At 48.3% G+C, this 142,571-nt stretch overlaps 4 protein-coding genes and 1 non-coding gene across 11 annotated transcripts; 3 read left to right on the top strand and 2 right to left on the bottom strand.

Annotated features, from left to right (window-relative positions):
• Positions 1 to 14,225: 14,225 nt before the first annotated feature.
• Positions 14,226 to 14,295, top strand: mir181a-2 (microRNA mir-181a-2). The gene has a single exon (NR_107224.1). It is a non-coding gene; the product is annotated as a microRNA mir-181a-2 (primary transcript).
• Positions 14,296 to 22,040: 7,745 nt separating this feature from the next.
• LOC101156151 (cytosolic phospholipase A2 gamma) lies at positions 22,041 to 40,255 on the top strand. 6 transcript variants are annotated; one of them, XM_011473068.4, is made up of 15 exons: positions 23,525 to 23,698; positions 24,428 to 24,478; positions 28,478 to 28,588; positions 29,565 to 29,707; positions 32,740 to 32,926; positions 33,000 to 33,105; positions 33,183 to 33,323; positions 35,446 to 35,511; positions 35,586 to 35,726; positions 35,798 to 35,944; positions 36,022 to 36,105; positions 37,460 to 37,614; positions 39,450 to 39,621; positions 39,693 to 39,863; positions 39,989 to 40,255. In XM_011473068.4, the coding sequence occupies exons 2-15, from the start codon at positions 24,473 to 24,475 to the stop codon at positions 40,033 to 40,035; spliced, it is 1,677 nt and encodes a 558-aa protein (XP_011471370.1). In that variant the 5' UTR covers positions 23,525 to 23,698; positions 24,428 to 24,472; the 3' UTR covers positions 40,036 to 40,255. The 6 variants fall into 6 exon arrangements, with proteins under 6 accessions (XP_023813687.1, XP_078807153.1, XP_011471370.1 ...); XM_078951028.1 differs by having other exon boundaries at positions 23,534 to 23,698; positions 29,565 to 32,217; XM_020701675.3 differs by having other exon boundaries at positions 23,545 to 23,685.
• A 4,106-nt stretch (positions 40,256 to 44,361) lies between these two features.
• rpl23 (ribosomal protein L23) lies at positions 44,362 to 46,795 on the top strand. The gene is made up of 5 exons (XM_004086430.5): positions 44,362 to 44,515; positions 45,139 to 45,222; positions 45,477 to 45,605; positions 46,476 to 46,589; positions 46,683 to 46,795. Exons 1-5 carry the CDS (start codon positions 44,503 to 44,505, stop codon positions 46,763 to 46,765), a joined length of 423 nt encoding a protein of 140 aa, XP_004086478.1. The 5' UTR covers positions 44,362 to 44,502; the 3' UTR covers positions 46,766 to 46,795.
• A 1,447-nt stretch (positions 46,796 to 48,242) lies between these two features.
• Positions 48,243 to 57,502, bottom strand: hao1 (hydroxyacid oxidase (glycolate oxidase) 1). Its single transcript, XM_004086431.5, has 8 exons — positions 57,294 to 57,502; positions 53,258 to 53,409; positions 50,013 to 50,283; positions 49,775 to 49,947; positions 48,898 to 48,989; positions 48,658 to 48,816; positions 48,519 to 48,588; positions 48,243 to 48,454 (listed from the first exon to the last, which is right to left on the bottom strand). The coding sequence occupies exons 1-8, from the start codon at positions 57,425 to 57,427 to the stop codon at positions 48,387 to 48,389; spliced, it is 1,119 nt and encodes a 372-aa protein (XP_004086479.1). The 5' UTR covers positions 57,428 to 57,502; the 3' UTR covers positions 48,243 to 48,386.
• A 201-nt stretch (positions 57,503 to 57,703) lies between these two features.
• smg1 (SMG1 nonsense mediated mRNA decay associated PI3K related kinase) lies at positions 57,704 to 142,035 on the bottom strand. Of its 2 annotated transcripts, none has more exons than XM_023957921.2 (64): positions 141,753 to 142,035; positions 138,829 to 138,977; positions 138,566 to 138,718; positions 132,375 to 132,511; positions 132,006 to 132,064; positions 130,293 to 130,506; positions 128,333 to 128,458; positions 128,182 to 128,254; positions 121,721 to 121,818; positions 121,481 to 121,654; positions 118,505 to 118,726; positions 117,573 to 117,674; positions 116,162 to 116,452; positions 115,847 to 115,977; positions 114,756 to 114,917; positions 109,909 to 110,027; positions 109,754 to 109,841; positions 107,920 to 108,021; positions 107,704 to 107,844; positions 106,656 to 106,882; positions 106,367 to 106,566; positions 102,683 to 102,844; positions 102,448 to 102,605; positions 101,997 to 102,130; positions 101,614 to 101,925; positions 100,924 to 101,059; positions 100,662 to 100,812; positions 100,062 to 100,182; positions 97,381 to 97,617; positions 95,055 to 95,206; positions 88,466 to 88,598; positions 88,246 to 88,390; positions 85,100 to 85,238; positions 84,444 to 84,662; positions 84,190 to 84,370; positions 83,930 to 84,091; positions 82,788 to 83,002; positions 82,227 to 82,381; positions 80,483 to 80,705; positions 78,947 to 79,193; positions 78,421 to 78,650; positions 78,073 to 78,318; positions 77,854 to 77,992; positions 77,456 to 77,565; positions 77,047 to 77,265; positions 76,566 to 76,759; positions 75,885 to 76,057; positions 75,406 to 75,685; positions 74,373 to 74,645; positions 73,016 to 73,250; positions 72,744 to 72,943; positions 72,512 to 72,668; positions 72,161 to 72,350; positions 71,811 to 72,085; positions 71,534 to 71,743; positions 69,977 to 70,114; positions 69,568 to 69,720; positions 69,324 to 69,503; positions 68,515 to 68,742; positions 68,233 to 68,444; positions 68,062 to 68,162; positions 62,144 to 62,320; positions 61,952 to 62,058; positions 57,704 to 58,612 (listed from the first exon to the last, which is right to left on the bottom strand). In XM_023957921.2, the coding sequence occupies exons 1-64, from the start codon at positions 141,827 to 141,829 to the stop codon at positions 58,535 to 58,537; spliced, it is 10,932 nt and encodes a 3,643-aa protein (XP_023813689.1). In that variant the 5' UTR covers positions 141,830 to 142,035; the 3' UTR covers positions 57,704 to 58,534. The 2 variants fall into 2 exon arrangements, with proteins under 2 accessions (XP_023813689.1, XP_023813690.1); XM_023957922.2 differs by having other exon boundaries at positions 102,448 to 102,602.
• Positions 142,036 to 142,571: the final 536 nt, after the last annotated feature.

Below are 142,571 nucleotides of genomic sequence, written 5' to 3'. Positions count from 1 at the left end.
AAAAAATGATTCACTTCCCAGCTTGGCAAGCAGGGGGCATAAAACAACTAGAGCACGTAATTATTGATAGAAGATTCATAACCCCCCAGGAACTTCAAGACAAACATGGAATAAATAACTTCTTGGAATATCAGCAACTTAAATCAAGTATTACTAAAAAGTATAAAATTAAAGACGACGATTTAAAGCTACCAGATGTAGTTACCACTCTGATTAATTTTTCAATGAATAGAACTCTCTCCAAAATATACAAACTTTTATGTAATTTAGATAACAATATTGCCCTTCCAACAAAAAAATGGGATGCAGATTTGAGCATCAGCACAGATGAAAGCTTCTGGTCAGAACTTTGTCTAAACACCTTTAAACTGACAAAAAGTCCAAATCTGCAGCTAATCCATCTCAAAACTCTTCACAGAATTTACTACACTGGACAGAGGATGTTCAAGATGGGTCTCAGTAACTCAGACATTTGCGAGCACTGTGATAATAATCTACCCGACAGCTACATGCACGCACTGTGGTTCTGCACTCCTGTCCAGGCTCTCTGGCAGCAGGTATGTGCCGATTTATCAGTCTGGCTTAAGGTTTCAATCACTGCCTCACCGTCACTTTGTGTGCTTGGTGACATGAGTGCCATCGATATAGAAGAAGGATTAGCATCTATCATTTTCATAACTCTTTGTATTGCCAAAAAAACTATTTTAATAAATTGGAAAAACAAGAAAAATATAAACATAAGTCAACACAGAAATCTGCTGTTTGATCATATCAGCTTGGAAAAAATGTCAGCCCAAAGCTCAAGTAACTTTGAAAGAATTCAGTCTCTCTGGTCTCCTGTGGTTGACTCCATGACTTAGGGGGTGGGGGGCTTGGTCGTCGCTGCTCCTTGCCCTTCTGCCGTGGTTTGGGGTGGGGGTCGGGGCTCCTGGTGCCTGGCGGGGGCGGTGGGGGGCTCCGTTGGTCGGGGGGTCGGGTCCGGTGCCTGGGTGGGGCGGGCTGGGGCGCTGCGTGGTCCTCTGGGCTTGGGTGTGGGGGTGCGTGGTGGGGGGGGTGGGGTGGTGGTCTGGCTTGGCTTGGGGGGGTGGTCCCTTTGCCTGTGCTGGGGGGGGTTGGCGGGGGGCCCTGCTCGGGTGGGGGGGGCCCAGCGGCGCCGGATGGGCTGCCCATCTGCACCTGGGGCTGGGATCGGCCCTTCCCTGGCTCTGGGACGGGACGGGACAACCCTCTCGGGGCCCCCGGTCGCTCTGGGTGTCACCCGCTTCGGCTGCGGGGTCTGGGGTGGGGTGGGGTGGGGGGCTTGTCGGCCCTGTCCTGTGGGGGGGCGTTCTGGGGGGGAGGGGGGGCCATTATTAGTACGGGTCGGGGGGGCTAGCGGGTCGGGGTCTCCGCTGAGGCAATCAGTGGTTGCCTCGGCCGGTTGGCCTCCTCGGTCCCGTCGAGGGCTGACCAGAGCTCTTCTAGGGCCGGCGTCTGGGGGTGGGGGCCTGGGCTTGCTCCGGGGGGGGGCGACGCTTTCTGGCTCCTCTCTCTCTGTGTGGGGTGGGTGGTGCCGGGCCTGGGGTGTCGGCGCCTCCGGGGGTGGGCCCCTGGGCTGGGTGGCCCTGGCCCCTTTGCTGGGGGTGGGCTGGGGGACGGCTGTTTGACCACCGGGGGACAGTCTACCAGCTGTCCCCAACTTACCCCCTTCCTTATATAACCTCATATTAGGGTGAGGGGGTGGGGGGTCTAGCCTGCGATGCGCCTTGGGGGGGGGCTACTTGGGAGTGGACCCCCTCCTATGGTTGCCGTATGGAGTGGGCCCCCCCTCTTTCGGTTTTATTTGCACCTTAGACATGTAGGGTCCTTGGTAGGGGGGGTGCTTGGACATCACTGCAAGCAAGCAGCAGATGTCCTCCTGGCACCCTACCCGCCAATTTTAACCGCACCTTAGACATTTAGGGCCCCTTGGTGTGGAGGGTGAGGGGACATCACTGTGAGTAATCAGGAGATGTCCCCTTAGTGCCCTACTCGCCAATTTTAACTGCACCCCCCTTAGTACACACACCCCTCCCCCTTCAATATATACATTCAAACATAAACACACACACATGCACACAAACACCCTCTCAAACACCCATACACGCACACACATTCTACAAGGAAGGTGGGACCTGGGTCCATCTGTCCCCTACCCCTTCCCTGGTGGGGGGTGCAGGCCCCTTGGCGATGGCGGCCGTGTCCCTTGGGTGCCGGCTCCCTGGGCCCGGCGGTGCTCTCTCCGCACGGTGGGGGGGTTCATATTACACCTGAGCCGGGGGTGTTCGTGTCCCTGGGGGGTGGGTCCTGGTCCTTGCCCCTGGGCGCTGGGCCCCGCCAAACTTCCAACATGGCCGAGCCTGGTCGGGCCATATTTATAACATCCCTTGTGGGCCGCCCTTTTTTCCCCGGGGTTCCCCCCTCCTGGGCGGGGGCGGCGGGCCCCTGCCTTGCTCCTACCTGGACCAACCGTGGGCCGGGTGGGTGGCTGCCTGGAGTGCGGAGCGGGTCTCCCTTGGGGGGTCCTGGCTCGTACCTGGGGTCGGGGCGGGGGGATGCCCGGAACTCCTGGGTGGTGGTGGGGTGCTCGTCTGGGGCTGTGGGCGTCCCTCTCCGGTGGGGCCCTGCGTTGGGCTCTTCCGGCGCGGCGGGGGGCTGCTTTCCTGGCTGGGCTGGGGCGGCGCTCTCTTTCCCTCTGCGCCTCCCTGCTCTCTGGCTCTGGGGGCCTCGCGGCGGTCCGGCTGGCCCTGGCCTGGGTGGCGGTCTTGGTCGCCCGGGGGGCGGTTGTTCCCTGCCTGTTCCCGTGTGGCGTTGGGGGAATTCCGGCTGCCGCTGCTGCTGCGGCGGGGGTATGGGTGTGGGGGTGGCTGGGCGCTCCTCCTCCTTCTTTTCACATTCCACCATCCATTTTAGAAGAACATAAACACTTACCTGAGCACAGGTGTTAGCTCACCTTTGCACTAATAGTTTGCATGATTGAATGAATGAAAGATTTCACACTAGTTGGTTTAAAGGCATAGGTATGCGTTCGTGAACACTATCTGTTTTGTGTGCATGTTGACATGTGGACATTTTTGCGGCTAGCAGGTGTGTTGATAATATTTGAGTGTGTGTGAACAGGCCCCGCCCTTTTTGTACTACATTTGAACCGTACCGTAACGATAAACAACCAGTAAACCTGTCTGCTCTATGCTGCTTCATGGTCTTACCCCCCTTCCCCTCCTATTATCACCCTCCTACCCCCCCCTCTCTCTAACGTCCCTCTCTCTTCTTCCCCTCTTTCCTTTTCCGTCCGGTCCAACACCAAAGATTTTCAAACATGATTGAAATTAATAAATTTTGGCCTCAATTACAAAAGGGGTTTATTCAGACATACCTTTGGTTTGTCTGAAGATTAATAACCCCTCTTGTTAAAGTAAAATATGTCCAACACAAGAGGCCCTCAGCTCTCATCTGTTTGCCTAGCTGTTGGACAGGACAAGTTAAAAAAAAAAAAAAAAAAAAAAAAAAGTAGGATTTTGTCGTGTTTTCAGAGAAAACACGAGACAGCAGAATAGGAAGGCTACACGCTGCGCCAAAGGTGAACCGTCTGGACGGTGGGCAGCCGGGCTGACAGCAAGTCAGTCCGTTTTTAAAAGGCAGCAGCAGCGAGGAAAGGTGGGAGGAGATGGCAACGGCGGCCAAATCAGGAGGAGTGGAGGAGGGGTGTCTACTAGATGGAGGAAAAGAGAGAAGGGTGGTGGGGGGAGGAGAGATGAGTCAAGTGTGCACAATATTCATTCAAAGTGACAGAGGCGGTGTGCGTGTCCCGATACACACTTCCCGTCGGCCATCAGTCTGCAGCCAGAGGAAGAGGATGCTGCAGAGACAGAAAGCAAAGGAAAGACTACTAGAAGGAAAACGGAAGAGAAAACAGAGTCGCTGCTGCCTGGGAGGGGTGAAGCAGGCGGCGTGGAGACAGAGGAATGCAGAGAGGCGGACAAAGCCCCGCTGCAGAAGACGATTCAGAAGGTATGTCACTTTGGACTGGACGTCTCCTCACTTTCTACTGTAAATGTTAAATTCAGACGTAGACGTGATGTGTTACCCCACGCCTGTCATGCTGACAGGAAGCGCTACGGAGAAACGCCCAGAGAGACGGTTAGGAACCAAAGTGAAGGATGAGCGGCCACAACAGAACCCCCATTCACCCCTCCCCATGTGATGCTCCGTAAACGCCGCCACACGCTGGGCATGCTGGTCCTCTGCATTCAGTGTGAGTTTGGACGCACGTGCAAGAGTCTGTGTTGGCGTGCTCCACGCGTGTGCACATCAGGCTGTCTGGATGCAAAGGACAATTAGATTAAAGTATTGATCCGCTGTGGTCTGGAGATGCAGCTGCGGTCTCGGCAGCAAACTGAGGTTTAGGGCGCCATCGCTTTTTTTACCTTTGACGGACCCCAAGTGGTCACACACGATAATCTCTGTAGGCGGGATTATATTTGAAAACTGAAATGATAACATTCCTCAAAAATTCAATCGGAAAAAGTCTTAAATCTGTGCACAGCGGATCCTACGGCTGGTTTAATGCCTGTCAGAAAACACGAGAGGTGAACTCAACCGGGGTCACGCCGAAACACTCACTCACTGAACGCCGCTGCTGTGAACTCATTTACTGCAGGGTCACGGGTTCAAGTCTCAGGCGGGGGAGGGGGCAGCAGTAAGTAAGAGCCTGAAAAACGGGAGGAGGGAGGAAATTAATGAATCCCCTCCCCACTCTGAGTTCTCTATTTTGTTACCTGGAACTGTCCTTCTAAAACAAATCCTGCAGAGGAAGGGGGACACAAATAGCAGTAACAAAAAACACCCACAAAGTGTGAGTCTGTTACATATGTGCACGGGTGAGTCCACTACACGCTTGTCCAAGAGTAAGTCTGTTACACTTGTGCAAGGGGTGAATCAAATACACCCGTGTGCAAGTGTACACCTGTTATACATGTGCATGGTTGAGTCCACTACATGCGTGTGCAAGTGTAAGTCTGTTACACATGTGCAGAGGTGAGTCCACTACATGCGTGTGCAAGTGTAAGTCTGTTACACATGTGCAGAGGTGAGTACACTACATGCGTGTGCAAGTGTAAGTCTGTTACACATGTGCACGGATGAGTCCACTTCACGCATGTGCAAGTTTGTGTCTGCTATACATGTGCATGGTTGAGTCCACTACACACGTGTGCAAGTGTAAGTCTTTTACACATGTGCAAGGGGTGAACCCACTACACACGTGCAAGTGTGCGTCTGTTATACATGTGCACGGTTTGGTCCACTACACGCATGTGCAAGTGTAAGTCCGTTACACATGTGCAAGGGGTGAGTCCACTACATGTGTGTGCAAGTGTCAGTCTGTTAAACATGTGCAACGGGTGAGTCAACTACAAGCGTGTGCAAGTGTGCGTCTGTTATACATGTGCACGGGTGAGTCCACTACAAACGTGTGCAAGTGTGCTTCTGTTATACATGTGCCCAGGTGAGTCCACTACACGCGTGTGCAAGTGTACACCTGTTATACATGTGCATGGTTGAGTCCACTACATGCGTGTGCAAGTGTAAGTCTGTTACACATGTGCAGAGGTGAGTACACTACATGCGTGTGCAAGTGTAAGTCTGTTACACATGTGCACGGATGAGTCCACTTCACGCATGTGCAAGTTTGTGTCTGCTATACATGTGCATGGGTGAGTCCACTACACACGTGTGCAAGTGTAAGTCTTTTACACATGTGCAAGGGGTGAACCCACTACACACGTGCAAGTGTGCGTCTGTTATACATGTGCACGGTTTGGTCCACTACACGCATGTGCAAGTGTAAGTCCGTTACACATGTGCAAGGGGTGAGTCCACTACATGTGTGTGCAAGTGTCAGTCTGTTAAACATGTGCAACGGGTGAGTCAACTACAAGCGTGTGCAAGTGTGCGTCTGTTATACATGTGCACGGGTGAGTCCACTACAAGCGTGTGCAAGTGTGCTTCTGTTATACATGTGCCCAGGTGAGTCCACTACACGCGTGTGCAAGTGTAAGTCTTTTACACATGTGCAAGGGGTGAACCCACTACACACGTGCAAGTGTGCGTCTGTTATACATGTGCACGGTTGGGTCCACTACACGCATGTGCAAGTGTAAGTCCGTTACACATGTGCAAGGGGTGAGTCCACTACATGTGTGTGCAAGTGTGCGTCTGCTATACATTTGCTGGGGTAAATCCACTACAGGCATGTGCAAGAGTGCGTCTGTTATACATGTGCACGGGTGAGTTCAATTCAATTCAATTCAATTTTATTTGTATAGCTCAAAATCACAACAACAGTCGTCTCGATGGGCTTCGAAGTAAAACATGAACTCAAAAGGATCATGAATACAAAGAGTTCAATAGGAAAATACTAAAATGAACTAACAAACTGACTAAGCTATACTGGCATCCCTGCCCTTAGACCCCCCTTCACGGTAAGGAAAAACTCCCAAAAAAACCGGATTCCGGAAAAAACGAAGAAACCTCAGGGGTGCCCACATGAAGGAGGGATCCTCCCCCAGGACGGACAGGCGATTTACCAGAACTCTTAGAGAAGAATTAACTTATCTAAATCTACAACTACATATATAAAAGTCCAGCAGATGAGCTTCATCCAGCCGTGGTTGGGGGGACAGTCGGGGCGCGAGTCGCACCTGAGACAGGATCCACAGCCAGGTGTGGGAGCGGGAGCAGAGACGAGGTACTCGGTCAGGAACTGGAGCACGGATGAAACAACTGGAATCTGGAAGCACTCCCACTCCCCAGGAGGGGAGAGGAAAAGAGGGACAATACATGAATCACTGCACCAAACAGAGGCATGGAGAACTAAATGATAAATGATGATCAAGAATAGAGGAGAGGAAGGGTAGAAGTAGATGAGAAAAGAGGACAGAACCCCAGAGCACCATAGTTACCCCAGCTTCAACTTCTAGCAGCCTTTTAAAACAAAAGGTTATAGTTATTAAGTTTAATTTAAACACGTTAACATTAAGTTAAATAATCTCTGAATACTAACTAGTCTGACAATAAGCCTGTCCAAAGAGGAATGTTTTCAGTCTAACTTTGAATGTAGAAACTGAATCGGCCTCTCTTCCATGAGCTGGGAGTTTATTCCATCAAACAGGGGCTTGGTGGCTAAACGCTCTACCTCCAACCGTACTTTTACTAATTCTAGGAACCACAAGCAGTCCTGCATTTAGTGAGTGAAGTGTTCTGATTGGATGGTAAGGGACTATGAGGTCCTTAATATAGGACGGGGCCATTCCATGTAAGGCCTTATAGGTTAACAGGAGGATCTTGAACTTGATTCTAGAATCAACTGGGATCCAGTGAAGTGAAACTAACACAGGAGTGATGTGATCTCTTCTGCTAGTTCCAGCTAACAATCTAGCTGCTGCGTTCTGAACAAGCTGGAGACTTCTTAAGGAACTCTTAGGACACGCTGCTAACAAGGAGTTACAGTAATCCAGCCTCCACGTAACAAATGCATGGATGAGTTTTTAAGCATCACTCATATAAAGTAGATTTCTGATCTTAGCAATAATCCGCAGGTGAAAAAAGGCAGTTCTACACGCCTGAGATATGTGAGCCTTAAATGATAAATCCTGGTCAAATAAAACCCCAAGGTTTCTAACTGTGGAATTGGGGGCTATACTTATGCCATCCAGGGAGACTATCTGAGCAGACAGAGCATCTCTGAGGTTTTTAGGACCAAGTATAATGACCTCAGTTTTTTCTGGGTTCAAGAGGAGGTAATTAATTGTCATCCAGGTCTTGATGTCTCTGATGCAGGCGTTCAGTTTCTCTATATTGTCATTCTGGTCAGGTTTCATGGATAAATACAACTGCGTATCGTCGGCATAACAATGAAAATTAATGCTGTGTTTCCTGATTATGTTTCCTAGGGGTAGCATATAAAGCATAAACAGGATGGGTCCTAAGACTGAGCCCTGTGGGACTCCATAGTTGACTCGAGTGCACTGAGAGGAATGGCCATTTACATTAACGAACTGATACCCATCGGACAGATAGGATTTAAACCACTGGAGGGCAGATCCTCTGATCCCTATGTCCTGCTCTAATCTATGGAGTAAAATACTGTGGTCGATAGTGTCAAAGGCTGCACTGAGGTCCAACAGGACCAGAATAGAAAGTAGTCCCTTTTCTGAGGCCAATAACAAGTCATTAGAGACTCTAACTAGTGCAGTTTCCGTACTGTGGTGGGGTCTAAACCCCGACTGAAAGTCTTCAAAGTGGCTGTTGTCCTGTAGGTGGCAGTAAAGCTGCTTAACTACAACTCTTTCTAGGATTTTAGAAATAAAGGGCAGGTTTGATATCGGTCTATAGTTGGCCAAGATGCTAGGATCCAAACTGGGCTTTTTCAGAAGAGGTTTAACAACTGCATATTTAAAAGACTGTGGCACGTAACCCGTTTCCAGAGAGGCATTTATCATTGTTAATATGGGATCATTAATTAGGGGAAAAGTTTCTTTAAAAAGTCTAGTGGGAATTGGGTCTAACAGACAAGTTGAGGATTTGGAGGACGTAATAATTGATGTTATTTCCGCTTCATCCACAGCAGTGAAGCAGTCTAATGTTACAGAGGTTTCTATGGATGCCTCCATTTCTACCGCTTCAGCCTGTTCTGGGCTGATAGTAGGAATAACTTGATTTAACTTATGTCTAATATTTGAGATTTTACTATCGAAAAATGTAAGAAAATCATCAGAGCTGAGAGAAACAGGAACATGTGGTTCTACTGAGCTCTGACTGCGAGTTAATTTAGCAATAGTGCTAAAAAGAAATCTTGGATTATTTCTATTCTCTGATATTAAGGTTGAATAGTACTGGCTTCTAGCTCTACGCAGAGCTTTTTTATAATTTAATAGGCTATGTTTCCAGATATCCAGAGACTGCTCTGAACCGGAGCGGCGCCATTCTCTTTCCAACTTACGGGTTTCTTGTTTAAGAGAACGAATTTCAGCGTTAAACCACGGTGCTACTCGGTTTTGTCTGACGGACTTAGGTTTCTGGGGGGCAACAACATCAAGTGTACTCCTGAGGGCTTGTAAGGCATCATTAACAAAGTGGTCATTTATACTAGGACTGATACTATGGGAGCTGGTCTCAGAGTATTTTCTCAGAATATCACTAAGTACTGGCTGAACTGTGTGTTTAAACTCAGACACAGAACGGTCAGTTAAGGTTCTTCTAAGCTGTTTCTTATTCACTGGGGCAGTAGCATGCTCTAATGTAAACTGGATGGTAATCAGAAAGTGATCAGAAATGATGGGGTTAAGAGGAAGGACACTCAGCTGGCTGATCTCTATCCCATGGGTTAGAACAAGGTCCAGGGTGTGCTTATGACAGTGAGTGGGTTCATTCACACTTTGGGTGAAACCAACATCATCTAATAAAGCTGCAAAAGCCTTTCCTAGGCAGTCACTGGGGTCATCAACATGAATATTAAAATCCCCTAAAATTATAGTTTGATCAGAATCTAAGACAATAGTCGACAAGAAATCGGAAAACTTAGCCAAAAATTCCAAATACGGGCCGGGGGGGCGATAGATAATTATGAATAAAACAGGTTTTGGAGTTTTCCTGTTTGGGTGATTTATAGACAATATGATGTTTTCAAATGAATTATAAGCATTTTTAACTTTAGGGCTGAGAAGTAAGCTAGACTGTGATATTACTGCCAAACCACCTCCTTTCCCTGAAATCCTGGATTTCTGATAGTTAGCATAAGTGGGGGGGGTTACTTCATTCAATCTAACATAGTCATCCTGTTGGAGCCAAGTTTCTGTTAAGGCTAAAAGACTGAGGTTGTTATCAATGATCAACTCATTGACTAAGAGGGACTTGGAGGACATGGATCGAATGTTTAATAAACCGCATTTAATGACATCATAATTCTGCTTGTGAGAACTGCTGTCTGTCACTTTGAGGTTTCTATGACGCGCTCCTTTCATTTGTCTTTCAGCACATAAGCTAAAGCTAGGACCTGTTTGACTTTCCCTGCATGGGTTTTGCACCAGCACTATCCCTAAGGGAGGCTCAGAGGAGTGTTTTACACTGCTGCTCTGCGCCCGGGTCTCGTCTCTGGATTGTCAGGTTGACAGACTAAGGCTAGCAGAAATGTTTCTAGAAAGAAGAGCGGCACCGTCCCGAGTGGGATGGACGCCGTCTCTCCGCATGAGACCGGGCTTCCCCCAAAACGCGCTCCAGTTATCCACAAAACCAACGCCGTTTTCTGGGCACCATCTAGAAAGCCAGCGGTTAAATGATGAAAAGCGGCTGTACATTTCATCACTGACTAAGTTCGGCAGGGGACCAGAGAAAATTACAGTGTCGGACATCGTCTTAGCCAGTTTACACACCGAAGCTACGTTTAACTTAACCACCTCTGATTGTCTCCGTCGGGCATCATTACCGCCTGCGTGAATCACGACTCGACGGAACCTGGACTTATTCTGAGCTAACATCCTAAGGTTCCCCTCGATGTCACCAACTCTGGCCCCCGGATAACACCTGACTGTAGCCGCTGGGAGCTCCACGTTTCTAACTTCAGAAGAGCCTATTACCAGAGTTGAGTGTTCAGCGGGTGTGTCGCTGAGGGGGGAGAACCTATTACTAACGTGGAGTCTAGGGTGCTCTAAGTTTTTGCGTTTAGCACCATGTTTCCTCCCAACCGGTACAAACCCCTGTGTGTTTCCCAGCTGTAGGGAAGGCGCTTGGGTGCTAACTGGGTTAGCCCTGGTAGCGCGGCCCGCGCTACGAGTAACGACCTGGCTAGCCGGCTTAGCTTCCACTGTGCGGAGCCGCGCTTCGAACTGCTCCAGCCTGGCCTCCAAGTCTAACGCAAGACTACACTTAACACACCTACCGCTGTCTTCACTAAAGGAGGCAGGATCATCACTAAACATATGGCACATGGGGCAGGAGAGAGGAGGAGAGGTGGAAGGAGTGGTGGCCATGCTAGGTTCTAAGCTAAGGCTAGCGGTGTTTAGGTAAAGAGAAGTGGTTTATTTAGCAAAATGAGAAAAGTGAACAGCAAGCGGCTTAACAGTAGCAGTCAAACACGACTAACACTGGGAACCGCTCACCCGGAAATGACGTCACAGGAAGCTGCCAAACCAATGCAAATCTGTTCACTACACGCATATGCAATTGTAAGTCTGTTACACATGTGCACAGTTGAGTCCACTATATGCGTGTGCGTCTGCTATATATGTGCCTGGGTGAGTCCACTACACGCGTGTGCAAGTGTGCGTCTGCAATACATGTGCCCGGGTGAGTCCACTACATGCGTGTGAAAGTGTGCTTCTGTTATACATGATCCCAGGTGAGTCCATTACACACGTGTGCGAGTGTGCATCTGTTATACATGTGCTTGGGTGAGTCCACTACACGCGTGTGCAAGTGTACGTCTACCATACATGTGCACGGGTGAGTACACTACATACGTGTGCAAGTGTGTGTCCTTTTTACATTTGCTGGGGTAAATCCACTACAGGCATGTGCAAGAGTGCGTCTGTTATTCATTATTCTCCAATACATGTGCCCGGGTGAGTCCACTACACACGTGTGCAAGTGTAAGTCTTTTACACATGTACACGGGCTAGTCCACTACACGCATATGCAATTGTAATGAGTCTGCTACACATGTGCCCGGGTGAGTCCACTACACGCGTGTTCGTTTCCAATACATGTACACGGGTGATTCCACTACACGCGTGTGCAAGTGTGCGTCTGCTATACATGTGCATGGGTTATTCCACTACACGCATGTGCAAGTGTGCGTTTGTTACACATGTACATGGCTGAGTTTACCACACGAGTGTCCATTTGTAAGTCTGTTACACGTGTGCATGGGTGAGTCCACTACACACGTGTGCAAGTGTGCGTCTGTTACACATGTACACGAGTGAGTCCACTACACGTGTGTGCAAGTGTACGTCTGCTATACATGTGCCTCGGTGAGTTCACTACACGCGTGTGCAAGTGTGCTTCTGTTATAGATGTGCCCAGATGAGTCCACTACACACCTGTGCTTCTGTTATACATGTGCCCAGGTGAGTCCACTACACACGTGTGCAAGTGTGCGTCTGTTACACATGTGCACGGGTAAGTCCACTACACGTGTGTGCAAGTGTACGTCTGCTATACATGTGCCTCGGTGAGTTCATTACACGCATGTGCAAGTGTGCGTCTGTTATACATGTGCAACGGTTGAGTCCACTACACGCGTGTGCAAGTGTGCTTCTGTTATACATGTGCCCAGGTGAGTCCACTACACGCGTGTGCAAGTGTGCGTCTGTTACACATGTGCACGGGTAAGTCCACTACACGTGTGTGCAAGTGTACGTCTGCTATACATGTGCCTCGGTGAGTTCATTACACGCATGTGCAAGTGTGCGTCTGTTATACATGTGCAACGGTTGAGTCCACTACACGCGTGTGCAAGTGTGCTTCTGTTATACATGTGCCCAGGTGAGTCCACTACACGCGTGTGCAAGTGTGCGTCTGTTACACATGTGCACAGGTGAGTCCACTACACGCGTCTGCAAGTGTGCTTTTGTTACACATGAACCCAGGTGAGTCCACTACACACGTGTGCAAGTGTGCGTCTGTTATACATGTGCACAGGTGAGTCCACTACACACGTGTGCAAGTGTGCGTCTGTTATACATGTGCACAGGTGAGTCCACTACACACGTGTGCAAGTGTGCGTCTGTTATACATGTGCACAGGTGAGTCCACTACACGCGTGTGCAAGTGTGCGTCTGTTACACATGTGCACAGGTGAGTCCACTACACGCGTCTGCAAGTGTGCTTTTGTTACACATGAACCCAGGTGAGTCCACTACACACGTGTGCAAGTGTGCGTCTGTTATACATGTGCACAGGTGAGTCCACTACACACGTGTGCAAGTGTACGTCTGCTATACATGTGCACAGGTGAGTCCACTACACGCGTCTGCAAGTGTGCTTTTGTTACACATGAACCCAGGTGAGTCCACTACACACGTGTGCAAGTGTGCGTCTGTTATACATGTGCACAGGTGAGTCCACTACACGCGTGTGCAAGTGTGCGTCCTTTATACATTTACCCGGGTGAGTCCACTGCAAGTGTTAGTCTGTTATACTGTGCATGGGTGACTCCACTACATGTGCACGTGACCACCTCCAATGTAACGTCTATGTAAAAGTGCATAAATGCACACTTTCAGCGTCCGTGTTCAAAACTCTTGTGTTCACATAACACTTCGCAGGTGTCTACGACTATTTTGGGGCTCAACGTACAAAACACAACATGGATGTCAGCTGTTTACATGCAGGATCAACCAACTGTACATCAACGCGTGTTTGTCAGTTAAACCAGGTTGACCAGTCAGGGACTTACATTTGGTAGTGACTAATGGGGGGTGTCCTTAATTCACAGAGTAACAACCATTGGATCATGAAGGAGAAATAAATAATTATGGTTTGATTCCGGCTGAATTAAGTCTTTCATTTATCAGAATAGAGTTGATTCTCCAGATTTACACCGCTTTGACATTTCACACCAACCCTCTTTCAACTGTAGGGGGCAGACACACACTAGTAAATAGTAGAAGAAAACTCTTCTCCTCTGTGATCACCATAGAGTAGATGTGCATTTCCTTAATGTGTGTCACATTCATGGTGTGAACGGAGCTTAATAAAGAGCACATATTTGCATGTCCTTACAGTCTGTTTACAGTTTGTACGAGGTTAAAGTTAAAAGTCCCATTTTCTGTCACACGCCTAGGTTTGTGAAATCTGCTGTCCACATTTGACCCCTCCCCTGGGGGGGTGAGCTGCTAACAGCCATGCTCGGGAACCATTTGGTGGATTAACCCGCCCCCCCAATCCAACCCCTTAATGCCATTTTAAGCAGCGAGGCATTGGGTCCCAATTTTTGAGTCTTTGGTATGACTCGGCCTGGATTTAAACTCATGATCTTTCAGTCACAGGGCGGACACTGTCCTACAAGGCCACTGAGCTGGATTCAGTAATTGATAGTTCAGCAGGACCTGTTTAACAGAAACTATACAAGTCTTTGTGGGTGTTCTAGGGGCTTTGTGGTTAATAATTTTTCTTCATAGGTATCCATGTTTGAATTTTTTCAAGTCTCAAGGAACATTCAACGCTGTCGGTGAGTTTGTGACAAAGGAGAAACCATCGAGCGTTGAGTGTACCCGAACACTTGAGCTCAGGCACCTTTGTTCCTATACAAATGAGGCATCAACCACCAAGAAAAAGGGTTTACTTCAGTCATCTGAACCCTTCTCCACACATCAGACTGACTGCTGACTGACCGCCCCATCCTCTAGTCAAATCAACCCGGTTCTTCAGCTGGACTGACTTCCCAAAACCTACAGAATCAAATTCAAACTTCTCTAGTTCATCTTTAACCCTTGTGCTATCCCAGATGACCCCCCCTTACATTGACGTGTTCTCCCTACCATGACAAAGGTGGATAAAGGTGGAAAGATTTCATGTAATCCATGGACACCATGGAAGATCACAAATCATTGAAGAAAAAAATTCAACACACTGTCTAGTGGGTCTAGATGACCCAACTCCCAACATTAAAGTGCCTAGGATAGCACAAGGGTTACGGCCCTCCTTACTCTGGCTTCTCCTTACCTTTCCAACCTACTACATATCAATACTCCCTCTGGTTCTTGTCGCTCCTCCTCTTCTGTCCAGCTCTATGTTCCGGCACGGCTCCCCATGGAAACTCTGGAATACCATCACTCCTGACCATAGACTGCTTAACAACCCTCAAATCCAAACTCAAAACTCATCTGTTTAATTCGGATCTTTCCCTCCGATTCACTGTGGATTTTCTGTCAGCTACTATTTATTGTGTTTTTATTGAATATTTTGTGAATTTACTGACCTTTGTTTTGTACAGTGTCCTTTAGTTCCTTGAAAGATGTGTTTAAATAAAATGAATTATTCTTAATATTTCTTGGCGAGTAAAGAAACTGTCCTGTTCTGCTGCAGGGTTGTGGTTAACATTCATCGCTGTCGGTGGGTTGGGTTTGCTGTTAACTCACCGCTCCATGAATGTCAGCTGTTTCCATGCAGGACCAGAATTCCTGAACAGGTTAAAGGTTGTTTTTGACTTTGGGAAAAAGTTACAACAATAAAGATTTGTTACAAAGGTTTTGGGTCATTTGTGTTTTTGCTGCATCTTTAAAATTTCTGGTGCAAAACTAAAAATTAAGTCACTGAAGTAATGAGAATTTAGAAAAGCCAAGAGATGAGAGAGGAGGAAGCGACTGAGGAAAAAAAGGACAGGAAAAGATGCAAAAGGACAAATAGTAAGAGTGTCCGAAGTCAGAGATCTGTCTCTGCCTTTGGTCACCAGCGGGAACCATCTCAGAGTTCTAATCACAGCTGAATCTCCTTCATTTATCAAACCACAGCATACTTAAGCTCTCAGTGAAAGTATTATTTGTGCCACGCTGCCTTCCGTACTGAGGGTCATATTTGGACCTGATCGTCTGTCTCCTGACTCTGTTTGCCTGTCCCGACCCTCGCCTGGATTTTGACCATCCTGTCTCTCCTTTGATGACCTCATGCCCCTTATCGATCCCTGCCTGCCTGACCCTGATTTGGCTCTGTGGACCTTTAGCTGAGCTAATAAACCTGCTGCATCTGGATCCAGCCATCTGCCTGTTCCTGTGACAAAGAGGATAAAAGACGACAACAACAACAACAAGAAGCCGAATGAGTTCAATTCACAACCGACAGTATGTCTGGAACAACTCTGCAGGAGGCCTCCACAAAGATGCCTGAGCCTCCTCTGGCCAGACAAAAACTAACAGACAAGGCCTTGAATTTAATTATTTAAAAGCTATTATGTAGGGAGATGAAAACATTCAAACACACACATTAAAAGACACTGATCCTCAAAAACAGAACAACAATCATTAATGAATTCTCTTCTATATCAGACTATTCCATTAATTGGAATAAATCTGTTTTATTACCACTGAACAGTAATGCGGAGCAAGGACTCACAATACCAGTTAAATCAGGCAATATAAAATATCTAGGTATTTATTTTTCCCCCAAAATATCAGAACTGGTGCAGCTAAACTACACCCCATTACTGAAAAACATACAGGACGATCTAACACGCTGGACCAACCTGCCTTTGTCCCTTATGGGCAAGGTAGCCACGGTTAAAATGAAAATCTTACCCAAAGTTAATTATCTCTTCTCAATGATTCCCACACAACCGCCATAAAAATGGTTCAAAACATTAGACTCATCCATATCACGCTTTCTATGGAACAATAAACCTGCAAGAATTAGTCTAAAAACTTTAAAATCTGCAAAAAGCTGTGGAGGATTAGAATTACCTAACTTCCACAATTACTTTCTTGCAAATAGATTACAATACATCTTAAAATGGTTAAAAAATAATCCAGAAACCAACTCATGGTTAGACTTGGAACAGGCGTTATGTGGAAAGATCAACCTGTCAGATCTTCCATTTATCAGCCAAATAGTTAAAAAACAGGATTGTTTCAAAAGTATTAATATAAATGCCACTTTAACAGCCTGGTGGGAATTTCTCAAAATATCAAAATCATCAATTCAACCATGCAAAATGACACCCATCTGGAACAACCCAGACATCCTCATAAACAAAAAAATTATCCACTTCCCAGCTTGGCAAGCAGGGGGCATAAAACAACTAGAGCAAATAATTATTGATAGAAGATTCATAACTCCCCAGGAACTTCAAGACAAACATGGAATATATAACTTCTTGGAATATCAGCAACTTAAATCAATTATTACTAAAAAGTTTAAATACAGAGACAACGATTTAAAGCTACCAGATGTAGTTACCACTCTGATCAATTTCTCAATGAATAAAACTTTCTCCAAAATATACAAACTTTTATGTAATTTAGATAACAATATTTCACTTCCGACAACAAAATGGGATGCGGATTTGAGCATCAGCACAGATGAAAGTTTTTGGTCAGAACTTTGTCTAAACACCTTTAAAATGACAAAAAGTCCAAATCTGCAGCTAATCCATTTCAAAACTCTACACAGAATTTACTACACTGGACAGAGGATGTTCAAGATGGGTCTCAGCAACTCAGACATTTGTCAGCACTGTGACAGTAATCTACCCGACAATTACATGCACGCACTGTGGTTCTGCACGCCTGTCCAGGCTCTCTGGCAGCAGGTATGTGCCGATCTATCAGTCTGGCTTAAGGCTTCAATCACAGCTTCACCGTCACTTTGTGTGCTTGGTGACATGAGTGCCATCGATGTAGAAGGAGGATTAGGCTCTATCATTTTCATAACTCTTTGCATTGCTAAAAAAACTATTTTAATAAATTGGAAAAGCAAAAAAAATATAAATATAAGTCAACACAGAAATCTGCTGTTTGATCATATCAGCTTGGAAAAAATGTCAGCCCAAAGTTCGAGTAACTTTGAAAGAATTCGGTCTCTCTGGTCTCCCATAGCTAACTCCATGACTTAGGGGGTGGGGGGGGCCTGGTCGTCGCTGCTCCTTGCCCTTCTGCCGTGGGCCGGGGTGGGGGTCGGGGCCTCCGGTGCCTGGCGGGGGGTGGTGGGGGCTCCGTTGGTCGGGGGGTCGGGTCCGGCACCTGGGTGGGGCGGGCTGGGGCGCTGCGTGGTCCTCTGGGCTTGGGTGTGGGGGTGGGGGGGTGGCGGTCTGGCTTGGCTTGGGGGGGTGGTCCCTTTGCCTGTGCTGGGGGGGTTGGCGGGGGGCGCTGCTCGGGGGGGGGGCCCTGGATGGGCTTCCCATCTACACCTGGGGCTGGGATCGGCCCTTCCCTGGCTCTGGGGCGGGACGGGACAACCCTCTTGGGGCCCCCGGTCGCTCTGGGTGTCATCCGCTTCGGCTGCGGGGTCTGGGGTGGGGTGGGGTGGGGGGTGGGGTGGGGGGTCTTGTCGGCCCTGTCCTGTGGGGGGGCATTCTGGGGGGGGGGGCACTATTGGTACGGGGCAGGGGGGGTTGACGGGTCGGGGTCTCCGCTGAGGCCATCGGCGGTTTCCCCGGCCGGTTGGCTGCCTCGGTCCCGTCGAGGCCTGACCAGAGCTCTTCTAGGGCCGGCGTTTGGGGGTGGGGGCCTGGGCTTGCTCCGGGGGGGGCCGGCGCTTTCTGGCTCCTCTCTCTCTGTGTGGGGGGGTGGTGCTGGGCCTGGGGTGTCGGCGCCTCCGGGGGTGGGGCCCCTGGGCTGGGTGGGCCTGGCCCCCTTGCTGGGGGGGGAGGGGCGGGGGACAGCTGTTTGACCAGCTATCAGCTGTCCCCAACTTACCCCCTTCCTCATATAACCTCATAATAGGGTGAGGGGGTGGGGGGCTTAGCCTGCGATGAGCCTTGGGGGGGGGTTAACTAGGCAGTGGCCCCCCTCCTATGGTTGCCGTATGGAGTGGGCCCCCCCTCTTTCGGTTTTATTTGCACCTTAGACATGTAGGGCCCTTGGTAGGGGGGGTGCTTGGACATCACTGCCAGCAAGCAGCGGATGTCCTCCTAGCACCCTACCCGCCAATTTTAACCGCACCTTAGACATTTAGGGCCCCTTGGTGGGGAGGGTGAGGGGACGTCACTGTGAGTAATCAGGAGATGTCCCCTTAGTGCCCTACCCGCCAATTTTAACTGCACCCCCCTTAGTACACACACCCCTCCCCCCTTAATATATACATCCCAACATAAACACACACACATGCACACACACACCTTCTCAAACACACATACACGCACACACATGTTGCAAGGAAGGTGGGACCTGGGTCCATCTGTCCCCTGCCTCTTCCCTGGTGGGGGGTACGGGCCCCTTTGCAACGACGGCCGTGTCCCCGGGGTGCCGGCTTCCTGGGCCCAGCGGTGCTCTCTCCGCGCGGTGGGGGGGTTCACATTACATCTGAGCCGGGGGTGTCTGGTCCCTGGGGGGTGGGTTCTGGTCCTTGCTCCTGGGTGCTGGGCCCCGCCAAATTTCCAACTGTGGCCGAGCCTGGTCGGGCCATATTTACAACACCCCTTGTGGGCCCTCTTTTTTTCCCCGGGGTTCCCCCCTCCCTGGACCAACCGTGGGCCGGGCGAGTGGCTGCCTGGAGTGCGGGGCGGGTCTCCCTTGGGGGGTCCTGGCTCGTACCTGGGGTTGGGGCGGGGGGATGCCCGGAACTCCTGGGTGGTGGTGGGGTGCTCGTTTGGGGCTGTGGGCGTCCTTCTCCGGTGGGGCCCTGCGTTGGGTTCTCCCGGCGCGGCGGGGGGGCTGCTCTCCTGGTTGGGCTGGGGCGGCGCTCTCTTTCCCTCCGTGCCTCCCTGGCCTCTGGCTCTGGGGGCCTTGCGGCGGCCCTGCTGGCCCTGGCCTGGGTGGCGGGCTTGGTCGCCCGGGCGGCGGTTGTTCCCTGCCGGTTCCCGTGTGGCGTTGGGGGGATTCCGGCTGCCGCTGCTGCTGCGGTGGGGGTCTTGGGGTGGGGATGGCTGGGCACTCTCCCTCCTTCTTTTCACGTTCCACCATCCATTTTAGAAGAACATAAACACTCACCTGAGCACAGGTGTTAGCTCACCTTTGCACTAATAGTTTGCATGACTGAATGACTGAAATATTTCACACTAGTTGGTTTTAAGGCATAAGTATGCGTGTGAACACTATCTGTTTTGTGTACATGTCGACAGGTGGACATTTTTGCAGCTAGCAGGTGTGTTTATAACATTTGAGTGTGTGTGTGGACAGGCCCCGCCCCTTTTTGTACTACATTTGAACCTTACCATAATGATTAACAACCAGTAAACTTGTTGCTTTATGCTGCTTCATGGTCTTACCCCCCTTCCCCTCCTATTATCACCCCCTACCCCCCCTCTCTCTAACGTCCCTCTCTCTTCTTCCCCTCTTTCCTTTTCCGTCCGGTCCAACACCAAAGATTTTCAGACATGATTGAAATTAATAAAGTTTGGCCTCAATTACAAAAGGGGTTTATTCAAACATACCTTTGGTTTGTCTGAAGATTAATAACCCCTCTTGTTAAATTAAAATATGTCCAACACAAGAGGCCCTCAGCTCTCATCTGTCTGCCCAGCTGTTGGACAGGACAGGTTAGAAAAAAAAAAAAAAAAAAAAAAAACAGAACAATATTACGCAGAATGAGACTGCTACATTCACAGTTTGATTCAACAAGGACCACCTTACAACATGATACTCAGGTTGAATAATGGCATAAAATAGATAAGAAATCTTTTCAGGCATTTATTATTATTTTATTTATTTGTTTATCATTATTCTGTGTTTTTGTAACAGAATACATTTGAATGATGAAGGCTGAAGGGGTTCAGACTCGTCATGAGTAAAACAGATGGACGCCTCCACGACCACCCGGATTGACAACAGACCAGACTTTACGGGTCTGAGCTGCTAACGTCGGCTTCGGAGCCACCCAGGACCGTACCATTGTCAATCTCCTCAGACTGTCTGTTTAAGCCTCTGCTGCAATCGGCACAAAAGTATGAAGTAATATTTGTGCCACAACGAGAAAAAAAAGTTTTGAAAATATTTTTTTCTAAACTGCAGAAGAAATGTAGCCCACATTTTGAATAATTTAACTTTCTAAGTTATAGATAAAATGTTTTCTTCCAAAGTCCTGCCTGTTCATTCAAAATATCTTTAGCCTAAACTTACGCAGGTGTTTCTAAAGTGTTCTCTCAAACCTTTTAAACTTCAGAGTTAGAGCTTGGAGTTAGAAATGTGCCAGAAAACCAGCCAATCACTGAATAGAGGGTTCATGCCGATTGGTCCGGATTCCATCCAATTAAGCATCTTTATCTCACATTCAAGCTGCTTGGATTCAGTCTTTGTGTTTGATTCAGCACCAAAGGAGCCGCTCTGACCCGTTTCTGGCCAGAACCCAGAAGAAGCAGCAAAGCCAAATGATCAGGACAGATAAGACACCTCCTACAATAAGTAACCAAAGGAGTACAGATGAACCACGGAATCAAACCCTCGGGGGGAACGCCAAATCAAATGTAAAAGGCAGAAACCAAAACCAAAGGGGCAGAACAGGATTGGACAGAAGGAGTCCTGCCCCCATCAAAGAACCACTGTGGCTCACATGAACAAAAACCAAGAGCAATGACGTCCACCCGTGCATCCTCTGAAGCTGCTGAATCCTTTTCTTCTTCCATTAGTGGTCACAGGGCGGCTGGAGCCAGCAAGGCGGGGTCCACCTTGGACAGGTCACCAGTCTGTTGAGTATAAACTGAAAGATAGCGTGTCATGACCCCATGGGGTCAACCAAGTGGACCATGAAGTGCTTGTAATTCTAGTGGCTACAGATGAGGGCGTCATGGCGTCAGGACGGTTTTAAGGCAAGGCAAGGCAAGTTTATTTGTATAGCACAATTCGTACACAAAGTAATTCAAGGTGCTTCACAAAACAGAAAAATGCATTAAAATCACAATACATCATAGAAATAATCAACGTAAAATTTACTTTAAAAGAAAAGAAGAAAAAAAAAATAATAATTGAAAATTGATTTAAAAATAAAGGAAGGAAAGGAAAGAAAAGTGCAGATAGGACCTTTCAGTCATATACACGACTAAACAGAAATGTTTTAAGTCTAGATTTGAACATGAACACAGAAGAGGCCTGTCTTACGACTTCAGGGAGGCTGTTCCAGATTTTAGCTGCAGAATATTGAAACGCTGATTCCCCTTGTTTAGTTCTGACTCTGGGAATCAACAGGAGGCCGGCCCCTGAGGTCCTCAGAGTACGAGATGGTTCATATGGCACTAACATGTCAGAGATGTACTTTGGTGCTCGGCCATTTTAACCGTGAAGAACAGTTGTTTACAGATGCCTCTGGGGTTTAGGTCTTTCCTTCCTTTGACGAGTAATGGAAGGACCCGCCCACATCGCCGTCCACAGCAGATGTGTGTGTGACGCTGAAATGCAGGGCAGGAAACGGAGACGTGTGCTTTTGGCTGTTGGAAGGTCAGCGGCTCCACTCTAACATGCATGTCAGATCCGTGTGTTTTCAGGGAGCGCTTTGGCTCTGGGCTTTCGTTTCAGGAGTTCTCGCCGTGCAGGACTTGGTCGGACCGGAAAGCAGGTCTCAGGTGAAGCTCTAAAAGTGAACTCTAGACCTTAGAACTGTTAGAGCTGTTTTTGTTTTCCCTCTAATCTTCCCCTTCTGACTCCTCTGGAATCACATTTACTGTTTTAGAAGGAAAAAAAAGGACGATTTGGTTTTTATAAGTGACGTGTGGGAAGGCTGGTGGCTGGTGAGGCACTGTCACAAAGCCGTGAACCCAATGTATTTACCAACTACTGATAGGATTTTTAATAGCTCACATCAGCATCATTTTTCTAAATATAGCGGGTTTATATTTGGCAAAGGAAGAACATAAGATGTTTGGAACTGGTTGTTTTCAAGCAATCAAAGCAGGAATTTGCTCATCCATCATTTATTACTTCCTGTTTTGACTGAACGTCCAATTTAGAGACATTTTCAAGCTGAGAGATGAAATCTGCCATTTTAGTCAGAGCAAAACATAAAGTAACAGACTCCTTTTGAACTTATTATGAGCAACCACTGAAAATGAACAAACATGAGCTCCAGAGCGCCCTCCCTCTTCTTTGAGGCAGAACTACTGCCTGCCTCACATAAATTAAACAGGAATTGTGCAAAACTAACAGCTGTTTTGATCATAAGAAGCTGCTTTTAGGCTTTTTTTCCATTGCTGTGACTCGAAACCACTATTTCCCTTTATTGATTGCTTTCCCCCGTCTGGAAAAAAAGCACTCAATAAAGGCTATTTGTTCCTTCATCTTTCTTCCTACCAGAGTCATCCTCACACCACCATAACTCATCTCTCCATCCACCCCTTTGAAGTCACCGGTCCTTTCAGATTACAAAGTCTGCACCAGATGTAATCAACTTCTGCTCCTTCCTCCACTCTGCTCCTCTCTTTTCTGCTTTTTCTATTCTTTTAGCAAAATCCATCTGAGGGGCTGCATGACAGTTTCTCTCTCACCTTGTGACAGTTTGTGGATGACTTTCCTCTGAGGTGCCAGTCAGGTCTCTCTCCTGACATATAAGATACAAAAAAAAATCCACTGTCACAAAGGATGTTATGCACACCCTCTGGTCTTTACACACACAAAAGCCCAAAGTTCGTTTAAATTCTTTTATTGTCTCTGTTACTTTAGGGGGGGGGGGGGGTATTGCTGAAATTAAGTTAGGAAGCATGGCCACACAGTCTACTTCTTCTGAGGACCTTTTGTTTCTTGTTCAGTCCAGTACTCCTTCGAAATCCATTCCGGTTTCCTGGGACGTTGTTTCCTGAATCCAGTCCTTGGTGGAGGGGATCCAGTCCAGGTTTTCCAACCGTCTTTGTTGTACAGCAGCAGTTCCGTGTTTTACGTTAAAGAGTTGTGGGTTCTTGGTCCAGTTTGTTGTGTTGTGACTTTAATCCAGGTTTTGAGCAGATGTCTTGTGGATAGTGCAGGATGAGGCCTTGTGCAGTAAACTGTCTGGAAAAGTTCTGCAGCATCTGATCAGGTTTTCCTCTCAGAAGACGTCAGTCTTTCAGGTTGAAGTACTCATGATCTTTCAGCTTCCTCCTCTCTCTGACTCCTCACCTCCCAGATCCTCTGCGTTTGTCTTTTTATGTCCCCTCTTTCCACAACTGATGGCACTCTGATTCGAGGGCACGCCTCTCCTCTCTGACCTGCACAGGGGATTTTCACCCCTCACAGAGAAGCTCCTGGTTTCTGTGTGGAGTTTGCATGTTCTCCTCATGTATGTGTGTTTAAGCCCCGTCTACATTTTTATTTACAGTCAAGATTTTTTCTTGACTGCACTTATCTGTATTAGTGCAAGGGTTATGGCCTACGTCTGAAGTTGTTTTATTTACTAGAGTCGTGAACAGTTAGCTGATAGCATCAATAATGACAGACAGGTGTTCTGCCCAAAGAATGTCTGTTCTGCAGTCAAACCAGTCTAGTGTTCATTTTACTGTTTACTTTTTAACCCTTGTGCTATCCTAGGCACTTAAACATTGGGAGTTGGGTCATCTAGACCCACTAGACAGAGCTCTGAATCTTTTTTCTTCAATAATTTGTGATCTTCACTGGTGTCCATGGATTACATGAAATCTTTCCACCTTTATCCACCTTTGTCATGGTAGGGAGAACACCTCAATGGAAGGGGGGGGGGGGGGGGGTCATCTAAGATAGCACAAGGGATAAAAAGTGTTGAAGCTTTTATTTTGAAAGACATTGGTCAGGACATTGACAAACCTGTTCCTATCTGCTTTTAGCCCACAAATCCAGAACCACCCTCCAGAAGAACTTCCCAGAAAGCAATGGCTGTAAGCAAAAACCTGTTTTTTGAAACTAGGACAATTAGTAATGGTACTATTGTATGACTTGTCTGTGGTGAATTAATTTAGATGTTTGATTAGTTCTCCTTCAAACCTAGCTGTCATTGATTTAGTTTTCTATCAGAACTCTGTTGGAGCTACATTAGAGCATTTTTAAAAACCTTTATTTTGTACTTTCACTACAATTCCTGTAGTTGTCACAGGAGCACACATGTACGGTGGCCCAGAAGGGTCACAACACAACACACTAACTTTACACACAACACATTAACTTTACACACAACACATTAACTTTATACACAACACATTAACTTTATACACAACACACTAACTTTACACACAACACACTAACTTTACACACAACACATCAACTTAACACACAACACATTAACTTAACACACAACACATTAACTTAACACACAACACATTAACTCACAACACAACACAATAGCTCACAACACAACACATTAACTCACAACACATTAACTCACAACACAACACAATAGCTCACAACACAACACATTAACTCACAACACATTAACTCACAACACAACACATTAACTCACAACACATTAACTCACAACACAACACATTAACTCATGGCCCAGAAGGGTCACAACACAACACATTAACTTACCTCACAACACATTAACTCACAACGGAAGTAAAGCAGCAATTGAAGGGCTTTTATTCTGAAATTTCTACTGGGCTGAGCAGCTAACTACCTAACAGAAAGTAATGTCACAGTGAGCTGTGGAGGGAGCATGTTATTGCTACAAGAGAAGCTAGCAGCAGTGTTGCCAGAAACTTTGTCTTTACTACGGTTCTCCTTCCTCTAAACACACACAAGATGAACACACACTCCTCCCTCCGCTCTGACACCCCCCTCTGTCGCTGCACGCGCGCTCCTCTCCTCTCCTTTTTTCCGCTCCGTCCTGTGTGTGCGTGTGTGTTGGGGACTGCAGGTGCCTGTGTGAGAAGACGGAGCGGAAAAAAGGAGAGGAGAGGAGCGCGCGTGCAGCTCCCTCCACAGCTCACTGTGACATTACTTTCTGTTAGGTAGTTAGCTGCTCAGCCCAGTAGAAATTTCAGAATAAAAGCACTTCAATTGCTGCTTTACTTCCGTTGTGAGTTAATGTGTTGTGAGGTAAGTTAATGTGTTGTGTTGTGACCCTTCTGGGCCATGAGTTAATGTGTTGTGTTGTGAGTTATTGTGTTGTGTTGTGAGTTAATGTGTTGTGTTGTGAGTTATTGTGTTGTGTTGTGAGTTATTGTGTTGTGTTGTGAGTTAATGTGTTGTGTGTTAAGTTAATGTGTTGTGTGTAAAGTTAATCTGTTGTGTGTAAAGTTAGTGTGTTGTGTGTAAAGTTAATGTGTTGTGTGTAAAGTTAGTGTGTTGTGTATAAAGTTAATGTGTTGTGTTGTGACCCTTCTGGGCCAACGTACACATGCTCACTTCCTGGTTCTTAAGTTTGGCTGTTTAAAAAAAAAGGTTTGGCTGTTTATTTATGCTTTTGAAGCATAAATAGGGTTTTAGTACAGAAGAGGATAAGGGCCACAGAGAAAGAAAAGAAGGGCATAGAAAATTCTGACTTTAATCTGAGAAATCTGAGATTAAAGTTAGGAGTTTTGGCTATCACAGACCAGTTAGACACTCCCAATCAACAATTAATGGATTGAAGACTCTATTGAAGACACCTGTTCTAAGTAATCATCTGCATGAAGGACACATGTTCGCAGACTCAGACAGATTCCAAATTCTCCAACATGTCTAAGACCAAAGAACTCTCTCAGGACCTCTGAGACATGATTGTTGACCTGCAAAGATCTGGAATGGGCTACAGAAACATTAGTAGAATTGCTGGATGTTAAAGTATCAACCATTGGTGCAATTGTCATAAGATTTCAGAAGTATGACATGACCATCAATAGACCTCGGTCTGGTGCTCCACAGCGTGGGGTGGCGATGATCATGAGAACAGTGAGAAACTGGCCTACAGCCACACAGCAGGAGTTAGTGAATGACCTCAAGGCAGCTGGGACCACAGTCACCATGAAATCAATTGGCAACACTTAAAATCCTGCATTGCCCGATAGGTACCTCTGCTTAAGAAGGCACATGTGGAGGCTCGCCTAAAGTATGCCAGCGATCACCTCAAAGATGCAGAGTGATTGGGAGAAGGTTCTGTGGTCTGACCAGACCAAAATCGAACTATTTGGCCTAAACTCAACTCGTCATGTGTGGAGGAAGAAAAATGCTGCCTATGATCCCAGGAACCACCGTCAAACATGGAGGTGGAAACATGTTTTGGGTGTTTCTCTGCCAAGGGCACAGGGCTGCTACACCACATCAGTGGGAAGATGGATGGAGCCATGAACCGTGCAGTCCTGAGAGACAAGCTCCTCCCCTCTGCTAGGAAGGTGAAAACGGGCCGTGGCTGGCTCTTCCAACATGACAAAGACCCAAAGCATATACAGCAAAGGCAACACAGGAGTGGCTCCAGAGGAACCATGTTAAGGTCATGGAGTGGCCCGGCCAGTCTGCGGTCCTCCGGACAGCCCACCAACCTTAATGATTTAAAGAGGATCTGCAAAGAGGGGTGGGCCAAAATTCCCACTGATATGTGTGTTAACCTTGACTACGACAAAGGTTTGACGGCTGTGCTTGCAAACAAAGGAACAGCCAGCAACTATTAAGTGCTATTGGAAGTGAGGGATCAAATACTTATGTCCCTCAGTGAAATACAAATAAATTCACAGAAATTCTTTAAAGTAATTTTCTGGATTTTCGTTTTTATATTCTGTCTCTTGATGTTAGAATACATCTGCTGTTAAAAGTATAAAATGATCATGTCTTTATTAGTGGGCAAACCAACTAAATCAGCCAGTGATCAAATACTTTACTCTCACTGTATGTGTTGCTGTTTTCAGTGCAGCTGATTGTCAGCTGATTACTGACCTGCTGACCTCCACATAGTGAGAGAATCCAGCCTCAAAGAGCCTTTCTGTACAGATGGTTTGGAAGTAGTCAAAGCTAAAAATCACAGATTAAATGCTCTTTTATTTCAAGAAGAAACGCTCAGTCTTCTAAATTTCACGTGTGAAGGAAGACTGATGATAGATGCTTTGTGTTGACATTTCTTTGCTCTAATGTTTTAAAGAACTGCAGGTTTCTGCCAAAATGTAACAATTTTAGCTGTAGCCTCGTGTTTAACAGTGTGGGGAATATTACTTTAAAAAAGGTATCAGGTATAGTTACTACTTAATTCAAAAAGTACCCTAGGTGGTAACTGGAGGACTCTGTAGTTAAAGTAAGTGGTTACCTAAAAAAAAATCATTTCAATAACAAAAGGGACTGTTGGCCAAAATGAAAACAGATCAGTCAATCAGGCAGGCTAAAATAGACCTGTACTTAACCTTTAATACAAATATTTGTTCATGGCAGTAAACATTTAAAGAATAGAAAGAAAGTGAGTTTCACTCTGGAACAAGTTAAAAAATCCAATTTACAATCTCAGACTGCTGGTTTGGTAAAAATCTGTACTTATTTTCTTCAAAGGTAAACAGTATGAAATGCTCCTGCAGTAACTGTAGTTACTTAACACATCAAACTCTCACAACCTGAGAGTCTAATCTGAAACCAGAACTGGGGCCCAAATGTGCCCCAAGAAAAACCCAACTGGCTGCCATTGGTTAGCATGAAACGTGGCGCTGCCTTAACCTTCTCTATGGTCGTCTGAATTTCTCTTGAAGTACATGAATAGATTACAGGCTCCACTCCAGTGTTCTTCCTGACCACTGGTACCTTTAGGATGCAGTGACAGATGGCCAGGTGTACTGTGGGAAATTATTCACTTTAACTTAGTTGGTCTGAAATCCGTTTCCCATGACCAGGATGTCAGCTCTGTGTTCATCAAACATGTCCAGGGTACTTTGGCTCAGAAAAGGCTGATAAGCACTGATCTGTACAACTGTGCTTTTTCACAGAAATTGGTCCGGGGGGGGGCGTCTTTGTGTGCTGGGGAGCAGGACTATGTTCACAAGAGGAAACAACTGGTTCTGGAGGCTCTTCACAGGCTGGAAATCGACTGCTCAGAGGTAAGAAAGTGTTCTTTCACCCATTTCTTTTCTTTTTTTAAACTCAAGCCAATATTAGCGCCAGATGTTAGCACAAAAATGTTCATCGAATGGATTGAGGTGGGTCTTCAATGACCAAGAGGAAGCCTGACACGGGACAAACCAGAGTTTGCCCCCCCATGCAAGAGGAGAACATGTAAACTCCACACAGAAAGGTCCCAGCTGGGATTCAAACCCGAGCTTTCTCGCTGTGAGGGGACCACCACTGCACCACCATGCAGCCCAATATTATGCCTCACAAAGTGAAATAGGAAAACCATTGGCTCCACCCATCTACCGATGAAAAACCACGCCCCTAACGCCACAGATTTGAGGTCTTCATTGTGACGTACCCGAGTCTCTCAATCCCCTGAGAGCTCCAGTCACAGACCCCAGCTGGGACCCCCTTCACTCTTAACTCTCCCCCTGAGTCACATAAAGGGGCAGTTGGGTCCATTTCGTCTCTTCAGCCAAAGGTTTCTGTAGATTTCAGCCAAAAATCTTTCATTTCAAAGTTAGACACTCAGGCAGTAAATCTTTTCCTGTAGGAGCAGAATCCAAAAATCTGTGTTCTCTTCCTCTTAAACTTGTCTTTGTTGGCATTCAGGAGCACAGAAACATAAAATCTCTAGGGTTAGGCTTAGAAGTCAAGACCAGATTTTCCAGTTCTTTGCAGGGTCAAGTCATGAAGTCCTAAACTACTCTTCTTTCTGTCACTTCACCTAAAGAAAGGAGAAATGTGTAAACTCTGCATCCAGCGCTCCTCACCTGTTGGAAAGGACAGCCACTAACAATCTTTTTTAACTGGACTTGAATAGTGATACTTCTATCAAACCTGCATTTAGTTAGTAATGACAAAAAGCAACCAGTGTTTTGTTCTGGGCCTGCTGGATCTGCAAGCTGTTAAAGAGCAAGAAACCCGCTTCAGAGATTCTCATTTTCCGTCCTCTGTGTCCAGGATTCGGTTCCCCACATCGCCCTGCTGCCGTCTGGAGGGGGTCAGAGAGCAGCGGTGGCTCTGCTGGGTTCTCTTCATCAGATGGAGAAGGAGGCCCTGCTTGGCACTTTGCTCTACCTTGGAGGGGTATCTGGGTCAACGTGGTAAAATGACCTCAGCCACATCAGTGGTGTGAATTTTAAGAGAGGAATGTGACAACAAACACAAAAACCTCTAAGATCCAGACTGAAGTTCAAAAATGTGTTGACTATTACAGTTATTATATACATTTACCATTTATTAACTCCCATGAAAACTATTATCAGAAAGCTGTTATCATGTCAGTAGCTGCGTTTACACGGACAAAAGTAATCGGAATGAACGCCTGATGGGAAGAAAAATGCGTCATGTAAACACGCCGTTCAGAATACTCTGCCCCCATCAGACTCGTTTGGATCAAAATGTCTTTCCGATGGAGATAGGCGGGTTATGTCGATAGTTGATCCCATCGTTGTTCGTGGAAACGGTTCATTCTGGTCGTGTGTCACTTCTGCTCTGGTTTAACGTTTTGGCTCCAGAGAAGCTTTGGAGCTCAAACAGGACCAACCGGCTGCTCCGCGGGGACCTCTGCACCTCGCCCCGCGGGCTCCTCGCTTCTCCCCAGAGAGAGGGCGCTGAGGAGGATTGCTTTGTGCCCCCGACGATGTAAGGATCCAGCGCGGTCTGGGCCCGGCTGCAGGTGGACCGAGTGAACCGTGTCTCTGAGCAGAGCAGCCGGACGTATAGCTTTGTGTTTGAGGGGAGGGGAGGATGCTTTGTTACGTGTGGAAGACTTCGGACTGCCATCCGTCCCGCAGCTCTATGTGAACAAGCAGCCGGACTCAGGAGAACCGGGTCTCCCGGTAGAACCGGGCAGAGCTCGGTCCGTCGGCTCACACAGCGGCTAGTTTGGGGCGGTGTGTGAGCTTAAAGCAGAAATGTGGCTCAGTCCTTAGAAACCGTTCAAACAATCACCTGGATTTGTGTTTCCAGTCGTGTCCCGACTACATAAAGGCTGATGTTATTCCACATATTTACGTTCAGCCAAGATGCAGATTGCAGCGTTTCCCACATGGATTTATGTTCATCAAAGGCTAAATGTTGTTAGCACGTGTTAGCCTCTCTGAACCCTTCTTCCAGCTCCGTTCTTCCACAGAAAAAGCACGGATTAAAAATAAAATGATGAGCGAACAGCCGCTTCATAATATTCATCACATTAATAAAAGCACATTTAGAAGATCGTCTCGTATATTACAGAGCTGCTGCATGAATGTTTATGGCAGCTGAGTTTGTTTACATCAGGACTCATTTCCTCTTCCAGTATTTTCATCACTACTGCTCATGAAAGTGTGACCATGTGAACGTTTGTTCTAATCTGAAATGTTTTTCTGGCTCCATGGACACGGTTGGATTTTAATCTGACCGTTGATCCCATCGAGATATTTTGCGCATGGAACCACGACTAGTGAAAGCTACATTCAGATCCCCCCCATGGGCAAATTCTGCAAATTAGCTTCTGCTAAAAGATCAATGATGTTCGCACGGGACAGCTGTTTAGTAGTATGCTTTTATACCTGTCCTTCATCATCATCCTCATCATTTATTCATGTATAGAGCACCTTCCATCAGCCAATGAGACCCAAAATGCTGTACACACAGGGCATAAATATAAAAGAATAAAAACAATTCAAAACAGAGATTCAAACCAGCATTCTAACAGGGCTAGACTGACGCTAAAGCACCAAAATGGAGGAAAAATTCTTTTTTAAACTCTCCAAGAGTGTGACCTCTTCAATGGCCAGCAAGCGCACGGTCCCTCCCGAAACCATGAACACAAACTGGTCAGTGGAGAGTAAGGACTCTAGGGGAGGGGTATTGTAACCCTTGTGCTATCTTAGATGACCCCCCCCCCCTTACATTGACGTGTTCCCCCTACCATGACAAAGGTGGATAAAGGTGGAAAGATTTCATGTAATCCATGGACACCAGTGAAGATCACAAATCATTGAAGAAAAAAGGTTCAGTACACTGTCTAGTGGGTCTAGATGACCCAACTCCCAACGTTAAAGTGCCTAGGATAGCACAAGGGTTAAAAGCTAACCGGATAAAAAGGTGCTGTACCTGCCAGGGACTGAAAGGTAAGGACCAGAATTTTGATAAAAATTCAGTTCAAAGAGACCAAGATGGATGTTATGTGGTCAAACTTCTTTGCCCCACAAATAAATATGGCTGCTGCATTTTGGACTGGATTTTGAAGCCTTGACTAACTCAGCATATAAAGAGCTGCCATAATTTAGTCTGGACAACAAAAAGGCATGGGCAACAGTTTCAAGGTTGGTTTGTGATATAAAAGACTTGATCCTAGCCAGACGTTGCATGTGAAAAAAGCAGGACCTGGTCACAGCATTTATTTGGAGCTGCATCAACCAGGTTTGTGACCACAGACTGCTCAAAAGGGGCAAGAGAGAAGAGATCAAGACCATGATGGTCTACTAGTAGGAGTAAACACAATTACCTCAGTTTTGCTTTCATTTAGGCAAAGAAAGTTGGTGACAACTACGGCCTAACTTCACCTTTAGGGGTAACACTTGGATGAGTGAGGACCCATTCTAACACAGAAAAACCCGTCGTTTAGGTAAGACCCCATCCACTCTAGGACTTCCCCAGCCGGCCAATCAGGATCTTATGATCAACTGTGTCAAAAGCAGTCGATAGACCCAATAATAAAAGAATGACCAGTTCACCTGCATCAGTTGCCATCAGAACATCATTAAAAAAATGTAAAGTGAGGTCTTTGTGCTATGTCCAGACCTGAACCCTGACTGTAAAGGTTCCAGGATCTCATGTGCATTTAAGAAAGTGATCAACTGTTTATGATATGTTCTCACTGACTTCAGCACAAAAAGGTAGGTTTGATATTGGCCTATAGTTAGAAAACAAAGCAGGATCAAGCCCTAGTTTTTTCAGCACTGGTCTCACCACTGCCTGTTTAAAATTGAGTGGAACCTGAGTGGATGTAAGACTAGTGTTAAGAATAGTTACACCTGCTAGTCCTAAGACTGCTACAACTTTCTGACAAAAACAGGCCGGCAGAACATCACTAGAAGACCCAGCTGGCTTCTTCAATAAATAAATGTAATTTTGCCTTTTTGTACAGGTCAATGGCCTCCCTGTACAATGATCCTGAATGGAGCTGCAACATGGACAGAGCTTTGTCCAAACTGGGGGGTCCTGGGGTGGAGCTGGAGCAAGCAACTGCCTGGTTGATTGAAAGGGCAAAAGAAGAGGATTTCTCCCTGACAGATTTGTGGGGGGTGTTAACCTCTGCTGGGATAATGAAGCAGGTAACACAACTGACCACACACAGCAGAAGAAGCAAAAGTAAAAGAAACAAAGCAGTTTCTTGTATTTCTTCAGATGGATCTTCGCCGTCTTTCAGAAGAAGCTGACAGAAGTGCCTCCAACCCATACCCAGTCTATTGTGCAATAGAACAGAGCTGCCTCTCAGAAGGACCCATAGAAGGCATGCTGGTCATAACCTAAAGCTCTTTTAGGCAATTTACAGCATTTGAAGTACAAAATAGACTCTTTATCTCCTAGGTAAATGGTTTGAAGTGACCCCCCATGAAGCTGGATTTCCTGAGTTAGGTCTTTTTATCCACACCTCTCTTTTGGGAAGCAAATTTGAAAGTGGACAACTGCTGGAGAAGAAACTAGAGATGGACATGATAAAGCTTCAAGGTACTGATGTCTTATATCTTTGTTCAGTTTCTCTTTTCCTCTGTTTTTAGAATTTTTTATGTAGGTTATTTTTCTTTTTAAAAGCAGTTTGTCCATTTCTGTCTCTCTTGGAGTAAAGGCAAATATTCCCGTATCCATCTTTTCCAAAAAAGATCAGTGAGGTATAGTACTTGCCGCCATCCGTTTTCTGACTCACTGGTCAAGTAGATCAAATATTCCAGGGGGTAGAGCAGGTTCCCTCATGAGAAAAAGAAGTTGGTTTGGTGGAAGAGGTTCCAAGTCATTTGGATCATCAGACATCTTTGTGAGTGGACAATCATTTAGAATTGCCTCTATTTCACAGAGTACTGTGCACAGTCCATCATCACCCAGTTGCTGCTGAAGTGGAACTGAGCAAAGAACCTTACGAATCAGCCGGATTAACCCTTGAGCTACCTTAGATGACCCCACCCTTGCATTGAAATGGAGTTTGCATGTTCTCCTCATGTATGTGTGTTTAAGCCCCGTCTACATTTTTATTTACAGTCAAGATTTTTTCTTAACTGCACTTATCTGTATTAGTGCTGTAACCATACATTTTAACAATGATCCAATCTACAGTCTATCGTTCATTTTATCCCTTGTGCTATCTTAGATGACCCCCCCCCCCCCCCCTTCCATTGATGTGTTCTCCCTACCATGACAAAGGTGGATAAAGGTGAAAAGATTTCATGTAATCCATGGACACCAGTGAAGATCACAAATCATTGAAGAAAAAAGGTTCAGAGCACTGTCTAGTGGGTCTAGATGACCCAACTCCCAACGTTAAAGTGCCTAGGATAGCACAAGGGATACACGCTGCCATACGCCTCCAAGTGAGAAGCTGCTGGTGGGTCAAAACTCCACTGTAGTCCGGCTTGTGTCATAACTCTTGCATTTTACAAGGATTTCCAAAACGGTAGTGAAGAGGAACCGTGTCCACTGCATAACCATGTTCAGGAGTCATGTGTTGACAGCTACGCACAAGTTCTTCTGGTTGTCCCCTTGTAAACGGTTCCAAATAGTACAAGCAATCTGCCTTTCCTTTTTTTGCTTTCACTCCTTGCTTGAAAGCCTTGATCAACATTCTGTATTCCAGAGGATCCCCTTCAAATATGGAAATAGCTCGAGTGATGGAGATGTTGATAGCTGCTGTTGCACAAGTGCTGCTGTTGTTTCATTTTGCTTCTCCATTATGTTAATTATGCGTTCATTTAGTGAGTTATCAGTCTGTTCGTGTTGGCTATTGCTGGAATAATTGGTAGTTAGTAATGGTAATGTGTGTGATCACTCAAAACTAGAACTAATGAATGAGATTGATTTTATTGAACTGCTTGTTGTGCTTCGGTTGTGGACTGATGCTGTGTTGATGCTTGACAGCGGACTCCAATTGTTTGGTTTCCTTTGGTATTCCATCCATGGGCAGAGTTTGTTGTTGTCCCTTTGAAATATTTTGAAAGGCTAATTTCCATGTTTCTGCTTTGTATTCCTGATTTAAGAGTGTTTTAGTCTCCATTTGATGCTTTTGCTTCTCAAACTAAGAATTCATTCCATCTGCTTCATTTTCAATGTCATATTCTTCATCTGCAGCTTGCAACACCACAAGCTTAGCTCTGTAAGCTGCTAGTTCAGCTTCCAAGTCCAGTTCTTCCTTTTTCGTCTTTATGTGCTGTTCTTAATTCTCAGCAGTTGCAAACAAGTACAAAGGATTTGAACAAAAAGTGTTTTGTTACTCAAGACTATTGTTAGAATAGAATTAAGAGGATTTGCCTTAGATTGGAACTGTTTGGACTAAATGAGGTTGGTTTTTGCTTGGTTTGCTGTTTCAGGCATTCTTTGTATAACATCTTAGTAACAACTTCAATTATATTGTAGTAGGTTCTGCAATTCCAGAATTGACAAAGCCTCTTGGATAAGAGGTGAAACGTCTTCTAACTTTAAAACCAAGTCCAGATGACATCCCCTAAACCTACTACAATGGAACCAACCTGCATGAATGAGAGTCTTCATAGACAAACTTCAATTATAGTCATTTTAACTACATGTAACATTGTAACATGTAATGTTGCTGGATCTCAAACGCTTGATAAATCATGTGGTGCAGGGGTCTTTGGCAGTGCGCTGGCCCATGGAGAGATGGTCCAAGACTTCATTCCTCCATGGATGAAAGGTAACCAATCAGAAACTTCGATCACATGCAATCACTCTTGCACTCACATTGTGGGTTTTTTCTTGTTTTTTAAGTGCTCGATCATGCAGACCCTCACAGTCTAAAGTATATCCGGGTCTACCGCAGTCTCTGTGAGCTGATGGTTCTGATCCAAACCATCATTCAGGATCCGGTTGCTCTTTCCGAGGTGGAGAATCTTCAGGAAATACTCCGAGGTAACAAGACGCATTAAGACTTGTTTGAACTGAAACTGAGCTCGGAGTTCACAAAACTTTGTGTCCCTCAGAGATGGTGACGCGAAACGACTCTGAGTCGCTGGAGCTGAAGGGTCCAGAGGAGAGGGGAATTCTGTTTGAGCAGTGGAGCCTGCAGCTGGTGACAACGGTCCAGACCTGGAGCCAGAATCTGGAGGATGGAGCTTTTAAGAAACAAGGTTGGTGTAGTGATGCTTTTAGAGCTGGAAGATGTGCAGCACTGATCCAGACTTCCTTTTACCGTCTTTTCCTCCAGTGTCTTTCCTCACCAAGGACATCCTTCCACTCCTCCTAAAATGGGAGTGGGGAACAACCAACAGCTTTCTCTACAAATATCAAGGTATGGAACTGCTCAGGGTTTCTAATGTAAACTTCACCAGCTTAGAATTTGATGTTAGAGGACACGCCTCTCCGTAGATTACAGACTGTGGCAATGAAAACAGATTTATTGGTTAGTTTCAAGCAGTAAAAACAAAACACATATGTGTGCATAGATATACAAAACCTAACTAAGACACTTAGCCCTAAATTAATTGGACAATAAAGACAATCAAAGAAGACTGAGAAATGCACACAAACTGTATATCCCCATACAGATGTAAATATTCCATTAAAAGAGTCTTTAATCATGAATAGACACACATTAGCTCACACACAGGTACAGTTCAGTACTTGTACACACAGAGACTCTGTTAAATAACATGATTGCCAAGTAGAGTTTGATTAATTCCTTGGAAGGATGGGAAAAGCAGATGTATTTAATCCCACCTAATATGTTTTATTTAACTTTTCTTGCTATAATCTAGCCTTTGTGTTTTATTAAAACGTTATCAGCCCTATATCAAGATTATTTATTACATCTATAAGTATTACTATCATCACAGACGGAGTGCTTAAATGCTGTGACATTAGCAGTTTGTGTTATTTGAGGGGAAATCAGTTATCAGGGTCAAACTCTTCACATTGTAAATGAAAGAGTTGAGGTCACGTTGTTCACGGTTCAGACGTCCTGGTCACCGCTGACATCTGAAGTCTGTGGAGTTTAGCTTCTTTTTGATGACTTATTGTGTTTTACTTGGACTACTGTGACCAAAAGCTGGTCTAACTCTTCCACTCCAGCTGTGGTGATACCTTGACTTTGATGAATATTTGCAGTTCCTTTCACAAGAGTTGAATTTCTTTCTGTTTTTTTTCATCGGTCTGGATTTCCTGACAGTTTCTGCATTCAGATGGTCATTCATAAACACGTCTGTTTCTTCTCCTGCTTCAGTAAAGCTAGTTTGTGTTTTCGATTCTCAAACCTTCTGATGATTGCTGGTTTATCAGACTCCCTCCTCATGGAGAGGGACTCCCACAGGATCCCACAGGGACTCAGGATCCAGAAATGTCAGTGCAGCACTGGATAAAGGATGTCAGGGTCTGTTGGAGTCCAGAAACTCCCAGACCTTTTGTGCTCATTGATTACAGACAGATGGGTCACAGGTGAGGATGGTTACCTTTAGCTGTCAATCAAACCCTGTTGGATCAGCTTGAGTTCATGTTTTCAGAATCTTTTGAAGAGGTCATCTGGGAATTTTCTGCTGTTGTTAGGATTTAAAAAGGGGAAACAGTTCTTTTAAACTTCATTTAAGTGTTTTAAATATACAACCCTCAACCTTTGTGAGATTATCAAACAGATTAACTGTTGTTGGCAGATTCCCCAATCCCAGCATGTCTCAAGTCTCAACAACAGCTTCATCTAGTGGACGCTGGTCTGCTGATCAATGTTGCTTATCCTTCATTCCTGGGTACCAAGAGAGACATGGACCTCATCATCACTTTGGAGTACAGTGCTGGGAACATGTTTGAGGTAACAAACCCCACACACATGTTGAAGTGTCACTAAGAAAGATTCCCAACCTTGTTAGGTTAAGCAGCATAGCGGCTCCCCCATGGTTGAGTGAACGGGTAGCTAGAACATTTGTAAAAGCATTTTGATATCAGAAGATGGAAAAAGCGTCATACATGTGCAGACATTACACGACCTTTTGAGTCCAAACTTCACTCTTCTGTTTGATCCGAACACAAAACGGTGTCTTTTCCTGAGCATCGACAACCGAGGACGCTGACTATAAATGTTACTATTCACAATCACATCGTCAGAGCATAAGGCATTTTTATAATGAATATCAGTATGAATTCTCCTATAAACACCAAGGTAACTGCCACAGACAGACTTTAACATGGACACATCACCACTGCGGATGCACACACATGCATGCACACACACCCAGGCTCATCCCGATTTAACTTTTTATAAATGAAGTCCATAAAGTCTCAGTGACTGCAGCGTTACAGTCCTCCTGATCTGGTCTCTCAGTCTCAATGAAGAGGTGTTGGTCGGACGTCGGTCATTCATTATTTATTACTTAGTGTTTTTATTGAAAGTCCAACTTTGAGATATTATTAATTATATTACATCCATCATTTTTGCAGTCATTCAGAGAAAAACATACAATATCAAACTCCTATTGAAGTTAATAAGCAATAATTGAAGAATAAATGTGAGCTCATGAGCGCCCTCTGTGTGGAGGCAGAGTTACTGCATGCCTTGCCTCATAACTTACCTCATTTTATAGGGAACAAGGTAAAATGTAATTAGTGAATCTACAACATAAGAAAAATGTAAAGAAAACATGACATTATTAGCATACGGTGAGTAAGCTAAAGGCTCAACCCAGTTTGTATGGGATTGCACAATCTCCATTGTGGCAGAGCTTGGTGCTGCCTCACCCAGCAGCCTGTGCTGACCATCAACAGGAAATACACAAAATACAGCCATGATGAAGATGACAATAATGAAAATGGTTAGATTCATACATATAAATGTCATTAATAGAACAGATTCACAAAGTTTTAAACTTAAGTGGGGAATAAGTATTTGTCAGTCATCTCTTCTACAAGCTTCAAATATTGAGGGGTCTGAAATGTTCATCATATGGACACTTCAACTGTGAGAGACAGAATAAAAAAAAAGATCCCAGGAAATCACATTTTATGTTTTTTTAAGAACTGAATGTGAACAAGACCAAAGAGCTGTCTAAGGACACCAGGACCAAGACTGTAGACCTGAACCAGACTGCAATGGGCCAATCTACAATAAGCAGCAGTTCTATGAGAAGAGATTAACTGTTGGAGCAAATATTAGAAAATGGAAGAAGATCACTGACAATCTGCCTGCACCTGGAGCTCCATGAATGATCTCACCTGGTGGAACAAATGATCTGGAGAGCAGTGAGGAAACAGTCCAGAAACACATGGAGGAACTGGTCTCTGACCTGGAGAGAGCTGGACCCACAGTAACAAAGGTTACCATAGTAACCCACAACATCGTCATGGATTCAAATCCAGCAGTTCTCCAAAGGTCCCTTCACCTTCAGCTTAGAGACCAAGTTTGGGTCAGAAAGGTCTGGATTGATCAAAAATCCCAGGTATCTGCCAAAGCAAAAGTGGAGTGAGGACAGTTTGTCTTGCTGGAGTTTCCTCATGTAGGTCAAAGGTTTCTGCGAATATCAAACCCGTTAGAATCATCTAAAGTTTTTCTGGTTCAAAATAAGATGTGGGACATTTTCCAGTGATCATTAAAAAACCCAAACCAAACCAAAGCAGCAGAGCTGCAGCTCTAACACGTGACTCTGTTTACAGACTCTCACTTTAGCAAAGGAATACGCTGCTGCTGTGAAGAAGCCGTTCCCAGAGATCCATGCAGACATCCTGGAGGACAGAGTCTGGCCTAAAGACTGTTATGTGTTTGAGGGGCAGGGAGACGCGCCGTCCATTGTCTACATGCCGCTCTTCAACCAGCAGAACTGCAGAGGTCTGTTCTGTGCCGTAGAACCAAACCCTCATCAGCAACGGGGCAGAACTTTGACTTCTTCTTGTTCACAGATGCTGAGGAGTTCAAAGCAAAGATGGAGGAATTCAGCACCTTCCAGCGACCCTTCAACCAGCAGAAGATTAACTTCCTGCTGGAAACGGCAAAATCCAACATCCAGAGAAACCGAGACGTCCTGCTGAGGGAGATGAAGAAGGCTGCTTTGTCCCGGCAGAGGAAGAAGGGTTGGAGATGAAGGATGTTTGGGCCTCAGTGTCTGTGTGGATGAAACTCAGCTGATGTTTGGTGGGACATGAGAGAAAGCTCTAGACATTCAGCTAACTAACTCTATCTTCTTTCTCTCCCTTAGGACTTCTGGAGGTCCAGCTCTCTGATCTTTCTCTGAATCCATCATGAAACATTGTTGACTTCAGCTGAAGATGGAAGAATGCGGCTGAGCTGGGAGCAAATAAAGCATTTTGATGTGTTGATTTGTGTTGTAATATAAATACTGAAGGAGCTCCAAAAGCACTTAGATACTTTTCACATTCAGACGTCTGTAATCTGGATTTATACCTTCATGTAACCAGTTTTAAAAGGTTGCAAGAAAGAAAATAAAGGGGAAAAAGCAGCATAAGGCAATGCACATTTTTTATATATAAGAATATTTTTTTTGTAGCCCTTGTGCTATCCTAGGCACTTTAAGGTTGGGAGTGGGGTCATCTAGACCCACTAGACAGTGCTCTGAACCTTTTCTCTTCAATGATTTGTGATCTTCACTGGTGTCCATGGATTACATGAAATCTTTCCACCTTTATCCACCTTTGTCATGGTAGGGAGAACACCTCAATGGAAGGGGGGGGGGGTCATCTAAGATAGCACAAGGGTTAAATAAAACGCCCCCCTCACCCTCCACGTGTGGTTTCTCCTCCAAGCTGGGGTCCTCTACCAGAGGCCTGGGAGCTTGAGGGTCCTGCAGTATCTTAGCTGTTCCTGTTCTTTTCTGGACTGAGAGGTCTGAGGTCTTTCTAGGTATCTGTTGTAGCCACTCCTCCAGCTTGGGGGTTACTGCCCCGAGTGCTCCAATTACCACAGCCACCACTGTCACCTTCACTTTCCAGGCTTTCTCCAGTTCTTCTCTGAGTCCCTGGTATTTCTCCAGTTTCTCATTTTCCTTCTTCCTGATGTTCCCATCGCTTGGTACTGCCACATCCACCACAACGGCTTTCCTCTGTTCTTTATCCACCACTACAATGTCTGGTTGGTTCTCCATCACCATCCTATCAGTCTGGATCTGGATCTGGATCTGGATCTTTGCTCTCTCATTCTCTACCACCTTCTGACCTTGGGGTTTCCAGTCCATATTCAGCACACAAAGCTCCTCTGTGGTGTGGTCCACTCTCAATCTAGCTAAAACTGAGTCGTCAATGTTTGCATCTTCTGCAGCAGTTATCAAGCTGAGCATTTCAAAAATGTCATCCAAACAATAGCGTCTGCAGACAGATCGTCTCCATTTGATCAGCTGATGCCAGCACAGCCGTGCAGCTGTCCCCTAAATATGTCATCATTCTAACAGAGGGGGTGTCTAGGAATATGAGTCGAGGGATCAGCCAATGTGCGTTTAGATCCCTCCCACTTTCACTGATTGAAAAAGATCATCATAAACTAAATCAGTCATTCTGAAACAAAGCTGCTTTGGTAAATATTGATTTTGAAATCCTAATTAATAATATTCAACTTGATTCAAATTTAATATTTTAAAATATGGTATCAAAAGAATAGTAACAATAATAATAATGTAACAATCTGTCACTTAGGCGGGGTAGCGTAAGCCGACAGCTCATGAAGAGGCTTCAATGGAGAGCTGTCCGTCCCCCATGGACCGCACGTCCCCGGACAGGCTCAGGCAGGAATAAACACTAAGAGAGACAGAGTCACCTTTGGGGCGTCAAGCCCATTTATTCCATCACATCCAAACAGCCAAACAGCATGGAGCCTCACTCAAGTTTACAACCCTCTGACTCAAGGTTTCACCCTAAAGCTCCCCACTTCCCATGAGCCTTTGGCGCTGAAGGCAGGGCCAACCCCCAGGTCGCTACAATAATAATAATACATTTTATTTATAAGGCGCCTTTCTGGGCACTCAAGGGGCCTGTTGCACGAAAGCAGAATTAAGACATCCGGGATAAATGACTGAGCTGAGCTCAATGAATCCAAAACATGTGCGTCCAGGCTTAATCGGTGCACAAAGACCGAGCCAGGATGAGCAGACACGGATTCATCAAGCCAGGTGTAACCAATCCTGGATGGGTGCGCGCTCACGGCTCACTCAAACAGACCCCGCCACAGATCACAGATGAACTGATTTACCATGGCAACTAGAGCCGCGTACTTTTCCCCGTCTGAAGCACAAATCCTCATGGAGGCATACGAGGAGGTAAAAGATAAAATTAAGAAGAAAGGCAACACCGCCACAGTGATAAAGCACACTCAAGATTTTTTTTAATTAAATTACCAGCCAATTAATTTTATGAATATGTAAGTTGTCATTTCAACCAGAAAATGTTATGTTTGTAAATCTTACGTGAATGAATCATGTCGATCGTACGTAAAAATAATCCATTTAAAAGTTACTAATTTCAATCATGTTGATCCAACATGATACCGTTGAATTGGATACGTTAGTAATCGCAAGGAATTGTGGGATTCCATTTTCTTTGTCTATCTGGGCAGATTGGGGTCTAAGTGTGAGTTTTTGTCCATGGGTTTTATTGTCTACTCTGTTTTAACTAGTGATTTAAACTGATATGTTTTATTTCTTTTCTGAACCATGAGTTAGAGTGTGGGAGAGGATGATCACCAAACCCCTTGTGCGGAAAAATGTTGATGTAACTTAAAACAGAATTCGCGTTATTTGAGCTCCTGTCTTGTGATGTGGGACATTACTGTGTATTTAATGTCTTTGATGTGAAAATTAAAAGACCCATTGGTTGAAACTTTGGGAAACTTTATCAATGTCAGATGTATAAATAAAATTAATGCAAAAATTAAGTTATATCAACATAAATTGCGTTAGGTAGTCATACAAATTTAAGTTGAATAAACTTAATTTAATGAAGTGTGACCAATTGAAGTGATTCAATTTAGTTGGATCAACTTTTACCCTTTGAGAGTGAGCAACAATATTAATTTAAAGTTGGGTCCAACTGCAGTATTTAGATTGAATCAACTTAAATTTATTAGTTTGAACCTAAGTACATTAAGTAGGACCAATATGATTCATCTTTGTTCAAGTAACGCTGTCTAATCATGTGGAAATCATTTCCATAATTTTTTTATGTTCATTCAAAGTGAACGTTTTTTGAGTGTAGTTTACCTGCTTTGTTTTGTCCTTATTCAATAAAGGAACATAATGTTACACATTGTGTTTTCATATTTTAATGGAATGTGTATTTGTTTATATGACAGAGTACCAGGGCCCCACTGAGGAAAAAGGATAAAGTCATAAATTTATGAGGCTGGTTCTTTCTGCAGAAAAGCAACATATTCTTTTTACAGTTTTGATTGTTATGACAATGTAATACTTCATATTCTGGCACATCAGCATGTCTTCGTTTATGAAACCATACTGAAGGACAATTTCACGAAATGCCCCACATCTGTCATTTTAACTACTGTCCTCCTTTAAAACAACTGGTTACAATATTATGACTTGTCTTTTTTCCCTCTGTGGCCCTAATATTCTATCATGTTACATATAGCCTTATAGTCTATGGGAAACTGTAAATTATCTAATGATAGCAACATCATCTAAAACTCATTATTTATCCAAAATGATTGAAATTAATGATCACAAACGTTTAAATAATGACAGCGGGTCTAGTTATATGTGATAACAATGTATAGTGAGCAATGAAATAACTATTGGTTTCCATTTGTGGCGACTGCTGACTGACATTAGGGATGAGATTAACTAGATCCTGGAATTTAGCCTGGTCTGGAGCAGGCTAACTCCACAGAATAAATCTCCATGGTAACTTATCCCATAACATATCCTCCTGCCCCCTATCCAGCTTTAGTGCAACCGGATTGAGGATCAATTGAGCCAGGATCACCAAGATATCCTGGCTTAATCCCTTATCGTACTTTTGTGCAACAGGCCCAAGGTCGCTGCACAACATGTATACAGTATAAGAAAAACAATAAACAGGTAAAACAACAATTGAAATACATGCACAATTAAATAAAGTGTATATAAAAACATGAAATATAAATAATAAAGGCTAATTTAAAATCTATGTGTAGTTTTTTTTCACAATTCATGATCTTTTTATATATTTATGAGAGATTTATTGGTTGGTTGTGTGATTGCACAAGGTCCGATTTATTTCTTTATAAAGAACAATTTGGGGTTCCAGAGTCAGTGGAACAGCGAATATGTTATGTGTATGTATGAATATGTTATATATTATTTTTGCCTTTCAAAATAAGAGTGGCCAAGAGAAAAGTTCAGCGTTATTTTGGGTAATTTACGTACGAATAGGAGCTCCTAACCAATAAACCCAAACCAAGTGAAAATGTAGACCCTTCGCCCACAGCTGCCTTCTCTGCCCATTCATTGGATGTTTTTTTCCTTCTATTCCGGGCAGGAAAAAAGTCGGCTGTTCTGTAAACCGATAATTAACTTCGTTCATGTTAAAATGTAAGACGCTGTGGCCTTTCTGCTTTTGTTAAACACTTGATTGTGAAGGACGCCGATGGTCACTGGTACAGATATTTCCAATAGTCCCTAAAAGCAACATCATTGACCACGTGACCAAGCAAATATGAGTGCAGCGCGATTTCCCATAATTCCTTTCGGAACCAGTCTCTTCTCTCGCAGCCATGTCTAAGAGAGGTAAGAGCCGCTGGACCATCCAGGTCCATCCTAGGCTGGTGTCGCTCCATCGGGTTCTGGTTCGGCTCCTGAGCGCTAGACGAAGCGGTTACATGATTCCACAGCTTTATTTCGGAGGTTTTAGCGCAGATTATTCCTCGCTTAGCGCGGATTCCCCCGTGGATTCCTGCTAGCACTGCGGACGTTCCGCGTGTTCCAGTCCAGTTCGAGACGTCCTGCTCTAAAACCTGTAGGTGAAGAATAATCTGCGAACAGTCAACGATGGCGGTGAGATGGAAACTGGTCTGACCTGGTCCACGTAGACCGGATCCAGGGCCTTTTATCCAGCAGGTTAGCATGTTAGCTTCCGGTTCGTTAGCCGTGAGGGACTCAGTCGTTCAGAACAGTCGGTCCCCATCGGCGTAATCCTCCAAAAAAGACCTCCTGTCCGCTGGTTTACCGGCCTCGAACCCGTGGCGTGGCCTGAATGTTGGCTCCGGAGCCGGTGGGCCCTCCTGAGGGGGGGCAGGACCCCGTGGATGGTTCTGTGGATGTTTGCTGCCGGCAGACACGGACCTGCGGGTTTCACGGCAGCAGGACGGACCTGTGATCTACGAGGGTCTAACTGGTCTTTCTCCTTCCAGGACGTGGTGGGTCTTCTGGGGCCAAGTTCCGCATCTCCCTGGGTCTCCCTGTGGGAGCCGTCATCAACTGTGCTGACAACACAGGTACGCCTTCCCAGCAGGTGCATGAGGCTGTAAGTTGGCGGGAACCGGTGCAAACGTTGCGTTTGCTGGCAGCGCCGTCCTTCCAAAAGCACTCGCTGGGTCTGCTGTGGCTCAGTGAGTTGTCGATGAAGGGCAGAGAAAGTCATCACTGTGGGTGAGACGGCAGCGTCCGCCTGTGGCTGACCGCTCTCAATCAGGGATGGGACACTCCCTCCACGTAGGTCACAGCTCAGACTGACGCTTCTGCTCCTCAGGGGCCAAGAACCTCTACATCATCTCTGTGAAGGGCATCAAGGGCCGCCTGAACCGCCTGCCCGCCGCAGGCGTGGGGGACATGGTGATGGCCACAGTGAAGAAGGGCAAGCCAGAGCTCAGGAAAAAAGGTGGGTGTGGGCAGCAGGAGGGTCCCTGTGGGTCCTTCGGCTCACCGGTCTTGGTCTGTTTGTAGGATTTTCTAGTAGGGCCGTCACCCGATCCACAGAACCACGGTTCCTATTTGATCTAATGTCTGAACGATTGTTTGAGGCATGAAATAAAAGTCTGTAATCACTTCATTTAGAAGCGGAGACCCGAATCACTTCAAACAACGCCAGGCTCAACTTCCTGGTTAACTCCAGCAGGAAACAAAACCTAAACTCGGCTGATGCTTTGATTCTCAAATCCTGAAAATTTTCTCCGGTTTCCAACCTCAAAGTAATAAGGAAGACGCCTCAACAACACGACGGCATAGAGAACTCAGAGAGGATGTTCCTGAATTCATACCTTTATTTAATGTAGGTGTATATATGTCAGAATTATTTCACTAAACGCATCTTCTGTCTTTTGTAAAGTCAATAGTTTTACTTTGAAAGGGAGAAGCTCGTCTTCCTCCAGACTCTGCTTTAGATCCAACATTATTCTGTGTTTTAGAGCAACACGTCTGCAGCTTCAGATGGTTTCTCTAGATGGGTAGAGGATCTCATTCTTGGAGGAATATTTCTGGTTGCATTTTGGGGAACAGATGACAAATGTCTGGGTTTTTGGAGACGTCACAGAAATCCCGTCTTTATTCTGGACGTCTGTTTCTATGAAGGGTAGACCTTTAAAAGTCTGGATGTTTCTGCCAAACATGCAGAAGGCGTGTGGAGGACGTCCACAGCCTAAAACACCTGGAATTCTCTCATCTGGGTTACTTTAGAACCGATCTCCTGCGATACAGGAGGGACGGCCGTTTTGGTTGGTTGTACCCTGACGGGAGCTCTGCTGTGTTGCAGTGCATCCAGCGGTGGTCATACGACAAAGGAAGTCGTATCGGCGAAAAGACGGCGTGTTCCTGTACTTTGAGGACAACGCCGGCGTCATCGTGAACAACAAAGGAGAAATGAAAGGTGGTTGTGTTCCAGGTTTCCTTAGTTTTCACTGAATTCTCTTCCACCGTCTGGATTTTGGCTGAACTGCAGCTTTTCTGGTTCTGTCTGCAGGTTCTGCCATCACAGGTCCAGTTGCTAAAGAGTGTGCAGACCTGTGGCCCAGAATCGCCTCCAATGCTGGCAGCATCGCCTGAATCGTTTTCAATAAAAGTAATAAACCCAGAGGACCGGCTCCGTCTGACTGTGTGGAACCAGAACTGAACTTGGTCTCAGTCACATCAGTGTGACGACCCGGTCTCACAGATGTGCCGTCTGATGGCGGTGGGGAGGACGGACCTGCGGTGCCGCCTGCTTCTACACTGCAGGTGTCTTTGACCCGGCTTTAAAGTCCAGAACTGGTCCTGTTCAGGTACAGGAAGGTGTTGACTCAAACATGAACAGTTCTGGTTCCTTCAAAGTTGGGTGTCTTGGTAAATCTGGAACAGAAGTGCTGCTGGGAAGTTTCAAACCAACAAGTCAGTCCACTATAAACGCTCTGAACCCAAACGTTACCAACAGGAAGTGGCTCAAAGAAGTCAAGATCCCAGACTTACTGCTGTTCCTCAGTTCTATTGGTCAGAACCGTTCTGATACCTTTAACATCTTGATTATCCTCTTTTCTTAATTTTTGTGTTCATTCTAGATCAGGGATGCTCATTACGTCGATCGACCGGTTGATCTTAAAGGTCATGAGGGGAAAAAGATAAATAACCAAAAAATAAAACATTTCTATCAACGTCAGCACTTCAAAACCTCACCGAAGTACATGACTGACATGCAGAACAGCCAATCGAACAGCCTCTGATACATGTGTCACTGCACGTGTGTGGAACCTCTTAGATGCCCCCCCCCCCCCCCCTTCCATTGACGTGTTCTCCTACCATGATAAAGGTGGAAAGATTTCATGTAATCCATGGACACCAGTGAAGATCACAAATCATTGAAGAAAAAAGGTTCAGAGCACTGTCTAGTGCGGGGGGAGGGGGAGGGGGGTAGGGTGAACAAGTTTGACACAAAGAGCCTAATTTATTCACTGAGTCAAACAGCCACACACACTGACCTGCCAAGACGCACACACACAATTAAAGCTGTATTATTTTTCATAACACACTCCTCCCTACAACACAGTAAGTATTGTACTTGTTTTTATTTATCCTACAAGATACCCCCTCCACACACACACACACACACACCCTCTGCCTCCCTCTACTCAGTGAGGTTGATGCTGGTGAGGCACCGACTCATCTAAAGTCAGATTTATGATAAAAACTGAATATTTCACGATTAATCCAACAGTATTTAACTAATTCTTTGTATCTCAACATTCCTCTTTCAATGACAAACATCTGGACAGAGCATCCTTCTGTCTGTAACCCTTGTTCTATCCTAGGCACTTTAACGTTGGGAGTTGGGTCATCTAGACCCACTAGACAGAGCTCTGAACCTTTTTTCTTCAATGATTTGTGATCTTCACTGGTGTCCATGGATTACATGAAATCTTTCCACCTTCATCCACCTTTGTCATGGTAGGGAGAACACCTCAATGGAAGGGGGGGTCATCTGGACAAGGGGTATGTGTGCATACATGTGTATATATATCTACATATATATATAGAGAGAGAGCAGCCAGTGAGGGTTTGAACCCTCAGATCTTTATTGTTTCTGTCTCAAGTATGACAGGAAGTTACAATCATTTCTAAGCGATCGGCCACAGAGGTGAGAATCACTTCCTCCAGGGTTGCTGGTTGAAGACCTCTGGACAGCTGTGGCTGTTCTTCACATCCTGGAGGAGAAGTCCGCTCTCCTGACCAAAGACCTGGTCACCTCTGACAGAGAGCGGCAGCCTGCAGCAAAGAGGAGCTGTGAAAACCTGACGAGGGTCAGCCTGAGGCCTTCAGGTGTGTTTACCTGACAGAGCCATGGCCAGCTTCAGCTCCTCCTTCAGGAGCTCCAGGAGCTCCGTTACTCCTCCTTCTCCCTGGAGACCAAGCAGTGGAGTCAGTCTGAATGGATGAAACCTGAAGAATCCAGCAGGGACCCTCCTCACCTGACAGGCTAGGGCCCACAGCACAGGTCTGCCCATGAAGACCGCTTTGGCCCCCAGAGCCAGGGCCTTCAGGACGTCTGTGCCCCGCCTCACGCCTCCGTCCATGTAGACGTCGCACCGCCCCTGGACCGCCTGCACCACCTCCTCCAGCACGTCCAGCTGCACAAACACCCAAAAGATGTCCCCTGACCTTCTGCTCCTGAAGGGGCGGGGCTAAGCTGCAGGAAAAGGCAGACGCACCGTAGCAGGAACGCCATCCAGCTGCCGAGCGCCGTGATTGGAGACCAGGATGCCGTCGGCGCCGTAGTTCAGAGCACAAACCGCATCTTCAGCTGAAACAGATGAGACGACAAGCTGCTGGACATCCAGAGACGGAGCCAACCAAATGAAAGTGCTGCAGAATCCAGACCCACCCAACCCAAAACCTAACTACTGCTGACTCCGCCCACCTGGATCGGCACCATTAGGCCCTCAAAGATGAAATAAACAAAACATTCTTACTTCTAAATCTGCACTGGCAGCCCCGCCCCAGGCTAACAGACACGCCCACTTTCTCCATGGAGCTAGCGGCGTTCGGCTAAACGCTTTAATTTTCTATGAACAATATGAACATCCATCTTTGGAAAAGTTCAGAGGTTTGTTTTTGTGGGAGAAACTCAGACACTGCTGAGGCTCTACGATGATGTCATGAAATGGGGGGCACCCACAAGGAGGGAAAGGCGGAGCCTCAGAGATCGAGTTAACTCGTATAAAACCCTTGTGCTATCTTAGATGACCCCCCTTACATTGACGTGTTCTTGACAGATTCTCAGTGGGAGGGGTGTGGACTACCAACAAGCTCATTCCTGATTGGTGAGAGTGGTTGCCATAGAGATGTTGACCAATCACTGCTTACGGACATCGTCTGGCTCCAAATGGCGACTGAATAGGCTTCATGTTGGAGCTGGAGGCATTTTCGCTCAGTCCAGTTCTCCGAAACAGTCAATGAGAAAGATTCATGTAAAGGATGCCGAATGGTTTTGCCCGTTTGAACCCCTGGATGTGTGAACAGATGTTCAGCAAACGGATCACATGTTCAAGCAACAGTCCTCAGGTAAATGACGTCTTTCACGCGTACCGTTCAGGATTCCTTTCACGATCACAGGAAGGCGCGTGTTCTTCTTCAGCCAGGTGATGTCCTCCCAGCTGATGGTGGGGTCGATGGCGTTGGCGACGTACACGGCCAGGCCGCTGTCGTCGCCATAGCTGTCCTCAGAGAAGGCCAGAGACGCCGTGGAGAAGTTGGACATGCTGTGCACACAGACCAGGTCATTAGCGCCACACTGACCCCCTCAGCGTCCGACGTTTGTTCCTACCTCAGGTGTGGGGGCATCTTGAAGCGATTGCGAACATCATCCAGCCTTTTCCCCAGGAAGGGAGTATCCACAGTCACAAAGATGGCGGCGTAGCCGGCGTCCTCTGCCCGCCGCACCAACGACAGCGTGAGCTCTCTGTCTTTATAAATGTACAGCTGCATCCAGAGGACCCCCCCGACGCCCTGCACCGCCGTCATGGCTGACATCACTTCTTCTATGGTGGAGGTGGCCCACGAGCTCAGCATCATCCCTGTTCCTGCTGCTTTGCATGCTGGGAAAATGGCATGTCCCATAATAAGTCCTGAAATCTGTCCAAACGTCTGAAGTTCATTGGAACCAGATTTGGTGGTTATGATCTGTGACTTCTGTGGGAGATCACTGATGATGACATCACCAATGGCTGGAAGACCCCCCCCCCCCCACTGCTGAGCCTGGTTCTGCTGGGGGGTCACTCTCCGCTGTTCAGAACAGGGAATCACACTAGGAACCCTTCTGATCACCTATCCAAGCGTTGATTACAGGATCGGGTTTGACTGGTCTGGACTGAAGTGGATTCTGACCGTTTTCATTTTTAAACCTTTAGTCTGTCTTTTGTGGAAATTAGAGTTTCCCCTAGAACAGGGGTCGGGAACCTATGGCTCGCGAGCCATATATGGCTCTTTTGATGGTCACATGTGGCTCGCAGAAAAATCTTTAATTATACTTTTTTTTTTTTTTCATTAGACCAGACCTTGTCTGGCGCGATGCGATGCCAGAGGCGCACAGTAGTAGTGGTGCTTGGAGAACAAAATCTACACCAGCATTATCAGTTACTATTATCTATTATTTCACAGAGTTTGTACCAGCCGGAAACCTGGGAATTGCCGTGCCTAAAGCTGCGCGCTCCCGTCTCTGAGAAAGAGCGCGCAGATGCGGAGACGGGATGGTGAGGGAGAAAGCAGAGGGGGGGGATTGTAATAACAGGGATTGTAATAACGTAAAACCCAGTGGCGGTTCTACACTAACTTACTCCCTGGGCGAGTAACCCCACCAGCGCCCCCCCCGCACACATACAAAATTTGACAACATCCTTTTGTGTTCCCTATCTTCTATTTAGCCATTTTACTCAAAAAATGCATGAATTTTTTAGACTCATATTACAGGGGGGTCAAACTCAGTCACACAGGGGCCTAAGTTAAAAAAACGCTTAAGGTTTTGAGCCGAAGAAGATAATACACTAAAGCTAAACTTTTAAACCTTTTAAACTGAACTTTTTGAACATAAATATGAATAAAAACAGGAACATTAATCCAGAATAACTCAAGTTAAACCTTAAATAACTTGTAATATTTTGTTCTCCATAGAAATATATTCTGTCAAAATTATACAAATATGAACATGCTGCAGAACAAAACAAAGAAAGCCTGGAAATATTAATAAGAAATAACATATCAAATAATTCCATTTTTTTTTGCTCTTTCATCATTTTTTAGAGCATTTTTTTTTAGAGCTGGACTCCTGCTTCATTTTTAGCAATAATTTCTTAATGTGAGACGTCCTGTGTGTGTCTTTGTGAAACATATCAGAGGGATTAGATCTAAAAAATAAAACTTATTGTGATTAATATGTTTAGGTCTTATAAAACATTAAAGACTAAATCTTAGAACTCATCAGTGGGATTACTCCAAAAATACTTGGCATTTCCCTAAATTTGTGCAACACCAACAGTAAAAATCCTCCAAAAAACCTCAATCCATAAAAAATGGTCTGCGCTCATCCTCCCCCCCCTCCCTTTCCCTCTGACACACGCGGCTCCGTCTCTATGACGACAGGCGTAGCTGCGGCCCAGAGTTGATTGTCAGATAGAAAAAGACTCCCAATCACCTGTTAGTGTGATTCAGCCAGCCACCGGCGAGTTGCGGCCCCCTCTCGAGTTTTTTGACTTATGTTCCAAAGACTACCGCAAAGAGGTGTGGCCGCAAGCGTCTTGCAGCAGAGGGCGGTGGTCACGTGCGCATCGGGTCTGCTGTGTCGGAGCAAAGAATTGTGGGAAATAATCCCCATTGCCTGCTTTTGTCGAAATTGGGTTGAGCACGGATGTTTGTTCTGCCTAAATCCTTTTCATGTGCCTGTTTTACGTTGTTTCACTCTGAATTATTATTTTTTTTTCTTTTTTTTTTTGCACCATAAGTGTGAAGAGGAAATAGGAGGAAGACATTATTAACAGTCTGATGTGTCAAAACAAAAAAGCATCAAGTGTCGGCTACTGAAGCAATTTCAACTTAAAAGCTTCAAGCTACCTCTTTTAATATAGTATATACTACATTACGCATCGGGCAACCGCCACTGGTAAAACCCGCTTCCCGTCACTCACTGCAGCGTGTGAGTGTGTGTTTGTCTCCCCGTCTGCATGTGAGCAGTCTGTCTCACATCTACAGAACATTCAGACTATGATCACGTTTAAAGTCTCAACGCCTGCATGAAGCAGAAACTCACCACGTATCAACCAGACTAGACCATCAGCAAAACTACCACGAGAAATACTCATCATTTATTAGCAACAGCATAACAATGTTATTAAAAAAGAATCCACAGACTTATTGTACTTTAAAAATGTTGAAATTACATCAAATGCACACATTCACTTGTATATTTAGTTTTAAACATATTGTCGCGGACTGAGTTTAACTTGGCTGTTGGGCCGCGTTAAAAGTTCTGGAGTTCATTAAACGCATCAAGCAGAGATCTGATTGGCTCTCAGTTCTGTCACTCAGCCTGTTGTTAGGTAGTTTGGACCAATGGGGTTCAGCTATGGGCCGAATAAGGGAAATGGGAGGGCTGGAGCGGGAGGGGGGAATATAAAGTTGGGAGAAGCGCTCTCTCTCGTCTCTGCGGGAGAGATTCAGGAGCTGCTGAATTAATTTACGGCATTTGTTACAGCCTGCAGTAACCAGAATAAAGAACCTTAAAAGAGTTAAGTCTCCGTGCCTCAGTGTGGGAAAGAGACGCTACATTACTGTATGGCTCTTTCGAAATTACATTTAAAAATATGTGGCGTTTATGGCTCTCTTGACCAAAAAGGTTCCCGACCCCTGCCCTAGAAGCTAGCTGGGCAGGTACCACACAGTGTGTCTGTGTGTGCATGTGTGTGTGTGTGTGTGTGTGTCTGTGTGTGTGCGTGCGTGTGTCTGTGTGTGTGTGTGTCTGTGTGCGTGTGTGTCTGTCTGTGTCTGCGTGTGCGTCTGTCTGTGTGTGTGCGTGTGAACCTCTGGCGGTGGCGGTCTCTCCTGCAGGGTGAGCCATCCTCTGCATGGCGGTGGCTGCGACACACAGGGGCATGCTGAGCGTCCGACCCAGAACCGAGACCGACAAATCCACCGTGGACACGTTCCTGAGCACCCGAGGAATGAGATACCACCTACACATGCACGCCCGCACATGCACACTTTGTAAAAACTAGTGTTGTAAAATTTCAGACAAATTTTGTTTGTTAAAATCCTTCAAATATGCAAATAAGTGCCGAACACTGCAGAGAAAATGATCTGCTGCCCTCCGCCTTCCATGACCTCCATCTACACCTCCCAGTGTCTATCCACCTGCAGGTCCACACTGGCCAGAAGAATCACTGAATCCACCTGATTCTAGTTGATCACTTTGATCTACTGTGTTATTCCAGAGCTCTCTATGCATTTGCGTGTGACCACTGTATGGTGTTGAGGTTGAATCTGGACTTAGTTTCCTTTCTGTTCAGATGCTCTGAATCACCTGCTTCATGGACGACAACAAAAGGGTTTTCTGTCCATCGTATTTTCATAACCTAACCCTTGTGCTATCTTAGGTGACCCCCCCCTTCCAGTGAGGTGTTCCCCCTACCATGACAAAGGTGGATAAAGGTGGAAAGATTTCATGTAATCCATGGACACCAGTGAAGATCACAAATCATTGAAGAAAAAGGTTCAGAGCACTGTCTAGTGCAGGGGTCGGCAACCCGCGGCTCAGGTGCCGCATGTGGCTCTTTAGCGCTGCCCTAGTGGCTCCCTGGAACATTTTCAAAAATGTTTGAAAATGTAAAAAGAGGTGGGAGAAATATATTTAATGTTTTAATATGGTTTCTGTAGGAGGAAAAACAAGACACTAACATTATTAACATTTTCCAATGCTGTAAGAATGTATGGAATAAATAAACGCCAGGCAAGTACGTCACTTGCGGTGGGCAGGATGGGAGCCAAGCTGTTAAAAATGTTGAGCTGTCAATCAACTGGCTGCGCTGGAGAACTGTTAGTGTCCCATTCAGCACACGGTCCCGAACAGTCTCAGACAGAAGGAGGCAGACAGAGAAGCTGAGAGTACAGTCTCCTTTCTGGCATATCAAGCCCATTTATTTTGAACACACACCACATTGAACATTGCACAGGCCTCATCAACCTCTCCCCCTCCCACACTCATGGTGCAAAATAAAGAACCAACATAACAGGAAGAATAAACTAACGTGGAACAACAAAACTGCCATATGAAAAGAAACGTGGGCAAACAGAAACACTCCTGCTGAGCCCTAATTAGATCAGGAGACCGCATCCCACAATCCCCTGCTGCTAACAGACTTAAAATGCACATGACCGCCACTACGATATTACATTTCAACATTTCTGTCAACGAAGGTTTGCGTCATAGCCTGCGACACACGTTTCTACCAGCAGGGCTTTTTTTTTTTTAACTTTTAGCGGACCGCTAAGCAGGTGGCTGATATAAATGATCCACCGTCATTTAATCGTTAATAATGCTCATTATGTATTTGTAGCAACTTACCGTATTTTCCGGACTATAAGTCGCTCCGGAGTATAAGTCGCACCAGCCCAAAAATGCATTATAAAGTAGAAACAAACACAGATAAGTCGCACTGGACTATAAGTCGCATTTTGACGGGAAATTCATTTGACAAAATCTGAGACCGAGAACTAATAACTTTCACAACCTCATATGACACAATCATAGCAGACTGTTTATCTCATAATTTCACAGTAATTCTTTCTCATACTTATTTATTTATTCCTTTCATGAAGCATCATTGGCCAACTAATACTCTGTTTTCATCCTGTATTTGTAGAAACAGTTTTCACTTTTATTGCATTTCTGAATTTATGAAATCATTGGAAAATAGAATATTATCTTGTTAGCCTTCAAGATCTTACTGTAAAAAAGTTTGCTGATTCTCTGAGTCACTTAACATACTCTAAACACTTAACATACCTCAGATTGACCCAGGAACATCATCTCTGTTCCTCACAGATGAACATAACAGGAGGGTTAACAATGGATTTATTTCAATTTAGTTCTAATATAAGTCGCTGCGGAGTATAAGTCCCACCCCCTGCCAAACTATGAAAAAAAGGCGACTTATAGTCCGGAAAATACGGTAGTCATTTTGATAGCAGGCTAATATAGCTAATATGGATACATATTGCATGTGTTGCCTTCATTATAAGGCTTAAATAGGGCTTTTAATATTTTGCGGCTCCAGACATATGTTTTTTGTTTTTTTCGTCCAATTTGGCTCTTTCAACATTTTGGGTTGCCGACCCCTGGTCTAGTGGGTCTAGATGACCCAACTAAAGTGCCTAGAATAGCACAAGGGCTAGACCAGACATTCATCTTCTGTTTGTTCCCTTTCGGGGTCATGGGGCTGCTGGAGCCTATCCCACCACTTGTGGGCGAGGCAGGGGACGTCCTGGACAGGTTGCCAGTCTGTCGCAGGGCCACAATCACACACCCACGCACACTCACACTCACTTGCACACCTATGGACATATTAGAGGAACCAATGAACCTATGAAGCATGTTTTTGGATGGTGGGAGGAAACTGGAGAAAACCCACGTATACACTGGAGAACACGCTAACTCCACACAGAAAGCTCCCCATTGATGTTGAATGCTAACCACTGCGCCACCGTGCCGTCAAACGGTGCTGCTGACGAAGCATGTTGTCCATGCTAACGCTAACCGTGTTTCCATCTTCCAGCTGGATCAAAGGAAACCTGCAGGTTTTCTAAAGTCAGACGGAGTTTAGGCTGGAAGTGGGAATGGAAGAATGAATGGAACCATTTAGCGTAAGTGAGACTGTTGGATGTACAGCCATGTTTGAGAAGACCCTCCATACGTTGGAGTTTACCCAAAAAAGTGGGAAGGACTGTGAGACCCCCCCCCCCCCCCCCCATGCATTTGGGGGTTACGTGGTTTTACAGATTTTCCTTTTCATCGTAACCCTTGTGCTATCCTAGACACTTTAACGTTGGGTCATCTAGACCCACTAGACCACAGGTATCAAACTCAAGACCCGGGGGCCAAATGTGGCCCGCCGTGTCATCCGCGAGAGCATAACAGTTTTTTATTTCTTCAAATAAAATATAAAAATTGTTGTGTATTTATTAATATCTAGAGGGAATCAGACTTGAAACATGGGATTGGGTAACTATACATTAGGACCTAAACACTGTCCATATAACCTAACCTGACAGAATCTAAGTAAAGTAACAAGCAAACATATGTTTTCTATGCAACTGTAATTGTCACATTAAAAAGTTATAAGTGATTAAATGAGTTATTTAACATTAAGTAGTAGTAACATTTATTTTTATTACATTTAGTTACATGTATGAGTTATATCTGACCCTTTGAGGACAGCCGCTTTGTTGATGTGGCCCCCAGTGAAAATGAGTTGGACCCCCCTGCACTAGACAGTGCTCTGAACCTTTTTTCTTCAATGATTTGTGATCTTCACTGGTGTCCATGGATGACATGAAATCTTTCCACCTTTATCCACCTTTGTCATGGTAGGGAGAACACGCCAATGGAAGGGGGGGGGTCATCTAAGATAGCACAAGGGTTGAAGCAGCAGCATCAAGAATGAAGTCTGTAAATATTAATTGCATCTTCCACACAAGGTTCCTGATTCTCATGGAATCAGGTGAAATCCAGACGTCTGCTACAACCATCCTTTGATGGATCTATGTTTTATTGCCCCAGCGTTTGTTCCTGTCTAAGCGTTTTAATATTGTCAGAATACAGAACTGAACCAGGGAGGAACCAGTTCAGACTGATGGAACCGGTTTAGGCCCCAAAGATCCAGCTTTCTTCTTCAGTTTGTGAAGTTTAAACTATTCATCCTCAGAGGGAAAAGCCTTTAGCTGCAGCTTTCAGGCTGATTTCTGTTTGCAGATCTGCAGAATTCTAGGAAGTTCAGTCGTTTGAAGACAGGAAAGCGTTTTGGAGACCGGCCCAGGACCCAGGAGGTTTGGCGTGGCATACCTGTGAAAGGCGGACAGGTTGTGGGCCAGCGTGGTCTGCCCGTCGGCTCCAGAGCGGTAGTAGTCGTAGACGGATTTGGGAAGGATCTTCTTGGCCTCCTCCTCAAAGTCGGCGGCGCACACGCGTCCCGCCATCGCCGGCCGTATGGAATCAGGTCTGAACCACAGCGACTGTCCGCAAACAGCTGTATGAACATTAACCAGCCTTCTTCCTGACAGCTGCCCCCCCCCCCCCCCCCCCCCCCGGTTTTCCACTGTCCAGTTATGGAGCCTGAACTTTGAATCGTGTCAGCAGCTCCTGAGAGAAATGTTGACTTTAGAATGTTGCCTGATTCCATTCTTTGAATGTGGGGGGGGGTTTACATGTGCTAAACGTGTGTGGGGTGGGGGTGGGAAGAAAACACGGCAGGCTGAAGACTTCCACTTTTATTAAGCATTCAACAAAATCCACTAAAAGCTTTAAGAAAAACTTCCACCATCACCACAAAATCAACCCATAAAAAGCTAAAAGCATAAAACGCTTCCAGGCGGAAACCCGAACGGAAAGAAAAGTGTACAGACCGACAGCACAACACAGACGGAGGAGGCAGGAGCGAGCAGGATCAGCTGCTCGCCATGTTAACCGCCGTTCCCAGGACACGAGCGTGGCGTTCGCTCATCTTCACCTCTTTTCCAGAGTCCTCTTCCTCTGTGGCGTCTCAGGCTGGTCATGAAGCTCCGCCTTGAAACGCTCACACCTCATTACGCCCGGCCAATCGGAATCACAAGGAGAAAAAGATCAGAGACCACACATGGAAGCCCCCCGTTCTCCCCCCATAGATGTCGGCGTGTGATTCATGTCTGCTCCATTCTGCCCCCAGATGGACGGGTGGGGCTCAACAGGACGCAGAGATGTTTATAGATGTGGGGGTTGGGGGGATACCTAAGTGGAGGGTGAGGGGGCCTTTCTTCTCCTTTCCCTCACCTGTTCTGCCACCCGTTTGCCCACCCAAACCTATGAAAGGAGGGTGGGGGTCTGCAGGCCCGTAGGCGCTGTGGTGGCCCCAGGGTCGATGCTGGGGGGTTAGGGTTGCAGCGGGGTGCTGCCCAGTGTGCCCAGGAGTTTAGGAGGGCGGAGTAAGTGCCCAGCCCTGCTTTCTGCCCCCTGGTGGCCCAGTGCTGCTGTTCCAACTCCCCAGTCCCACAGGACTTTGGTGGATCTCCGAGCCTTGGTTGGACCAACGACACAGATCAGCGCAGCCTTCACACCCAGGCGGTCCACCCTTCATACAGCTGAGCCAGGTTGTCCATGTTGGTGGCCTCTTTGATGACAAAGTCCACCTGCAGCAACACATCCCAGCAGTTCAGCACATGATTACAAGAACAGGTTCTGGAACGGTTGTCCAAGTCCAGACATGCTGTGTCATGATGAGGACAGGCCTAAAAGTCTACAACAAAAGAGGTCAGGCCAAAAAACAAACTGCAAACATGGAGTAAAATTCATCTCTATGCTGATGATACGGTTCTCTTCTGCAGTGTTTCCCAGCCCTGGTCCTCACGGTCCTCCATGTTCCCATGTCGTCCTGCTCATTCAGCTCATTATCTGCAGAATCCTGACGATGTCCGTCATCAGAGGCAGACGTGTTTGTGGTTGGATCCAAAGGAGGAGGACAGTGATCCCCGAGGACCAGGGTTTGGAAACATGCCCTACACCAGTGCTTCTCAAATAGTGGGGCGCGCCCCCAGGGGGGGGCACGAAGCGATGCCAGGGGGGGCGCGCGGTGGTGGCGGTTTTAGGCACAGGTTTGTCCGGTGCGCAAATTTAACGTGGGGGCAGCGGTGACAGCGGCTCAGTGCTTGGAAAATAATCTGGTCCACTATTCGGTTCCTATTGTCTGTTCTGTCTGTCCGCGGCTGCGCGAGTGAGAACGAAAGGGGAGGGGTGGTGTGGGCCCTGTCTGCCAGGGGAATCGGGGCACGCGGACCACTGCTACCGCTGCCTGTTGCCCAAGATCACCGCTGCCCTTAGATTCCTAAGCTCATGCAAACAATGTCATTCTTTATGAACTATTGTAGACATTTTGATGACGTGTCTTTATTTTCCATCCATGTTTTCTTTGTCTGCCTGTGGTTTAGTTGGTGTCAGACAGACATAAAGACAGCAGGTAATGCAGGAAAACAGCTGCACTTTTATGAGATCAGAAATAAACAATCCGTCATTTAGAAAAAAAAAATCAGCACGTTTTTACCTATTTCTTCAGACTAAAAACGTTAAATATATTGGTGCTGCTGTGTTAATGTTTCAGATCAATTTAGATTTAATATTATTTATTGATTGAATTATTTTTTTCAGCATCAAATGGTTCAGTTGGTCAAAATGTTTCTAGTTTAAATAAGGAATGACAGATTTTTTTTATTTCAGGTACTTTCAGCTTCTTTTCTGTTTTAGACTAGAACAGGGTTTCTGTGGCTAAATAAAGTTAATATTTGTTGAAAGTGGATTTATTTTGCTTTTTTCTTTTGTTAGTGTTAAAAGATACAATTTTAGGTATACAAATTTTATAGATACTGACCTGATGTATTGTCACCGCGCGAGTGTGTCTGTGTGTGTGTGTGTGTGTGGGGGGGGGGTTATGGGGGGGGGGGGGGGGTCAGGGGGGGCGCGAAACATTTTCTTTTCCTAGGGGGGGCCTGGCAAAAAATAATTGAGAAGCACTGCCCTACACGCTGCAGGGCGGTTGCTGAGGAGAAGACGTCTAAGAAGGTACGCTGATAAATGTTTGACATTTAGGCCGCATTTCCACTGCAGGGTTCAAGTGACCCAATTTCAATTTTTTCCTCTCATGCGGCACAGATGGGATATGACCGGTGAACGTGTAAGCAGGACAAAACCGCATGGATTCCGATTTCCTCAGATCGGATACAGGCCTCATTCATATGTTTCTGACTACGGTCGAAAAAAGAGAAGTCATCGCGCAGGAAAGGTTCAACACTTGGATCAGACTGTTAGTACAGCACGTCTGCAAACCCGTCCTCATCCAAAACTCAGAGAGAGCCCAGCAGCCCCCCTTTTTCCTTTCGCATCCCCTCTCGTTCGCCTGCTTCATCCTGGAGCGCCCAAGGCCACGCCTCCTTCCGTGCTGCGTTGCCTCCATGACAACCGCAGTCACACAAAAGTCCAAGGGAGGATCGCGGAAGGCGGGAATGCTGCTACGCAGTCCTCAGAACGTCTACCTTTGATAGTTTCAGCATTGTATAGTGTAAATGCAAAAATCGGATACGGGTGACTTTTCAAAGATGATGTAAGCGGGTCGTCAAAAAAACCGGATATAGTCAGAAAATGAGAAATGGGCATCAAGACCTGCAGTGGAAATGCGGCCTTAGATTGTGGGGAAAACAGTGAGAAGAAATGAGGATCACGTTAAAAGTTGTTTTAATGAGCCTGAATTGATCCGACCACATTTCAATGAGTTGTGTCCAAACGTCTCCATCTGCTTCCCTGCATGGATCTCCAGAACCTCCATGATCTCTTCCTCTGCTGGATTCGATGATCCAACCTGGTCCCACACAGAACCTCAGCATCTTCTCTGCATCAGAGTCTCTGAACCAACACGGCTGCTCTCACCACCGTCTGCTACATCACACCTGAAACCTTCCTTCACCTGTTCCTGACGTCTCTCCACCTCTTTCTCACTCTCTGTTGCCCAAAGAACTTGAAGTCCTCCACCTTCTCCCCTGTAAGCTCACCGTTCTTCTGCAGTACCTTTTATTCCTTTCCAGATCAAACCTCCACCTCTCTAGATGTTCCTCCACCTGCTGTCACTGCAGATCACAATGTCGTCTGCAAACATCAAGGTTCTTGGTGCCGTCCCACCTCCAAGTCCTCCGTCACCCCTGCAGAACGTCTCACCACCGTCTTACAGCCCTCATCCTCAACATCTCCAACGTTCTTCTGTCAGTCCAGACCCTCAAACGGTTCCTCTCTGGATCCGTTATTATGAAAACGGGTCGGTGGTCTGCATCCAACCAGCTTCCTCTCCTCTTTCCCATCACTTCATTCTGACTCTTCCTCTTCAAAGAGGAACCAGAACTCTTCTGCCTCCTCTCCTGAACTCTTCCAGATCCTTCATCCTCTTCTTCCTCACTGATCTTTGCTTCTTCCTGCTCCACATCCTCCTCTGATCTCCAACATGTTCCTCCTTCATCACTTTTCCATCCTTCGTCATCCTAACATGCTGAGCGTCCTTTTATCTGCCTCACCTGCACAGACCCTCCTCTCCCTCCTCTGTGTCATATGACCTTCATCACCTCCTTCAGCTTGTTCTCCTCTCCTCCTCTAACCTTTTCCTCTGAAACTCCGGAGCTGCCCCATTCCAGAACCGTCCTCCAGTCTCCAGTATCAATAACTGTACTGATCATTTTCAACACAAAAATACTGAAATGTGAAGAATGAAACATTTTTCAGTAAAATGATGTCAAAGTCAAATCCAGACAGAATGTTCAGCTAAGCATTTAGAAAATGTTCAAACTCAGACAATCCTCTGGGAAAGGGCAGAAGGAGGTTCCCCTAAGAAACGCTGCTTCCATCAGTAACTACAGGAATCCTGAATGACATCAGCGATCTGCAAACGAAACCAGAACTAAACCCGGACTCCCCGATCCCAGCCCTCGCCGTCATACCTGCTCCGCTACACTCAGCCTCCTGTTGGGATCCACATCCCGGCCCTCCAGCTTGGCCTTGACCCTCTTCCACACGCCGACGGCGTACGAGTTCCTCTCCTGAACGGCTACAACACAGACACGGTCAGAGCCGGCTCAGAGGCGGGTCAGAGCCGGGACGCAGCCGGCGGCCCGTCAGGGCGAGCAACTCACCTCGTCCTGTTTTAGGGTCTCGCGCCGCCCTCTTGGGACTGGGGTTCAGACCCTTGGTGTTGGTGAGCAGAGTGCTGGGGGGGGTGTCCGTGGGAGTTTCCAGGTTGCGCGGCAGGGCTTTGCGTGCATTCTGGGACATGGAGTCCGGCTGGGTTTTGAGGCCGCTGCATCTGACGGCTGAAAACAGAGCAGTCAGACATGGGACCTGGCTGTAAGTGGGGGTGGGGGTGGACCTGGCTGTAGGTGGGGGTGGACCTGGCTGTAGGTGGGGGTGGACCTGCCTGTAGGTAGGGGTGGACCTGGCTGTAGGTGGGGGTGGACCTGGCTGTAGGTGGGCGTGGACCTGGCTGTAGGTGGGGATGGACCTGGCTGTAGGTGGGGGTGGACCTGGCTGTAGGTGGGGGTGGGCATGGACCTGGCTGTAGGTGGGGGTGGGCGTGGACCTGGCTGTAGGTGGGGGTGGACCTGGCTGTAGGTGGGGGTGGACCTGGCTGTAGGTGGGCGTGGACCTGGCTGTAGGTGGGCGTGGGGATGGACCTGGCTGTAGGTGGGGGTGGGCGTGGACCTGGCTGTAGGTGGGGGTGGGCGTGGACCTGGCTGTAGGTAGGGGTGTGGGTGGACCTGGCTGTAGGTGGGGGTGGACCTGCCTGTAGGTAGGGGTGGGGGTGGACCTGCCTGTAGGTGGGGGTGGACCTGCCTGTAGGTGGGGGTGGACCTGGCTGTAGTTGGGGGTGGAGCTGGCTGTAGGTGGGGGTGGAGCTGGCTGTAGGTGGGCGTGGAGCTGGCTGTAGGTGGGCGTGGACCTGGCTGTAGGTGGGGTTGGACCTGGCTGTAGGTGGGGGTGGGCGTGGACCTGGCTGTAGGTGGGGCTGGACCTGGCTGTAGGTGGGGGTGGACCTGGCTGTAGGTGGGGGTGGGCGTGGACCTGCCTGTAGGTGGGGATGTACCTGGCTGTAGGTGGGCGTGGACCTGGCTGTAGGTGGGCGTGGACCTGCCTGTAGGTGGGGGTGGACCTGGCTGTAGGTGGGCGTGGACCTGCCTGTAGGTGGGGGTGGGCATGGACCTGCCTGTAGGTGGGGGTGGACCTGGATGTAGGTGGGGTTGGACCTGGCTGTAGGTGGGGGTGGGCGTGGACCTGGCTGTAGGTGGGGGTGGGCATGGATCTGGCTGTAGGTGGGGGTGGGGATGGACCTGGCTGTAGGTGGGGGTGGACCTGCCTGTAGGTAGGGGTGTGGGTGGACCTGGCTGTAGGTGGGGGTGGACCTGGCTGTAGCTGGGGGTGGACCTGCCTGTAGGTAGGGGTGGGGGTGGACCTGGCTGTAGGTGGGGGTGGACCTGGCTGTAGGTGGGGGTGGAGCTGGCTGTAGGTGGGGGTGGAGCTGGCTGTAGGTGGGCGTGGAGCTGGCTGTAGGTGGGCGTGGACCTGGCTCTAGGTGGGGGTGGACCTGGCTGTAGGTGGGGGTGGGGATGGACCTGGCTGTAGGTGGGGGTGGGCGTGGACCTGGCTGTAGGTGGGGGTGGGGGTGGACCTGCCTGTAGGTGGGGGTGGACCTGCCTGTAGGTGGGGGTGGACCTGGCTGTAGTTGGGGGTGGAGCTGGCTGTAGGTGGGGGTGGAGCTGGCTGTAGGTGGGCGTGGAGCTGGCTGTAGGTGGGCGTGGACCTGGCTGTAGGTGGGGTTGGACCTGGCTGTAGGTGGGGGTGGGCGTGGACCTGGCTGTAGGTGGGGCTGGACCTGGCTGTAGGTGGGGGTGGACCTGGCTGTAGGTGGGGGTGGGCGTGGACCTGCCTGTAGGTGGGGATGGACCTGGCTGTAGGTGGGCGTGGACCTGGCTGTAGGTGGGCGTGGACCTGGCTGTAGGTGGGCGTGGACCTGCCTGTAGGTGGGCGTGGACCTGCCTGTAGGTGGGCGTGGACCTGGCTGTAGGTGGGCGTGGACCTGGCTGTAGGTGGGCGTGGACCTGGCTGTAGGTGGGGGTGGACCTGGCTGTAGGTGGGGGTGGGCGTGGACCTGGCTGTAGGTGGGGCTGGACCTGGCTGTAGGTGGGGCTGGACCTGGCTGTAGGTGGGGCTGGACCTGGCTGTAGGTGGGGGTGGACCTGGCTGTAGGTGGGGGTGGACCTGGCTGTAGGTGGGGGTGGGCGTGGACCTGCCTGTAGGTGCGGTTGGGCATGGACCTGGCTGTAGGTGGGGGTGGACCTGGCTGTAGGTGGGGGTGGACCTGGCTGTAGGTGGGGCTGGGCCTGGCTGTAGGTGGGGCTGGGCGTGGACCTGGCTGTAGGTGGGGCTGGACCTGGCTGTAGGTGGGGGTGGACCTGGCTGTAGGTGGGGGTGGGCGTGGACCTGCCTGTAGGTGGGGGTGGGCGTGGACCTGGCTGTAGGTGGGGGTGGGCGTGGACCTGCCTGTAGGTGGGCGTGGACCTGGCTGTAGGTGGGGGTGGACCTGGCTGTAGGTGGGCGTGGACCTGGCTGTAGGTGGGCGTGGACCTGCCTGTAGGTGGGGGTGGACCTGGCTGTAGGTGGGCGTGGACCTTCCTGTAGGTGGGGGTGGGCATGGACCTGCCTGTAGGTGGGGGTGGACCTGGCTGTAGGTGGGGTTGGACCTGGCTGTAGGTGGGGGTGGGCGTGGACCTGGCTGTAGGTGGGGGTGGGCGTGGACCTGGCTGTAGGTGGGGGTGGGCGTGGACCTGGCTGTAGGTGGGGGTGGGCGTGGACCTGCCTGTAGGTGGGCGTGGACCTGGCTGTAGGTGGGCATGGACCTGCCTGTAGGTGGGGGTGGACCTGGCTGTAGGTGGGGTTGGACCTGGCTGTAGGTGGGGGTGGGCGTGGACCTGGCTGTAGGTGGGGCTGGACCTGGCTGTAGGTGGGGCTGGACCTGGCTGTAGGTGGGGCTGGACCTGGCTGTAGGTGGGGGTGGACCTGGCTGTAGGTGGGGGTGGGCGTGGACCTGCCTGTAGGTGCGGTTGGGCATGGACCTGGCTGTAGGTGGGGGTGGACCTGGCTGTAGGTGGGGGTGGACCTGCCTGTAGGTGGGGGTGGACCTGGCTGTAGTTGGGGGTGGAGCTGGCTGTAGGTGGGGGTGGAGCTGGCTGTAGGTGGGCGTGGAGCTGGCTGTAGGTGGGCGTGGACCTGGCTGTAGGTGGGGTTGGACCTGGCTGTAGGTGGGGGTGGGCGTGGACCTGGCTGTAGGTGGGGCTGGACCTGGCTGTAGGTGGGGGTGGACCTGGCTGTAGGTGGGGGTGGGCGTGGACCTGCCTGTAGGTGGGGATGTACCTGGCTGTAGGTGGGCGTGGACCTGGCTGTAGGTGGGCGTGGACCTGCCTGTAGGTGGGGGTGGACCTGGCTGTAGGTGGGCGTGGACCTGCCTGTAGGTGGGGGTGGGCATGGACCTGCCTGTAGGTGGGGGTGGACCTGGATGTAGGTGGGGTTGGACCTGGCTGTAGGTGGGGGTGGGCGTGGACCTGGCTGTAGGTGGGGGTGGGCATGGATCTGGCTGTAGGTGGGGGTGGGGATGGATCTGGCTGTAGGTGGGGGTGGGGATGGACCTGGCTGTAGGTGGGGGTGGACCTGCCTGTAGGTAGGGGTGTGGGTGGACCTGGCTGTAGGTGGGGGTGGACCTGGCTGTAGCTGGGGGTGGACCTGCCTGTAGGTAGGGGTGGGGGTGGACCTGGCTGTAGGTGGGGGTGGACCTGGCTGTAGGTGGGGGTGGAGCTGGCTGTAGGTGGGGGTGGAGCTGGCTGTAGGTGGGCGTGGAGCTGGCTGTAGGTGGGCGTGGACCTGGCTCTAGGTGGGGGTGGACCTGGCTGTAGGTGGGGGTGGGGATGGACCTGGCTGTAGGTGGGGGTGGGCGTGGACCTGGCTGTAGGTGGGGGTGGGCGTGGACCTGGCTGTAGGTGGGGATGGACCTGGCTGTAGGTGGGCGTGGACCTGGCTGTAGGTGGGCGTGGACCTGGCTGTAGGTGGGCGTGGACCTGCCTGTAGGTGGGCGTGGACCTGCCTGTAGGTGGGCGTGGACCTGGCTGTAGGTGGGCGTGGACCTGGCTGTAGGTGGGCGTGGACCTGGCTGTAGGTGGGGGTGGACCTGGCTGTAGGTGGGGGTGGGCGTGGACCTGGCTGTAGGTGGGGCTGGACCTGGCTGTAGGTGGGGCTGGACCTGGCTGTAGGTGGGGCTGGACCTGGCTGTAGGTGGGGGTGGACCTGGCTGTAGGTGGGGGTGGACCTGGCTGTAGGTGGGGGTGGGCGTGGACCTGCCTGTAGGTGCGGTTGGGCATGGACCTGGCTGTAGGTGGGGGTGGACCTGGCTGTAGGTGGGGGTGGACCTGGCTGTAGGTGGGGCTGGGCCTGGCTGTAGGTGGGGCTGGGCGTGGACCTGGCTGTAGGTGGGGCTGGACCTGGCTGTAGGTGGGGGTGGACCTGGCTGTAGGTGGGGGTGGGCGTGGACCTGCCTGTAGGTGGGGGTGGGCGTGGACCTGGCTGTAGGTGGGGGTGGGCGTGGACCTGCCTGTAGGTGGGCGTGGACCTGGCTGTAGGTGGGGGTGGACCTGGCTGTAGGTGGGCGTGGACCTGCCTGTAGGTGGGGGTGGACCTGGCTGTAGGTGGGCGTGGACCTGCCTGTAGGTGGGGGTGGGCATGGACCTGCCTGTAGGTGGGGGTGGGCATGGACCTGCCTGTAGGTGGGGGTGGACCTGGCTGTAGGTGGGGTTGGACCTGGCTGTAGGTGGGGGTGGGCGTGGACCTGGCTGTAGGTGGGGGTGGGCGTGGACCTGGCTGTAGGTGGGGGTGGGCGTGGACCTGGCTGTAGGTGGGGGTGGGCGTGGACCTGCCTGTAGGTGGGCGTGGACCTGGCTGTAGGTGGGCATGGACCTGCCTGTAGGTGGGGGTGGACCTGGCTGTAGGTGGGGTTGGACCTGGCTGTAGGTGGGGGTGGGCGTGGACCTGGCTGTAGGTGGGGCTGGACCTGGCTGTAGGTGGGGCTGGACCTGGCTGTAGGTGGGGCTGGACCTGGCTGTAGGTGGGGGTGGACCTGGCTGTAGGTGGGGGTGGGCGTGGACCTGCCTGTAGGTGCGGTTGGGCGTGGACCTGGCTGTAGGTGGGGGTGGACCTGGCTGTAGGTGGGGCTGGGCCTGGCTGTAGGTGGGGCTGGGCGTGGACCTGGCTGTAGGTGGGGCTGGACCTGGCTGTAGGTGGGGGTGGACCTGGCTGTAGGTGGGGGTGGGCGTGGACCTGCCTGTAGGTGGGGGTGGGCGTGGACCTGCCTGTAGGTGCGGTTGGGCATGGACCTGCCTGTAGGTGGGGGTGGGGATGGACCTGCCTGTAGGTGGGGGTGGGGATGGACCTGGCTGTAGGTGGGGGTGGACCTGGCTGTAGGTGGGGGTGGACCTGGCTGTAGGTGGGGGTGGGCGTGGACCTGCCTGTAGGTGCGGTTGGGCATGGACCTGGCTGTAGGTGGGGGTGGACCTGGCTGTAGGTGGGGGTGGACCTGGCTGTAGGTGGGGGTGGGCGTGGACCTGGCTGTAGGTGGGGCTGGACCTGGCTGTAGGTGGGGGTGGACCTGGCTGTAGGTGGGGGTGGGCGTGGACCTGCCTGTAGGTGCGGTTGGGCATGGACCTGCCTGTAGGTGGGGGTGGGGATGGACCTGGCTGTAGGTGGGGGTGGACCTGGCTGTAGGTGGGGGTGGACCTGGCTGTAGGTGGGGGTGGGCGTGGACCTGCCTGTAGGTGCGGTTGGGCATGGACCTGCCTGTAGGTGGGGGTGGGGATGGACCTGGCTGTAGGTGGGGGTGGGCGTGGACCTGGCTGTAGGTGGGGCTGGACCTGGCTGTAGGTGGGGGTGGGCGTGGACCTGCCTGTAGGTGGGGGTGGGCATGGACCTGGCTGTAGGTGGGGGTGGACCTGGCTGTAGGTGGGGGTGGGGGCTGTACCTGCAGCGAAGCTGGTCTGAACCGCAGAAACTGGACTAGAACACTCGTGGTCCCGCTCTGTCACCAGGGGGGAGGCGAAGCCCACCAGGCAGTTGTACACACTGTAGTAACACACACAGACGGGTCAGTTGTGCACGTGCACATGCACGGCTGCAGCTGCCTGAACAGGACCTCTGGCTCTGCGAGTGCAGCTCCTTCAGCGTGGCGGGAACCTCCTCCAGCAGGCCCAGCTGCTCCTGGCCCCGGCGCTGCCCGCTGGCCTGGACCACCGTGAACAGAACCAGCTGGACGTTGTCCTGCCAGGCTTTGTACTCCAGCAGGAAGTGTCGCACACTGCCCTCATAGACCACGTCCTCCCCATCTGCCAGCGCCGCCTCCTCGTCCTGAAAAGCACGGGGACACGTCAAGCAGCTGAAGCTTGGCGTGGTCATGAAGAGCGGCGGCCGCTCGCACCTTGGCCATAGCGCGCAGCAGGTGCTTGACGTCCGCCAGCTGGCGGTTGTGGTTGGACAGGATGGTTTTGATGGCGTCCACCAGCAGGTGCAGCGTCTCGGCACACGATTCCAGCTGCTGCTCCCGCTCCTCCTGAGTCTTGGCCTCCTGACTCGACTCCTCCTTCAGCTGCCTCTGGGCAAAGCTCAGCCAATCAGGGCTGCCGATGGGCGGGTCTGCCACCGGACCCTGCACGGGAACACCAAGCCTTGAGACCGCTGAGAGGGTTCAGAGACCATCTTCCGGCGTGCCCTTCAGCACACGTTCAAACCTCCAGACCGTTTGGACTTTAGCTTGTCTCCTGGAGCTAAAGTCTGTTCCCTCTGAATTCTGGGTAAAATACACCTGAAGAGCAGCTTCATTTGTATTTGTTTAGGATGGTTGAGAAACAAACTAATAAATATCCATAAATCATATGCAGAGGCTCAATGTTTCCTGAAGCCTTTAACCAGAAACAGAGGAGGTTCATCCCAACAATAGAGTTCCAGAGTTTCTATTGTAGCTTCTGATGGAAACATTCAACGGTTTGCAGTGAATGGAGGCCGAAGATGATGACATCACGGGGCGTGTCCGGCCTGCTGTTTATTTCATTTAAAGGCCATGTTTCTCATATTTACATTTATCTAAAAAATCAAGAGAGCCTTTAAAAAGTTCTGGTGGCAGCTTTAGCTTTTTCTCTTCAAACAGCCATCGAGATGTCAGACACTAAGCCCCGCCCCTACAGGAAGTCCCAACAATAAGGAGGAAGACGGCGTCCGGCCGCAGCTCACCAGTCTGTGCAGCAGCCGCAGCTCCAGCGCAGACACGGAGCTGCTGAACTGCGCGGCGTACGAGCACGTCTGCTGGCAGCGCTTCAGCAGCTCGAACAGAGCGGCGTCCATGCTCAGCGCCTCCGGGGAGCGCGTCCGCAGGCCCTCGAAGTTCAGGACGGTGGAACACAGGAAGGACACCTGGAAGAGACGCGGTTCATCACACGCTCACCTGCAGCCTCTCAGTGGGGGAGGGGGGCATTACCTGGCCGCTGCGCTGGTTGTCCCGGGCCACCAGGCTCCGCCTCTCTCTGATGGTCATCTCAAAGTCCTGCAGCACAGGCGTGAGGGCGGGGTTAGCCCCCCCGGCCCACTTAAGGCGCTGCTCGATGCTGGCCTCCAGAGCCACCAGCTTCTCCTGCAGGGGGGGTCAAGCAGACCAAACCTCCGTGTAAGACCCATCAGAATCCCATCAACGTCTTCTGATGATGCTGAGGATCTGGATCGGACCAGAACCTCCAGAACAGTGTTTCACAGAACTGAAGGGAAAGCTCCAGGTTCGTGCAGAAGGCCTTAAAGCGGACCAACACCAGCCGGAGTCCGGATCACACCAGGCAGGACCAGAACCGAGTGGAGCATCACAAGGGGGGTCAGCCCGCTGTGTGTGTGCTGACCTGAACCGCAGCGATGGCGCCTTCATCCTGACTCAGCTTGTAGAGCTTCTTCTTCATGTTGCTGAGGATGACAGAGCGAGGGGCCACGCCGACCCCCAGAGGCTGGCTGCTGGGCCCCAGAACGTCCTCATGCTGCCACTGCACACAAACATCCACAAACGTGTCAGGCCGAAGACATCAGGAGGTTTACAGATCCCCGAGACGGACGTGAAAAACTAAACAAGCAGACGGCGGTCCCACGAGAGACTGCTCAGCATCCCCCCCCCCAGTCCTGATCCGGCCTGCTGCCCGGGACGGGCTCAGCTCCAGAGACAGACCACAGAAGAATTTCTACGCCCTTCTGCCCTCATCTGGTGGATGATGGAACTACGGCTCACTGCCACCTACAGTGGGAGGGTCTTCCTCTGAGCTGAAAACCAGATGGTCTAGACCAGGGGGGGTCAAACTCCAGGCCTGGAGGGATCAGGATCAGGATCAGGTGTGTTTAGCCAATAAGGAGCTTCAGCTGCAGGTTGGTTGGAAAACCGGCCCTCCAGTCCTGGATTCTGACAGCCCTGGTGTAGACAGCGTGAGAATCGACGGGGACCAGAACTGCTGTGAAGCGGTCCTGGGACCAGAACTTTGCATGAAAGGCTTATGGCAGATGAACACTTCCATAACAGAATCAAGAAACATTGCAGTTCCATCGGTGGGCGTGGCCATCATGCTTTAATAACCAGGTTCCAGCCTGTTCCTCTCTGGAAGCGGCCGGTTTGAGGGGCACCAGGCAGGTGTGAAAGCCCGCCTGTAGGTCCAACAATGAACCCGGTCTGTGCTTGGCCTCGGCCTGAAGGGGCGGAGACATCTTTCACACACGGCGCTCTCAGAAGCAGACCCCAGACTGAAGCGGACCACAGTGTCCAGAAACCCCGTGCAGTCCCAAAGCTCTCTGATCCTCCAATCAGAGTAAACCTGCAGCTCCTCCTTCAACGTTTCCGTCATTCCTGCTCGGTCAGATTTATGGATTGAGGTTTTTTCTTCACCTGAAAAGAGACCCCCACAGACCAGGCTTCTTTGTCCCACAGGTGAGTCCAGGTGACCTTTCACACTTGGCCGACACAGCGGTGTGTTTGTGCTGTTGAACATCACCATCATCAGCTGGGTGGAGGAGCGGAGAATGACTGACAGGTCAGAGGTCAGGGAACCCGGGTCCTGCATGTTTCTGATGGGGGAGGAGTCAGCCAAACTAAAGCGTATCAGCCAGGAGGGCGGTCTTGCCCGCAGTACCCATAATCCACCATCAATCCATCAAGCAACACGGCTTCGTGGAAACAAGCTTGTACTAAAACATTTTGACAGATTCCTGAGCGCCACGTCAGACAGAAATCTGGTTCCAGGTTGATCAGAACCACCAGAATCCTCCGTGAGTCCTGCTGGTTCTAGAAAACTGAAAGGATTTAAGATGCGCCTTCTGGTACGACTACAGCTCAGCATGGAACCGATCCATTGGGGAAGCGGTTACCATGGTAACACTCCCTCTGTCCTCAAACGTGTGAAAGTGGCGTCGGCTCTGCGAACCTCAAACATGGCGAGGTGCAGCTGGCTCCTGTGCAGGCTGGCCTTGGCGGCCTCTAGGTTGGTGTCCAGCCTCCTGAGAAGGTCCGCTTTCTTCAGGGCCGTGTCGTAGGAGGAGGCCAGCACTGTGGCCCTGTTGAGCAGCAGCTGGGACACCCGGCCGGAGGCCAGACTCTGCTCCACAGCCTTTTTACACAGCTCGTCGAGAGACACCTTCAGGAGACAGGAGGGTCAGCGTCAGAGCTCTGAACCAAACACTGAGGAATCAAACCGCCGTCACCTTGCACTCTGCTCCAAAGTCTTTGGCCTCCACCTGAGCCACCACATCCAGACCCAGAGCAGAGAGGGCGCCGCAGAGGGCCAGACCCAGAGCCTGGCTGGGCAGACCCAGGAGCATCCGCCCCACAAACTCTGCTGTGAAGGCCTTGATGGGACGGGTCATCTGCTCCTCGCTCATCACTGCGGCGCCCGGACCGCTGGGCCGACGGAACAGAGGCTTTCCAAGAGAAACAGGCCCGTTGGTAGACAGCACGTCCTCGGCGTGGAGACACGCTCCTGCAGGGAAAAGGTCAGACGGGTCAGACAGCCACAAAGACCTGAAGGTGAAGGGAAGCAAGCGCCGCTCCTCACCAGACAGACTCTGGGCAAAGGAGGAGCACAGCCTGAAGAAGTCTCTGACGGTCTGCAGCCTCTTGATGAAGAACACATCCAGCATGAGCTGACGGGGGCCCCCGCCCTCAACCAAGGTCTGCTGCAGGGCCCTGGCCTCCCGCAGAACGTCCACCTTCCTCCAGGACGGCGGCACCTCCAGGGAGCTCAGCTGCAGGAGGAGAGGGGGGACAAGCAGAGGTCACGGGGTCACGATGGAACATGTTCCAGACCAAAGAAACAAGACAACAATACAGATGATGCAGCAGCGGTCCCCCCCCCCCGGGACGTCCAGGTGTCACAACGTACAGAGGACCTGAAACCAAAGCCCACCTTCTCTAGCAGCTGTCCAAACGCCGTTTCCAGCTGTGTGAACATGCCGTCAAAGGCCACCAGCAGCATCTGGCCTGCAGTCATCTTAGGAGCGTCCTGGCCCGGTCCGTCCATGGTCCGAGGCTGGATCAGCTCCGAGTACTGAGCCCGCAGCATCCTGAGCAGAACCACCAGCTTCAGACCCGCACACGGATTTCAGCTACCGTAGCCACAACTCTAGAAAGCTCTGAACCTGATGATGTGGACGCTGTCACAGTCCAGGTCCGAAGCGGCCTGCAGGCTGTCGCTCAGGCCCTGCAGGCCCAGCCCGTCTGAGATCTGCTCCACCAGCGTGTCCAGCTCCAGCAGCATGCTCTCCAGGGTGGGCTCTCCTTTGATCATGCAGTGCAGAGCCTCCGGGAAGATGATCTGACGGAAATTGGTGTTCAGCTCCTGCAAGAAAGAAAAGACCTGAAGCGGTGCACGGAAAACCAGGAAACACTGCAGCTCCGTGTCTGCAGTCACCTGCATGCAGGTGTACACGGCGCTGGCCAGGTAGACCGTCTGGGTGGTGGCTGAGGGTGCGGGCAGCTCCAGGTCATGAGGCAGCAGCAGGCAGCGCTGCAGCAGCATAGCCAGACTGCTGACATTTCCCAGCATGCTGCACAGCTCTTCTAGAAACCAGGCGCCGTCCCGGGACGTCAGGTCCACCAGCTGGTCTCCGGCGCTGGCTGCAGCGGCCTCCATCACCAGGTTACGCCTGCAGGAGGACGTTAGAAAGTGCAGTTTCTTACACAGGTTCAGATCTGCTGATGCCACAGACTGGAAAACCTCGGCTCAATACAAAAAAATGTAGTTAAGTCTGAATGTTTGACTCCCGTTATGCATCAGTCAGATGGAGCTGATACTTTTCCATCCGACTAACATTTGGAGGAAGCTGAGAGGAAAATTCAACATCCAACCAGCATTTTTCTGGCTTCAAAACCTGCTGCAGTTTTGGAGGAGGCCGGAATAACCCTAACCCTAAAATCACAGATCAGATGGTCCCCAATTTACAACTTAAGGCCTAAACAGAGCGCGGCTGTTTCAACAATCAAGTAAAAATGGAAAACAATAGGAGAGCATTAGTCATGTGAGAAGGTTTGCCGACTACAGCTTTAGGATCTCCATCTTCTGATCAGCTGTGGTTCATATCTCCAATAAAAATCTAAAATATCAATGTAACCATTCATTAGTTTGGGTCATTTCAGAGAGATAATGAATTCCTTTTTTTTAAATCACTTTTTCCTGGAGCTTGCACTTTGTAGACGCTCCCTTAGGAATCGTCTGTCAACACGTAGAGCCGTACTCGTTAGAAAAGAAACTGATTTTTCGTTTTTTAAATGTCTTTGTAGGTCTTGTTTGCGTGAAGACAAACCAGCAGACACTTGCTATCGTTTTGAAAGGTTTATTAAGAATTCTTGATCTCAGAAGTCTGAATGTGGGAAAGTCTGGCTGTTTTTGTGCTGCTCAAACTAGAGTCACATTCCACCTTACGCAGACTTCTAGTGCAGTATTTATCTGGAATAGTAAGCTTGAAACATAATGAGAATGAAATAAATATGTAATTCGACTCGATTCTGATCGAGTCTGAAACCACCTGATCCAGCCGGATTTCCGGTCAGGTGATGGTACAGGCAGGCTTTAAGTCTTTTTGAAATATTCATCGCATGGTCTGGAGAGTTTTAGGTTGTGCGCCTTGCTCATGGGCACAGAAACAAACATTTACACCTGAAAAAGGCTGAGATCCCGGTGTAGGAAGTGGGGATTGGTGGACAGACAAAAAGCAAGCAGCATTACGGCATAAGAGGAGGCTCCTCCCCCAAAGCTGCAGCTGTCTGACCTGGAGAGGGCGCACAGAGCCGAGGTGATGATGACGGCGAGGCTCAACGAGCCCGCCTCCCCGTTCTCGTGCAGGAAGCCCGTGATGCAGTGTTCGATCTCCTTCAGCTGCTCCTCGCAGGCCGCCACGCTGGCGCCCTCCGCCTTCAGCCGCTCGGCTTGGTGCAGCACGCGCTCGTTGGTCTCTGCCACCTGGTGCGTCAGGGTCAGCTCCACGCCGGACAGGAGCTGGCAGGTGGCGACGGGAGGCTGGGGGGCAAACAGGGCTTCATACCTGTCAGACCGGGGAGGACATGGGAGTAAACAGAGGTGAGTTTATGAAGCCGTTCTCTGATCTGCTGATGCTTCAACACCAGAACAACGCGCCATCTAACATTCTGCGACTCCAAAGCCACGTTCACACGCTGGATGGAGCGGCCGCTTCCACGAAAAGCCGGTGTGAGCGCGCTTTCAGCGTTCTAAACACTGTTTTGGGCTCTACGTACAAAACCTGCAGCCACTTAAATCCGGTCTAAATGACCAATCAGGGAGGGGGATTTGGTGAGAATGCATTGGCGGCTTCCCTTTTAATTCATGGCAGTACCAACTGTTTGAAAATTGATCATGGGGATGAAATTGAAGACGACGCCAGTGAAAATGGTGTTCTTGGTGTTTTTAGCATGTTATTGGAGCATTTTTCTCATGATGGAGGACTTTTATATTGAACGTTCAGATTAAATCTGCGTTTCTGGGTGGGAGCTATGAACCAGAAACATTTCCTTTTGATGCCAGAATTGTGAGATTTGCACCGCTTCAACATTTTTCATCAAGCCAGTGCCAATGTGCAGTGCTAGTGAACGGTAGAAAAAGAAAAGGAAGAACAATCCCCTCCCTGCTCGTCCACCGTGAACACCATTTTCAATGGCGCCTCCTCCCACCATGGGCTAAACGCACGCCAAATGCCTGGTGGGAACACAGCTGTAGACTGGGTGACCTAAAGCCCCATTTCTCAGCGACAGTCAGCAGGTCGATGTCAGACCAAGCATCCTGCTCACCGCCTGTAGATGATCTGGCAGAGCTCCACGGTCATGTCTCTCAGCAGCTCCTCCAGCCAGCCCTTCCACTGGTGCACTCTGTGGCACAGCAGGGTGCTGCGGGGGTACAGCAGCGCCACCGTGGCGTAGCTGTGCAGCTGCTCCAGGCAGCCTCGCAGCGACGCTCGCCGCTGCTGGAGCAGGGCGCTCAGCTCCGCCTCCAGGTTCTCACACTGGCTGATGAGGTGCGCCTGGCCGGCGTTCTGCAGAAAAGCGGTGGCAGGAACGTAACTGGGAGGACCTGCAGGAGGAAGCAGACGGCTGATCAAACCACCGGCCTTTTCCCTTCACAGCCCGTCCTGAAAAGGTTCTCCTTCCCTCTAGACAGAATCCGTCAGCAAAGCCACGTTTCACAGAGAAATCAAATGAAAAGGTTGTCACATCAAGTGTGGATGTCGTGTGTTCATCCAGAAAAACAATGAAGATCCTTAAGGAGTTACCCAGATCTATGGGACCACTGATGTCCTGCACCAGACTGGCGAGCTGAGCCGCCTCCAGGCTGGAGAACGCAGCCTGATACTGGGAGATCCACTGGTCCAGGTCAGCCAGCTTCCCCCGGATGGCCTCCTGCACAGTCCGCTGCTGAGACTGCAGCTGCTTATGGTCCGAGTACCTGGAAGAGAACAGCGGGTCAGGAGCGCCGTCACAGCGGTCCGCGGGGCTCATGTTAGGCAGACGTTTTGACCCCGCGTCAGACGCCAATACTGCCATCGTTGGCGCCATGCCGACCAGGCTGCACAATGCAAGGAAATCCTGCGCTGTTCGTGATGATTATATTACGATGCCCATATGACTTGTGATGCTTGAACAAATGGAACAAACGTGAACTAATGAATCATTTGCACGTCACTGTAACCGTTTTATTTAGATAAAACGGTCTCACAGGCCTGGAAAGGGAAAAGTAAGGGAACGTAACAGCCGCTCAGCCAGAGGGCGGGTCAATGGGCGGTGGCGAGGGTGGGGGAGGGCAGCGCCTGCATGCCATACTTAATGGTTTACCATTTTTATTGGCTTCTTTGCCGTGCGGCCATGAGACGCTGCAGTAACGACACGCCTGACATCTACTGTCGGTTAACCAGGCCTATAAGAAGCACTGAGCAGGTGTGGGGGGGCAGTCAGACCTTTGATCCAGGGTCAGGATGAGGTGGTCCGGGTGGTTCTCTGCCCCTTCCAGGAACTCCATCTCCTCCTGTAATTTAGCTTGCAGTTTCTCCCCTTGACAGAGCATGTCCTGCAGGCCCAGGTACTCCTCCACAGCCTCCTCCATTTGAGGGAGCACAGCCAGCATTTCATCCCGGTTCTTGAACCAGTTCACCTGCAGACAGGAACAGCTGACGTCAGCAACACTCATCATCAGATGTGCTGGGAAATGTCCACCGCCGATACTAAAGCATCAGTGATCAGAAAGGTCTGCAGGAGCGTGAAAGATACTTTACATAGATTTAGATGAACAGAAAGAAGAATGAGTCCCTCTCCCATCAGCCTGGGTCAATCTCTCCTAAAGCAGGGGGTGTCGGCCTGTTGTGCTTTAGGAGTGATGACCCATGACCTCGGCCTGTTCCCTTCAAAATAAAAGAGCTGGTGTGACATGGAAGAGCTCACCTTGATCTCAGCCACCCTGGAGGAGAATAGGGAGCGGGTGATGTCTCTCTCCATCTCCCTTTTGCTTTTCTTGTTGTCGGCCTGCTGCCCCCCACCTCCATACACTGCTCCGGCAAAGCCCACCTCCCCCCCAGCGGTCCAATCCACCAGAGGGTCGTAGACAAAGGCCTCCAGCAGCGTCAGGAGGGTTTCTCTGCCCCGCCGCATGATCTGCACCACCTAACAGCAAACGCTAAACTTAACGGTTTTTAGGAAACTGTTGATTCTTTGCAAGACTTCAGATGAATGAAAGTTTCTGAGCCCATGAAGGAGAGCTGAGGGATGGGAATCCTTCATTCAGACGAACTAACAGAATCTGCAGTGGTCCCAGCGTCTTCAAACACAAATCAACCAGCAGTAGGCGGGTTACCTGCTCACAGGACAGCCTAAAGATGCCCTCCACTCCCGTGACCCCCAGAGCAGTCTCAATGTTGTGGGTCATCCTGAACGGAACCTTCTCCGGCACCCGCAGACTTTTCCCTGGTGACACGTGACAATATGTGCAGCTTTCAGAAGTCCACTTAGTGTACAGTTAGAGTTGAGCTGGTATTAAGTATCACGCAGCCATCGTCTGTTAGGCAGTCGTCGTCTCTCACGCAGCCGTCGTCTTCCACTCAGCCGTCGTCTTCCACTCAGCCGTCGTCTTCCACTCAGCCGTCGTCTTCCACTCAGTCGTCGTCTTTCATGCAGTCGTCGTCTTTCATGCAGTCATCGTCTTTACGCAGTCATCTGCCAGTCATGACACAGATGATCTCTCGTTTAACAGACCTTTCTCAAAGCACACGTTGTAGTCGATGTGCACCACCTCCCCCGTGGTCATGTCAATCAAAACATTGTCGAGGTGGCGATCCCCGAGGCCGATGATGTATCCCACCATAGACATGACAGCAGTGGATCTGGCGTAGGACTGACAAAAACAAACAAAATAGGACTTGAAGCTTCTTTAAATGAAACCAGTAAAGAGGGGGATCAACTCCATCAAGCTACCTGTGTGACCCCCCACCACTCGCTGGGTGTGGTGCAGGAGCACCACAGCTCCTTTGCCAGGAGGTTAGATGGCGTGCTCTCCATCAGCTCCTTCAAGACATCCTTCATGACGCTCAAAGGCCAGTCTCGACGCGTCAGATCCAGACTCAGACCCACCGCCTTCAGTGCCGGTCCGATGCGGCTGTAGTACAGCTCGCTGGGCCGAGGAACCAAAGGTACCGGCTGCTGAGGAAATGTGTCCTGGGTCTTGGAGAGAGACAAAAATTCTATTCAAAAGTGCCTGTTCTGCAAATCATTAGTTCTTCAGAAGTCCACAGTGAGTGGCTCCGGTAGAGCAGGTAGGCCCACCTTCTGGGACTGCAGCAGCGCCTCCCTCTGCTGCCAGCGTTTGTACAGCCCAAACAGCGGAGTGGCTCCGTCCACCCACTGGATCAGGCCGGACCGGGTACCCAGGGGCGTGACGGAGTAGTGGCGAGCATGGAAATGAGGCCGCTCCTGCTGGTTGATCTTGGTGAACATGGTGTTGACGATGGACAGGAACTGCATAATGCGCTCATCCAGGTGCAAGTCCTCCAGACCTGCAACAGTTTAGACCGCCCATTACTTCTGCTCCCACTGACCATGTGATGCACGGTTCATGAATCCTCCGGGATGACGTTGTCCTGGTCCAGATTCTGCAGTCAGACCTTCAGGAAGCTGTTGGCCTTTCAGTCATGTCAGCCAAAAACCGGAGGCTCAGCTTTACAGACGAGCTGGTTGGTCAGGAGGATTTCTGTCTGTTTGTACCGAGTTGCTCTTGCCTTACTGATCTGAGCACCTGAAGAAAAACGTGAATATTTAAAGTCTACAGTGACGGCCGTGACCTCGTTCTTACCTTTGAACAGATACGGGTAATTGCGTCCGTCTGAACCCAGAAAGAAGAGCTTCTTGGGCTTGGTCTTGGTGGGAAGAATGGTAATGGTGTTGCCCACGCTCTGTATGGTCACTGCGTCTGAGGCCGACGCCTCCCCAGGAAGGGCCATCTCTGTGGTCGTCATGGACGCCAGCCGAGGGCTGATCTCATCCAGGTGCAGCTGGTAGCTGGCCCGTTTCTGAGCTCGCTGCTGCAGGCTGATCATGACCTGCTCCACAAGCACAGCCGGGTCAGCAGAGACAGTCAGGTGCATCAGTATGGAGGGATATTTCTGCCACCACGTTGTTGCACGTGAAAATATTAAATATTTGCTTTTCAAAAATGTTTTATTCTGCTCTGACATTTTTTTGTCTTGCTTTTAAAAAACACGTTTTTGCACTTTTTTCCAATCTTTGATTTTGCTCACATAAGTTTCAGTTATCAGTTATCAAACAGCTGCTGATTGGTCCAGATTCTAACCAATCAAATCGCCGTATTTATCTAACATGGTGTCTGCTACCGAGGCTCAGAAACCAAACCAGCTCTTTTTACCCTCAATTTTTTTTTTGGATAAAGACGTTTTTAAAAGTTTTTTTTTAACAATAATTCATATTTTTTTTTAGCATTGGTAAGATTGAACATTAAAGTAAGATTTGTGAATTTATGGCAGAGAATCTCAAGAAACTGTAAAGTTTATGAACAGCAATAATAAGCAAAATAATGATGGCTCACCACAGGAGACTAAATGTATTTAACAGAAGAAGCATTTTTAACTTTTATGTTCATTTTCACAGTGTCTCATGTTTTAGAACTCGTGAGCGTTTGTCCAAAGTTTAAAAAAATTAGTCTTCAAAAATGCTATTTTCTCTTAATATTTCCACATTTATTGATTAAAATAAAACAATAGTTCAGATACAAATCTTAAAAAGTGTAACTTCCAGCTGGACGGAGTCGGATCTTGGACGTTTTTTTTCTGCTGCAGACATTTTAAACACGTTGGTCTCTACACTGACATGAATAAATACTAAAGCCTGTATTATTTTAGCTGCTTTGCTGCTCCTTCTGGGTTTTACTCTGAGATAAACGGGCCAGAATGGTTGAAAACGTTAGAACCCCATTCAACAGAACCGACACAAAGTCCATGTCTGCCTCCAAGCACCGTCAATATCAGACAGAGACACCGGATTGGTTAGAATCTGGACCAATCAGCAGCTGTTTGTTGGCAGCTTTGTGTTGTCCAAATGAAACTTTACTCAGCAAAATCAAAGATGGGAAAAAAGTGAGATTTGACACAACGTACGCGAAAACGTGTGTTTTGCAAACGCAAAAATAGTTTCTGAAAGCAAAAAAAAATTGACAGCAAAATAACAAATAATTGAAAAGCATATATTTAATATTTTTACTTGCAACTTCGAAAGTTTTGTGTGCAACGTGGTGGCAGAAATATCCCTGCATACACCAGCCGAGTCAGGCGTGTCTGTCGTTCTGACCAGTGCACACAAAGACTTGCAGGCACACCTGTTTGAAGGGAAGCCAGCTGCTAGCTGGGTTGGCGGGGTTGGTGGGGTTCCTCAGGTGTTCCAGGGCAGAGGCGATGGCGTCTCCATAGGTCTGCTGGAACCACGTCTCATGGGGGGTCTCCGCCTGAGCGGCTGTGATGCTGCAGACGTGATCCAGGGCAAAAACCACGGGGCGCATCAGGGCAGAGTGCTTCTCACGCATGATGGCAACTTTTTCATCCCTGCAGGGCCAGAGGTCACAAACATGTTAATCACACTGCATCTGTTTTCTGATCTTTCTTTAGTCCACTAACATAACTCTTCAGGAGTGATGCCCTCAGGTCCAGGACATGTGCATGGATCAGAAACCCGGTTCATGTTGTAATGCCCACACGGTTGATGGTGTTGGAAGAAAATGGGATAAATAAAGCTGATCTAAACCAGATGGAGTTTGTTTTCCTGACAAATAAAGCTCAATAAATGGGTTCACTTGACTGTCAATCAGACAATATTAAACTGTTGGAATGTGGAGTAGCCTATGTGTGAGCGACCATCGCCATGAAACACCTGGAAGGAGGTTTCAGACAAAAGGATGTGGATGACGGAGAGCGTCCTGCAGCTCCGTCAGGACCGCCAACATGCTGACGCCTAAACTCACATCAATCAGGGTTTGGAGCCGATATTGACTTCCAGTAAAAGTCAACATACTGGACTCAGAGTGTAGAACGTCACAAACACCAACAATCAACTCTGCTGTAAAAAACAGGTGAATAGAACACCAAGAAACAGTATCAGCATCAGCAGCTTCTCATTGGTTTGTCAGGTGACATTAAAAGTTCCCTGAAAGTTTCCAGAGTAAATAAAGTCAAACTTCAGCATAAATAAAACGACGGATCTTTGGGAAAAGATGGAAAAAGAGCAGGAAGATTCTGGGCTGCAGCGTCTTAGAAGGTCACATGGAGATGTTCAGGAATCAATCAAAGTTTAAACTGAGAAACATGTGAGGTTAAAGCAGCCGTAGGTCCAGTTAACCTTTAACCTACCCAACAGAGACCCCCCCCCCCCCCCCCCCCCCCCCCCCCCCAAAAGACTTTTCTGCTGCTCACAGCCTTCGGCCAGTAAAACACTGTTTTTATTTCGTGCTCCACCGGTTGGTTGAGCAGGCAGGTAAAGGGTTAAACGGCAGAGATTGTGGTGCAGCGCTCAAACCACGGGGCAGATGAGGGGGGAGCTGCAGTTGAACCTCTGAGGCGCTCGCTCTGCTTTTTAAATATATTTTATGAACTTTTTCTCAAATATTCATTTAATGTGCGGTTAACGACATTAAAGACAGTTAACCGCACATGTAGAGTGGGGGTCATGGGTCAAATGTAAAATGCTGTCCAGAAAACAGCTGAACTCAGAGGATCAGAGCAGAAATTACAGTCCTAAATCTCTTTTCCTGCCATCCTAGTGACACATGGCCACAGTGAGCAGCAGCAGACGTCATCATGAAGAGTCGGCTGTGACGCTGCAGAAGCAACAGAGCCTTCTGGTTGTATTCAAATAGCGGTTCATGTTCTCTAAAGACAGTCAGTGGATGCCGGTTTCAGACCCTGTGGAGGATTTGCTCGTGTTCTTCATGTTGCTTCAGTTTTGCAACAGAACCACCATGTTTGAGAGCAGAGGAAACCTTCTGCATTCGGTCTGTTTGTGATAAACATTGGTGTAACAAAAGAGAGATGGAGCTGGACAGCGGGCCGGCTTTGGGTCTCCAGTCTCACCTGCGCAGTGTGTTGTTGTTCTGCACCCGCTTGACCTCGTCCTCCAGCTGCTGGATCCTGCGCAGAACGTGCATGTGCTGCTGCTGCAGGACGCCCAACCACAGCTCGTCCCACAGAAGCGTGATCCTGCGCAGTTCCCCCACCAGCTGCTGTACCTGCAGCACAGCAGAGCCTCAGCAGGGGGAACTGCCATGCAGTAACCTATTTCTCAAGCTATGATCAGAATGAATGAGAAGAACTGGAATAAAACTACAGTCATGCAAATAAAACCATGTTAGTATGCAGGAAACCATCTGCAATGGTGCATCTCCACCATCTTTGTCACCATGCAGTCATGGTGTGAGAAAACATTTGCCGTCATGTCTGTGTGAAAGAAGGAACGGCGTGATGAGGACATCTGCCTGGAAGACAACCGTGCACTTGAACTAGTCTGAGGTCTCTGGCAGGTTTTAGGGACAGGTTGTCAGGTGAGTCTCTGCTTCACACCGTTTCCCATCACTAGCTGAATCTGCAGAGCGGCACCGTACTGCCGTCTGCCTCCATGTCCGCTCAGCGGCTCACCTGAAGCACCATGGTGGGGTTGGCTGCAGACAACTTCTCCACGATCTTGCTGTAGCAGTCCTGCATCATGGCCTGATCCTGACTGGAGCAGGTCGCCAGCTCCTCTGACGCTCCGGCCTGTGCCCCACTCTCCAGCGGATCCTCGTCCTCCCCGGCCAGGTCCTCCTCCTGCATGCTGCCCAGGAAGGTGGGCAGGGCTGGGGGCATCTTCGCGCCTGTTGACACATCTTCAGTGAGCGGACGGATTCTAAAGCTTTTGGCCCCAATCCGATTTAAAAAAAACAATAAATGTTAGTCCCTGTTCTAATTTTATCATTTAACACTGAAACGGAGAAAACTTCTGCAAAGTCGCTTCAACAGTCAGGAAAAAAACAAACTTAACTAGTAACTGAATCTTTAGATCTTCAGAACTATCAACATTATTGATCTTATGATTCAGATCTCCATCAAAATTCCTCAAAATTAATGGGAACTTTCCTCCTAAACGAAATTCACGACAAGCTCAAATCAACGTATAATTGACGAGTTTCCGGCCTTTGAGAGATTAGGATTTCATTTTATAGTATTGGATCATCTTCTCCCAGAGTCTGCTCTGCAGCCGGAGGGCGCCGTTCTCGCCGTCTTTTTCTGTTAAAATCCTGTCACAAAAACCTCAGTTTAAACAGAGTGAATGGGTGTGTGTTTGTGGACATTCTACCCTGCGACAGACTGGCGACCTGTCCAGGTTGTCCCCTGCCTTCGCCCACAAGTGGCCGGGATAGGCTCCAGCAGCCCCGTGACCCCGAAAGGGAAAAACGGTCAAGAAGATGAATGAATGTTTATAATATAATGTGTTTGAAATAATCTCTGATCAAAATAACAGAAGGATAAATATCCCATCACTGATGGGGACACAGCCCCCACTGGGACACTAGGTGATGGTGATGATGATTCTTCAGCTGGTGGTGCTGTGATGGTTTGAATGGATTCATGGTGACCAAAGGCAGAGCTATTTGCTTCTGTGGACTACAGGCCAGGCCAACAGACACGCATCCTCTTTGTTATTTCTCCATCCAAGAGGATTAGCAGCCCCCACCCCCACAGCCTTTAGAGCAGCCGGATCTTTTACAGAAATGGAACCCATATGGGTCAGAAGTACCAACCTGCAGTCTGGGCCTCCCCCCCCAGGGAGATGGAGCCCACAATAGCTGGATAGAGAATGAGATGGGGGGAGTCCTGAGCCACGCGACACAGAAGGCTGCATATGCTCTGCCGGATGTAGGCCTCAGGGTGGTTGAGGCGGGAAAACAGCTGAGGAATGATACCTGAGCAGGAGAGAAAGGCAGACAGATGGAGCATTCGGCTCAGAAGCCCCTCCATGTCAAAAACACGTCTGGAACCCAGAGCTCTGACCCCCACTGACCTCTCCAGGGTGCAGTAGGAGTGGACGCCAGGCCGAGCTCCAGCCCCTCTCTCAGCTCCCCAGCATGCTTCACCAGCAGCCTGAGGAGGCGCAAGGTTGCCATGACAATGACATCGTCGTTGCTCTGTTTGCTGCTGTGACATGACAGCAGGAGCTTTGGGTCGTCTTCATCCACGTGAACCTGAAGCACAGAGCGGGTGATGAAGATGAGGAGGCCCCCCATGAACTCAGTTTTACAGTGTCTGCAGCTTCACCTGTCCAGCGTTCAGCTTGAGGAAGGTGAAGTAGGCGTGGCAGGACACACGGTACAGACCAAAGATGCGATCGACCACGCGTCTCCACACTTGGATCAGGCCGTCTGCGAAGAGCTGACCGGCCTCCCCCAGCCAGGGGCAGGAGGTGGTGAGCTGCCGCCATATCACGTCCACCATGTCGTCCCCACTGTCGTCCTGCTGAAGAGCCATGTCCTCGTCCTGGAACACACGTGTAGCTGAGACACCGGCACGCAAAGCAGATCCAGCCGTCGAGATTCAAATCTAATTTACGTTAAAAGGTGTCAATCAGATCTGATGGAGGAGCAAAGGCGCCATGCAGCCCACTGCTCTGTGTAAAGTCCCACAGTAGTAATAATAATAATAATAATAATAATAATAATAATATAGAATAATTGTGTCTTCTTTTCCCTAAAATAATAATAACGATGATAATTAAGGTTTTTGAGTGTAGTACTCTAAAGGGCTATTCTAGAAGGTCTGGTACTGAGTACAGGTGAGTACCGGTCCACTCAAAACACGGCTGAAGGGTCCTTTTACAGAGCTCCGCCCACTCAACGCTCAGCGTCCTCTTTGGATCGGTCTGTGCGTTTTTGTCATGGATGAGAACTGGCACGGCTCAGGTAATGCGATCCCACCTGGATGCCAGTTGGATGACACATGGCCTGGCCCAGAATGCTAAAGATGGCCTCCTTGTCTTCATCGCTGGTGGTGACGGGCAGCAACTCCTCGATGTCCTTCTTTTCTTCGGGAAGGAGGGGCAGACCCTCCCCCTGACTGATGAATAAAGAAAAGTCAGTCGTCAGCAAAGTTGGAAGTAACGTGGTTCAAGTATGACAGTGTAATCTAATTACTTTTATCCACGCTACAACGCTGTTATAGTTATTTCGTATAAATTGTGGTGCGCTAGTTCACGGTTTATTGATGTGGTGTAATCAGCCTCAAGGGCCTCACATCCACAAGGGTCGTCTGTGAGTCCTCTGTGTGTGTGTGTGTGTCTGTATGTGTGTCTTTTGTGTGTGCTTGTCTCTGTCACTAGTCGTAGTTCCATGTGCAAAATATCTCGATGGGATCAACGGTTAGATTAAAATCCAACCGTGTCCATGGAGCCAGAAAAACATTTCAGATTAGAACAAACGTTCACATGGTCACACTTTCATGAGCAGTAGTGATGAAAATACTGGAAGAGGAAATGAGTCCTGATGTAAACAAACTCAGCTGCCATATACATTCATGCAGCAGCTCTGTAATATACGAGACGATCTTCTAAATGTGCTTTTATTAATGTGATGAATATTATGAAGCGGCTGTTCGCTCATCATTTTATTTTTAATCCGTGCTTTTTCTGTGGAAGAACGGAGCTGGAAGAAGGGTTCAGAGAGGCTAACACGTGCTAACAACATTTAGCCTTTGATGAACATAAATCCATGTGGGAAACGCTGCAATCTGCATCTTGGCTGAACGTAAATATGTGGAATAACATCAGCCTTTATTTAGTCGGGACACGACTGGAAACACAAATCCAGGTGATTGTTTGAACGGTTTCTAAGGACTGAGCCACATTTCTGCTTTAAGCTCACACACCGCCCCAAACTAGCCGCTGTGTGAGCCGACGGACCGAGCTCTGCCCGGTTCTACCGGGAGACCCGGTTCTCCTGAGTCCGGCTGCTTGTTCACATAGAGCTGCGGGACGGATGGCAGTCCGAAGTCTTCCACACGTAACAAAGCATCCTCCCCTCCCCTCAAACACAAAGCTATACGTCCGGCTGCTCTGCTCAGAGACACGGTTCACTCGGTCCACCTGCAGCCGGGCCCAGACCGCGCTGGATCCTTACATCGTCGGGGGGCACAAAGCAGTCCTCCTCAGCGCCCTCTCTCTGGGGAGAAGCGAGGAGCCCGCGGGGCGAGGTGCAGAGGTCCCCGCGGAGCAGCCGGTTGGTCCTGTTTGAGCTCCAAAGCTTCTCTGGAGCCAAAACGTTAAACCAGAGCAGAAGTGACACACGACCAGAATGAACCGTTTCCACGAACAACGATGGGATCAACTATCGACATAACCCGATCCAAACGAGTCTGATGGGGGCAGACTATTCTGAACGGCGTGTTTACATGACGCATTTTTTTCCCATCAGGCGTTCATTCCGATTACTTTTGTCCGTGTAAACGCAGCTTGTGAGTCTGTGTGCGTGTGTATGTGTGTGCGTGGATCTCTTGTGTATGTGGGCCTATGTTTTCGCGCGTCTCTGTGTGAGAGAGAGAAGTAGTCGTTCTGCTGTCATGATTGGTTGAGGAGTCAGGTGGGCGTGGCAAGTTTACATCAAATTGACGTCGTGTCCTGGAACAAAGACTATATGGACGTCTGTCTCCAGCTATTCTAATCTACTGAAGCACCGAGACGCCACCCAGAAGCCACCAGAGCTGCATCTCCTGCAGCAGCGTGTGCTCCGGCGACAAAGGGGCGCCACTAAACCAGAAACTTGCACAAAGCGTGTTGTGGAAAACGCGCTCCTTCTGTCCACCTGTAACACAAATCCACCTTCAAAAGAAAGTCCATCCAGACGCCATAGGAGACCTGGAACATGCTAGTACTAGAAACCTTTACGTTCCCTCAATGTCTTTCTGTAAAGTTCATGGTCTTTTTTCTGAAGGAGCGTGTTAAAGTTCAGGTGAAGGTCAATAGAAGACTGAATTACTTAAGACTATTTCAATTCTAATTTAGGACCTAGCTTAGCCAACAGACATGCTAACACTACATAGTGTAGGAACAACAACAATCATTGTTCTAAATGCTTCTTATGAATATCATAATCTGAAGTATTGTTTCAGAAACACAAATCAAACTGTCTTTATCACATCGTGGCCTTGGTAACAAACCAGAAGTGTTTTTTTTAACTTTAACAAAAGCTACCATCCTCTTCACGACATCAAGCCTTTGTTCATCATGGTGGCTCATGGCCGCACCAGATGACCTCTGACCTGACTGTCAGCGTGGCGCTGCACGTGAAAGGCACGTTTCGTTCCTCGCGGCGCATCCTTGGTGATACCAGAGCCGGCATCATTTGCAGTGGCAGGAGAGGAGAAGAAAACCGTTTCTAGTGGCTGTGCTTCTGGCTCTGCACGTGAGGTTCAACGGCCTTGAACCTCGCGGTTTTCTGCAGACCGTGCTTCATAAGGGTTTCCACTGACCGCTCTGAACCACTACAACCATCCACATGTTCAAGTCCTTTCTCCAAGAATGTACACGTTCCCAATTTCCCACACCAGCGAGCTAATGTATTATCATATTTCGTTATTTTGTCATTCTTGCATTGAAATGGTAACGCTTCAATTTCATTGTAAAATGACAATAAAAGCAAATCTATCTATCTAAACGAATTAGCTAGCTGAGGTTAAACGCCACCATTTCATGACCAACGCGGCCTAAACGCATTTGATCTTAGTGACAGAAGGTCACAAGCACAAATATAAGACCCACTCATCACTATTTACAACAACTGAATGCTTCTAAACATCCTTGGTGGAACTTTACCAGCAGACTAGAAGAGTCACTTTCATGAAGAATTGTACTTTTGGTCATGTCTGCATGCAGCTGAGGAACAATATTACATGTATGGCTGTATTTTAACACACTTTTCAAACTGCAGTTACTTTGATGAACTCATTTACTCTTTTGGGCGATGTAACTAGTAACTAAAGGGACTTTTTTAGCATACGATGCCCAGCACTGGTGTTCAGTGACTTTCCTGCAGCTTGGAGCTGCAAAAGAACAAAGAGTGCGTCTCTTTACCTCGCGTTGTCCACCACCTTCCTGCCCCAGCGGTAAGCCCAGCTGGCCAGGGCCGCCCAGGCCTTGGCCACTTCTGGAGCCAGGCCGGTGGAAAGCTGGAAGAGCTGGCCCAACACGAAATCCGCCTCTCCCACCCCGACATGAACTGCAGGGGGAACGTCACAGGGGGCAATTTAACAGAAGGGAGGCCTGCGGCGTGGATCTGCACAACGTCACCTACCAGAGGTCTTTGCAGCTATGTGGGCGGGGCCTTGGTCCCCCAGAGGAACCTCCAGCAGAGCAGCAATAGTCTGGCCCAAAGGGGACATGCTGCCCAATGCCGGCGAGTTCACCGCTCCGCATTTCCTCACCACCTGAGAGACAACGCAGCAGTTTAACAGCAACTCCAGGTGGAGCGAAACGTATTCATTCACCCCCACTGTGCACGTTCTAGTCATTCACCCCCGCTGTGCACGTTCTAGTCTATCACCCCCACTGTGCACGTTCTAGTCTATCACCCCCACTGTGCACGTTCTAGTCATTCACCCCCACTGTGCAGGTTCTAGTCATCACCCCCACTGTGCACGTTCTAGTCTATCACCCCCACTGTGCACGTTCTAGTCTATCACCCCCACTGTGCACGTTCTAGTCATTCACCCCCACTGTGCAGGTTCTAGTCATCACCCCCACTGTGCACGTTCTAGTCTATCACCCCCACTGTGCACGTTCTAGTCATTCACCCCCACTGTGCACGTTCTAGTCATCACCCCCACTGTGCAGGTTCTAGTCATCACCCCCACTGTGCACGTTCTAGTCATCACCCCCACTGTGCACGTTTTAGTCTATCACCCCCACTGTGCACGTTCTAGTCTATCACCCCCACTGTGCACGTTCTAGTCTATCACCCCCACTGTGCACGTTCTAGTCATCACCCCCACTGTGCACGTTTTAGTCTATCACCCCCACTGAGCACGTTCTAGTCTATCACCCCCACTGTGCACGTTCTAGTCTATCACCCCCACTGTGCACGTTCTAGTCATTCACCCCCACTGTGCAGGTTCTAGTCATCACCCCCACTGTGCACGTTCTAGTCATCACCCCCACTGTGCACGTTCTAGTCATCACCCCCACTGTGCACATTCTAGTCATCACCCCCACTGTGCACGTTCTAGTCATTCATCCCCACTGTGCACGTTCTAGTCATCACCCCCACTGTGCACGTTCTAGTCATCACCCCCACTGTGCACGTTCTAGTCATCACCCCCACTGTGCACGTTCTAGTAATTCACCCCCACTGTGCACGTTCTAGTCATTCACCCCCACTGTGCAGGTTCTAGTCTATCACCCCCACTGTGCACGTTCTAGTCTATCACCCCCACTGTGCACGTTCTAGCCTATCACCCCCACTGTGCACGTTCTAGCCTATCACCCCCACTGTGCACGTTCTAGTCTATCACCCCCACTGTGCACGTTCTAGTCTATCACCCCCACTGTGCACGTTCTAGTCATTCACCCCCACTGTGCACATTTTAGTCATTCACCCCCACTGTGCACGTTCTAGTCATTTACCCCCACTGTGCACGTTCTAGTAATTTACCCCCACTGTGCACGTTCTAGTCTATCACCCCCACTGTGCACGTTCTAGTCTATCACCCCCACTGTGCACGTTCTAGTCAATCACTCCCACTGTGCAAGTTCTAGTCATTCACCCCCACTGTGCACGTTCTAGTCATTTACCCCCACTGTGCACGTTCTAGTCATTTACCCCCACTGTGCACGTTCTAGTCTATCACCCCCACTGTGCACGTTCTAGTCTATCACCCCCACTGTGCACGTTCTAGTCAATCACTCCCACTGTGCACGTTCTAGTCATTCACCCCCACTGTGCACGTTCTAGTCTATCACCCCCACTGTGCACGTTCTAGTCTATCACCCCCACTGTGCACGTTCTAGCCTATCACCCCCACTGTGCACGTTCTAGCCTATCACCCCCACTGTGCACGTTCTAGTCCATCACCCCCACTGTGCACGTTCTAGTCTATCACCCCCACTGTGCACGTTCTAGTCATTCACCCCCACTGTGCACATTTTAGTCATTCACCCCCACTGTGCACGTTCTAGTCATTTACCCCCACTGTGCACGTTCTAGTAATTTACCCCCACTGTGCACGTTCTAGTCTATCACCCCCACTGTGCACGTTCTAGTCTATCACCCCCACTGTGCACGTTCTAGTCAATCACCCCCACTGTGCACATTTTAGTCATTCAACCCCACTGTGCACGTTCTAGTCATTTACCCCCACTGTGCACGTTCTAGTCATTTACCCCCACTGTGCACGTTCTAGTCTATCACCCCCACTGTGCACGTTCTAGTCTATCACCCCCACTGTGCACGTTCTAGTCAATCACTCCCACTGTGCACGTTCTAGTCATTCACCCCCACTGTGCACGTTCTAGTCATTCACCCCCACTGTGCACGTTCTAGTCATTTACGCCCACTGTGCACGTTCTAGTCATTTACCCCCACTGTGCACGTTCTAGTCATCACCCCCACTGTGCACGTTCTAGTCATTCACCCCCACTGTGCACGTTCTAGTCATTTACCCCCACTGTGCACGTTCTAGTCATTTACCCCCACTGTGCACGTTCTAGTCATTCACCCCCACTGTGCACGATCTAGTCATTCACCCCCACTGTGCAGGTTCTAGTCATTCACCCCCACTGTGCACGTTCTAGTCATTCACCCCCACTGTGCACGTTCTAGTCATCACCCCCACTGTGCACGTTCTAGTCATTTACCCCCACTGTGCACGTTCTAGTCATCACCCCCACTGTGCACGTTCTAGTCTATCACCCCCACTGTGCACGTTCTAGTCATTTACCCCCACTGTGCACGTTCTAGTCATTTACCCCCACTGTGCACGTTCTAGTCAATCACTCCCACTGTGCACGTTCTAGTCATTCACCCCCACTGTGCACGTTCTAGTCATTCACCCCCACTGTGCACGTTCTAGTCATTCACCCCCACTGTGCACGTTCTAGTCATTTACCCCCACTGTGCACGTTCTAGTCATCACCCCCACTGTGCACGTTCTAGTCATTCACCCCCACTGTGCACGTTCTAGTCATTCACCCCCACTGTGCACATTTTAGTCATTCACCCCCACTGTGCACGTTCTAGTCATTTACCCCCACTGTGCACGTTCTAGTCATTTACCCCCACTGTGCACGTTCTAGTCATTTACCCCCACTGTGCACGTTCTAGTCTATCACCCCCACTGTGCACGTTCTAGTCTATCACCCCCACTGTGCACGTTCTAGTCAATCACTCCCACTGTGCACGTTCTAGTCATTCACCCCCACTGTGCACGTTCTAGTCATTCACCCCCACTGTGCACGTTCTAGTCATTTACCCCCACTGTGCACGTTCTAGTCATTTACCCCCACTGTGCACGTTCTAGTCATCACCCCCACTGTGCACGTTCTAGTCATTCACCCCCACTGTGCACGTTCTAGTCATCACCCCCACTGTGCACGTTCTAGTCATTTACCCCCACTGTGCACGTTCTAGTCATTTACCCCCACTGTGCACGTTCTAGTCATCACCCCCACTGTGCACGTTCTAGTCATTCACCCCCACTGTGCACGTTCTAGTCATTTACCCCCACTGTGCACGTTCTAGTCTATCACCCCCACTGTGCACGTTCTAGTCTATCACCCCCACTGTGCACGATCTAGTCATTCACCCCCACTGTGCAGGTTCTAGTCATCACCCCCACTGTGCACGTTCTAGTCATTTACCCCCACTGTGCACGTTCTAGTCATCACCCCCACTGTGCACGTTCTAGTCATTCACCCCCACTGTGCACGTTCTAGTCATTTACCCCCACTGTGCACGTTCTAGTCATTTACCCCCACTGTGCACGTTCTAGTCATTTACCCCCACTGTGCACGTTCTAGTCAATCACTCCCACTGTGCACGTTCTAGTCATTCACCCCCACTGTGCACGTTCTAGTCATTCACCCCCACTGTGCACGTTCTAGTCATTCACCCCCACTGTGCACGTTCTAGTCATTTACCCCCACTGTGCACGTTCTAGTCATCACCCCCACTGTGCACGTTCTAGTCATCACCCCCACTGTGCACGTTCTAGTCATTTACCCCCACTGTGCACGTTCTAGTCATTTACCCCCACTGTGCACGTTCTAGTCATTTACCCCCACTGTGCACGTTCTAGTCTATCACCCCCACTGTGCACGTTCTAGTCTATCACCCCCACTGTGCACGTTCTAGTCAATCACTCCCACTGTGCACGTTCTAGTCATTCACCCCCACTGTGCACGTTCTAGTCATTCACCCCCACTGTGCACGTTCTAGTCATTTACCCCCACTGTGCACGTTCTAGTCATTTACCCCCACTGTGCACGTTCTAGTCATCACCCCCACTGTGCACGTTCTAGTCATTCACCCCCACTGTGCACGTTCTAGTCATCACCCCCACTGTGCACGTTCTAGTCATTTACCCCCACTGTGCACGTTCTAGTCATCACCCCCACTGTGCACGTTCTAGTCATTCACCCCCACTGTGCACGTTCTAGTCATTTACCCCCACTGTGCACGTTCTAGTCTATCACCCCCACTGTGCACGTTCTAGTCTATCACCCCCACTGTGCACGATCTAGTCATTCACCCCCACTGTGCAGGTTCTAGTCATTCACCCCCACTGTGCACGTTCTAGTCATCACCCCCACTGTGCACGTTCTAGTCATTTACCCCCACTGTGCACGTTCTAGTCATCACCCCCACTGTGCACGTTCTAGTCATTCACCCCCACTGTGCACGTTCTAGTCATTTACCCCCACTGTGCACGTTCTAGTCATTTACCCCCACTGTGCACGTTCTAGTCAATCACTCCCACTGTGCACGTTCTAGTCATTCACCCCCACTGTGCACGTTCTAGTCATTCACCCCCACTGTGCACGTTCTAGTCATTCACCCCCACTGTGCACGTTCTAGTCATTTACCCCCACTGTGCACGTTCTAGTCATCACCCCCACTGTGCACGTTCTAGTCATCACCCCCACTGTGCACGTTCTAGTCATTCACCCCCACTGTGCACATTTTAGTCATTTACCCCCACTGTGCACGTTCTAGTCTATCACCCCCACTGTGCACGTTCTAGTCTATCACCCCCACTGTGCACGTTCTAGTCATTCACCCCCACTGTGCACGTTCTAGTCATTCACCCCCACTGTGCACGTTCTAGTCAATCACTCCCACTGTGCACGTTCTAGTCATTCACCCCCACTGTGCACGTTCTAGTCATTCACCCCCACTGTGCACGTTCTAGTCATTTACCCCCACTGTGCACGTTCTAGTCAATCACTCCCACTGTGCACGTTCTAGTCATTCACCCCCACTGTGCACGTTCTAGTCATTTACCCCCACTGTGCACGTTCTAGTCATTTACCCCCACTGTGCACGTTCTAGTCATCACCCCCACTGTGCACGTTCTAGTCATTCACCCCCACTGTGCACGTTCTAGTCATCACCCCCACTGTGCACGTTCTAGTCATTTACCCCCACTGTGCACTTTCTAGTCATCACCCCCACTGTGCACTTTCTAGTCATCACCCCCACTGTGCACGTTCTAGTCATTCACCCCCACTGTGCACGTTCTAGTCATTTACCCCCACTGTGCACGTTCTAGTCATTTACCCCCACTGTGCACGTTCTAGTCAATCACTCCCACTGTGCACGTTCTAGTCATTCACCCCCACTGTGCACGTTCTAGTCATTCACCCCCACTGTGCACGTTCTAGTCATTCACCCCCACTGTGCACGTTCTAGTCATTTACCCCCACTGTGCACGTTCTAGTCATTTACCCCCACTGTGCACGTTCTAGTCATCACCCCCACTGTGCACGTTCTAGTCATTCACCCCCACTGTGCATGTTCTAGTCATTCACCCCCACTGTGCACGTTCTAGTCAATCACTCCCACTGTGCACGTTCTAGTCATTCACCCCCACTGTGCACGTTCTAGTCATTCACCCCCACTGTGCACGTTCTAGTCATTCACCCCCACTGTGCACGTTCTAGTCATTTACCCCCACTGTGCACGTTCTAGTCATTTACCCCCACTGTGCACGTTCTAGTCATCACCCCCACTGTGCACGTTCTAGTCATTCACCCCCACTGTGCACGTTCTAGTCATTTACCCCCACTGTGCACGTTCTAGTCATTTACCCCCACTGTGCACGTTCTAGTCTATCACCCCCACTGTGCACGTTCTAGTCTATCACCCCCACTGTGCACGTTCTAGTCAATCACTCCCACTGTGCACGTTCTAGTCATTCACCCCCACTGTGCACGTTCTAGTCATTCACCCCCACTGTGCACGTTCTAGTCATTTACCCCCACTGTGCACGTTCTAGTCATCACCCCCACTGTGCACGTTCTAGTCATTCACCCCCACTGTGCACGTTCTAGTCATCACCCCCACTGTGCACGTTCTAGTCATTTACCCCCATAATAAACATTTGGTCATAAAACTGCAGTTCCTTTCACTACTTTGTTATATAGGCTTAGATGTTTATCTGAGGAAAACCAAATACTTATTTTACCAAAGAATTATCTGATTTTTCACATTCAAAGTCCCACTATGGGATTTCCTGGAGTCTTTCCCCCTTCTGTCCATCATAGTTGAAGTGTAACTCTGATGGACATTACTGCCCTCTCTCGTCTTTTTAGGTAGATAATGTGGGGGCTGACGAGATCTTTGCTTTGCCCCCCATTGTTTTTTATTGGTAATTCCAACACAGACGTGCCTGTTTGAGCTGCGGCGTCATGTCCTTCCACTCCGCCTGCAGCCACTTGCAGAGGGTGAGCAGAGAGCGGCTGGCGGCGCCTTCGTTCTTCCCACTGTGGCAGTAGGACAGCGCGGCCCGGCTCAGCATCTCCATGGACGTCAGGGACTGACCTGCAGACACAGACGCCACAGTGAGGACGGCCTTTACCGAGCGGACTTCTGTAAGAACCCAAACTGAACTGAACTATCCTGCATTCAAACACAGATCAGTCTACTGCAGGGGTCGGGAACCTTTTTGGCCAAGAGAGCCATAAACGTCACATATTTTTAAATGTAATTTCGAAAGAGCCATACAATAATGTAGCGTCTCTTTCCCACACTGAGGCACGGAGACTTAACTCTTTTAAGGTTCTTTATTCTGGTTACTGCAGGCTGTAACAAATGCCGTAAATTAATTCAGCAGCTCCTCAATCTCTCCCGCAGAGACGAGAGAGAGCGCTTCTCCCAACTTTATATTCCCCCCTCCCGCTCCAGCCCTCCCATTTCCCTTATTCGGCCCATAGCTGAACCCCATTGGTCCAAACTACCTAACAACAGGCTGAGTGACAGAACTGAGAGCCAATCAGATCTCTGCTTGATGCGATCAATGAACTCCAGAACTTTTAACGCGGCCCAACAGCCAAGTCCAACTCAGTCCGCGACAATATGTTTAAAACTAAATATACAAATGAATGTGTGCATTTGATGTAATTTCAACATTTTTAAAGTACAATAAGTCTGTGGATTCTTTTTTAATAACATTGTTATGCTGTTGCTAATAAATGATGAGTATTTCTCGTGGTAGTTTTGCTGATGGTCTAGTCTGGTTGATACGTGGTGAGTTTCTGCTTCATGCAGGCGTTGAGACTTTAAACGTGATCGTAGTCTGAATGTTCTGTAGATGTGAGACAGACATGGAGCCAAACACACACTCACACGCTGCAGTGAGTGACAGGCAGCGGGTTTTACGTTATTACAATCCCTGCGCGGTTCACCTTACTGACCGAGCCCCCCACCCCCTCTGCTTTCTCCCTCACACATCCCGTCCCCGCATCTGCGCGCTCTTTCTCAGAGACGGGAGCGCACAGTTTTAGGCACGGCAATTCACAGGTTTACGGCTGGTACAAACTCTGTGAAATAATAGATAATAGTAAAGTGATAATGCTGGCGCAGATCCTTCTCTCCAAGCACCGATACTACTGTGCGCCTCTGGCATCGCATCGCGCCCGAGAAGGACTGGTCTAATGAAAAAAAAAGTATATTTAAAGATTTGTCTGCGAGCCACATGTGACCATCAAAAGAGCCATATATGGCTCGCGAGCCATAGGTTCCCGACCCCTGGTCTACTGGAACGTTTCACACCTGACCTGAAGTGACCCCTTAAAAAAGCATTGAAATTGTTAGAATAAAATATGTCCAACACAAGAGGCCCTCAGCTCTCATCTGTTTGCCTAGCTGTTGGACAGGACAAGTTAAAAAAAAAAAAAAAAAAAAAAAAAAAAAAAAGCATTGATTACATTTGTTTTGCATGAAAGCTTCATTTAAAGTTGAACTTTAACCACATTATTGCTGGTTGATCAATCGGTGCCATTGAAGCTCTGTGCAACAGAATTTTAGTGCCAACAGTGTTTTAATGTCTCCTTATTCACCCAGGAAAGAGTCTGTTGCTGTGAGTTTACAGAAAAACTATCATCTATAGGTCCCAGCAGCAGATCCAACAGGAATCTTTCCTCAGACCTGGATAAGAAAGCCTGTTTTTACCATCATTTTAGAAGACTAAACTAGACTAGACTAGACTAGACTACAGTACAGTAGAGTACAGTAGACTAGACTAGACTAGACTAGACTACAGTACAGTAGAGTACAGTAGACTAGACTAGACTAGACTAGACTACAGTACAGTAGAGTACAGTAGACTAGACTAGACTAGACAAGACTACAGTACAGTAGAGTACAGTAGACTAGACTAGACTACAGTACAGTAGAGTACACTAGACTAGACTACAGTACAGTAGAGTACAGTAGACTAGACTAGACTAGACTAGACTACAGTACAGTAGAGTACAGTAGACTAGACTAGACTAGACTACAGTACAGTAGAGTACAGTAGACTAGACTAGACTAGACTAGAGTAGACTAGAGTAGACTAGACTAGAGTAGAGTAGAATAGAGTAGAATAGAGTAGAATAGAATAGAATAGAAATTGCGTTTAAAGATCATTTGGTCTCTCCAGGAGAGACGTCAACCTTAAGTGTTTTGGCGGCAGCCATCGATGAGGGTTTGGGCTGTGGAACCATGATCCTCACCTGCAGCTCTCAGGACCTTGGCCTTTTCAATCTGAACCTCTGGCCCCCATTTCTCCCCCAGGGTTCCCTCCAGCCTGATCTGCCTGAAGGCCTTACTCCGCTCCAGGTCTTCCTGCCCCCCTTCGCTGCACTGGCTCAGCAGACGGGTCGCCAGGGCAATGTTCCCCCTTTTCCGGGCAAACTTGACTGCAGTCAGGCAGAGCTCCGTGAGATGGCCTTCGATGGAAGAGGAGAAACCTGGAAAAGCAGATCAGACGATGAAGCTGTGGCGTGGCGAGGCTGACGATGGGTGGATTTTCACTCCTGTCCCACCGTCGTGGCGGTCAGAACTAACATGGACAACAATCAAGAACAATGTAGGAAGTGTATGGCTGGGTTTATAAAAACGTGGAGGTTTCTCTGTTCATACATGTGCACACATTTAAGGGAACCATTTATCACCATATTATATTTTACAAACTCATATCAATAAATGTATTATTTTACGTCCAAACTGACCCAACACTACCTAATAGGTTTCCTCTAGGGGTGTGTATCTGTGATACGATACGTATCCCACTATTGTACCGGAACACATTTCCTTTTCTTTTTTTTAATTATGACTTAGAAAAAACTCTACCTGAACATTAATACGTCTTTGATTGTAATAAGAAGGTAACATTCAGTATATTTAATGATCACTATGTCAAGCACTGCAACTGTGTCTCATAGAGAAGCTGCTGTTACCAAAGCAAATTCATTGTGCTTTTAATTTGGTAACTTCAAATATTCAAAGGGAACAGTCAACATTGTCTGATTTCCACAACAAAATATATTTCAGTCTAAGAAAAACAATAGAATGAATGTGTCTGAACCCATAATGTTCTAAAAGTCTGATGGAGGAAATCAAGTTTCCAACATTAATGTAGATCCTCCAGGAGACTGAACAGTGATTCAACAGTAAAGGGAGAAAAATAAAAACACTAATTCTATCCAGAAACATTAAAGTGATGATGATGAGGCAGCCTGACAGGATGAAGAGCTTTAATGTGGCTCAGATGCTTTGTTTCTAGGGCTGCAGCTATCGATTCTTTTTGTAATCGATTAATCTAGCACTTAATCGATCGATTAATCGAGTAATCGGATAAAACGATTTGTGTGTTTTTGAACGACCAAAACAAATCTTGCATAACAAAAATGATGTGGTTGTAAAATGAACAAGCATTTGATTTTAAAGATCCGCTCTGATGCAAATGTTACTTTTGGTGTTTTTAAGTTGGTCTTGAGAAGTGGCGGAGCTAGAACATTTTGTATGTGGGGGGGGGAGACAGAAGACTTTGAAAGGGTGCCACAACACCAAAATGGAAGGCCTTTAAAAATAAAAGAATCAGAAGTACATATTTGATCATTATCATTGTTTATATTTCGAGTAAAAATAATGCTCTTGTTATTTTTGCAATGCTTAAAGAAGCCTCGCGGTCCGCCGAAAGGCGAGCTACCGCCTGTCCCAGCCCCTGCCTCTCGGCGCCCCCTCGATGCTCTTAGCTGAGTGTCCCGCGGGGTCCGAAGCGTTTACTTTGAAAAAATTAGAGTGTTCAAAGCAGGCCCGGTCGCCTGAACACCGCAGCTAGGAGCTCTCGCCGCCTGCCGAGGCGCCCCCCACTGTTCACGCGGAGGGGGCGCGGAGTGGCTGACACCACCACTCGCTCGCTCGCTCGCTCGCTCGCTGCCGGTGGCACGCGCGGATCCCGCGCCTAAGGGTCGGGGTTCCAGCGGTCGCGCAGATGTCTTCTGTTCAGATGCTGAATGGAAGATGTGCTGTTGTGGTATGCCAGCTCTATTTTGCAGTAGAGACACTGCACCTTGTTCTCTTCTTTATTAAGTGTGTAATGATCCCACACTTTAGACAATTTCTGCCGTTTATTTATAGATCTATTCTCCGCCATCGCGCCAACTAAATTCAAAAGGTCCGTGTGAATAAACGGTCCGTGTGACACAATCAAATCCCTGCGCCGCGCGTGTAGTGCACGTCATAGGAATTTAACGAGGCTTCGAGGCAGAGTTTGTGCCTCGAGGAATTTTTGTAATCGAGTAACTCGAGTAACTCGAGGAATCGTTTCAGCCCGATTTGTTTCCATGACCGTCTGCTCTGCAGCTGCTGCTCCACTTTCTCACACGTGGAAGTAAACACGGACTTCACCGCTCATCGCCACGACGATGGCCTTTTTCCAGAGCGTTGGACACATCATTGTCATCCATCAGAACTAGAATCTATAGCTGGGAGGTTCTGCAGAAGTGGCCCGCTTTGCAGCTGCACAGTTTCATTAAGTAGTTCATGTCTCAGAACAGCAGAACAAGCTGCTTCTCGCTGACACCATGTCGTTTTATTTGTGCTGGAGCTGCTCAAAGAGGCTCAGTGGGCGGGGCTGCAAACTAGCGGTCGGAGATTTAAGTGGAACACAAGAGTCTGTTGCTGAAGGACGATCAGAAATAATTCAATATGGTCCTGAAGGCATTTTGAATCGATCCAAGAATTGCTAAATGAACTATTGCGAAATATTGCTGAATGGATTTGTTTCCTCTAATTAGAACGATTGACCTCAAGCCGTCGACTCCATTCCCCTTTTTCATCAGTACCTCCGTTTGGATATGAAGGTGAGTGCTGACGGTGATGTGTGGGAGAGCAGTTTGGACTGCGGTACCTTTGGACGTGTGCAGCAGTTGCCTCTGGAAGGTGGAGTATCTGAGCGCCTGCATGAAGAGCTGGACGTCCTGCTGCTTACAGGAGTGCAGCGCCTCACTGCTGAGGGGGATCAGCCCGTCCTGCAGAGAGCACAGCTGAGTCACCATTAACCCTCCCCAGAGGAAAGCCTTCACCTAAAAGCCCTCTGCAAAGCCGAAAGTAGGCCAGAGGAGGTTGTCCAACCAGAAAACAGAATTTGAAATAATTAGCACTGATAAGCCATTCTGGTAACCTAAAAGCCTGTTAGCTGGACAGACCTGGGTGGCATGGAAACAGAAGAAATCACTTAGGAGGCTAGAGACAAACCAGTTCCAGATCCAGTCATTCAATGGTCCAAATAAACTCAACTGGCCTGAATAGACACCACCGTCCCATTCAACTACAAACATTTCAGACGGTCCCGTTCTCGGACGGCTCCGTTCTCAGACGGCAGGATTCTTCCTCTTTATATCCATTCATGAGGTTCTGTGGTTGTATGGGGTTTGGAAGGAACCATCTTCTTTCCTACGTTCCCTGACAGCTTTTACAGAAAGCACAGAGGTGCGCGGGGGAAACTTACGTCCTGGCCCGTCAGCGTGCTCTCCAGGCTGGTGGCGCAGTGGAGCTGCAGGGTGGACTGAGTGGGAAGGCCTGGAGACAGCGTGAGGGTGGAGAGGCGCAGAGGACCGAGGCAGATCCTCCCCGTCTGCTTCAGGCAACGCACCAAAGTCCTGCAAACACAGAGAAGCTCTGACCGGCGCTGAAGCAGGAGGAGCTGCAGGAACCGTCTGGCTCCGGTCCCACAGATCGCAGCAGAACCCAGTCAAAGAAGGCATTTATACTCGACGGTGGGCGTGGTCTTCTGCTCCTGCCGGTCTGTTCTGGTGGCGCTGACGGCGCTGCGCAGCAGCTGCACTTCGATGGCCCTCTGCAGCTCGGCGGGGTCCGGACTCAAGGAGGGCAGGAGCCTCTTCAGATCTGAAAACCAGCAGAGTTCAGGTCAGCTGATGTCTGCAGGCAGCTCCAACTGCATCAGAGGTGGATGTGTCATCAGCGTCCAATCATGATGAACACTGGAACAACAGCACAGTGAGACAGTAATAATATGGTAATAAAGTGGGTTCGTGGAATCTACCGTACGTTCATTCGGTTGAAACACATGAAAACTTAAGGAAACAAGTTTGGAGTTTTTCATCTGAGTTTCTTCCTTCAATAATTTGAGGAGAAGCTCCAGAGTTCACCCACGATTTCTACATCCAACCGTTTCCAGACATCCAGACAGACTTTTCAAGTGATTCATCTTTTTTTAAATCTCAAATGAACGGAATGGACTTCAAACACATCTGATGGTAACAACTTTTAACCTTTAGAACGCAGGAGCTGGATCTAAAATGACGTCAGATTTTGTTCTTTTGTTTGGCGTCTTATTTTGCTAAAAAGAAATGTCTTGTGGTGTCTCCTACATTAAGATCCATCCTTAAACGGAGAGCTGGATGTCTGCTGCACAACCACCCACAGTTTGGTCCACATACCCAGCTTGTCCTTGGCGCCAGACAAAGAGCTGTAGTCCTCTCCGGGCAGCAGGTCCAGCTGTGCTCCACACTCTTCCATGTCTCCATCCTCGAAGCAGCTCAGAGCCCGGATGTAGTTGAGATCGGTCCTCAAGGTGATGCTGACGGGGTTGGTGGAGTTCTGCTTGAGGGTGTTGACCGTAGCCTGCCACTCCTTCACAGAGCTCCAATCACAGAGCGCCATGTAACACTGGCAGGCCTTGTTAGCAAGGAAGTTGATGACCTCAGGGGAGCACTCGGCAGACTTCAGCAGCACCGTCTTCCTGCTCTCACCTGCTCAGAGGAAAGATTTCAGCTCCCGTGCGGCGCCCCCAGCAGCTGAACCAATCATCTGACAGGATTACCGCTGGAGGAGTGCTTGGGACTGCTGACGCTGCTGGACAGTTTGAGCAGACAGCTTGGAGAGGTTCTGATGCTGCAGTCCATCCCAGTGATGGCAGACAGCTGATCCTGGTACTCCAGAGCTGCTTTCTCGAACCTGAACATCAACACAGCAGCTTACAGAGCACCAAGGGAGGGCTGCTAGAGCCGGGGTTTGAACCTTTTTTGAGCTAAGGTTCTTTCGCTTTTAAACAAAAATTACTAACTAGAAACATCAGCAACCAATAATGCAAAAAAATTTTTTATCTATAAAGTCGTTCTAAAAAAAATCAAATAAACAAACACAAATCTGAGGATCTTTGTTATTTTGACAGCTCAGTGGGAAAAAATGTTAGACCGCTACGCTGAATCATTTCCCACGCAGCCCTGATGACCCGTCGTGCACTGCAGCACGAGTGGGGGGGGCATTCTCACCTGCCCTCTGCCTGCAGAGCCACAGACGACACCCAGCCAAGACTCTTCCCACAGGTCTGCAGGCTCCAGGCCGCCAGTCCCTGGATGGCCTCGGGACAGCGCAGTTCACACAAAGCCTCCACCATCAGGGCCAGAGGAACCTCCAGCTCCAGAGCCTGCTAAGCAAAGCAACCGGGCAGTCATCTGACCGCAGCCCAAGCTCTGACCGTCACGCAGCAATCCTCCGTGCACTGACCTGAGAACTGCTGCTCCTAAACTCGGCCAACAGGTCAAAGCCGTGGCGAACAGTGACCGCAGGCTGGCCAGACAGAAGCCCCACCCTCATCAGGGCCAGGCGAATTCTGGTCAGCCAGTCCTGGCAGGTCTGACGGTTGGTGTAGAAAAAGGTCCTGATTGCCTGAAACCCAAACAGTCCATGTTTGACAGAAAGGCTACAAAGGCTGAACAGAACCTCAGGATGCTGCTGGACTCAAACCGGTCTTTTAGAAAATGCTGCAAATAGTTGAAATTAAATGATCATTTGTGTAACTTTAGACACACCAGGACATTCCTAACAGATAAAGTAGCACACACATATATACATGCAGTGATTCTATGTCATTTAAATGACTGGATCGCTTTGGTCCATTTGCTGACTCCTGCAAGCCTGTTTTTACCATCATTTCCTGAAAAATACTAACTCCAAGCTTAAGAACATTTGCCTCATGTGCGGGTGAAACCACACAGAGGCACAGGTGAGCCCACACAGCGACACAGGTGAGCCCACACAGCGAGACACAGGTGAGCCCACACAGCGGCACAGGTGAGCCCACACAGCGGCACAGGTGAGCCCACACAGCGGCACAGGTGAGCCCACACAGCGGCACAGGTGAGCCCACACAGCGGCACAGGTGAGCTGACACAGCGGCACAGGTGAGCCCACACAGCGGCACAGGTGAGCCCACACAGCGGCACAGGTGAGCTGACACAGCGGCACAGGTGAGCCCACACAGCGAGAGCTTCTCCAGAGCCCACACAGCGGCACAGGTGAGCCCACACAGCGGCACAGGTGAGCCCACACAGCGGCACAGGTGAGCCCACACAGCGGCACAGGTGAGCCCACACAGCGAGACACAGGTGAGCCCACACAGCGGCACGGGTGAGCCCACACAGCGAGACACAGGTAAGCCCACACAGCGGCACAGGTGAGCCCACACAGCGGCACAGGTGAGCCCACACAGCGGCACAGGTGAGCCCACACAGCGGCACAGGTGAGCTGACACAGCGGCACAGGTGAGCCCACACAGCGGCACAGGTGAGCCCACACAGCGGCACAGGTGAGCTGACACAGCGGCACAGGTGAGCCCACACAGCGAGAGCTTCTCCAGAGCCCACACAGCGGCACAGGTGAGCCCACACAGCGGCACAGGTGAGCCCACACAGCGGCACAGGTGAGCCCACACAGCGAGACACAGGTGAGCCCACACAGCGGCACAGGTGAGCCCACACAGCGGCACAGGTGAGCCCACACAGCGGCACAGGTGAGCCCACACAGCGGCACGGGTGAGCCCACACAGCGAGACACAGGTGAGCCCACACAGCGGCACAGGTGAGCCCACACAGCGGCACAGGTGAGTCCACACAGCGGCACAGGTGAGCCCACACAGCGGCACAGGTGAGCCCACACAGCGAAACACAGGCGAGCCCACACAGCGGCACAGGTGAGCCCACACAGCGGCACAGGTGAGCCCACACAGCGGCACAGGTGAGCCCACACAGCGGCACGGGTGAGCCCACACAGCGAGACACAGGTGAGCCCACACAGCGGCACAGGTGAGCCCACACAGCGGCACAGGTGAGCCCACACAGCGGCACAGGTGAGCCCACACAGCGGCACAGGTGAGCCCACACAGCGGCACAGGTGAGCCCACACAGCGAGACACAGGTGAGCCCACACAGCGGCACAGGTGAGCCCACACAGTGAGACACAGGTGAGCCCACACAGCGGCACAGGTGAGCCCACACAGCGAGACACAGGTGAGCCCACACAGCGAGACACAGGTGAGCCCACACAGCGAGACACAGGTGAGCCCACACAGCGAGACACAGGTGAGCCCACACAGAGGCACAGGTGAGCCCACACAGAGACACAGGTGAGCACACACAGCGGCACAGGTGAGCCCACACAGCGAGACACAGGTGAGCCCACACAGCGAGACACAGGTGAGCCCACACAGCGAGACACAGGTGAGCCCACACAGCGAGACACAGGTGAGCCCACACAGCGGCACAGGTGAGCCCACACAGCGAGACACAGGTGAGCCCACACAGCGGCACAGGTGAGCCCACACAGCGGCACAGGTGAGCCCACACAGCGGCACAGGTGAGCCCACACAGCGGCACAGGTGAGCCCACACAGCGGCACAGGTGAGCTGACACAGCGGCACAGGTGAGCCCACACAGCGGCACAGGTGAGCCCACACAGCGGCACAGGTGAGCTGACACAGCGGCACAGGTGAGCCCACACAGCGAGAGCTTCTCCAGAGCCCACACAGCGGCACAGGTGAGCCCACACAGCGGCACAGGTGAGCCCACACAGCGGCACAGGTGAGCCCACACAGCGGCACAGGTGAGCCCACACAGCGAGACACAGGTGAGCCCACACAGCGGCACGGGTGAGCCCACACAGCGAGACACAGGTAAGCCCACACAGTGGCACAGGTGAGCCCACACAGCGGCACAGGTGAGCCCACACAGCGGCACAGGTGAGCCCACACAGCGGCACAGGTGAGCTGACACAGCGGCACAGGTGAGCCCACACAGCGGCACAGGTGAGCCCACACAGCGGCACAGGTGAGCTGACACAGCGGCACAGGTGAGCCCACACAGCGAGAGCTTCTCCAGAGCCCACACAGCGGCACAGGTGAGCCCACACAGCGGCACAGGTGAGCCCACACAGCGGCACAGGTGAGCCCACACAGCGAGACACAGGTGAGCCCACACAGCGGCACAGGTGAGCCCACACAGCGGCACAGGTGAGCCCACACAGCGGCACAGGTGAGCCCACACAGCGGCACGGGTGAGCCCACACAGCGAGACACAGGTGAGCCCACACAGCGGCACAGGTGAGCCCACACAGCGGCACAGGTGAGTCCACACAGCGGCACAGGTGAGCCCACACAGCGGCACAGGTGAGCCCACACAGCGAAACACAGGCGAGCCCACACAGCGGCACAGGTGAGCCCACACAGCGGCACAGGTGAGCCCACACAGCGGCACAGGTGAGCCCACACAGCGGCACGGGTGAGCCCACACAGCGAGACACAGGTGAGCCCACACAGCGGCACAGGTGAGCCCACACAGCGGCACAGGTGAGCCCACACAGCGGCACAGGTGAGCCCACACAGCGGCACAGGTGAGCCCACACAGCGGCACAGGTGAGCCCACACAGCGGCACAGGTGAGCCCACACAGCGAGACACAGGTGAGCCCACACAGCGGCACAGGTGAGCCCACACAGTGAGACACAGGTGAGCCCACACAGCGGCACAGGTGAGCCCACACAGCGAGACACAGGTGAGCCCACACAGCGAGACACAGGTGAGCCCACACAGCGAGACACAGGTGAGCCCACACAGCGAGACACAGGTGAGCCCACACAGCGAGACACAGGTGAGCCCACACAGAGGCACAGGTGAGCCCACACAGAGACACAGGTGAGCACACACAGCGGCACAGGTGAGCCCACACAGCGAGACACAGGTGAGCCCACACAGCGAGACACAGGTGAGCCCACACAGCGAGACACAGGTGAGCCCACACAGCGAGACACAGGTGAGCCCACACAGCGGCACAGGTGAGCCCACACAGCAGTGCAGCAGCACAATGATCTACATGATCAAGAGGCAGGGGCTTGTAAGGTTTAGAGGCATTTGCCCCACCTTGGGTGGAGCGGTCAGCGCGTTGGCGCAGCCTTCATAGGCATTGTACATGAGCTTCTCCAGGTTTTCCAGGTACTGCAGCAGCAGAGTAAGGCGGAGCTGGTTGGAGTGGTGACCGTCTCCATCGCCTCCAGAACCGGCCCAGGCCCCAAGGTCCTGCTCAGGATTCAGACAGTATGCAGCTAAATTCCGGATGATCCCTGAAACACATAGATGGGAATAAACCATACTGAAGGGGGGTCCTGACACAACGGCATTGCACTTGACCCCCCAACGCTCAGTCTCCTACCTTCGATGGTCTGAAAGGTGTCCTGGGCCCTGCCCAGAGGGGTGCGGAGTTTGGACAGCACGGTGAACTGTGCAGCCTCCCACACTGCCCACTGCCACAGAACCGCCTCTGTTTTAAGAAGAGCCCACGGCACCAGGTCCAGTCTGCTGCTGTCGGACCCCCCCCGGCAGTCCCGCCTCTCCAGGCGCTGGCAGCTGTGGTACAGTCGCTCCAGCCACGGGTCCTTGCTGCAGACAGAGATTTTAGGAAACCGGAATTCTGGCTCCAGCAGCAACCATCACTGACGGTTCTGTGCGGTGGTTCTGTTCAGTTGACTAGTTGAACAGTACCTCATCACCCTCTCTATACTTGGTTTCTGTTAAACTCTCTTCTGGGGGAAATTCAAGCCTTTTGAGGCGTTTTTAAAAGATAGTTCCCTTCCTTTGTTCTGTTTTCAAACACTTTGCATTTCTAATGAGTATTTGATTTGCTTTAATGTGAAGCACTTTGTGCTTCAACACCAATGTGTAGCACTAAACAAACACATTTATTGCAGGAAGAACCTCCCAAAAAGACAGATTAAATCCACAAAGTAGGGTTCTAGATGTTTTAAGGCTGTAAAACACTTTGCTTTTTACTGGTGTTAGAAAATGAAAAAGATCCGATCGCGACTGAAGATTTATGCAACGTGCTGCATCTCTGTACAGAAAACACGACACAGATGAGATTGATTGACAAGGTCAACAGCCATTTAGGACGCAGAACACAGTCCTGTTTAAAAAACAGCGAGGCTGTGAAGGTTGAACTGCTATTTAACAAGGAAACACCATCATCAAAACCCTTAGTCTGCTAGCTTAGCATGCATCCATCTTTTCCACCCACTTTCTCCTGCTTTGTGTCAAATGTTAAGTTATTCCTCTGCCTCCTTCAGTCAACGATGGCCTTATAATTCAATGGACTTCTCTGACGGGAACTCTGCATCAAGGTCCGTTCCAAACTCCGGACCATCGGGCTTCCTCTCTGAACCCATGAAATGCTGCGGCTGTGTCCCGTGCCCGGCTGAGCGTACCCTCCTCGGTGGAGGACTCCGTACAGGATGAAGCTGATGAGGTCGCTGAAGTCCTGCGGGTGGAAGGTGGTGCTGTGTGCTCGGCTCATCAGGTGGCCAATAGCCAGAGAAATGTGCCTGGTCTCAGGCACGCTGTGGTTGCTGTTCAAGCAGAGGAACAACACAGCTTCAGTCTCCAACCTGCAGGGATGCATCCATCAGGAGATCAGGTCTTACCTCAAGGCTACATCCAGGGGGATGGTCCTGAATAATTTGGCAAAGGCCTGCCTCACTCTGACCGTGGAATGAACCAGCTGGACTCTGCACACATCCACACACCTGATGGACACAAACAGTCAGCTTCAGAAACAAATGCATGGATTAGGTGAAAGAAAGCAGAAAAACCTTCTCTTTTACTCGTTAAAGGTTTCAATATTAGTACATAACAACTTGTTATTTTAGATGTTGGATACTATGACGCATCCCATGTAATTATCAGACGAGTTTCCTCCTCAGGAAGCTGGGAGTGCCCTTAACATTAGTGAGAGGTTCTCTAGAGCCGTTAGGAGCTCAGATCAGAGGTTGATCCTCCACATCAGTAAAGCTCTCCTGTTCCTCCTAGACGCCTCCCTGAGGAGGTACTGTGCGCCTCTGGGTTCATGCAGCACAACTGGGGGGTGTTTCTGACAGACTGCTGCCCTTTGACCTGGCTCCAGATAAGTGGGAGAAGATGAGTTCATTAGTCTTGAGAGGTTGCATGAGATTTCTAGAAACCCTGTTAGAAGAATTCATATGACTCTAGAGCCTTTGCACCTGAACAGAAAGCTCTAAAATTTGGAGGGTCACTGTAAACGGTAGAAGAGCTGTAATGAAGTGAACATGAAACATTAGGAAGTATTTGGTCATATCTGGTTCTTTTGATGGCCACATCTGGCTCACAGACAAACCTTTAATTATAAAAAATAAAAAAAAAGTTTCATTAGACCAGTCCTTCCCAGGTGCGATGCAATGCTTGCCACTGCAGCGTGTTAGTATTGCTGTACTGACCATGTTTGGCTCCACGTCTGCATGTGAGCAGTCTTTCTCACATGTAAAGAACATTCAGACCTATGATCACGTTTAACGGATGGACGTCTCAACGCCTGCGTGAAGCTGAGACTCACCACGTATCAACCAGACTAGACCATCAGCAGAACCACCATGCAGCACCAGAATCACATTCATGCTAGAAATACTCATTTATTAGCAACAGCATAATGTAGCGTCCCGTTCCCACACTGAAGCACGGAGACTTAACCTCTTTTAGGGTTCTTTAGTCTGGTTACTGCAGACCGTAACCAACGCCGTACAACCAATCAGGAACTCCTGAATCTCTCCCACCAAGAGAGAGCGCTCCCGCAACTTTCAGCCCTCCTATTCCCTTATTTGGCCCATAGCTGAACCCCATTGGTCCAAACTCCCTAACAACAGGCTGAGCGACAGAACTGAGGGCCAATCAGCATCTCTGCATGATGCGTTCAATGAACTCTGGAACTTAGAACGTGACCCAACAGCCGCCCAGTTAAACTCAGTCCACTACAATAATAATGTTATTAAAAAGAATCCACAGACTTATTGTACTTTAAAAGTGTTGAAATGACATAAAATGCACACATTCACTTGTACTTTTAGCTTTAAACATATTGTATGGCTCTCACGAAATTACATTCAAAAACATGTGGCGTTTATGGCTCTCTCGGCCAATGAGGTTCCAGACCCCTGGTCTAGTCCATTCTTGGTGTCATTATTTTATCTGATGCTTTACATTGAACCCTTTAACACTGGAGCTGTCCCCAGCAACAGGAAACACTCTTTTAGCACTCTTCCTCTTCAACCATTTTACGTTTAACCAAATTCCAGCAGATCCACAACAGTAAAGTGCTGCGATTCAGCATAACACTGAGCCACAGCTCCGGTGTTAAAGGGTTAGAACGCCGTCACAGGCTTTCATTGGGGCAGTAAACTGAATAGTTCTTCCACCCCCCCCTTAAAGAGCAGGGCTCAGAGGCGGGGCAGCAGCGATGGAGCTCACCTCTGCAGCAGCTCAGAGGACAGCCATGGCAGGAGGAGCTGCAGGCTCAGGCAGCTGTGGAGGCTCACGCCGTTGTCTTCATGCAGGGCTGTCGGGACAGAAAGAAGCAATGCCTCACTGTGACCTGGACAGCGGAAGAGTCCTGCCTCACTCACCGTTATCCAGCAGGCCTCTGCAGAACTTGTGAAAGGAGGGGAGGGAGAAGAGGGGGCTGTAGGTGTCTGACTTCACCATCAGTAGAGAGATCTCCTGAGCCCAGGTCAGCAGGAGCCTCCTGAAAAAGCCAGAGCAGGAGTCCACCGCTAAAGTCTCGCTCAGAGTTTGAGAAAGAGCAAGAACACTTCTATGGAAATACTAGGTTTCTGGCTGGTACTGTAGTACTTCTACTCCCTTTACAGCTGAATGGCTGACTGCTTTCACCTCCTTTGATTCACAGCAGAAACAATATACAGCAATGAGTTACTCAGAAACAAAAGTAGAGATTACAACATGTGTGTATGTTTTATAAGACAGAAACTGCTTTTTACATGAATACCATGTCAATCATGAAGTACTGATTTCGATGAAAGAGCAGACAACAATGATTATACTTTGAAAGGTGCAGGGGGTTCAGAGTCATTAACATTTGACACCTGATCCCTTTAAGGGCCAGCGTGATGACCGAACCGCCTTTACCATCACGCAGAAGGGTTCCTACAACCAACACTATGGCAGCTGCTCCTGCAGCATCAGCTCCACACCAATGTGCTTCTGCCACCGTACTGATGAAACACCCAAAATAGGAAAAGTCCTGAAGGTCAGCTGTTGGTTTCAAAATCCTCCTGCAGTTTTTATCATTCATGCCCTCCCAGCCCTTCCTGAACAAACACCATTACTATGAAGTTACAGTGAGGCAAAAAGGATTTGTTTCCTGTTTTTTCCTCATCCTGTCCAACAGCTGAGCAAGCACATCAGAGCTGAAGGCCTCTTGTGATGGACAGATTGTACACGCCTCCTCACAGATCTCCTCTAGATCAGTCAGGTTTCTGGGCTGTGGCTGAGAAACTCAGAGATTTTCTATTGGGTTGAGGTCTGGAGACTGGCTAGACCACTCCAGGACCTTGATTGGTTACGAAGTCACTCCTTGGTTCTCCTGGCTGTGGGCTTCAGGTCATTGTCATGTTGGAAGACCCAGCCACGACCCGCCTTCAATGATCTAACTGAGGGAAGGAGGTTGGTCTCCAAAATCTGCCCAGGCATGGTCCGGTCATCCTGGTCCGGGGGGGGGACAGCTGTTTGACCACCGGGGGACAGTCTACCAGCTGTCCCCAACTTACCCCCCTTCCTCATACAACCTCATATTAGGGTGAGGGGGTGGGGGGTTTAGGTTTTCGCTCATCCTTTGAATTTTAATCCGTGTGGTCAGTGCTTTTTCTGAACGGAGCCGGAAAGAAGCCAGGATTAGCAGTATGCTGACACGGGCTAACGACATTAGCTTTGGGAGGCGCTGCAATCTGCATCCTGGCTGCACGCAAATATGTGGGAATAACATCAGCCTTTATTTAGTCAGGACACGACTGGAAACACAAATCCACGTGATTGTTTGAACGGTTTCTAAGGACTGAGCCACATTTCTACTTTAAAGCTTAAAACGCCCCAAAGCGCTGTGTGTGTGCAGACGGTCCGAGCTCTGCTCAGACACACACTTTTAGACCCGGTTCTGAGTTCGGTAGCTCGTACCCCTAGAGCTGCGGGACGGATCGCAGTCTTAAATCTTCCACACATACCGCTCATGTAACAAAGCATCCCCCCCCCCCTTCCCCAAACACAAAGCTGCAAGTCCGCACTCCACCGGTCCACTTGACTAGTTAAGTGCGGGAGCGGACTACTTCTTTTCTATTTTGTTTGTTACTTTTTTTGTTAAAGTCACTTCCCTCAGTTTAGACTGGATCATCGTGGATGAGTCATTAGTTGGGAAATAAAATAAATAAAGTAATAAAGTAAAATAACGAATAGCAATTATATAAGAACGAAGATTTTAAAAATAGCCCCCCCCCCCCCGACGATATCATCGCAGCAAACATCATCAACGGCCAATTTAGGGGACATCGCCCAACCCTAATTTGCACCTTAGACATGTAGGGCCCTTGGTAGGGGGGGTGCTTGGACATCACTGCCAGCAAGCAGTAGATGTCCTCCCAGCACCCTACCTCACAATTTTAACCGAACCTTAGACATTTAGGGCCCCTTGGTGGGGAGGGTGAGGGGAGATCACTGTGAGTAATCAGGAGATGTCCCCTCAGTGCCCTACCCGCCAATTTTAACTGCACCCCCCTTAGTACACACACCCCTTCCCCCTCAATATATACATCCCAACATAAACACACACACATGCACACACACCCTCTCAAACACACGCACACACATTTTGCAAGGCAGGTGGGACCTAAGACCATCTGTCCCCTACCCCTTCCCTGGTGGGCGGTACGGGGCCCTTGGCAACGGCTGCCGTATCCCCTGGGTGCCGGTTTCCTGGGCCCGGCGGTGCTCTCTCCGCTCGGGGGGGGGGGGGGGGTTGTTCACATCACACCTGAGCCGGGGGTGTCCGTGTCCCTGGGAGTGGGTTCTGGTCCTTGCCCCTGAGCGCTGGGCCCCGCCAAATTTCCAACTGTGGCCGAGCCTGGTCGGGCCATGTTTACAACACCCCTTGTGGGCCCCCTTTTTCCCCGGGGTGCCCCCCTCCTGGGCGGGGGCGGCGGGCCCCTGCCTTGCTCCTCCCTGGGCCAACCGTGGGCCGGGTGGGTGGCTGCCTGGAGTGCGGAGCGGGTCTCCCTTGGGGGGGTCCTGGCTCGTACCTGATTAAAGACTTAGCATCTCCCTGAGTTTTGGTTCTTCCCACAAAACATCGGTAATGAATTCAGATTCTTGGCAGAGTATGCTGAAGCCAGAGCTGGTTGAACTCCTGGGGGGTGATGGGGTGCTCGTCTGGGGCTGTGGGCGCCCTTCTCCGGTGGGGCCCTGCGTTGGGCTCTCCCGGCGCGGCGGGGGGGCTGCTCTCCTGGTTGGGCTGGGGCGGCGCTCTCTTTCCCCCCACGCCTCCCTGCTCTCTGGCTCTGGGGGCCTCGCGGCGGTCCTGCTGGCCCTGGCCTGGGTGGCGGATTTGGTCGCCCGGGGAGCGGTTGTTCCCTGCCTGCTCCCGTGTGGCGTTGGGGGGGTTCCGGCGGGGGTCTTGGTGTGGGGATGGCTGTGCACTCTCCTTCCTTCTTTACAAATTCCTCCATCCATTTTAGAAGAACATAAACACTCACCTGAGCACAGGTGTTAGCTCACCTTTGCACTAACAGTTTGCGTGATAGAAAGATTGAAATATTTCACACTAGTTGGTTTGAAGGCATAAGTATGCGTGTGAACACTATCTGTTTTGTGTACATGTCGACGTGGACATTTTTGCAGCTAGCAGGTGTGTTTATAACATTTGAGTGTGTGTGTGGACAGGCCCCGCCCCTTTTTGTACTACATTTGAACCTTACCGTAATGATAAACAACCAGTAAACTTGTTGCTTTATGCTGCTTCATGGTCTTATCCCCCCCCCCCCCCCCCCTCCCGTCCTATTATCACCCCCTACCCCCCCCCCTCTCTAACATCCCTCTCTCTTCTTCCCCTCTTTCCTTTTCCGTCCGGTCCAACACCAAAGATTTTCAAACATGATTGAAATTAATAAAGTTTGGCCTCAATTACAAAAGGGGTTTATTCAGACATACCTTTGGTTTGTCTGAAGATGAATAACCCCTCTTGTTAAAGCAAAATATGTCCAACACAAGAGGCCCTCAGCTCTCATCTGTCTGCCCAGCTGTTGGACAGGACAAGCTAAAAAAAAAAAAAAAAAAAACTAAAAAAAAGAAATCCCACCAGGTGAGATCCAGTCCGAGGATGATTGACAGTCGTGTTGAGCTTCTTCCATTTTCTAAGAATTACTCCAAAAGTGGATCTTTTTTCACCAAGCTGCTTGGTAAATGCCCCATAGCCCTTTGGAGCTATGGGACAACATTCTAGACCTCTCGTGGAGGTCTAGAATGTTGTCTCCGGTGTCTTTGGACAGCTCTTTGGTGTTTCTCATGTTAGTCGGCTTCTTACTGATTGTATGGGGTGGACAGGTGTCTTTATGCAGGTAACCACCTCAAACAGGTGCTTATAATTTAGGAGAATAAGTGGACTATGTAAAGGTGGACTAACTGGTCTTTGAGGGTCCGAATTCTAGCTGATTAGTCAGGGGTTCAAATACTTTACTGTATGTTAGTGGCACCAAAAACAAAATAAAAGTCAGTTTCAGATCAAAATGCCTTAGACTGCAGACAAAATGTTCAGTAAAAAAAAACCTCTACTAAATGTTTGCTTTCAAAACACTTAAAGTGTTGCTTCTGAAATCCTGTTAAACTCTCTGTTGCTGCTGAAACTCCAGCAGGTTTGTCCTCCACTTCTGTCTGGATGCTGTCAAAAATCCTCAAACTGCTCCATCAATAGAAAGACATGAATTACCGGTGTGTGTGTGTGTGTGTGTGTGTATCATGTGCTCTGGTGTATCTCGTGTGCGGACAGAAGAGGAGGAGCATTGAGAAATAAAAATATAGTCACCAAAAGGAATACTAATAAACATGATTATGGGGGGCCAACAGGGCTACTCGCCACATCCCTCCAAGTTTCCCTCGCCAAACAGACAAAGGGACCTCAAAATTGGCGACTGGCAAATGTTCATGTTGTCCCTGGAGTTCAGCGGTTCTACTTTGAGGAATTTTTCCATTTGGAGCACATTTGGCTTTATAAACTGATTCCAGGATTGCTTTTGTAACTTTGTAACTTGTTCCATCCTTATATTTCAGTAAAACAAGATGTCCCCCTGACCCCTTCTGAAATAAAAAACAAAAACACGGGAGCTCTGAGAACTAATGAGCTTCTTTAGGGCCCAAAAGAACCAAAGGTAGACTGGGGGGTCAGTCGCAGAACGCTGTGTGTGCATGAGCAAACCTGGCCTCGGGTTGGAGGTGTTCCTTGGACAGCAGACCTCCCAGCAGGCTTAGCAGCGTGCTGAAATGCTTCTTTGTCGCCGTGGTAACAGTGCTGATGACAGCACCATCGAACAGCGAAGGAGAGGATGACGACAGGCTGGATGAGATGAAATGATCGTGCCTGCAAAGAAAAAGAGAGGATGAGATGTTGGAGGCAGTTCATCCTCAGGCCTGCAGCTTGGTTCTCCTCATGCAGCACATCGACCCTGCCTTCCATGCCGGTCGGTTCTGATGGAGAAGCTCTTCCAGATTCAAAGGAAGCTGCATTGAACCGATGACCCGTGTCCAGCTCTCTAATGTCATGGGACGCTGCTAATAAAGTTAAAAACATGATGGACTCGCGTTTGTTGTTATATTTAGAAAATGCCAGCTTTGGGATGGCTGAACCTCTTATTTTGTCGGATTCATATGCAACACCTTAAAGTCCTCCGATCATCTTCTGATCCAGTTTTCCCGGTGGTCTTTTCATTATGATGATGCTGTTTTTAGCTAAAACCCCAAAATCTGTGTCCTTTTCTGGACATGGCTTCTGCAGAGCAGCAGGAGTTCATTAGAATTTCATCACAGAGCTGTTTTCAATTTGTTTACACTCTCTCCTGCTACCTTACAGAAAATTGTGTTTTAAACATATTGTTGTAGCTTTTTAAGATAAAGAAAGTTAAGATGAAAACTGCATTTATTTGTATTTCTTTATTCAAATTTGGATGCATGAGGAGCCGGTGGAACCTGCTGTTTGAAAAAGCGCTTTTGTGATGCAGCAACTGAGACAAATAGATCCAAGAACGTCTTTGTTTTCCTGGAATCTGGATCTAAACTTTACGGCTGGATGGTGACGATATCGCTGCCCCACTAATGTAAGCCTACTGGGATCAGTGCTGTACATGAACAGCAACATGAACCCATCAGACCCAGTTTTCCTCCAAATGACAATGGTGTGAGGTCAACCACAGACCAAGTGGATCACAGGACACACTTCTGCTGTTCCTAAGCATGCAGGGTCTTCCCTTAGATGTGTGAGAACCCTTACAGATAAAGAAGGAAGCTTCTTACCGCGTGCAGTGAGAGTACAGCGAGTAGAGGACGGCGTACTGGACGGCAGGGTAGCACACAGCCAGTCCAGAGTGAACCACCGTTAGGTTGTGAGTCAGGAGCGCAAAGACCGTCGGTGACAAAGCCCACATCTAGACAAAGACATTTTCCAAAATCAAAGACATTTCTGGTTTTCATTGGTGAAAATGTTGAATGTCTTCAGACAGCATCTGTGTTGGAGCTCTGCGTACTGATCGTGAGCTTCATCATCTAATGGGGGTCTAACTTCCCCAGATCAGAGGCTTAGGTCAGGTTAGGCCTGAATTAGTCCCTCACCCCGATAAGGGAGTTCTTGGTGTTTCCAATGGTGGTTAGAGTGCTCAGATTGAAGAGGAGGATGAACTGAGCCTTGTCCAGGGGCAGGGATAGGGATGCAAACGCAGGGTGCTGAATGTTGAGACAGGGGCCAACGGGAGCCACTTTGGTGCCAAGGGGCTCCAGCCCCTCCATCAGGCTGGACAGAGCGCAGGCCATCTCTCCCAGCACCATCTTATAGGCCGCCTCCAGGGTGGGGATGTTTTTCAGGCTCAGCAGCGCCTGATAAACAGCGTGGACCGCAGCCATCACCTGTGGGGGACAGGAGGCCCAAACATGAACACCACCAATATTTCTGAAGAAGTAGCTCAAGCTCGAAGCCCTATCCTCATCGTCAGGGTGAAAAGAACCGGATTATATGTTTTACTTAGTTTTTTATCGTTTATCTCATTGATTAAAAACTATTCTAAGTATTTAACATTTCATTTCTAAATGAAAAAGAGCAGAAAGAAGCTTGAACTTATAATAATAAACCCTCAGCAGCATAAACATGTGTAACCAACATTCCTGATTAGATGATGAAAGTTGTAACACGGCCATTTTACCATTTCAATACATAAGGCATCGTATAAAAGCTAAGCACTTGTGGATTTTCATGCATTTATAAACAGCCCCCTTTGATAGAAACTCACGTTTCCATAGTCACTGTTCTGAATCTGGATGTAAAGTCATGCATAAAGGTGTCTGTTAAGACATTATTTGATAGTTAAATGTGGCTTAACTAGGCATTAACTACCATTAATAAAGGGTAATCTGTTTGTCTGACAGGAAGATAAGGAAGGGGCGGAGCTTGGAGGCCGCTGCCTGCGGATTGTAGTTCTTATGTCACACAAGCTTTTTCAAATGGCATTTTTTCCGTCTGCTCCCGATTCACAACAATTTGGACAGAGATACTCAGAAACACAGATTTAATCTTAATTTTTTGTATTCATGTCCTCTGTCATGAGGAAAATGCTACAAAGATGTTAAAACCCTCAAAAACACACAGTGGGTCTTTAAATAATTGCCCAAGAGTAGCTGGACTCCACGACCCCAAAGGGGATTCAGCGGGTTCTGAAGACGGATGGAAAAACCCTCATTTCACAATTTGTATCATAAAGACTTAATATATTCATAAATGAATAGTAAGCAATATTTACATCTATATACATTCATCCGGATTTCGCTTCCACAGATCTTATTTCGGTGCCTTTATTGAGTCTTCTGAATGGTTTATTTTCAAATATCCTAACTTCATTTTTAACTTTATTACCACACAGATTCAACAAAAGCAACAAAAACTGGTAGGTGATCGTTTCCATCTGCCATAGGATATCATTCATCGTCATAACGATAACGATATTATCAATCATAGTTGATGTTGGAAGCCCACCTCTTTCTCTGGGTGACATCGAAGATTCAGCAGCTTTGAGTCCGGAGCCAAAAGTTTTTCTACGAAGGACACAGGCAGCTTTGTGTTCACCTGATCCACAATCTGAAAGACAGAGCCAAGCTGCTGAGAAACTCCACTTTCACAAAGGAAGGACTGGGTGTCACCGATCATTTCCAGAATCCATTTGATTCACAATTTCCTTCGATTCTTTCAATCCCCTTGATTGGATTCAATTTAATGTTAAATTTACACAGTTTACACATTTAGACATTTGTGTGGAAATACATCAATAATCTATATATGTTTTAAGAATATTCCTATTAATATGATACAGTTCAGCTACTGTAAATATTAGCAGTGAAATAATAAAGCAGTGAAATGGTTAACAGCACACAGCGTTCCATGCTTTCTCCAACGTGCAGATCATTATGGTCTGTCTCTGCTGGAGGGCGTTTCCGTCTGGCCACTAGGTGGAGCTCTCCTTATAGTATTACACTTTATTCCAGAAGATTGAAGCAAAAAAATGGAGCTTTAGACCACAAATGGTTACTTTAAAAAATGTTTCTGTAAAAGAGTTTGGAAAATTCCTGCCTGTGAGTCTATAAAGCTGCTCATTTAGTCAGGAATGTACGTTTGGGTCCAAGAGTTAGCATTAGCCGTCCTATGGGAAATTCCATTATACGTTAGCATCAAGCTAGCTGATTTGGGGTTTACTGCTGTTTTTGCAGAAAGGAAAAGGCATAAAAGATCAATCTCTACTTTTATGGATCGATTATTGATTTTTTAAGTTTGGATAGATTCAGATCGATTAATTGATCTGATAAAAAAAAGTCCTGCAGAAAGACCGGTTCAGGTTACACACAAAAGGCACGTAGACAGTGGAACACCACGTCAGACTTTGGAGTATGCAAAGGGGGAAAAACAGCCTGTACCAGCGTGAGCAGACTAAGCACCGCCAGACTGTAGTCCGAGCCGCAGCCTCGGCAGCACTGCAGCTGGTCCAGGCCGTAGGCCAGGACGGCCTCCATCAGCTGACCGCTGGGCTCCAGGCTGGCGAGAAGCACCCCGACGCACTCGTTCCCCGCCGTGAGGACGACCTCGGAGAACTGGACCTGCTTGGCTGCTGTCAGACACGCCAGAACTCTGTTCAGAACCTGCATGAAGAAACAAAGCACCGTCGACCCGCTTACATGTGAATGATCCCGCATGAAACAAAAGAAAAGCACGAGACCAAGTTCCTACAGTGTGAGTTCATAACATGGGATCAGACCACGAACCCAGGATCATCGTCCTCATTTTTGTTCTCTTCTACAAGAATGATGGAAATCCTCATTTGAAATGAAGTGCCAGACCTGCCCAGTCTACACCGTCCACATGGCTGCTCCGGTCACACACCACAAACACACACACACACACACACACACACACTACGGGCGGCCGTGGTGCAGCGGTAAGGCGGTCGACTCATGATCGTAATATTGCAGGTTCGATTCCCGCCTTGCACGCCCATGTGTCGAAGTGTCCTTGGGCAAGACACTGAACCCCACCTTGCCTCTGGTGGGAGGTTGGCGTCAGTGATCAGCAGCGGAGCCGCCATCAGTGTGTGAATGTGTGTGTGAATGTGTGTGTGCATGGGTGAATGGGACTGTGACTGTAAAGCGCTATATAAGTAAACGCCATTTACACTACACACCACAAACCAAACACACACACACACACTACACACCACAAACCAAACACACACACACACACCCCACAAACCAAACACACACACACACACTACACACCCTACAAACCAAACACACACACACACCCCACAAACAAAACACACACACCACAAACCAAACACACACACACACACACACTACACACCACAAACCAAACACACACACACACTACACACCACAAACCAAACACACACACACACCCCACAAACCAAACACACACACACACACTACACACCCTACAAACCAAACACACACACACACCCCACAAACCAAACACACACACCACAAACCAAACACACACACCACAAACCAAACACGCACACACACTACACCACAAACCAAACACACACACACACTACACACCACAAACCAAACACACACACACACACACTACACACCACAAACCAAACACACACACACACACACTACACACCACAAACCACACACACACACACTACACACCACAAACCAAACACACACACACACACACACTACACACCACAAACCAAACACACACACACACTACACACCCTACAAACCAAACACACACACACACCCCACAAACCAAACACACGCACCACAAACCAAACACACACACCACAAACCATACACACACACACACTACACACCACAAACCAAACACACACACACACACTACACACCACAAACCAAACACACACACACACACTACACACCACAAACCAAACACACACACACACTACACACCACAAACCAAACACACACACACACTACACACCACAAACCAAACACACACACACACACTACACACCACAAACCAAACACACACACACACTACACACCACAAACCAAACACACACACACACTACACACCACAAACCAAACACACACACACACTACACACCACAAACCAAACACACACACACACACCACAAACCAAACACACACACACACTACACACCACAAACCAAACACACACACACACTACACACCACAAACCAAACTACACACCACACACACGGGCTCCTCATCAGCTTGGGAGTTCAAGCTGGTCATTTTTCCAGAATTTGTTCTACTTTCTAATAAATACAATTTATATTCTTTATTTTTCATTACAAATATAATACTGGCGGTGCAGGATTGACCTTTCGCTGTTTGTTGATTTAGAATACATATTTAAAGTTATGTAAAAGTAACTCCTGTTTCACTAATTTCAAATAATTTGTAAGAACTAATCAGAAAAATGTTCAAGGTAAAGTAAATAGTTATTTAATTGGTTATTTTTTGGATTAAGTAGTGAATAGTTATGACTTTTCAAAATAAATGTCCCGACGCTGGCCATCTTAACTATCAGTTCTTCCTATGGGGACACTTAAAGACCCCCTCCAATGCTAATGGTGTTTTTAACCTATTCTTCTAGCACTTTTCTCATGATGGGGGACATGTAGAAAATTAAAATCAAAACGGCTTTTTTGAGTTTATCTTTGTTCAATATTTTTATGAATCAGGATCGGCCGAGAAAATGCAGCCTAAAAAAGATCAAATTTGTGCTGCAGGTGCTACACTCTGCAGGCTACAAGCTCCCTGCTCCCTTCTAAACAAAAGCATGATGCGAAATGAAGGCAAGCTTATTACAGATCAACAGTCCCGCCCACAACTCAGAGGTGAATTTGTAATGAATGAATGAATTTGCAAATTTAATTCATTTTACGCGGAAATGGGTGGTTTTAGTCTAGTCCCAAACTGCCCCCACCCCCAAATCTCGCCATCTGAGCACACTGTGAAAACTGGACTTTGCATTGCTGCACACCAACACGCCACTGACTGAACATCTCGTGTACACTGAATGTCTAATTTAATGTCTTTACCTTTTTTTTGTCTTGTTTAGTTCTTGCTGTGATGCTGCACTTTTGGTTATTTATTTATTTATTTATTGGGCATTTATTTGGTGAATTGAACTGAGTGGCTGTTTTGCTCCAAACGTATTTTCGTTGTTTCACTGACAATGACAAATAAATCTTGTGTCTTGAAAACGACACAGATTTTTAGATTTAGGCTAAAATCAGCATCATCATCATCATGAAAAGATGACTGAGAACCCTTTAGAATAGAGGAAAATAAAGTTAAAGCGGGACTTTAAATGTTCCATTTCAGTGTTTTCTAATAAGAGCACCTCCCAGACATGACCCCCCAGGATCTTACGTCAGTTACGTAGACTTCAGTGATGGGGGGTCCTCTGAAAGGACTGAACCTCTCTCCGATGCTACGGACCACGGTGCTAAAGACCCTTAGCAGAGCCGCCAGCTTGGGCAGCGACACCGAAGGCGGAGGAATGTCTTCCTCCCCGCCTTCCTCCAACGTCCCATGGCTCAGATCCTAAACAGAGCAGAGTGGGTCAGACTGAAGCTGTCAGCTGTGGCAGAGAGCATGCAAGAGCCTCACCTCTGCATATGCCTCCATGTCCTCCAGGAACTGCCCCAGCAAGGTGGTGGAGAAGGTCAGGTCAGCCACCCAGAACTGCTCAAGACTCTGCAGCCAGCCTAAAGGAGAAGGGGAGGTCTGTGAACGCACCATCCCTCAGGAACCATCTGATACCAGGAAAAGGCAGGAGTGCACAAAACCAGGAAACGTCAGAAATGTCTGAACCCAATCCCACTTTAAAGTTTCAGAATCTACGTCTAGCAGTTGGACCTTCAATTTGAGATCAACTTTGCTGTTTGAGGAAACGACATTTAGGCTGCTCCACATCGTGGTACAGGGCTCAAAGACCAACATCACGGAGTTTGATGGAGAGCAGAGGCTGCTAATGGTTTTTAAAGGAAACACCTCCTGCTCCATGTTTGCTGGTCATATGGATCACAGGTTCACCTCTGGATGGGTTCTGACAGAACTTTGGTCCGGTCCAAAAGCAGTCCTCTTCCCTATTAGAACCCGCATTAGCTCATCCTCCAGCAGCAGCTCTGATCTTCTTCAGTGCTCTGACCTTTCTGAACTATTCCAATGTGAGAAGACTTTGTTCACCAAAAAGTTTTACTTGATTAAAGACCCACTCCAGTCTCACTCTGATCTGTTTTTAAAGCGTCCCCAGTCGTATTTTGATGATGATGATGCCGTTTTGAGCTAAAACCCAAATATCTGTTTTGATTTTTAGGACAGTTTCTGCAGAGCAGCAGGCATTCATTTGAAAGTCACCTCTTGAATTGTGGGGAGGACTGTTGGCGTGGAGTAAGCCCGCCTCCACTTCCCATCAAATGGCAGCAATATCAGATCTATCCAGCTCTACAGTTCTGATCCAGATTCCAGCTCAGACCATGAAAACAAAGACGTTCATGGATCTGTTGGTCTGTAGGTGGATGATCAGAAAGGGGCGGAGCCAGGAGACTGTGGCCCCACCCATTGTAGTTTGTTTATAATAATTGTAAGGCTATGTTCACACCGCAGGGTGAAACGACCCAATTGAGATTTTTTTGCCCCTATGCGACCTGTATCTGATCTTTTCGTGACAGTCTGAACGACACGTATCCCATCTTTTGAAATGCGACCTCCGTCTGACCGGCCAGGCCACATGAATCGGATCCGTACGTCATCGATACGCTACAAAAGTCATAATTCTGCATTGAAGTAGGCGGGAACTAGAACATAAACATCAACCATGGTGGACGATGCTGCTGAAACCAGTCAGTGGAAGGGAAGTGAGGTCAGCGATTGGATTCATATTTGGGGTGACAGCTCTATTAAGGCCAAACTCCAGGGCTCTGATCGCAACCGGGCGTTTTTTGAAAATATTTCCAGCGAAATAGTCGAGCGTGGTGTTGAACCTTTCCTAGAGTTACTTTTTTTCTCCCTTTCCGACCGTGGTCAGAAGCGCGGGGGACCAAAGGCGGATCCTCCTTCGAGGTTCACTTCCCCGTTGGGACCCTCAGATTCTCCAGGGCGGGTGAATAAAGAGTCAATAGCATTTATTCTGGGGGAAACCTTCTTTAATTACTGTTCTCCTTCCTCCATAACACACAACATGAATGCGCGCCCTCACTACCCCCCTGTCACTCCCTCCTACGCTGCACGCGCTCTCTCCTCTCTCTCACACACGCACGCGCGTGGCCCCAGCACATACACATCCTCATTCCACAACAGTGGGTCCAGACCATCCTGGCTCCAATGCCTTCTTAAAATGAGAAGATTGTAATTGTGCTGCTCCTTTGTGAAAATGAATGTAATAATGCAAAAAGAGCTCCGCTGTTGACAACACTGTTGTTGACATCCATTGCTAACGTTAGCTACTTCCACAAACAACAGTGACGTCGTTCACCGTTGAGGACTCTTTTGCACATGCAGGTCACTTCTGGGTCATGTCACGGTCACACAGGAGATCACAAAAGTTCCATATAATTGGAAATGTAAACGGCCTTGCAAAAAAAAATACAGATTTTTTCAAAAAATCGGAATTGAGCATTAAGCCCTGCAGTGTGAACGTAGCCTTAAGGCCCGTACACACCGGGACGAATATTCGCCAGACGTTATTCGCCAGCGTCTTTCAACACGTTTTTTGTGTTCACACCCAGGCGATTTTCGCTGACGATGAGCCGAGTGAACATGCAATTTCCTTCCCTGACATTAGATGGCGCTTAATGTAAACAGAAATACTCCTGTACACAAAGTGGCGCTGTGCAACTTTACGCTTCTTAAAGTCGCTTTTCACTCAAAAGAAGAGAGCAAGTATTTACGCGCTTGTCAGAATCATAAAAAGAAAACATGAATATTTCAAGCACCACTAGCTCCAACTGGTGCTTGGTTCAGGGATATTTTAGAATGTCCGTCATTATTTCTTCGCGTCAGTGTAGAGGCTACTTGGCGTCTATCTTCTTCGCTGGTATGTGTGCTGAGCAAGGCAGTTTTGTGTTTGAGCGCACCCAAGTTGTGTTTTACTGTAACTTCAGAAGCTCCAGACACGTGTGCAAAAGCGCCGTTCTCATTGGTCGAATAGATTTCGACGCGAGGCGTTATAAAAAAAAAACCAACCCGAGGCGTTTTTTTTTTGACGCGCGGCGTTTTTACGCGTCGGTGTGCACACTCTCATTGGTGCCCTTTGTTTAGTCACGAGGCGTTAAACGTCGGCAAAAATCGCGCGCGAAATTCGTCCCGGTGTTTACGGGCCTTTAGAGTCAACATGTACCAACAGATGATCCGCGGACAAATGTAAAGCAACTATTGTCGTGTTATCAGATGGAAAAAAGAGTCCAGCTGTTTATTTGTTTACTTCTTACAGGCTTTTCTGAGTCTGATTACGCGGCACGCGCCCGACAGGCGCTGCTGTGACATCCTAACAGCTACCTTGTAGTTCCTTAGAAGAAATCTTAAAAACAATGTCCTGACACCACAACCATGAGACACAGCAACTCATTGAAATGTGGGTGGATGAATGCAGGCTCATTAAAAAAACATTTAACGTGATCCACATCACTACTCACTGTTTTCCTGACAATCTTTATGTCATAAACATTTATCACAACCTTCTTAGCCGTCGTCTCTTCAGTAACCGCCTTGCAGCACGTCTCCACCGGACCAAAGTAAAAAGTATTGAACCTGACATGGATACAGACGTTTAGAATTGATCAGCAAAATATAAAGTTTGAATGAACTATCCTGACAAGGACTGCAGAGAGCAGGACTTCCATAATTTCTGTCTGTAGTTGCTTTGCCCCACCCTCGTCATTCCTGGCCAGTGAGTGAAGAGATCTTTAGTCATGTGGTTTTGTTTACAAGCTTTGGTTTGAATCAGGAAAGGTCGCTTGACGGCAGTCTGAATACAGACCAAACACAAGGTTCAGGACTCGATCCAGAACAGATCAAGCAGACTGGGTCCGGAACAAACGCTTTTCCCACTCTGAACCACTCTTCCATATAATTGGAAATGTAAACGGTCTTGCAAAAAAAAAAAATCGGATTTTTTCTAAAAATTGGAATTGAGCATTAGGCCCTGCAGTGTGAACGTAACCTAAGTGTTCTCAGACGGCATTTTTCCTCTGCTCCTAAACCAACACTATATGAATAAAGAAATACTCTTGATTTTCCATATCCATGTCTTATATCAGCAAAAAAATGCTACAAGAAAACGTTAAAAAACCAAAAAATACCATTTTCGTTGGATTGGGTCTTTGAAATAAACTGCTGCGGTGGAGAAAATAAACTTGGGGAAATTCTGGACAAACTGAAGAGATGCATCCAGGAAACGTGTCCCTGAAGGTGGTGAAAGACTCAAAAACACCACAGACTAGGGTCGTGATGGCTAGGGATGGGTACCTAGCCCCGGTATTGAACGAGCCCCGGGGCCACATTCTTCAAGACCGCAGTATTGTTAAGATCTGACCTCAAAGGTTCTGCTATCGGTACTGGAGAAGTCGCTTTTTGTGTCCCACAGATATAAACGTTATCTGCCATATTTAACTCACCAAGTCAGTCAATTTTCCATTATTTAATGATGATATTAATTTCGCTATTCTCGCTGAAGAGGAGAGGTCTGTCTGGTATTTGTGTTCACGGGGGGCGGGGCTTTTGTTGAGACAGCACCTGGCGTGCGCACACAGGAACGCTACCAAAGATATACGATGGTGGAAAGAGCTAAACGTTCCAAAATGCGGCTCTTTCCTCCCTGAGCTGCGGCTCTGTGGTTTAGTGAGATAACTGTCATGTTCTCAGATTGTTATGGAGCCTTTAACACCGTCAGGTAGGGCGAGCGAGCAGGAGGAAGAGAGCAGCGTGAACGCGGAGGGGGCGTGTCTGCAGCTGTGAACGCCGACCAGAGTCTGTTATGGGATGGAAAGTTCTTCTAGAAAGACAGTCAGAGGTAATCTGGTAGAGGACACATGAACGCCCAGAAGAAAGCCTGTTTTTTCCTAGACTAAAACCCCCATTTCCATGTAGAATGAATTAAATTAGCGTCAGGGCGCCCCCACGATCCTGTCACCTTGCTGCTACGATGACCGTATGTTGAGCTGTCTGTATGAACATGTGGGGGGGGAACAACGAACAAGTAGAGGGCCGGGGGGCGGGCCTTAGACTCACTGCTTATGATTCCAGACAAACTAACTGCTGCTTCCTAATAAAAATAGTTATCCATAAAATTAATATAATTTATTGGGTTTACTGGATTTAAAGAAAATAAATAAATAGATGGAGTCTGCATCAAAGTGAATTTGTTTCCATCATCTCATTCATCTTAACTCTGGTGTTTGACAGACAGAAAAGTCTATTGTGGAAAATGGACAAAAGATCAAAGGAAACATCACGCTCATTAAGAATAAAAATTAAAATAAATAATTAAATAAATATCCTGACTGTATTTTGAACCAATACAAGAACTAAATGAACTATCACGATATATTGGCAAAAACATTTTTTCTAACACACCTACTGTTGCTCCCTGTGCTTTCATCTCAGTGGGAAACTGATCCAAATGTCTTTGAGAGGTTCAGGTTGCCGACCTCTGCTGTAGCACATCCACGTGCATTCCAGGTTTGTATTATCATGTATAAAGTAAAATGTTTTGTTAAAAAAAACAATGTTGCATAATGAGGAAATAAAACACTTCATGTTCTTAATTTGTTATTTATTTATTGTCCTCAAAAAGTATCGATAAGAGTATCGTAAAAATACTGGATCGATAAGCAGTATCAATAAGAGTAGTAGTACCGTTAAAACCTTAACGATACCCATCCCTAGTGATGGTTGACTGACATCACGATGGAGAGACACCATCTTGATGCCACGCCCCCGCCACGCTGCGAGTCGACACCATAAATTGGGGTTCTGATCGGATCAACGGTCAGATTAAAATCCAACCGTGTCCATGGGCCCAGAAAACCTTTTTCCGATTAGAACAAACGTTCACATGGTCACACTTTCATGAGCAGTAGTGATGAAAATACTGGAAGAGGAAATGAGTCCTGATGTAAACAAACTCAGCTGCCATAAACATTCATGCAGCAGCTCTGTAATATACGAGACGATCTTCTAAATGTGCTTTTATTAATGTGATGAATATTATGAAGCGGCTGTTCGCTCATCATTTTATTTTTAATCCGTGCTTTTTCTGTGGAAGAACGGAGCTGGAAGAAGGGTTCAGAGAGGCTAACACGTGCTAACAACATTTAGCCTTTGATGAACATAAATCCATGTGGGAAACGCTGCAATCTGCATCTTGGCTGAACGTAAATATGTGGAATAACATCAGCCTTTATGTAGTCGGGACACGACTGGAAACACAAATCCAGGTGATTGTTTGAACGGTTTCTAAGGACTGAGCCACATTTCTGCTTTAAGCTCACACACCGCCCCAAACTAGCCGCTGTGTGAGCCGACGGACCGAGCTCTGCCCGGTTCTACCGGGAGACCCGGTTCTCCTGAGTCCGGCTGCTTGTTCACATAGAGCTGCGGGACGGATGGCAGTCCGAAGTCTTCCACACGTAACAAAGCATCCTCCCCTCCCCTCAAACACAAAGCTATAAGTCCGGCTGCTCTGCTCAGAGACACGGTCCACCGGTCCACCTGGATCGACTACTTCTTTCTATTTTGTTTATTTATTTATTTTTTTTTGTTAAAGTCACTTCCCTCAGTTAATACTGATGAGTCATTAGCTGGGAAATAAAATAAAAAAGTAATAAAGTAAAATAACGAAAAATAATTATATAATAATGAAAATTGTACACCCCCCCCCCCCCCCCCCAAAATGATATCAACTGCCAATTTAAGGGACATGGCCCAACCCACCACAGACGGAGTTAGAAAAACTCATTGAAGGGTCAAACACAGAAATGTGTTTCTCTACAGAGATAAGACCAAACGTCTCATTTGATCATATAGTAGACTACATCTAAGAGCTTGCATGTGAAAGAGGTCCAACTGACCTGAAACCTGCTGAGTCAGAGCCTGCTTCTGTGTGTGGTCAATGTGCCAGCCCACCAGGATGTCCACAGTGTCCTAAGGAGGAAGGAGGCCAGACAGGGTCAGCTCTGCAGCCTCTGCACGGGTCAGCATGGGTCAGCACGGATAACTCACCCTGAAGTTGGTGCTGAACACATGGGGGTAGCAGCGGGCCACCTGGAGAATGCATCTCACGCTCTGACAGAGCAGCTCCGGCGTGTCCACGTTCTCCAGGATGGACTGCAGGCTGCTCATCACCAGCTGAAACAGAACATTACAGACGGACGTTTGCTTTGTGGTTTCACCACAGCTCACAGTGAGAGCTGCTGTCATGGTAACCCAATGAACCCTGGGTGATGTAGGGATGAAACGGACGCATCTTCATTCGTTTACAGACGCTGGATCCTGCGGGAAGCTCCATTGCTAAACATCATCTTTGGCTGTAACTCTGTTGTCAGCAGAACACTGAAGTAAGACTGGACTTTTAACGGTTCTCTAAAAATAAATCCAGCTCTTAACCCGAACCATAAAAAAGAGGACGACATTTAAGCAGTTAAGGCAAATAATTACAAAAATTATTTTTTTTAGAAACAAAAATAATATTTCTGAAACCAAAGAACTAAAGAAAAATGAATCATTTCAGAAAGGAAATGCTTAAAATGTAACAAGGAAGAAAGTGGAAAAAGGTTAGTATTATGGGATGTCATGATGAAGTCTGACCATCATTAACAGAAAGTTATTTGACATGAAGCGCCTCAAACTCACATGAATTCATTCAACCATTACTGCTGAGCCAAGCAGTCAACACACTTCACTTTGTGTGATCCTTATTGTAGAATTGTTTCTAATAAACTTCTTCAGGTTTTTAACAGTTTGTACATTAATCAGTTTCAAGTCTAGATGCAGAAATCAAAGTGACCATGGAAAACTGCTGAGTTAAATGCAATGCAGTCCAGAAGGTGTCTGCACCAAACCTCCATGCTGATGCATAAAACGTTGGGCGCACCAGTGCAACCAGTGCAACCAGTGCAACCAGTGCAACAATGCAATGCAGAGCCCTGGAGACAGCAGTCTGAGCCAGTTTGAACTTTTTCCAAACAGAGCAATTGGTCAACGTTGCAATGGTTAGGAAAATTGCATGAACTGGCGCAATTTCTCTGGCCATCACAACCTCGCAAAATCCTGGAGGGTCTGGTTAAGTGATGGTGAACTGCTGGGAGTAGGCAGACATGACATGGTTGACAAAGTTTAGATTAGAAAACATGACAAATCAAAATCTAAGTGAGCCTTCCAGTGAGCCCCCCCCCCGTGATTTTTGCTAGTTCTCCCACTTAGAAATCATGGAGGGGTCTGACATTTTCATCTTAGACACAGGTCTACTGTGAATGACATCTTAAATCATCTGGAAAAAAATCACGTTGTACGATTTTTTTAATGATTTATTTAAATGCTACTGCTGCAAATAAGTGTTTGAACACCTGAGGAAATCAGTGTTACTGTTTGGTACAGACGTCTGTGTTCTCCCTTCCACAGTAGTTTCTCACCAGGTTTGCTAACACTGCAGGAAGGATTTTGGCCCACTACTCCTCACAGATCTCCTCTAGATCAGTCAGGTTGTCGCTGAGAAACTCAGAGTTTGGGCTCTACAGGTTTTCTATTGGCTCATGGTCTGGAGACTGGCTCGACCACTCCAGGACCTGGTTCTCCTGGCTGTGGGCTCCAGGTCATTGTCCTGTTGGAAGACTCAGCCACGACCCTTCCTCAGTGGTCTGAATAAATCACTTCATGAAATCATGCAATGTCATTTTTTAGATGTTTCTCACATGCAGCTAGGAGGAAAATGTCAGACCCCTCCATGATTTCTAAGTGGGAGAACTAGCTAACTATGGGGTTCACATACTTATTTGCCTCATAGAAAATGCAGCATGCGCCATTTATCAAATAGAGGGATAACATTATCTTTTCAAGTTTGTTCACTGATAACTTGGCTAATGAAAGCTTTTTTTTAACTTGATTAGTGTTGAAATAAAAATGTAAACAAATATCAGTCTAAGCTGAATCAGCGATCCACTGGAATGTGAACTCTGTTCCTGACCTGCATGATGTGAGAGAAGGCCTTCCTCTCTCCAGCCGTCTCCAGAGCGTGCTGAGCTGCTAGCAGGAACAGCAGCTTCACCTCGTCCCGGCCGCTCGCCGTGAACTTAGCAAAGAGCCACTTGAAGATGCGCTCCGCTTCGTAACTGAGCACCGTGCACAGGAGGCCCAGAGAGGCTGCCGCTTCCTGCCGCAGCTCCCACAACAGCTTACTGCTGCAGATTGACACACAAAAATCACAACATCACACACAAAGCCACAGCAGGAGGCGCTGTGCAGCACCACCAGATAACCCCAATTTACCGTCTGCGGTGCGTAGGGCGTCGGTCTCACGACCATCAGTTAGTTTACGTTGACAGAGGAGTGGTTTATAATAATAATAATAATCCATTTTATTTAAAGCGCCTTTCAAGAAACCCAAGGACACTTTACAAAACAAAGGTTAACAATAGACCTTAAAAGCACAATAAAAATAATAAATAAAATTAAAAGTGAATCAGGATGGGAAGGCAGAAATGAACAGATGGGTTTTGAGTTTAGATCTGAAAGTAGGAAGAGAGTCTATGTTACGGAGATCAGGAGGGAGTTCCAGAGTTTGGGAGCCGAGCAGCTGAAGGTTCAACTCCCCATGGTGATGAGGCGGGCCGGAGGGACAGAGAGCTGAGCAGGGGAGGAGGACCGAAGAGAACGAGAGGGGGTTTTAATATGGATGAGGTCGGAGAGATAAGGAGGAGCCAGGTTATGGAGGGCCTTAAAGGTGAACAGGAGGAGTTTGAATTGGATTCTGGAGGTTATGGTGCAGCTGGTGGAGAACCGGGGTGATGTGACTGAAGGAGGGGGTTCTGGAGATGATGCGGGCAGCTGAGTTCTGGACCAATTGGAGCTTATTGAGGGTTTTTTGGGGGAGGCCAAAGAGGAGAGAATTACAATAATCTAAACGGGAAGTGACCAGACTGTGGACCAGGATAGAAGCAGAGGGGACAGTGAGGGAGGGGTGTAGACGATTAATGTTACGTAGATGGAATTGGGCTGACCGGGTAATGTTATTGATGTGGGACTGAAAAGATAGTGAGCTATCTAGGATGACACCCAGACTCTTCACCTGAGGGGAGGGGGAGACAGAAGACGAATCAATGGAAAGAGTTAGATTTGTGGCTTTATAGAGGGTGGATTTGGAACCGACGAGAAGTAACTCGGTTTTATCACTGTTGAGTTTGAGAAGGTTTGAGGTGAACCAGTTTTTGATTTCAGATAGACAGGAGTGGAGGGAGGAGGGTGGAAGAGAGGAGTCGGGTTTGCTTGATACATAGAGCTGGGTGTCATCCGCAAAACAGTGAAAATTAACATTAAATTTTTGCGGAAGATATTGCCAAGGGGAAGAAGATAAGTAATTAAAAGAAGAGGACCAAGGACAGAACCTTGGGGGACACCAGAAGAGACAGAGGAAGGGGGTCAGCCTCAACACCGGGAAAGGTGATTCCTATTGGGAAACACATTCCTGCACCCAGAATGCTTTGCACATGCATCCCACAGGCCCGGTTCCACTGCTCCATTAAGCAAAAACATGGATGTAAGTAGACTTTCCGTCTCCATGCTGCGTTCATAGGGGCTCATTGTTAAGACGGACCTGGACAGAACTGTGGCGTTCTCCGGGTCCAGGACTTCCTATTTAAGCTCACCCTCCCAGGTCAGGGGGAGAAAGCTTTTATCTTACCTCTCATTTAAAATGTCGTTCAAGGTGCTGAGGATGGTTTCCAGCTGTTTGACCAGCGCCTGTTCAACAGAGAAACAGAACCACACTTCATGTCTTTGCTTCTCTGCAGACCTGAACATTTCTGTACTGGTGGTAAACTTCTGGGTTCTTGACCCTAGGGGTGTAGGCTTACATCCTCTACTGTTTAGGCTGAGAAAACCCAGGTTTTTCATTATTACCAGGACCACCAGACCTCTGAATTTGTACAGTAAAAACCGCCCCTCCCCCAGTTCTTGTCTCAGCATGATGGTTGGATGATTTTACAAGAACTCTAGTGTTGTAGAAATAAAAGCTCAGAGCACCCAGACAAACTGGGAACATCTGACTGACCACTTTGCTCTCTCCGTGGCTGATGAACTCCTTCAGTTGTTTGAGGGTGGCCAGCCTTCGCTCTCGGTCGTCCTCCCTGGAGACCCGACGCAGCAGGTTGGCCAGCCGAGACTCCTCCGAGTGAGCCATCCCCCTGTCTGCAGCAAAAACAGCAGAGCAGCTGGTTTACCGTCAGCACAATGCACGTTGTACGATCCTGATGCCGTCAGATAGGGACGTCAGGTTTGACTCTTTTGAACAGATGCAGACAACTACACTAACTCAATGTTCTATTGTACAACCTGTTGAGGTCATCACTGCAATAAAGGCTTCCTGTAACTGCCAATCAGACTCCTGCACCGATCCACAGGTATTCTGGCCCTCTCCTCATGAGCAACCTGCTCCAGCGGTCTCAGGTTTGATTCCAGACGGCAGGTCTCAGCATCTTCCACAGATGCCCAGTATGGTTTAGGTCAGGGCGGATGACGGTAACTTTAGAAGAGTCCAATGCTTTCCTGCTGCCATACCCGTGACACCTGTGACTGAGACCACGTTTTCTGACGGACCAGTGCATTTCTCTACAGCAGGGGTATCAAAAAAATGGCCCGCCAGATGTTTCAATCGGGCCCATTCATGAAGAGTAAAAATTATAAGAATGTTTAAAAAACAAGCACGTTTCTAGTCCATTCCTGTGGCGAGTTATGATTTTTTAAAGAAATAACCGAAATGCGCAATTCCGCCACTAGGGGGAGCAAAGGAAAAGCTTAAGAGGTGAAACAGCATATCTTTGCACCTGCCAAAAGTGAAACCTAACGGCTCTGTGTCTGAATAAAATGTAGTTTGGTTCCCCGCAAGCCCCACTGCTGTTACATTGTTATAAGAATGATCAGTAGTGACACCCTAATGACCAAGATGTTGTCAAAAAGAAAAAAAGGGATGAAGTGAAGTGCTGAGCTTTCCAGGTAAAATGGACACATTTTTATTTGTTTCAGAGTTGAATGCAAAACCTGCGTGCTTGTTATGTCATCAACAGGTGCTCAAAGAATATAACATTCAGCAGCACTATGAGACAATGAGGAAAGTTTCACCATTTGCAGTTAAGAAAAGAGAGGATTTACCAACTAAAATCTGGACTGAAAATCAACCGTCTGCATTTACTGCAGCGTGACGTCAGTGATGGAGCAGTGACAGACACCTGATTGCAGACAAGTTGGAGCAAACATCCAAACCATTTTCAGATGCTGAACCTATAGAAAAATGACGAAGGCTGCAGAAGTCTTGTTCCCCAAAAAGCAGTCTGTCAAGGATTATGATTACAGATCCAACATCTCTGAGGAGACTTGGGCGCCAAATGAAGGAATCCTGTCATTTATTGTATTTTCGGTCACTATTAATGAAAGCACAGATACAGATATTGCACAACTGTGCATATTTCTTAGAGGTGCAGAAGAGTTTCTTGAGTTGATGGACCCAACAACAGCTGATGACAGTCAGCTCTCTTGTTACAGTGCTGGACTATGCTGGAGTGAACTAGTCACGTAATGTCAGTCTGGTCACTGATGGCGCCCATCAAAGGTCAGGAAGAAGGCAGGTGTTGCCACAAAATTCAGGCAGAAACCAGGAAAAGATTCTTGGACATTTCATTGTGTTTTGCACACTTGAATGGCAGTAAATATGTTTCTGCACAGGATCTGAATCCTGATATTGACGGCCTGCAGAAGTTTGAGGAGAGAAAGGAGGTTAACTCCAAATTCTTGTTATGTTCACAAATGTTTGCAAGTTTAATTTAGTTGAATTATTCATTGATTTGCACATTTACATTTTAGGCAGGTGTTGAATTTTTTTCCATAGCCCCTCTTGAGTTTATTATAAGGATTGATTCAGTGTCAGATGTTTTTTGCTTTTACGTTACTGGTCCGGCCCACTTGGGATCAGACGCCTTGAATGCGGCCCCCAAACCAAAATGAGTATGACACCCCTGCTCTACAAAATCCCTTCATAGTCTTGAGATTTCATTGTACACAGCCCAGATCATAATACAGCCTCCTCCGTGTTTCACAGCAGGGACAGCGTTCTTTTCTTTATACTAGGCAGGGGTTGACATAGCCCAGAAATTTGCACTGGCCCACAGGGCCAGTAGTTTTTGAAACTTACTGGCCCTGCCTGAAAGTTACTGGCCCGACACCGCGCATAGCGGGACCCGCCGCTCCGCAGGTGCTGGCAACTTTAGGGGGGTCCGGGGGCATGCCCCCCCCGGAAACTTTTAATATGGTGCAATTTGGTGCATTCTGGTGACATCACTTATTACTACACTTTTCAATGACTGAAAATAGACCATATCAAACTTAAATCTGCTCTAGTCTGTTTCAGATGTTTTGAAGAGAGCACTGCAGTGTAGTAGGTAACACTAGTTCAGAAGTTTTCATGCTGCTTCTAACGGCAAATATCACAATAAATCATAAACATTAAATGTGTTAAAACAATCTAATGGCAGCTTGAACCATTTAACGAATCAAATAAATCCCTTAATGCATTTGACCAATCGGATGGACGCCTTCACATTGTTGACCAATCGGATGGAGCCATGTTATGTTAGATGTTTGTAACCTATGTCAACGTGGGTCATTTGGAGTATAATTTTTAAACTGGGAATGGTTATTTGGTTATTTTGCTGTTTGTTTATATACCGCAAATTATATCGTTATCGCAATTTTAATCTCTGATATGGCATATCGCGAGTTTTCCTCATATTGTGCAGGTCTAACTGAGATCATTCAGCTAACTAGAAATACTTACTGCTTACAGTGTTGTAAAGAAAAACAAAATTAAGTAGTTTAACATTCTACTGCATTTGAGTCTGAGATTCAGGTATTTGGAGTTGCCTTTGATTCTTTGACATTCAGCTTAAAGCTTAGTGGATACAGTTTCATCTTCAATGCATTCATTAAATATCTTGCTGTCCATACTACTAATTATACCCATTACTCCATCCAACATATTCCTATCTATTCCTGCCATGTCTTCCACATCTCTGACATGCTTCAGTCTCTCTTCAGTGTCGGATTTATAATCAAATGTAATAATAACCCACTGGCTTGTGCCTTCGTTGTTGCTGTTTAACATTGTTTTGTATTGAATTGTTACATTCAATAAAGTTTGAAAAAAAAAAAGTAGTGAGCGCGTGCCGCGTGGTGCTCGGCAGTGAAAGCCGCGCGCGCGCAGGCGGAAGAGAAGGAGAAGTGATCAAAGGTTTCCCATAGAAACCCTTGAAGTCTGAACACAGGACTAGCAGAAAAACTAAATTATGAAGACGAGGTAAATCTACACGTTTTCGCAAAATTTACTTTATTGAAAAAGGTGAAGAATGTATAAACCGTTAGATATTTTAGTGGCCCGAGCGGACAAGTGAAAAGTAAAGTCTTGTGGTCCGCACTGCTCGAAAAACAGGACCGGGCCAGCGGACAAATGGCTATGTCGAGCCCTGCTAGGGGTTAAGGATATATTTTAACATTTCGATTCAAACATAATTTGTGGTCAATGATCTGTAGGGGTGTAGGAACAAATCGATTCAGCAATATATCGCGATAGTTCATTTGGCGATACTGTATCTATTCAAAATGCTGTCAGGGTGATATTTATTTTATTATTTCTGAGCGTCCTTCAGTGTCCGACTCTTGTTGTCCACTTCACCCTCCAACCACTAGTTGGTAGCAGAGCACACGGAGCCTCTTTGAGCAGCTCTACACCACAAAACATAAGATCTAGCTTTTACTTGGGGTAGGTACCGAACAGAAACTCTGTTCCATGTTGCTGTCAGTATCATATTGCAGTGCTTTTTAGCGGCTCAGATAAGAATGAGTGAAGCTCTGCAGCTGCACAGCCGCTAATGATCTGAGACAAAAGGCTGTAGACAAAGCGGGCCACTTCTGCAGAACCTCTCAGCTATAGATTCTAGTTCTGATGGATCAGAGTGATGTGTCCAACGCTCTGGAAAAAGGCCATCGTCGTGGCGATGAGCGGTGAAGTCCGTGTTTACTTCCACGTGTGAGAAAGTGGAGCAGCAGCTGCAGAGCAGACGGTCATGGAAACAAAGCATCTGAGCCACATTAAAGCTCTTCATCCTGTCAGGCTGCCTCATCATCATCACTTTAATGTTTCTGGATAGAATTAGTGTTTTTATTTTTCTCCCTTTACTGTTGAATCACTGTTCAGTCTCCTGGAGGATCTAAATTAATGTTGGAAAATATCAGAGCTTGATTTCCTCAATCAGACATTTAGAACATTATGGGTTCAGACACATTCATTCTATTGTTTTTCTTAGACTGAAATATATTTTGTTGTGGAAATCAGACAATGTTGACTGTTCCCTTTGAATATTTGAAGTTACCAAATTAAAAGCACAATGAATTTGCTTTGGTAACAGCAGCTTCTCTATGAGACACAGTTGCAGTGCTTGACATAGTGATCATTAAATATACTGAATGTTACCTTCTTATTACAATCAAAGACGTATTAATGTTCAGGTGGAGTTTTTTCTGAGTCATGCTCTTTAAATCAAAAAGGAAATGTGTTCTGGTACAATATCGTGGTATGTATCGTAGGACGCGTAACGAATACGTGTCGTACCACCAGACTCTTGCCGATACAAACCTCTAATGATCTGATTCATGGTATGATATTGGCTCATTTTGAATGATCCCATTGGATCCAACTCTCTGGCCTAAAATTGATCATCACATGTGTAGCAAAACTTCCACCGGTGTGAGTGTACATAAAGATTAGCCCTTAAGGATGGAGGAAGCAGACATCAAAATCCAGCAGAAGCTTGTGTGAAACATTTAGACCTGATCAACCAGAAAACGCCATTGATGATTGAAGATATCCCAACATTTAAGATCTTTGATGAAGTTTTTAATTGGAATTAATGGTTGAGACTAGAGCTGCATGATGAGGAAGACTTGTGATATGCGACATTAGTGATCAATATTGCAATAATGATATAACTTGCGATCCATGAACAAATAGCAAAACCACCAAGAACATAATTTCCATTTCACTGCAACAGTTTCATTTAAATAAGAGTCAACATAACTTAAATTATGCTCCAAATGACCCTCCTCTATGCAGGAGGCGAACATCTAACATAAAAGGATCCATCCGATTGGTCAAATGCATAAAAGGGATTTATTTGATTGGTTAAATACTTCAAGCTGCCATAAGACTGTTTTAGCACATTTAAGGTTGCAATTTTTCAAGTACACCCCACTCCATGTGTCAGAAAACCTTTAGTGTCCTTTCAGAATCAACGTTTTCTGTTAAACTACTAAACACACCTGCACAGGTGGTTCACTGACTGCAAACAAGCTGTGTTCGTTTGCACACAAAAAAGCTTTTTTCCTAACAAGTTAATTCAAGCCCAGCTGCATAAATGAGAACACCCCAGTCATCGTCTTGGGAGAAAAGACAAACTTAGACTACAAAATCCCAATGAACAGACATTCAACCTCAGGTGAGTCTAATGATTCATGTAAGAGGTGTGCAGCACAGGTGACTAGAAAAGGACTTTCTTATCCAACAGCCCATTTCATGCTGTCAGCAATGGCTCCCCATGGAAAAGAAATATCACCAAATCTGAGAAAGGAAATCATTTCTTGGCACAAAAAAGGTGAAGGCTACAAGAAGATGAGCATCAGTCTCCATCCAGGCTCTGAAAGAGGTTCTTCTTGAAGAATGGACAAAGACAGATGTTCCAATATGACGCCAACCTGTTCATTCATGCCTACAAGACTTGGTGCTGTCCTTAGAAACCACAGGGCTCCTCCAAAATACTAGATGTAGTAGTTTCTGTTGCAGTGTTCATATTGACTTCAACCAACTGAAGTCAAACTGAAGATGATGTGATCAAAGTCAGATCATTAACCTTCATTTCATGTTATGGAGTTCAAGAAGTACTTAATAAAACTCAACCTGGTGGAAAGTTTGGAAACTTTTCCTTTGTTCACTGAGCTACTGATCAATGAAAGGGGGGTGTCCTGATTTATGCTGAGCCCTGTAACTAAGGACCATGGCTTCACACTAGGAGGTCCTTCTTCTCCTTTAGGTTCACACAAGTCTTTACATGAGCCCAGGTTGGAGAGTCCTGGTTCTCACACGTTAAAAACACAATGCTGCTTCTTCTGAAGGGGGAAGGCTTTAGAGACGGGACCGCTTACCCTGTGATTTCCTCATATCCTTTGAAGCTAAAGCACGGCTTCCATGCTGAAAAGTAGTCACATCCACAGTCACATTGTTGGGCCTCAACTCTTGCCCCAGCGACTTCCAACCAAATGAAGCATCACAGACACTCTGAGCAGCTTCATATCCCCCTGGGTGCAGCAAAAGTTCCGGTTAGAATCATTCTGTCAAGCGCATGAGAAACCAACACCTGTGTGGCATGAACTGTGCTACAGTGAACTGTGGCTGTGCAGAGCCTCACCCTCCTCCTGATGTCCAGCTGCAGGGGTGTAGGCATCACTGAGCGCCGCCGGCTGGTCAGGGCACTTGGAGGCTAAAACTTTGAAGAAGGACCCAGAACCAGGTTCTCTGGACTTCACGTGGTCCTGGCTTGATGGCACACTGTCAAGTCTGAGACAAAAACACACACTTTTCTAAGAACTACAGAGCTCATACTATGAATAATGCAGAATAGTTAAAACGTAATTTCTGACGTTGGAAAAACTCTAACCAAAAAAGTAGCAAGTATTTAACTAATCATCAGCGTAAAGCTGCTTCTTCTTTAGCTTCACCATAAACATGTACTTTATGTAGAGAATGAGCAACAATTACAACATTTTAATATCAAAGAAATGTTTTTCCTGCTTTTAAGGACAGATTTGTTGTCAACACAAGAGATCGATTTGCTTTCATTCATATTCTAAGCTGATCCTTCATTGGAGCTCAGCTGTTTTGGGACCAAACCACATTTCAAACACGCTACAGCAGATTATCCACGAGTTTATTTACGAGTCCTTCAGTCGATCCAAAACCTGGAAAAAATCTGCTGCTGCATGGAGGAATCCGTTGAAACCGCAGTAACTCCAGAGGCCTGTAGCTCAAACTGGCCTCACCTGTTCCAGCAGAGAACCAAAGCAAAAGGGGCGGAGCTTGGACAGGCAGGTGTATGCGCACTCACAGCACCGAGTCCTAAAACTTCTAAAAGACATGCTTTTGCCTAAAAAACTGTGGTGAAGGAAAAAGAAATGTACATGTTGGAGTTTTCCTGCTGACCCTCACAGCTGTGGAGTTCAACTTTCAACCTAAAGAAAATGTGAAAGCAAACTCCACAAACTCTGACACGAGCGTGTCTGCTGCTGAGGGAACCAGCTTTTAGTCTGCATGTGTCCAGAACCAAATCCACGTCAACGGACAATCCTCTCTGTCAGAACTGCTGTCAATCACGTGAAGCCAACCTGGCCTGAACTCGGACAAACCCATGTTTGCCAACGAAAGCATGAAACTGTGCCGCCAAAGCAGCGTTTCAGTGGTTTGGAGAACGCAGGAACACGCCGCCTCCTGACGCCTGCAGCACATGCTCTTCTTCCAAACATTTCACCTCCATGACTCTGCTGATGCTCTCTGAATGTAGACCAAAAGTTTCTCCAAAGAGCGCCGAACATCTGCCATGACTCCACGGCTCAATCTAAATCTGCATCTTAAAAGGAAACTGCTAAAAGTCTGGCTAAACTAGAAGCAATAATGACCACATATGAACAAGGCTGACTCAAATTTAGATAAAGTTGGCCACAAATCATACTTTTGGAAGAGGATTCACTCTTGACACAAAACATTCAGCTAGAGATTATTCAGAAAGAATTTCAACATTTCTTTGTCTTTTCCTCTGGGCGTTTCCCTTCACCCCACAGCCAATCAGCTTCCTCCGTCTGTCTCCTGCGTCCTCTACCAGCAGCTACCTTCATGTCTTCCTTCATCCAGAATCCTCCTCTCTGGTCTTCCTCTAGACCTCTGGCAGTTCTAGACTCAATGGATTCACCGTCTGTCCTCTGGACATGTCTCAACCATCTCAGTCTGGCTTTATCTCCTCTAACATGTCTGTCCCTCTGCTGTCCTCATTCCTGATCCATCCTGAACCTCAGCATCTTCGTCTCTGCGTCCTGTCTTCCTCAGTGTCTAGGAAACAACATGGCTGCTCTCTCCACCCCTTTCCTTTCATTCCAGCTCAAACTCTTTTCTGACACTTTTCTCCACCCATTCCAACCTGCCTGCACTCTTCTTCACTTCTTTTCCACTCCCCCCGTTCCTCTGGACTGCTGACCCTAGACCCTTCAGATCCTCCTTCTTCATCTCTTTTTCCTGTAACCTCGCTCTTCCTCTTGGGTTCCTCTCATTCACACACATGTTCTCCGTCTTGCTGCCGCTAACCTCCATTCCTCTCCCTTCCAGGACAAACCTCCACCTCTCTAGCTTCTCCTCCACCTGTTCTCTGCTCTCTCTACAAATCACAGTATCGTCTGCAAACATCATGGTCGTTCCTGTCTAACCCCATCTGTCAGTCTGTCCATCACCACTGCAAACAGGAAGTGGCTCAGAGCTGTTTGCAGAATAAATGCAACACTTTTTATTATGGATTCTAAAGGATCAATACGTTATATTTCCTCTAGAATCAAATATTGGTCATTGTTGATGTCCTTTGTGAATTACAACACCCTTTGCCCTCGCAGACCAGCAACCGCCGCTGCTAACGTGTCTGCTTCGGCTAACACCACGTTGGGGAAGTAACGTGAAGGTTTAGTTCGGAGTCTGGGCTCGGTTTCGCTTTGGCCCCAGCTGTCTGGTTCCGGGAGGCAGAGCAGGAAGCCTCGCCGCCTCCTCTGCTGCTGATCGACACGTTCGGGCGGGTTCGGGGCCTGTTTGTCAGCGGAAACCTCCTCTGACCCGGTGACACCGTCGGTAAACGACCTCCGCGCTTCAGGGGCCCCTCTCCGCGGGTCTGGCCGGGAATATGACCCCCCTCCCTCAGAACGCCCCCGGAAGCGGGCTGAGCAGCACTGATCGGGGCGTTAGCCGCCGAGCTAACGCGCTAGCCCGCCTCCTGTAGGTCCGAACACCGATCCCGCTGCTGCTTTGGGACCCGTCCTAACACTGCAGCGGGAGGACGGCCGATGTCCGCCGTTCCTGCCTGGGAATCGTCGCTGCAAAGCCCCTCGGCTCGGGCGGCAGCACCGGGCTCTGCTCAGCGTCCAGCTGCAAGCATTTCGGCCCGTTTCAACGCGGCGGGACATAGAGCGGTCCAGGCAGGGGGGAGGGGGGGGGGGGGTTGGATACGGAGCTTCTCTAGTGCGGTTCTGTGAAGGCCCGCCGGTCGCGACCGTTTGAGAGTCCGGCGGAAGAGCTGAGACCAACCTGGGCTGCCAGTCGTTCCAGTGTGGCCGCAGTTTGTGGGCGCCGCTGAGCCGAGACCCCGGGGCTTTACGGCTCATTACCCTCCGGTGCGCTGCATGACCTGCCGGCAGCGCCGAGCGTGTCTGTCCCGACAATTACTGTTTTCTGCTCCGCGTTACCGACGACCGCGAAAACGTTGACTAAGCCAGCGTGCTTGAAGCTAGTTCACGACGCATCTCTTCTTCTCTCGCGGCATTCTCTTCTTCGAGCGCTGTGTCCTCGTGACGCTCAAACCGTCGACTGCGCTCTGCTGCCCCCTAGCGGCAGGAAATCCCCTCTGCATTAAAGACCAAAGGAGAGTTTTCATTCACACTTTCACCTTATACGACGGAGTTTTAGTGTACAAAAAAGTAAAATTACGAGATTTAAAGTAGTAGATTTACGAGTTATTTTGTTGCAAATTTACGAGATTAAAGTGGAGGTGAGCATTCAGAGCAGCCAGTGAACGCCGTGCAGCAGCAGAGCGACTAAACAGAAGAACAGGTGAGCTGAATGTCTATTGAGAATGTTCCAAATGTCTGAAGGCTCATTTGTTTAATTTACACTTCATTAATGGTTTAGTCATTGATTGGCGGCTTGCAGGATCTCTGCAGCTGTTGATGAAGACGTTGGTGTCCCTGCAGATGTCCACTTCAGTCCTTTCTTCCTCCAAAGACCAGGGGCCTCATTTATAAAGGTTGCGTACGCACAAAAGAAGGCGTACGCCACTCTCTACGCAATAGTTGAGATTTATAAAAAGCAAACTTGACGGGAAAATGTGCGGTCCTTCACGCAAGCTCT

The sequence above is a fragment of the Oryzias latipes genome, chromosome 8, assembly GCF_053564925.1.
Source record: "Oryzias latipes strain Hd-rR chromosome 8, Olatipes_Hd-rR_3.1".
In the NCBI taxonomy this organism is placed as follows: domain Eukaryota; kingdom Metazoa; phylum Chordata; class Actinopteri; order Beloniformes; family Adrianichthyidae; genus Oryzias; species Oryzias latipes.
Note: the sequence above shows the minus strand (reverse complement) of the source record. Positions and strands in the feature narration are given on the sequence as shown.

Bases quoted from the DNA above. Each gene is read 5' to 3' on its own strand.
- LOC101156151 (XM_023957919.2), top strand. From the start codon at position 22,118: ATGCATGTCAGATCCGTGTGTTTTCAGGGAGCGCTTTGGCTCTGGGCT. The intron at 29,708-32,739 runs GTAAAATGACCT...CTTTTTGTACAG, and splicing joins GGGGTATCTGGGTCAACGTG to GTCAATGGCCTCCCTGTACA. The intron at 39,864-39,988 runs GTTGGAGATGAA...TCTCTCCCTTAG, and splicing joins GTCCCGGCAGAGGAAGAAGG to GACTTCTGGAGGTCCAGCTC.
- rpl23 (XM_004086430.5), top strand. The intron at 45,223-45,476 runs GTACGCCTTCCC...TCTGCTCCTCAG, and splicing joins CAACTGTGCTGACAACACAG to GGGCCAAGAACCTCTACATC. The intron at 45,606-46,475 runs GTGGGTGTGGGC...GCTGTGTTGCAG, and splicing joins GCCAGAGCTCAGGAAAAAAG to TGCATCCAGCGGTGGTCATA.
- hao1 (XM_004086431.5), bottom strand. From the start codon at position 57,427: ATGGCGGGACGCGTGTGCGCCGCCGACTTTGAGGAGGAGGCCAAGAAG. The intron at 50,284-53,257 runs GTTCACACGCAC...CCATTTTCCCAG, and splicing joins AGAGACCGCCACCGCCAGAG to CATGCAAAGCAGCAGGAACA. The intron at 48,817-48,897 runs GTGCGTCTGCCT...GTGTTTGTGCAG, and splicing joins TGGATGGCGTTCCTGCTACG to CTGGACGTGCTGGAGGAGGT.
- smg1 (XM_023957921.2), bottom strand. From the start codon at position 141,829: ATGAGCCGTAAAGCCCCGGGGTCTCGGCTCAGCGGCGCCCACAAACTG. The intron at 109,842-109,908 runs GTGAGTGAGGCA...CTGTCCCGACAG, and splicing joins CAGAGGCCTGCTGGATAACG to CCCTGCATGAAGACAACGGC. The intron at 85,239-88,245 runs GTAAAGAGACGC...TTTATTCATCAG, and splicing joins AAGGTGGTGGACAACGCGAG to TCAGGGGGAGGGTCTGCCCC.